Here is a 144,179-nt window from a genome sequence, read left to right as displayed (position 1 = left end):
GAGACCTCCTGGGGTCCCTTTCAGACTGAATTATCTTCAATCTTGGATGCATTCTACTCATCTCACAGAGACAACCTCTCTTCCACGAGCTCTGTGTGATGGGCTCACCCTGTGAAGACCAGCACGGTTTTGGCCTTCTCCAGACTCTCCCAGGAGCTCCTTGGGAAAAGATAGCCAGAAGATATGGCACCAGAAGCTCTCAACAGCACATTGCTGGGAATCTGCAGCTCTGATTTGCCTTGGTACATCCACAGGGGAGCCCTTTCAAAGCTACTGATTGTCATGACACCTCTAGGAAGATGTGTATATATGGATAGAATTATGTTCTGGAGGCGCCTAATTTCCTATTGAGTAAAATAAAAAGGTAAAAGATTATTTAAGGGAAAACCAGCCTCTCCTCACAGGCTATCTGAAACACCAAACTCAAGTGATTGCAAAGGGAAATTCAGCATTAGGTGTACTGGATTTGCTCTCCCAGGCTGTGTTACAACCTCTCTGAGGCAGTGCCTACATTAGGCTGTGATCGATTGCTGCCATTCTGGGCAGAAGGATAATGTGAGAGGCAGTGAAGTACGCAAACACAGAGCTGATGACCCTAGAAGGGTGCTGCACAGACTCACTTTGGTGCACGAAACATCCAGGGAAACAGTTCCAACAAGAATTATGCAGAAACCATCCCGAATCTCTCTACCAACACCACAAATAGTGTTTGTAGAAATCTGTTGCTGCAGAAACAGGGACAAAATGAGCCTCCTGTTCTTTCTCAATAAAGACAGATCTCAGTAGGGCCATTTTGCATAGTGAACCAATTAATCAGCCCAGGCACTAGATCAGACAAATAATTTCACTCCTGTGAGAAGCTGTCAGCACACTAGAATGATGAAACCAGCTAAGTATGTGTGGAATTAACTGGGAAAGAAAGTGGTACCTGACCAGCATATATTTTCCACTCAATAATGCCTGTCTGAATTTAGCCTCTCCAGTCATGCTAAACTTCAAGTCTGGAAAATACTTTGGGAGGAAGAGTAGACTGTCCAGTGCAAATTGAAATAGTCAGCACTCTTCTATGTGTGGCACCAAAACACCAAAACACAGTCATCCTTCATGCCAGCCTCTCAGCTTTCAGGAATGATTGCTGAAAACCTCACCAATTATTGTGCCATCTCAATTTTTCATTATTGGGCAGAATAACAAGGAATGACACAGTCACCAGGCTTGCAGCATGAACCACTGGCAATTCTGGTGCAAATCTTAGAAAATGGGTAGACCACAACACAGCGGAGAGACTCCTATAATTGCACTGTAGGACATCCTCAGTACAAATGGATGGATGGTGAGTTTCCATAATTTAATCACTCAAATGGCTTGAAAAGTTTGCCACAGGTCACTTGAACCCACTCTTTCCAAGGGGGAATTGCTGCACTAGAATATTTTCAGAGAAGGACATTTTGAGGTACTTATTTTGATGCCTGGAGAGTCTACCTAGAACAGAGGCTAGATAGTGTTAAAGGAATAAATTTGGCATTTATTAAAAAGGCCCTCAAAGGATACAGCTTGGGCAGTACAAGAGCCTGGTCTAGGCTACACCCAAGATGGACCATGGGTCACACATTTCCAGACTTTTATAAAAGTTTTGGTCCATTTACATACTGGGGCTAATTGTCCAGTTACAGCTTCAGGTTATGAAGTCACATCCTCCCAGACTGCTCTCCTCAATTTGCTGCTGTTTATAATTTTTGGGCCTGAAGCTGCAATGGTGTCCTTGATTCTTGGGCTGATGAAAAATGCTGATGAAGATTAATTTATTTTTAACATGCACTAAACTGTGAGGAGAACTTGCTAACACTTTATATGAAGTTCAGAGTTATATTCTAATACAGCACAGAATCTGGAAAATACGAAAGCTAAAACTTAAGGCGTGAGTTTAACATCTCCAAAGCTTGTTGCAACATCGTGACATTTGAACAATTTGTAGGGATGAAAGCATCCATAACTGTTATTTTGCAAGATGAAGTTGTTTCCTTGATTTTCTAACATCATTAAATTCATTCTCACAGACTCTATAGTATGACCCTGTGATTACATTTTTATCCTTTGATTTAGTGACTCCAATTCTTAGGAGCTTATCAGAAGCTTCATAAAATTCAGAATTTATCTTAAAGATCTTGCTCCCAGGGCAACTGATTACATAAGAAAGTCACATTTTATTCAAAAGAATAAGTTTCTAGTCCTCTGGGTTACAAAGCAAATTTAAAACACAGATCTGAGATATTCCAATGGCTTGCGAACTGTAAGATAAACTGGAAGAGTGCTTCTTTCTGTATCTCATTATTTTGAAGTCAGTCTTAAAGACTTGTAAATCTTGTGAAATGGCAATTATAGGTGATTTCCTCCATAGAAACTGTTCAGTGTCACACTGAGACAAACTTTAGAGAAGTCTGATTGATGATTTTGGAATATTTGAATTTGGTGCCACCATAATTTGAAATTTGTAACTGTGAACATTTTGGTGCTTGTGTCTCCCATATCAGATACTGAACATTTTATGTGAGAGTATGAAACATTTAGCGTGTGCTTATATTTATACTCCCCCCAACCAACTTCCTAAAGAGTAGACACAGATATTGCATACAGTGTAATTCCACCAGATTAAAAAAAAAAAAACATCATATTGATTACCTCTTTCAGCCAAAAGCATTACATGGCATCCTGCTTTGCATTGGATTTTGGTGTTCTGCATTGGATCACAAGCATTTCTAGTATTTTATGTTTTGTAGCTTTGTTAGTTTTCTCTGTGTGGAGTCCCTCTCCACAAAATGTCATATCTGTATCCACAGTGACTATCCTGTAAATTTGTGGTTTTGCTCGAGGGTACACTTAATATTCAGAGTGCAATATATTTTTATCCAACACCTACAGAATAGATATTAATAGAAGACAGAGATAACTTCTGTGAAGTGCATGGACCTTAGCTCCTGCTTTCCTTTGCAGACCAAAACCACAGTCTTTCCAATAGTATTTGTCTAAATGTACTCTTTGTAGGGCTATGTTACAAGTCCTGGAGCTTTAGCAGGGAAATGCCACTGCTGGAAAATAGAGCTCTCTGGCAGAATGAAGATTTTTTCAGGTCTGCACTGGTGTTGATTCATGCAGCAGCTCCTGGGGCATGCTCAGAACCAGGTGAAGATCCAGTGGAAGGGAAGGCCAGGATGGGGAGTGTGTTTCAGCCAGCCCTCATGCCTTACAGGAGGGATGTGGAGAACAACAGTGGCTCAGCAGCACAGGAGGTGAACAGTAGGACAAAAATATTAGGCAAGATGTGTACCTATGAAAAGATAATACTAAAATACAAGAACTGCATGCTCAGCTGCTCAGCACCTTCATAAGGTGGTGTTCAGTTCTCTCTGCAGGGCACAGAATTGAGTGGCTGGCAGATAAAGGCCACTGTCCTGCCAGAGCCTCGGCTCACCGTGTCCAATGGCACAGGGCTGGGTATTCACCTCATAAGGAAGCAGAGCAATGCTGGTGAAAACTGCCCAGTTAATTCCACCTCAGGCATCCCCCAAATATGATCCCAAAAGCTAAACTTGGCTGCAGAAGCCGTAAAAGATGCCTAGTCCCACACTGGGTGTCTCTCTGACGCTAACAGAGACCTTGGGCTGCTCCTGGAATAACAGACCAGATGTGAAAGAAGAATTTCTAGCATATGACAAATGGCCTTGATGTACTTACTTGAAATTCATTTGTGGTTTGAAGTGTGCTGAACCTATACCTGTCTGAAGCTTGTCACAAATTGAAAATTCTTGGAAAATAGAAGTTCAGAAACAATGTGATGTGATGCTTGAAAATGAAATGTGATTCTTGGACTGTGAGCCTGCCTAGCAGATCTGGTGGGCTTATGTTTCCAAATGCTGATGAAGATTAATTTATTTTTAACATGGACACCTAGTTGCTTTTCACAAAAATCTGCATGCAATCACAATTCTCTTTTCTTCTAAAGATCATACAGACCAGATGCAATAAAGAGCAGTATTTTTAATGTATAGGCTAAATTAAGTTGAGACTTAAATAATGCTATGACAAGCACCATAGAGTGAAAAAGTGGTAAGCATTTTAAAATGAAAGTCCCAATTCATCAGGAACACTCATCAGTGGGAATATTTCCATACATGAAGTTTGGCATTCACTTAAGTACCTTTTTGGACCTGGGCCAGAGAATAATATTGATTTTGATGAGCTTTCCATTAATGACTCTAAAAGATTAAACCCTTGGTTTTGGGGGTAATCACACAAGTAAACAAATTGTTTTGATTTTCTCTAAAATATCGCATTGGTCCCAAAGGCCAGCTGGTTCAAATTTACTCTTGGAGTAAATGCTTAGTTGCCATTAGATGTCTGTGAGGCAGGAGATGGCATTCTATAAATACTGTATGACCATGACCACAGCGGGGTGATGTTCGTTCCTAAATTGGATCAAGCGAATGCTGATATGTGAAATATGCTCCCTGCTCTCTTTCCTGGCCTCTTCTCCCACTACCCCGATTCTGCTCTCTCTGATTGCATCTTACCATGCCTTATACCCCTTAATGCCTGGCTAATTTTAGAATCAACATCATGTCAAAGACATGGTGATAATCATATATGCATAGACAAAATATGTGAAGCCATGTAGGTTGATAGTGTGCCATCTTCTATGGACATTTATAACCCCCTTGGAAAGGCTCACTAAGGAAATGACATATGTTACTAATTTGCTGTGCTGCTAATAATAGCAATCTTTGGTTTACAGTGCTGGTTTCTTTAATCTGGAGCAGGTGAGAATCACCCAGGGTCCATGACCTGCACAGGATTCATGAAGCAGCTTGAAATGTGTAATGAAAACAGAAGTTGGAACGTGAGTCACCTACACACCCAAACAAATGCACACTTGGAGTTACTTTTCTGTGAGAGCAGCATGCACGCATTCAGTCATTGCTGCACCTTACTCTGACACTTGGGAGTGGTGAATCCCTGGGAAGAGTTGGGGCAGCATTGTCTGGAAAGCTTCCAACAGACTTCCAACACTCATGGGAATTATTCACCATGATGCTGGAGTAATTTGGGCTGAAAAACAGCAACTGTCTAACTACAACTAAAACTATGTAGAATTAGAGGGAAAAAATAATTATCCAGACAAAATTATGTGTAATATTTTAAAGTATGTTTTTCCTTGAATATGAATCTGTTGATGCAAGCAGATATCTTACAAATGTAAGGGATCCTACGTGCTGTTCTCCATGGGGTAACACAGACCTTCCTTGGGACAATTTTGCTAATGCGCATGAACACACAAAATACCCTGAACGTATACCAGCTGCCAGTATTCCAAGCTATGATTTTACGTCTGCCACTAACATCTCTTAGATTTCTTTCTAAAGCCTCTCTGACTGCTCCTTTTTAAATAACTAATTATTCTGCCTTTTCTATCAGCTTCTGTGACTTACACCTCTTGTTCTCTTCCTCATTCACTCAAATATCTGAAAAATGCCTGACTCCCTGCATTTAGATTCAATCTGTAGTCAAAGACTTGTAACCATACAACACACCATTATTTGATGACAGAAGACTTTAGCTGTAGGGGTTGGCTGCCCAAAGGCTGTATTAATTTCCTCTTTTTAAAAAGAGCTTGACCACTTCTTCCACCTGGCTTGAACAAATACTATATCCCTCATCTACAATAAAGCTTCATTCAGCCATCACCAAAATAATAGGTTATTGTAGCCTTAACCAACCTAGTCATCTCACCTTGCTAATTGTAAGGTTCTTCTACTAGTTTCTATATTAAGCATGCAGAAGAAAAAAAAAATAGGACAAATATAATTTTATAATGAGATAGATAAAAATCAGAATGTCCTTGGCAGTGACTGCTCTGAGTTATATCCCTATGAAATAACAGGAAGACTGAAAAAGGAAAAGTGAGATCATAATAGATACTAAAGACATGGCAGAAGACAAAGGCTTAGATGGGTGAAGTAATGGATTATGGCTGTGTGGAAGTAGGTTGGAAAACTCAGAGAAATCAGAATTATATCTTCAGAATTACACCTGGTGTGGCTACTCTGGTGAAGGCATTTGAACTCTCTCATTTGATGCCTGTAAATCATGCAAAATCTGCCTCATGGGACTTTTCATAGTTACAAAACTATAATTTTAGCTCTGTGAATGAAAAGACTGAAGGGACAAAGAACAAAGCCCTTGGTGGTTTGGCGCTGAGCTAATACCAATGAATGGGTGTGCTGCTGAGGGAATGTCATGGATGTGAGGGCACTCCTGATGACAGGAAAATGTAGAACTGAACTTTGTTTCTCTAAGATGTGGTTATAGGGACAGGCCTCTTGTGGTAGATCACGCTCATTTCCCACCTGTGTTCTGAACTCCCTCTAGCCTGCAGAAAGGAGGCAGCAGTGTGATTTCAAAACTCCCCCAAATTACCAGATCCTCAAAATAGAACAGGAAGAAAATTTTCTCAATACTTCAGGGAACTTGAAAGGATCTTAATGGACAGGAACACCTGGAGATGTCATAAAGCCTCTCTCTCCTGTAAACAATGTGAGATGGAAAAGAATTGGCAGTGAGTCAGCAGTCAAGCCAGTTTTAGAAATCCAAGGGCCATGACTGTAGCAGCAAATCTCTCATCTGAAGAACAGACTGAAGGAAGACAACAAGCAGTTTTCCAAGAACTGGTCTGACTGCAGAAACTGTTAAATTCATACCTAAAAGCAGAAGGTAAAGTGAGGAAACAGTCAGCAATCATTTAATAGAAAATCAAAATATGGAGAATTGAATTAGTCAAATTACCAGAGATAAAACTGAAGAATTATATTAAAAAAGGATTAAGTGGCCAAAAGAAGGAAAGTCAATGACATGATCAGAACTGCTGGGATCTTTCTGACAGCTCAGAAACAAGTCCTTGACAGTCAGTGATTTGTGTCCTAACCAGTAAAGAGGATAACAGTTGGTGTCTTCTACACAACAACCATTCACACTTCAGTTATCTGCTTGTAGATACACAGAATTCACAAGTATCAAATGTAGCTGGAGGGAAAGAGAAGGGATCCTTATTCTAATACATGCTGGAGGCATTTTTCTGCCAAAACTAAACAGCCTTAGAATTTCTAAAAATTAAAGAAATTAATCTCCTTACTCAAGGAGCATCTAATCCAGGAAATTCAGTATTAAACCTCGTCTTGACAGTCTAAGAAGAACTGACCACAGAATTAATTATAGTGATGGCTTTGATACAAATGGTTTTACTTAATTGGATTTCTTGTATACAGGCAAAACTAAGCCCAGATGATTATTGTAGTGAACTGATACATATATTCAATCCCTTAGAGAAGTGTTTTACAAACAGAAACAGTGATAATCCAAATAACTTGGAAAGAAGCATGTGAAAATATGATCGTTAGCTCAAGCTTTTTAAAGATTTGTCTTTAAATGGTCAAAAAATATTCATAACCCTGCAGTCAAGAATCAGAACTTCTGAAAACTTTACTCAGAAGCAAAATCAAGTAATTTGTTCATTTTTGAAAGACCACTATTTCAATTGACAATAGAAACAAAAGATTGTTTTAAAAGTTTTGGGGAAAAGATTAAAAAAATCCACTCAGCATACACTAAAAGGGAGGCAAACTGGCTAAACTAGACAATCTCAGAATCATACAAGAATCATAATTAATGAAGTAAGCTTCTACCAAGGCTGCACAGGGCTTGTCCCCATGCTATTATGAGTTTCTATTGATCATTGGGTGGTGAGGCCCTGGCACAAGTTGCCAAGAGAAGCAGCTCCACAGAATGGAGGTATAGAACAAACAAAACTGAAACTGGGTGGACAACATGACTTTTAACATGACTGAATGCAAATACTGTATTTAGAGTGAGAAATTCTAAGAAATTTTCACAGCACAAGACACAGTTCTCTGGAAAACTGACTTGGGAAAGTATTAAAAATCAGCAGCAGCTGTTTAGCCAGCCATGACACACAGGTTGATGCAGTGATTAGAAAGGCAGATGGGACTGATTGTCCATGCTGGATGTCTCTTGGTGTCCTCCTTTTTGGGGTACAGAATCCAAGAAAATGTCAATAAATTTGGGCAGGAATAGTTGACTCAGGATGTGACTTGGAAAAACAACCACAAGGAAAACCATCTCTGTGACTTATGAAAAAAATGGAAGGTGACTGAGTTTTTTGATCACTGTTTAGCAGAAGTCTGACACCATATGACTTCATTTTATGGACAAAGGTGCAGGAGTCCTACTATGAGGAGCTGAGGCCAGGCAACTTCAGAACAGAGGTTTCTACCTCTGTTTCTACCACTGTTTACAGTGATGGAAACTGTAAACTGAAACAGTTTACAAAAAAACATGTTCCATATTTCATTGCTTTTTGTCTTTAAATTCTTTGGATTAAGAGAAAGGGTTTTATTTTAAAAAAGATAATCTTGCTGGAACAGAACTCTGAGAAGGCTCTCACCTTTGGGAGATGGACTAGAAGACTAGGGTCACAAAGTTCTGGCCTTATGAGACAAAAATTTGGAGTCTGGATTTTAATCAAACGTGTCTTCTCATGCCCCTGTCTTGGAACCATCTTCATATTGTTCCCTCAAATGCTTCCCATAAAGAAATGTCTAAGAAGGAAAATTAATTGCAAGTAAGCAGATATTGGTTTTGTTATGCTAAATCTAAATTCCAAATACATTCTTATTGGTTTTCCTGGGATTTGAGAGATGTCAAATGACCTTGTTTCATTGAGTCAGTTGCTCAGATTTAAACCAGGATTGCAAAATTAGTGATCAGCCTGTGCTGCGCTATGCTGCAAGTGTCTAGTTGCAGTTTATGCCATATGTGCATTCCATTTCAAGGGGGCCTGTGAGAATTTTGAGGACATCTGTTAGAAGCACTGTCCCACAGGAATGCTCACAGCCCATCTTAATTTTGAAAATCCTCTGCTTTGTCTATGAGATAGGGGATTTTCTTTACAATTTGTCAGGGTTGACTCTGCTGAATCCAACTGCACCAGCTTTGGCACTCAATTCACAACCCAGTATTTGGAGGAAAATTGTCCATTTTTACTAGTCAAGATGTCCAATTTGCATTTCATTCATTCATTTTCCATTTGTGCTGCCAGGTGTTCTAGGGCCTCGTGATATCTCTAATCTCCCAAGCAGAATATTTTTTAAAACAAGAAGTATTTGAAATTCATCACTAAAAGAGCTTGTCCACTTTCCACAAATCCCTCTTTATCCTGACAGACCAGATATTTCATAGGCTCAGATTTTAGAACAGGGTCTTGAAAGGCTCAGGGAACTTCAGCTTCCCTTATTTTAAAGACATTTTGAAATCACACCATCTCAGATCTCAGTGGAAATATTTGATGATTTCATACTTGACAATTACCTCTCATCACAACCCTTGTCTCAAAGTGTGTTGCTATTGACAGCTCTTTAGTGCCCTCTCATGATGATTTGTGTTTGACAGCAGAAGAGAGAATGTGCTCTTTTGGCTAACTCAGGAGTGATGGTTGTGCAAACCTCTGCACTTCTGCACCATAAATTATCCTTTGTAATGAGATAAATACATTTAAAAACTACAGTCCTACCACTCATCTCCACCCCTGTTACTGGGCCAGAGGGCAAGGCTCCCGTACAATCCTGCTATTGCAAACCAGAACTGAAAATGCAACCGTGTAGGGTTCTGGGTCCGTAATGAGTATCATTTCCATGGCCCAAAACTGTCTAGGTTTTTGCAGGAGGTACAGAAACATAGGGGTGGTGCCCTAAGCCTATGAATGCTGATAGCAATACTTCTCTTGAGTTCATCAAGTTTAGTGTTTTATCAATGACTCAGTCTTAAAAAAAAAGAGAAGGTACCTTGTAAACTGACAAAGAGTGTGGAATTAGTGGGGAAGGACTGCAACAGTAATTGATCTGGCCTTACTCAATTTAACTATATGAGCCTAAGACTTGTAGATATGTATGTGTGTGATTGAGCATTAGGCAAAATAAAACCAAGCCTATTCTTTAGTCTACTTAATTTAAATATTTGTGAGAAGTCAGCTGGTGAGTGGTGCATATCAGAGCTCACTGAAGATCTCTAGGGAAAACCAAAGTATCTTAAAAATATTAAGGTCCTTTTCTGGTCAGTCACAGTGCTGGTGCTGATGAGGTGCTGAGAATGCATCCATGGGTCCATTTAAAAACATTAATATTAATATTGAAAAATCAAACAGACCTCTCAGAAAGCTGATCTAGTAGAAGATCTCCTTGCTCATTGCAGGGGAGTTGGATTAGATGATCCTTAAAGGTCACTTCCAACCCAAAATATTTTATGATTCTATGATCTCTCTTTATATACTTTTGGCCAGTAAAGTTGTATTTTAGACATGAAATGAGTCGTTTGGCCTAAAGAACTTGGGGGGTTACAGGGTTAGGGTTTTTTTTTCAGTGAGAATACAAATTGACCTGTCAAAGCTCACAAATAAAACACTTGATGGAATCTGGCAGCTTTTTCACAAAGATACACTTTTCTGCTTGCTTAATGGCTCAGGAAGCTTAGATTTCCTTCACAGGAAAAATTTCCAGTGCAGTTTAGCTGCTAAAATAATGTATTTATAACCATGGTAAAAGTAAAATCTGTTTCATTACTGGCACTTCTCAGCCATTTTTAATTTGCCAGTATCTCTGGATGAGAAGGAGATATCATGAAAGGAATAATAATGTCTGAATAATAGCAGACTGTAAGAACTGGCAAAATTTGCTGATAACAGAATCAGTACCTGAAAAACCCTTATTATGACTGTTTCTATACTATAAGCAAGATATTTTCTCTAAAGAGGCCTTTAGCCATGGTGTAGAGAAAAGTGTCAGGGAACAGGAGATATGATGTCTGCAGAATCCTTATCAAAAAACTGAATCTGATACACAACTCAAATCAAAGATTACTTAATGGGAAAATAAGCAATCTTGAATAAGGAGATACATATCTTAGAAGTTCTTCAGTCCTTTTAAATTATGGTTCCTCTTCCTAAATAACAGCTCTGTTAATGCTTGGCTCTCAAGAGCTTTCAGATGGAAGAAATACAAAAAACTTTAGATGAAGTACTTAGCTGCTGCTGGGAAATCATGCAATGTCCAGCACCACACAGTGAGCTCGAGGAATTGTCATGTTAACTATGCTGCACAGCAGCTCAGAAGGGGTAAGAGCTGAATCACAGCTTGACCCTGCTGTCCCACTGAGCTGCAATCCTTTATGGAATAATTGCACATATGTCAATGGGATTGCAAGAAAGGTGAATTCTGAGTGGAGATTTTAACAGACCAGTGGTTTTAAGAAAGGGCTGCAAGATGTATTTATTCCTAGAAAAGTGACAAAAACTGATTTAAACCAGCTTCAGCTACAGAGCAACTGGAAACAAGGATTCCAAAATTGCTGTGCTGGCATTTTGTCTCTGCAGCACAGGTGTCATAAACCTGCAAGTAGCTGCTTAGTGGCACCATTCTGCGTGGAGCATTTCCAAACCCCACTAAGCAGGAGACAGAGCACACCCCAATGGTGGGACCCTCCTCACAGCCTTCAGCACATCCAACACGTCTCACAGTTCTGTCAATTCTTTAATTCCTTATTAAAAACACTTAGCATCAGTCCTATTAAGAATATTGTAGGGGAAGGTTCATGTACATTCTTTGGCCTGTTGTGATTTTACTTTTCTCTCAGGCAGTTTCTAGTCCGTGACAATATTTGGTGTCATATACCAGGGTATTTGTTTCCCAGATTGCCTCCTGTGGAGGACTTCGTCCTATGTCTCTTGGAAGTCTAAGAAAGTCACATCCACTCTTCTGGCAATGTATTAAAAAAACTAGTAGATTAGAGACAATTTCCCTTCAGTGAATCCAGACTGAGTCGTCCCCATTCTGTCATGTTCATCCAACTAAACTTCTGGTTTTGATTAGTTCCAGCCAATGCAGCTGGCACTGGAGAAGGGCTCGCTGGTCCCTCATCCTAGGATCAGATCTTTCTAAAACACAGATATGACATAAATGAGAGGCAGTGTATTTTTGTTAGCAACTCAGCTCCTCTTTCCTTAAATTCCTGCAGTTCTCCTGGGGTATATAGCTTTCACTCCTAGAAGCTTGTAGCTCTTTAGCTTGTTCAACACCTCATGTTTTAACATCTCAGTGTCTATGATTTGAGCCTGAAAAAATACATCTGGGGCCAGTATTTCCCAGCATTCTCTGTGTTGCAGACTGATATTAATAAATCCTGTAACTCTGCTGTAAAGGTCTTTATGCTCCTAAATACTTCGTTGTCACCTTGTTGCTCTGGGGAGTCTTTTAGAGGCTTCCTGTTTCTGCTGTGGTGAAGCTTGACATTGTGGGCTATCTGCTGCTCTGAAAGCACTGTTCCACAAGATACATGCCTTGGATATGTGCCTCCATAGGACTGCATTCCCATTTGCTGATCTTTGGCACTGAGGCACACTGCTGTCCTCACAGCATGCAGCTGAAATAGATACTCCTAAAATGCACAGTGCACGTGCAGAACTGGAGCTCCTTAGAAGCCTGAACATGGCCAGGTTCTGCTCTAAAATGAATAAAGAAATCATTCAGATCCCCAGCCATGGCTTCTTTTGAGTGTTCAGTTACCACAAAATGAAGCGTCAGTCTCACAGTGGTCATGTGCCAAGATGCCTGGTTTGAGGAAGTGCATTCTCTGGAGAAGATATTTCCTTTGAGCCGATAACACTGAGCCAACAATTCCTTTCAAAATTGATCATGAAATAAATGGTGCATTATTTCACAGGCTTCTGTCAGTTACAGCTGACAGTGAAACATACCCAAAAGAAACAGCAAAACCAGACTGAGCAAGCTTGCCTGTACCACTAAGCTCTGGAGCAGAGCTGGAGGGGTATTTGCTCACCTTTGCTAAAGGAAAGTGGATGCAAACCATTCTTGCCAGTTTGCAAATAATTGCAAATAATAAATAAAAAAATTATGGCTCCCTTCTTTATGAGTGCACATTTTCCTGTCTGAAGCAGCAAACACTGATTTCAGCAGATGTTATGCAAAATGGAGAGGATGCAAAGTGTGGGTGTTTGTTCAGAAGAGACAGTGTTTATCCCCCTCTGATGCTGAAGGTTTTATGCAGAGCAGCTGGCCTGGCCTCCCTCAGTGAGTGAGACAATGGATGTCTTATTCTTGTTACTCTGTCTCTCGGATAGGAATTTATTAGCCCTATGAACATTTTCAGAGTAGCTCTCCATGGCATGGCTCTCCTTTTCCAGCTTCAGGAGAAGCTCAGGCCATGAGCCATGCACTCAGGAAAGATTAGATAACAATTAGCGACGGTATTTACAAGGCCAAAACTGTAGAATTGGAAGCAGAAGACCATAAGAGAAGTGGAGAAAGTGTCTTTGGGTGCAGTCCAGGCCATATGCATTTTCCTGACCCAGATTTCCCTTTCTAATTATTATAATTTTTTGTGTTTATATTGTTGGACCAACGTGCCACTAAGCTAAACCCTTCCATCAGCATGTTTTTAGCCACTGGGCAGGAATTGCTAATGAAGAGCTGCATCCTTGCCTGGATGGAGCAGGAAGCCATCACAGGGGACAATAATTCCAGGCTGATGTTAGAAATTGTTTGTGTTCACACACTCTGCTGGGTTGATGGGCAAATGCTCTGTGCTTTCTCAGACATTCAACTGCACCAATACCAAGGCTGTGGTTGCCATATCCTTGCTTCAAAAACCCTCCTCAGCGGGATAAATTGGCAGGTTCTGGCATATTCTTACCAAGGTTTTTCCCACAATCTAGTTATCCACAGTACCAAGATCCCTCAGCCTGCCCTTAGCACCCAGGGCCATGCACTTCTCCATAACCTCTGGATTTTTTATAAGAAAAAAAACTGCTCTTGTCTTACTCTTTTCAGTGAATTTCTGCCCCCATTCAATCTGCAGAAAATGAGGACGTGAGTCTGCTGTAATTGCCATATTGGCCACAAACAGTTTACAGACGTACTGTGTCAGCCCATGTCATGCTTCTATTGCTCTGCTTCACTTTCTGTGCCTTCAAATCCCTCATCTTTACACTTGTCACTTGGGACAGCAGGTAGGAATATGCACAAATGTTTTTATAAGCAAACACAGACCAGATTGAAATGTAATTGTGTAACCACTGTGACTTGCCTCTATTTTTCAGCGTCTCTACTTGGATGTGATTTGTGACACTTGGTTTAGGTATACTCTTTTACATTGATTTAGCATGTCAGCCTTGTATTGATTCCACACCTAGGTCTTGTCATTTGTAGACAGTGTAGACTGTAAGCTTCTCTATTTGAGGGCTGACATCCAAATCCTCCATACATGTCACCATCCTCCCCCTCTCATGCTCTTATAATAATTTTCTTGGCTTATATCCTGTCCCAAAATGCGATTGACTGAAAATCAAGTTCAGTTGATTGTCTGAGTTTCCAGGTTTTCTCTTCTTGTGTATTAAATGCCTTTACTGATCTCATCCCTCTAGCTTGTATTGGCATATGAGAAAATCTGGAGGATTGGAAAATCAGCTGAACTACATCTTCCATCAATCTCCTTGGGCTTGTCCAGGCAATGCTGCACCATGGCAAAATTCTTATTTGTGTTTCATTATCTTGTTTCAGATGATGACAAACATAACAACTAGTAAGTAACATTTTTTGCCATCATGAAACATGATGCTGCCACCATGGGACATCCTTGAAAATAACCTGGGCACACCAGCACTCCTCAGTCACCGTGTGAATGGGTTTTTAGCCTGGTGCGTCAGAGTGGAGCATTATAGGGATACATGCTGGGAAGAGGGCCCCTTCCTGTGTAGGATCACAGAGTCACAGAGACAAGGAATGGCTGGGCTTGGTCCTTGAGTCCTGGGCTTGCACTGGAGGTCCTCTAGTCCTGCTCAAGATGGGTCCCTGAGAACAGATCACTCACGATTGTGTCCAGGCAGCTTTAGAAGATCTCCAGAGATGGAAACTCCACAGCTCCTCCAGGCAACCTGGTCAGTGAGGGTGTTAGTCACTCTCACAGTAAAGAAGCTCTTCCTCATGTTCAGGAGGAACTTCCTATGTTCCAGTTTCTACCCACTGACCCTCTTCCTACTTTTTGGAACCACCAAGAAGAACCTGGCTCCATCTTCTTGACACCCTCCCTTCGATGCTTATGGACATGGATAGGATCCTCCCCCAGTCATCTCTTCTCAAGGCTGAACAGGATTCCAGGATGAGCCATTCCATCACATTTTCAGTGACTGAGGTGGGGTATTTAGGGCAGCAGAATTAAATGAAATTAAATGAAACATTATGTTGCTAATGCCATTTGGCATTATACTGGATTTAAATATTCTTTCTGGGGGAAAGAGCACATTTTTTACTTTCTTTTAAGTGAACCAAGAAAGCAAACTAATTCTTTACATTTCAAGGCACCTTTCTGATCCATTGTTCTATTCAAATTTAGCTTTCAAATTTCATTGCTTCCCTAGTTGCTCTCACTCTTAAACTTTCCCTTTGCTTGTCATGCTTTTGTGCAATAAAGTGGAGCTCAAAAAATCTGATTTAATTTCATTTTAGAAGATCCAGGGTGCACCCTCAGAGCTTTCACCCTCACCCCTAGTCAACTCCCAGGCTGGGACTATTACCTTTTATGGCTGTAATGTAGCTCCATGAAGGAAAAAACGAAGCAAAAACCCCTCTCTGCTAAATGTAGCAGTGTACTGTCTCCTTGGTTGCTGCAATAATGATGAAGTTGTATTTCTATCTAATTAGCAGATTGATCCTCAGAACTGACCTTCAAAGATATACAAAGTTCAAATTCCCTTGCCCACATACTGAGTTGAAGAAAAATAACACAAACCAAACATTTATAAATCACTCATATCTTTACTCACCAAACTCCGTTACCTAATCTGTGGGGTGAGAGGGCACAAGTGTCTTCTACTTGATAAATGCAAGTAGGTTTACAGCAGGGATGGTGAATTTGCAACAACAGAGTTATCATCAGAGACAAGCTGAGATACAATCACTGTCAGGGAGCTATGAGAGAGCTGGAGAAGAACTTTTCAAAAGGGCATGTAGTGATAGGACAAAGGAGAACTTTTAAACTGAAAGAAGAAAGGTTTAGATTGGGTGTTAGGATGAAATACTTCACTGTGAAGGTAGTGAAGACACTGGAACACGTTGCCCAAAGAAGTTGCAGATACCCCATCCTTGGAAGTGTCCAAGGTTGGATGGGGCTGAGAACCTGGTCTAGTGGAAGGTGTCCCTGCCCACAGCAGGAGCATTGGAACAAGGTGACCTTTAAGAACCCTTCCAACCCAAACCATTCTGTGATTCTATGATTCTCTGTGGGAAATGGCACAAGACCTTACATACTCTTTTTTCATCCTTGGATCTAGCTTAGTTTTGTTCCACTCCAGAGACAATGTACAAAAGTACTTAAAATACAATGGTGATGGAGATACCAGGCATTTGATTGAATTTTCTGTGTTTTTTGTTTCTGTACCAGAAAATTCACATCCCTTCCAAAATAAATATTTTCCCATTCTCCTTGCAGTGTCTCTTTTGCTTTGCTACTCAATATATAATGGTACTTATCCATATGCCCCTACTCACCCTCCCTTGGCAGTGACACTTGCCTAGCGGTGTGACTTAGCAGGTGACTTATTTCTGCAGCTTCCAATCTCAGCCTCCCACAGTCCTGCCCAGGTAGAACTGGCCAGAATTCAGGTAATTTTATTATTTTTCTTGGGGAAACAAAAGAGGTGTAACAAAATATTAAGAGTTACTAAGACTTTTTTTTCCTTTTTGCAGAAAAATATGTTTATTTACCAACAAATTTGTCTATTGACACATTAAGCATTTAGTAAATCAGACTTAGTTCAAGGTAAGCTTGGTATGCTTCATATCTTCCCAAAAGGATGAAAAATATGAAAATTTTCTCCTCTCTGAAATAGTATTTTTTCCAGCAGGTCTGCTCTGCTGACAGCACAACTCCTTTGTTCCTGTTCCTACCTTGTTCCTGTTTCTACTTTCTCTGTGGCCAATGCAAAGATCTTCCCTTCCTCTCCTATTGAGAGAGATTACAGTTGATTTGTGTTTAAGCCAGCAACTAATTACCTCAAAAATGAGGCTGAATAAGCACAATGGTACCAGGAGGCATTTATATATCTAAATAATGAGCTAAACAGCAATGCCCATGCTGTTTCCACTCCTCATCATCTCCTTAGCAGGGATTGTATCATGAGCTTGCAGACATTATATGTCAAGATATCCACAATATGCCAGGATTTTGCCCCCCCCCAGTTCATTCTTTGTAACTTCAGCCTGACTGAAACATTCGCAACTTGTCTGAAAGTCCAGCCAAGCATTTGCTGCCAGGATGTGACTGGCCTTTAGCCACTGTCTTTCCTGAACTCCTGGGTGCACAAACCCTCTTTACCCGTGTGCCACCGTCACTGTGGTCCTACAGCCAAAGCTGGCTGCAAAACCACAGGTTCACACAATGTTTTGAGGGAATAATAAGGGCTGTTGAGACCTTGTTTGTTCCTGCTCCTGCTCTGCCCAGCAACCTGCCTGTCTTATTTACAATCAAGGGGAGGATTGTGATACCTCTGGCAGCCCCAGTGTGCTGCCAGTGGTGCCATGAGCAGACGCTGTGGAACCCTTCCCACTTCCAGCAGCCTTGGGCCAAGCTCAGACCTAGCTGCTTGCTACATAAGCCTCAGTCTGTTTGCTGGATCTGTGCCCTCTTCATGTCCAGTTGGTCTTGTGGAGGATTCTGTACTGCCAATCCTCCCTCAGTGCCCACAGAGTCCTCTCTGAGCAAGGCTCCCCTTGTTCTGTGCTTGACCTTCAGTGTTGGCTGTCTGCAGATGCATTTAAGGTTTCCTTATGTGTAAACTGCAGACACATTTAGAACCTTTGCCTGGCCCTCAGCTGTCCTGGATGAGAAGGATGGGGATAGCACCACATCCCTGAGCACAAGGCCAAGGGAGAAGCTCTGTGGGTTCCTGATAAAGCTTCTTTGCTCTGACTACACAGTTCTGCCTTGGGATAATTGATCTGCCCACAGACCATATTACAATATCTAACATGGAGAAACTCTGCCCCTGAGGGTACAGGAGGTTTGAAAAACAGTGGCTGTGAAATGGGGTGGCCTCTGCTTATGTGGGGCCTGTGCAGGGCCCAAAAGTTCCTCAGGAACTGCAGCATCATGTCAATATCCTCGCCTGGGAGCTGGTCCCACGGGCTGAGCAGTTTCCTAGGGCTGAACTTTGTAAATATATATCTTCCCCATGGTTATGATATCTCTTAGGTAATTTCAAGCTAAGAAATGTTGGTGCAACAGTACAGGCCTTCACCTTAGCACAGACATGTCCTCAGACATGAAAACCATGGGACGTCAGTTACAAGGTCTGACCACAATTAAGAGGGGAGCAGAAAGGTGCTGCTGACATCCAGGGGGAGATTTATGTCCTAGGGATTTGTACACATTGTACACTGCAAAACCTCAGGCACTGAGTGACAGTCTTACTGCTTAACAGGGGGAAGAGGACAATCCCACTTAATAAATGATACACAAGATGATTCAGAAAGGATAATTCCTCCAGACTAAAAATTGTAAGCAAATTATAAGCAAACAGGAGGAAAGGCAAAGACAGAAGGCTAATGGAAAGCAACTATTTTTCAAATCAAAATAATCACATTCCCACAATCAATAAAGAAGACAATATTGGCTAAAATCCCTTCCAGTTTCTGTGGCAAAGTGAAGGCTCCAATCAGAAATAGAAAAGCACCATATGACAGAGAAAGAGAGAGGAAGCAGATCAGAGCTGATACAAATGTGAAGCTCTGAAGCCTAGAAAATTGGTAACGTGTGATAAAAGTATCCAGGAAAACAAGGACTTTTAAATAATATACCAAGAACGAAGACCTTATTCCATTGGACCAGGGGATACAGATCCCATAATGCAGAAGGATACAGTGTCAGAAAGGTGATTCTATCAGTCCCTTTTCCCAATCAATCTCCAGGGGAGCTGGAAGGGAAGATGTGCTAGACTACCTCCACTTATGTCACGCTGCAACACCGTGTAGAAGAGTTTCCATCCGCTGGCCTTGCTGTACATGTGAACCATGGAGGCTTCCTTTGCTCTGGTCCCTGCTGAACGTTTACTGCTTTCACCTAGGCCAGCAGTGAAAAAGAGATTTCTACAGAGGGGCACACATGGTTCCCTTGAGGAATGGGAATTTGCCATTTACATCCTCTACAAGAGACCTGTTCTCCTTTGAACCCAGTCAAGCTGAGGTCTTGACAACATGGTTTTTCAAATCCATGTAAAAGCCCTTGAGGTTTTTACAACATGGCATTTCTCTTGTTAGTCTGCCAAGCCCTTTTTCTACCAGCCACATTCATACAGGCAATGGACAGTAGTTTTAAGACATGAGCAGCATTGAGACTTTCATCTGCATGGTTGCCTTTACGTTATGTCCCAGTTCCTGAAGGAGGCACTGCCCACTGGACAAGCCCTCCACGGCTCTTCCCCCAAGGACTGCAGATTGTCAGTGACAGGCCCAGGCCTGCAAAAATCCTCTCCCTAGGTGAAGGATCAGCCAGCCACAGGGAATTTCTTATCTACAAGTTAGATGCATGAATAATCATGACAGTGACATCCTCTGATGGCTTTCAACTGAGGGCCAAAATCACCTGCCAGGTTTCCAGTGCTCATTTGTGGCCATTGCATCTTCCTCTTCCCTGGAGGCTGAGTCCAGTGCTGGTCAGGGTGGCCCCACACCTCCTGCTGCCCAGCAAGCTCCTGGTGCCCAAAGCCAGGCAGGTGGCCTGGCAGGTCCCTGCAGGGTGTGACACAGACATCCCAGCAGCACCTGGCTCTGCCAGCACCCACACCAACCCTTCCAGCACCCACACTAACCCTTCCAGCCCCCACAGATATGATTTGAAATCCTGTTGCTGGTTTTGCTGGAAGTTTGATTTAACTTTGTGCCATGTTCTTTCCTGCAACACACCAAATATCTCCTCTGTGAACAGTCAAGCTTGGCTCTATCTTATTTTCTTTTCTCTCTTCAGAAAGAAAGAAAGGGCATCAGAAACAGAGCTCTTCTCACCAGATCCATTGCTTATGTGCTCTGTGTAACAGATCGTTGGATATTGGATCAGCTTCTGATAATACATGAATAGATTTCCCACCCCACATCTGAAAGGTTCTTAGGATGACTCATCTGACTCCTTCTCAGATGCTGTGAGTACAGCTATAATATAAACCAGCTGTGTCCTAGTTTGGAAAAATATTCATCCATATTGTTGAGGAATAACTGTGACTGGAAATACCTTAAAATAACTGAAGTAATCCATTTTATTTGTAGGCTGCAGCAAACAACTGTTCCAGAATGGGCTGCAGTTAGTGGGCACCACATTATCCTGTGAACAGGATTTATTGCTACGCATATAAAAACCAGGGAAGTTGTTCTTAAAACATCTTCCTCCAAGGCATGTCTCTGCCTAAAACTACAGAAAATGCAAGATGTGTTGGGCAGCACACTGGAAAGGTCTGAGGAAGGGAAACCAAGGAAGGCTGAATCCAAAGTGCCATTAATGGTTGTTGGAAGTACATCCCAGACAAAGCAACTTTCAGTCTCTTTTCAGATTCATCAAAGAAAGCTGGAGATATGAACAAGGCCCTGTGTGCTCTTCTCTGCATTTTGGAAAGCAGGAATTCCTCCACCTGCCAACAGATCGACAGGGGGTGCATCCATCCTGTGCCTTCTCCTACCTGGTAACACACCACAGAACTGAAACAAAGTCGTTGCCCAAAGCTTCTCAGGGACATAGAGCCACTCAAATGTCTGCAAGGTCCGAAAGCTGCTTGTTCACCTGCTGGTTGCTCCTGAAGACTTTAGAATCCTTTTGATAGAAGCTAAGCCTGTGATGCTTGAAAGAAGGGCTCTCCCACATGCAGGATCACAGGTGACCTGCCAGCATTCCTCTTAAGCCATCAAAAAGTCTTCCAGTGATTTCAATTCTTAACAATTTTCAAGTACCTTGATGAATGAAATGTTTCTTACATGGTCTTAAAAATCTGAAAAGGGTACTTGAAGTGAAAGGTCAGGAAATATTATGAAACCTGACAAGATGTCATGAGTGCTGCTTTTCTTTTTTCCCGGAAGTCATGTAAGTAGCAGCAGTCATGTAAAGAGAGATATTTGCACTCTACATTCACAGGGCTGCTTCCATGTTTACTGAAGAGAAATTGATGTAAGCTTATTCCATCCCTACTCCAGACAGAAAACAAACATCTAGAGGCAGAGATGGAAACTTAAAACAACCTTTGCTGTACATGTCCATAGTGACATCCTCTAGGTTACTTGTAGGAGAAACTTCAGCAAAGCCTGGTCCAGAGAGTCTGCCCACAGCCAAGCTAGCGAGGACTTTGTACAACTGCCTACAGTGCTTGAGCAGACAGGTGAAAAATTGCTGGAAATTCTGAGCCCAGACACTCTTTTCTCCCTCTCCCCCTAGTTTGAAAAATCAGTATTTCCTGCTAAAAAATTGTTTCTGTATAAATGAATGGAGGCAGTATGGTAAGTGAAGTATTTTGTGAAAGAGATAAAAATGAGTCAACAGGAAAGAAGTGTTTTCTTCTTTCTCTCTCAATGTAATCCTCTTTCATTTACAGATGCTGTATCCATCCTACTGAGAGAGACTTGAACCTCATGGATGTGGAAACCTTTACCACTGCTGCTCACCACGGACTGCTGGCAAAATTCACCACAGCATTTTTCTGTCAAGAAGAGATGCCTGACCCCACTACCAAGCCTGGGTCAGAAGAAAGACCAAAGCTGAAAACAGACCTTATTTTTGCCCTTTGTGTAGCTTAGAACAGGTGTAAATGAAACACGGATATTCCAGCTCCATCCAGGACTCCCTACATCATTCAGCCCCAGTCACACTGCAGCAGACCAGCAGGCCTCTCAGGGCACAAGGAATACAATGGGCATCACAGCATCTCTTTCTAATCAGTGTCATTGGAAACAAGATATACTGTTCCTTTACTCCTTTGTTTTACTATAAACTTAAATAACAACTTTACATTTACATTTGCCATACAAATGTAGAGGACAAAGATTTTTCATTTGCATGAAGATTTGGAGAGTTTTCAGAGCAAACACAAAATCCAACTTACTTCCAGTTTTTCAGCTACAAAAAAAGCCCCCAAACCAAAATGAGATATATTAAGGGCTGGCATTTGATGAAAGGAATTACAGCAATCCACAGAGTAAGCAAAACAAGAGGCACTGCTCACATTATGGATACAGAAATGACAGGCCAGACCAAAGCTTGCACTCTGACTTGCATCATAGTCATTGTAAAGGGATGAGGGCTTGTGCTCTGTTGTGTTTTAGGAGGTTAAAAATGCTCCTGGGCATCCTGCACCAGGCTGGGCAGCAGCTGCTGCACAAATCTTGTCCTCCTGGTAAGTAAGTTGCATGCACCAAAACAAAAGCCTTTTCAGAGGGATTTGATCTCGTAAGTTTTCTTACCTGGTTCCATTTCACACAAATGTGTGGCTGTGTCTACTCCTTTCTCGATTCCATGTTTGGGTACATATGTGGTGTTTTTTAAAATAATCCATTGTCTGATGCATTATTCTGAGCCGTAGCCATCTAGATATCACATTTTGTTTTTCTAAACCTCCTGACACTGCTGATTACTGCTGTTTATGCCTATTTCTGTAATTACATCAGAAATGTGTTGGTTTCTTGAACACATGTGGAAACCATGTCCTTCTCTGTGTGCCACTCACTTAGCAATTAAAATTTTGCATTTTCCTCCAATCAGATTATGGTAGTCATTTCTTTATGCATAAAGCATCTTTTTTATTGCTGTTGTTTCTGTAGGTGCCCCTTGCATACTAGGATCATTTTTTAGTGAGTGGATGAGAAAATTGCCAACCACCACAGAGATAGGAAAAGGCAGACAGAAAACTTGCAGAGATTAGGGCAGTTCTGGAAGGTTTCCAGAGCAAAGCTGGGAATTTGATCACTCGCAGAAGAGGTGAGAAAGGTGAATGGTGAAGAGGAAGGTTGTTTTTCCCCTAGGGCTGCCTTCCTGTGTTGACTTTGACATACACACATGGGATGACTGAGCCCTGGCTGCTCCCTGTGCCTCTGAAATGTGGTGTGGCTGCCCTGCTGCTCTGGCTGGCTGCCTGTAAGGCAGACCCTGGGGCTGTGACTGCAGTTCTGAGTACACTGGAGAGAGCTGTGTATGTGGCAATGATACCAGTAAAGGCACCTTGGAGATGTCAGTGGTAGGAGGTGACAGTCCCTGGCCTTACAGCATCCCCTGTTGCACTGTAGACACCTGCAGCACTGCAAAGGGGCCTGGTTTCCCCAGGCAGCCCCCAATGGGGTGACTTGCATTGGGAGTGCCTGGGAACCCCACTGGAGGTGGAGGAAAGTTTCTCAGCTTGCAAACAGTCCATGCACTCTTTGCAGGGAGTAAACTATGATACTAAAATGTTGCCCAGCACAGGCATTGTGCAGTAGGAGAGGGAAACTAAAGCACCTTCAGAGAGAACCCAGCCAGGTAGCCATGGATATGCCCTGTATCAAAAAATAAGTCATTGTGATCCTGACATTCCCCCTTGACTCAAATGGTCTTTAATACACTGTTTGCAGAGTAAGAATAAAAAAACAATTAAATTTGCTGACGGATGGCTGCTGCTTACCCTGCAATATCCTGAGCACCAGACCCGCAGGACTGGGAGCCAGTGCCTGGGAGTCCAGCAGCCGAGATGCACTGGGTATCACACGGGTTTGCACCATCTCCTAGTGACATGCCAGATAGTGAAAATACCAGAAACCCAGCACAACTCCTGAGAGGGAAATAATCACTGCTCTCCCCAGGGAAGGGAGAAACAGCAACTGTAATTTGTGTAGAACAAATTCACCTTTTCATCAGTTGTCACGGGAGAGTCCCTAGGCACTCCTGAAGAAAATGTAGCTGGAGAGAGACAGCTTATGTCAAAAAGTCCAGCAAGAGCAATCAAATGAGCTGAGAAGGGCACCCTTGTGATGTGGCAGACACAGGATTGAAGGCTTTGCTTATTTGAGCTGATGAGCTTGGCTGGTGGCTCACAGGGCCACTTCAAAAGGCATCTCTGCTTCTGCTGGGATGAGTGACAAGTTTGTAGCATGAGGACTTTAATAACAAGTGAGATGTTAATTTAATTTGTTCACTGGTGATGGGTGTCCTGTGTTTTTACTTGGGTTTGCATGCAGTCATAAGATTTACAAGCTCTGAACATCTGCAGTTTGGAATTACTTTTACAGCTACAGGAGGCTTTTCAGATTAACTTGTAAGATTAAGAATTTTCTGCTCACATATCTTCCTGGGGTTTAAGAAGGGAAGTGGACAGTAGGGCGGAAGAAGTGTTCCTTTCACATTTCCACACATAAGCTCTCTACCCTGAGCAATCCACCAACTTTGGAGAACCTTTTATGTCACCCCTGAAGCTGAGGGATCTCCACAGCTCCCTGAAGCCTAGATGTCTCCAAAAACTTTGTGATTTATGTTCTCTTAATGATTTGAGGGCAGCCTCACCTCAAGCTAAGTCCACCCACCTGCTCCTGGAGTGGATAATGTTGATTTTCCCTGACTACTATAACCACATGGGGAAATAACCACATGTGGATTGGGAGATGGTGGCTAAGTTTGCCTCAGAATAAAGTGGTAAATTTAGCCTGTTTCTGAGTGTCTCTCCAGGAGCAGAGAGGCAGGCCCTCACGCTGTGATATCTTTTCTTTGTAATGGCTTTTGGTCTGATAACATGAGCTAGCTCTGAGACATTGTGTTGTGAAAATTGATGACAATATCCTCTCTTCTTCTGAGCTGCTGCTGGAATTGTTCACTGGTTGGAATAAGTCCTTTGATTATTGTTTCCTATTGTTTGACTGGTTTGATAAGGTATTTTGAAGTCAGTGGAGTAAACCAACTCATACCAACTAATGGCGAGGCTTGCTATTTTTCTGGGATGATTTGCACCATGATAATTTCTGAGGCATTTGGATGCAATGTTTAATTAATTCTGGTGAATTATTTAAACTCCAGTCAATTGCTGCTAACCTGAGATAAGGCTATTTGTATAATTTCAGTATAATCATCTTCTCCCCTGCATTAATTAACACATGACAGCATTACACTGACAGCTTCTTAACACTTCTCTAACATTTCTTCCAAATCTCTCTCTCCCACTTCCCTGTGGACAACATGTCAATAAAACCCCCAAGTATTCTTTTTGAAAGCCCTTCATGTTTTAGTGTTTTGTTTTGCTGTGTGCAATGATATAGGCTCATGTCAAGGCCAGTTGGTCCCTGTCTGAAAGACTGATGAAGAAGCCATGGGGTCTCGCTAGCCTTCAAATTCATCCTGAGATCCAGAAGCCACACATACTGCTAATAATGGGAGGACTTGGGAGATGTGGAGAACCTAGGGCAAGGCCCCCACTGGGATGAGGAATTGCACAGGACAATTAGGCAATTGACTTTTTTGGGTAGTATTGAAGTGGTCCATGCTCTGCTGCTGTAAGGACACCATGTGTTTCATAGTGCTGGAAAACATTTTTCAGCCTGTGGGTTTGTTTCTCATCATCTTTGTCTCTGCCTCTATATTTTAGCAATAGCCTTTTCATTAATTATTGTAAGTATTATTGCACTTCCCAAACATCTCTGCAGCTGTTAATCTGAATTCCTGAATATCTTCTCTAACATTTCTACAAAGGTTTCTGTGTTCTGTACAACACAGAGTGACCCACCTTCACCTCACCAGGGAATGACACCTGTGTCCTCTTGACGTCACATTCTCCATCTCATGGCATCATTCCAAACCTCAGATGTCCAAGACAGATACCCTGGCTATGTTCCCTCTGTGGTCTTGCAGACTCCCCATGCATAGTTATTTCACCAGATTTGTCTCCTCCTACTTTAGGTGCTTGTAATCAACATTAATCCGGGAAGAATCTGGGGTCCAAAATATATCCACAGGTTTAACGATTTGGGTTTTTAGCTTGCTCTCCCCCATCTAATCATTAATTCACTGCTGCAGCTTATACAAGCAGCTGTCCAGAAATTACCCTTCTTATCCCCAGCCACAAATACAGAACATGTACTTAAATCATAACTCTGGCACCACAAAAATCTCTGCAATGTAATTTCAAAGAGGTAGATGCAGGCTTTGGAAGGAATAAGTTGTTCACAATTCACCATTCAGAAATATCTCCCAATTGGCTGATGTGGCTTTGAACTGAGTCACAGCAGCACGCTTGTGCCTGAAAGGAGCAGCAGCTTCCCGAGCCTGGGCTGTGCAGAGGCTGTTCCTCCACCACCTCTTCACCCCACAGTCCTTCCTCTGGCTGGCACACAATTTTCTGAGTCACTGGCACTTGTGCATCTTGCCCTTGCACAGTGATTATCATTTCTCAAATCATCAGTAGTCCTTCCTCTCCTGCTGCCTCTATGTCTTAAAATAGCCAATAGAGCTTTGCACCCTGTGGAGAGGATGACTTTGCTCTTAAACTATCTCCATGGCATGCAGGTAAAGAAACACAGGAACGAGTGTCTAAACAGGGCTTCTCACAATAACCTTTTCAACTAACTGCATTTCTTTTTTTGGTTATTGCAGTGTGGAGGGAAGTGTGATCTTCTTTGATATATATCAGGCTTTGACTAACTTGGTTAAGAACGACAGTGCTTTGGCCTTACCATCTCCCGGACAGTGGCCTGGACTGATCCTTTCACTGACCTCATCCCCTGAGTCACCAGGTATCCAGAGTTCCTGCAAAAAGTAAGTACCAGTTGAAATTAGCTACTTAAGTATTTTCTAAACTTGCACAGAAGAATAGCAACAAGAAGATTTAAAAGACTAAAAAGTTTCAAAGGGATCTATTTTGTGCCTGGAAGTATTAATTCCACAAAGCAGAAAGGTTTGACTATCTATTCCCTAAGCATCACTTCACAGAACAGCATTTCTGTTTACTCCAACTCACCCACATTTTTGAATGCAACACACTATAGCATTTTTCCCCTTGGATTGTGGTTCCTAAAATGCTAATACTTTTTAGCTGCAGGTCCCCCTACATTTCATCTCACTGGTGAATTTAATTCTCACTGCTTTATGTTCCTGCAGGCTAGCAAATGCATTTGGAGTGCTTGAAAGTTAATTGTCAAAAATATTTTCACAGGGCTCTACAAACTAAATTCATTAAAATACCTTCAGTATTCAGTGTGAAAAAAATGATCTGTAACAGAGATCCACCCTTGTAAAGCCGTTGCAGTAAAAAAGCAGACATGTACAAAGAATGTTTCTGATAGAGGAAAAAATAACAAAGTAGGTGAGTATCTGGGAAGTGCAGCTTTGTTATTAAAACACTGGGCTGGGAGATGGATGTCTGTATCGTATTTCCAACCTGCCACAGATTTCCCATATGACAGTGGACAAATTGCTTGCAGATTATTACTAAAACTGGCCTGCAGTTTTTGGGTGGCACTTTCTGAAGACTGACGCTTCCTCTTTGCTCCAGCAGCACCAATGCTGCTTTTAATCCTGAACCCCGAGGCCAAGGCTATATTGGCTTTGCCTGTACTGATATGAAAGACCAGCAGTCTCTGAAATAGCAGGCTCCAGCACTGTGCGTCCAGTCTCCTGCCCACCACAGTCCTAGTGTCCAAGCCCAGGCTGCTGGCTCACAGCCTGCCCGGGCAGCTCTGCCAGCAGGGCATAGACAATCTCCTGCTCTGTCTGGCTGGACCTGCCAGAGCAGATCTGTTTGGTTTACTCCATGTTTAATGAGCCTGATCTACCTGTCACTGCTGAGTGCCAAGGCCCAGAACTCCACACAGCAGCTCCCCAGCTCAGGGAGGCCCACATGGCTGTTTTGTAGGGCAAGACCTGGACAGTGGTAATCCTAAACTGAACTCATTCTGCTGTAAACTTGGATCAAGTAGTTAAAGGAAACAGTCGCTGGTATCATAGAATAATTAAGGTTGGAAAAGCCCCCTAATATCAAATCCAACCACTAACTCAGCATTGCCAAGTCCACCATTAAACCACGTCCCTAAACACCATGTCTACACTTACTTTGAACACTTCTAGGGATGGTGATTATACTACCTCCCTGGGAAGTCTGTTCCAATGCTTGACCACTCTCTGAGTGAAGAAATTTTTCCAAATGTCCCATCTTAACCACTCCTGGTGCAAATTAAGGCCTTTTCCTCTTTTCCTATTACTTGTTGCCTGGGAGAATAGGTTGACCTCCACCTGTCTACAACCTCCTTTCAGGTAGGTATGGAGAGTGATAAGGTCTCCCCTGAGCCTCCTTTTCTCCAGATAAAACATCCCCAAGCTCCTTCAGGTGCTCCTCATGAGACTTGTGCTCCAGACCCTCCCCCAACTTTGTTGCCCTTCTCTTGTTGTACTCCAACACCTCAATCTCTTTCCACTGAATATTCCAATTTAAAAATGGTTTCCAACCTCAGTCTGTGTCTTGGTTCCCTCCCTGGTACAAGGGGTTTGGTCTCACTAATTAACTTGCAGGCTGTGACAACAAGCACTTCTGTTTTTGAAGTCCCAAACACCAAAGAGTTCCAGAGACGTGCCCAGAAGAAAGTGAGTAATGCTGTATTCAGAGCAGGGTTTAAAGATGGGCGTCAAATAAGACACTGGACCCTTCCACAACAGTAAGGATAGCAAAGATCATTGACTAACTGCTCACTAATTGAACATCATCCTTTCTGTGTACCAGATGAGATGGGGGATTAGAGAAAACAAGGTGTGCAGCTATAATCTGTCTTCAAATGCCTATGCATGGAGGGGCCTGAATTAACACTGCACAAACACTATTAGTGCTGACATTTCCTTAATTGAATGTGAAGTTTTGACTGCTTTTATAACATACTTTTTCCTCGTCCAGTCTTGTCCTTCACAGCATTACCTGGGCCAAAGGAAATGGAAACAGAACAGAGATAGCAAATGCTTCCTTCTATTCTCGCACAGAAATTCTCTTCCACTCTACATTGGTGGGAAATACAGACACAAGAGAATGGGACCCTTGGCATCAACATTGGGAAGCCAAGAACTAGGGTGTCCCAGAATCACAGTTCATAATTTGTGTTGGGACTTGACTGTGCCTTTGTTTTCCTATTTACACAATAACAATGCAGATTCAATTTTCCTGAGGGATTTTCAAGGACTCACTAATATTTGGTGGCACCATTCATAAAGAACCTGAGAAGAGCAGGTTTGCAGTTCACAGCAGAGCACCTGATGTCTTAGTCCTCACACAGCAGTAATTACCACTGATTGCTTGGTCACATTACCTGCCAGGGTATGAAATGGCAGAACAAACCATAGTGAGAAGATCTGGTTTTGCTACAAGTAGCAAAATCCCCCTTAGACAATGCTCTTACATGCTGCCATTGACCACAGCCAAGGAAAAAAATATTGCACTGCTGTCAGATATTTATATATTACAACTCAAAAATACCCTCCAGGAAGAGCAGGAGAGAAAAGAAGTGAGAAGGCAGCAACCTAAGACAGGAGGAGATCATTTATAAGAGATGGGCAGTTCATATATCTGTAGGAATGAATAGAGCCAGTCGAATGGTCCCTGTGACACAGCACAATAGTCTATTGTCTCGGTGTCGATAAATCAGCTTCTCAGCCTGTGCTTTGAGAGCCAGATGTTCATTATTAAACACTGTTCTGTGCTCCCTCTTGTGTTTCCTTGCCAGCCTCGTTCCACGCTGTGCACAGGAGAATGCTGCCCCTCCTACCTGGATAAAGCTGTGGTGGTGATTGATCCTGGAAGGGCACTTTTGGTGCCACTGTCCCACGGTGGTTGTTTCAGCTCCACACAGCATCATATGGCTCGGCATTCAAGCCTGGCTCCCACCAGTGCCCATCACAGTGCACCAAACCCTCTCAGTGCTCACATGTGCTGCCAGGACTGAGCTCTGCTTCTCCCATTTGCCTGGTGGAGTAGGTTGAAGTGCAAGGTGTTGATTGTGGGGAGGCTACAGGGGTGGCTTCTGTGAGAAGCTGCCAGAAGTTTCTCCCATGTCTGACAGAGCCAATGCCAGCCAGCTCCAAGGTGGGTGGAGGAGGAGAGAAGGAAAATCTGGATTGAAGTTAAGCACAGCAAGAAGAGCAGGATGGGAGGAAGATGTCTTAAGATTTCGTTTTAATTTCTTATTATGTTATTCTGATCTAATTGATAATATAATAATTCTTCCCAAGCTGAGTCTGTTTTTCCCGTGACACCAACGGGTGAGTGATCCTTCCTGTCCATATCTCAACCCATGGACCTTTTGCTAGGATTTCTCTCCCCCATCCAGTTGAGGAGGAGGAATAATAAAGTGGCTTTGGTGGGAACTTGGCATCTGATGAGGGTCAACCCACAATGTCTTACCAGACAAGTCTGCACACTGAAGAGATCTCAGTTCTTGCCTCAATCAATAGGATCTCCTCCTTCTAGACAGCAGCAAGAACACCTTGGCTTGCAGGTTTGTTTTTAGGGGAAGAGTCTGTTGAGAGCCATAATCTGATGAGCACAAGAAGGCTATGAATTTCTTTACAAGAAGTTTTATAATTTTAGGAACTTTCCTACTGTGCTGTGCAACATCATAAAGACATAAGCAGCTTTATGTGCTACCAAACATGCAAAATGACTTAGAGCCATTAAGAGCTTTTCCCCAAATGTAGGCTTTGCTCTCCACCACCTGCCTGCAAAACAGCTGCAGCATATAAGGTGGGTAAAGGTAGCTTTATCTTCACCTGGCCCCAGCAGGCAGAGATTGGGTCTGAACTTCCCAGAAGCCACTGTTGGCTGAAGCAGATGTAGTGCTGTTTGAGAAGCTGGGCTGTTGATCATGAACAGCTTTTAAGATTTCCATTCCCCTGGGAAGGGTGTTAGGTACTGGGCTCCTTCTCCCTTTAAGGTTGCCAAGGTTAAAACTGTCCCTAAGAATCCTTCACTGAACCAAGCTAACCTGACATATAAAACCAATAAATCCAAGCAGTTTTAGGCACATATTTGTTTATCTTCAGTGCTTTACTCAGCTTGGGCAATGAGCAGAGAACATTTCATTTGTCTTGGCTCCAAATCAGCTTCTTCCCCTATTGGCAGAGGGAAGGTGGTGTGTGCATTACAAGACACAATGTAAAATGCTGGTTAGAAGAGCCATGGCTGATAATCAAGAGGATAGAAATAACTATTTGAGTAACTACAGGACTAAAATACTGGCTACCTGCCCTTATAGAGGGCAAATATTTTGTCAGTACCCTCTCTGGGAAAGAGCTGGAGGGTGACAAGACAATACAAGAAAGCCGTCAAAAGATCCTGCAGTCATACCTGTGCACAGGTACTGTACGGCAGTACCTTCAACTGCTCCTAATAGATGGCTTTTGCTCAAAATATCCTTTGCTGGGGAGGAAGCAGCCTCCCCAAGCAATCTGCTGCAGTGTTCTTCTAGCCTTGTGTTGAAAAATCTGGTGAGGATGTCAAACATTCATTGTCCCATCCCCAGAGACTGGCTTTTCCTCCTCCCCTTTGCAGCTCACTCTCTGGCACAGTTCAAGTTTGCTCAGTAGCTTGCTGGAATTGAAAGTTTCTTGCTCAGTGATCTATCTCTTGCTAAGAAAGAAATTACTCCTTTCCTCTGGCCCCTTGATTCTTCCTTCCCTCTGTCTTGGGAAGCAAGGCTGAATTCTATTGGGATCACTTGTGTGGGGAAATTCTGTCTGTGCTCCCAGATACTCAAGCACATTGCAGACATGCCAGGCTTTTACTAAATGATGCTTTACAAAAAAAAAAAAAAAAGACTGCACAGAGGAAAAATTAAAGGTCCAAAAGAAGGGGCATGAGCTAGTGGCAGGCATCTGCCTCTCCTTGCTAATTCCCCATACCAAATAAGTGCCAAAATTTTCATGCAAGAAGAGCTTGGCTGAAGGTGAAAATTAAGAGAATGAAGTCTGGCCATGCAGAGCATCTGTGGCAGCATATGAAAAAACGTGATTTACCAAGCAGGAGAAATAGAAGACAAATTTCGTGCTGTAGATAAGGACAGACTGAAACGAAATACTGTCTGGGTGCAGAGATTAGAAACTCTGAAAATCTGATATTATTAAAGGAAGATGTTGCATTTGGGAGTAACAGTCTCATTTAAACATTAATAATGAAAAAAAGCATTGGTTATAATATATGGCAGGGAATACATCCATCCTCCTAATGATAACAAGACAGATGATTATCCACAAACTCATGCCACTTTTGGCTGTAACTGAGGAGGAACTGGGGATTGCTCCAGAGCATATGGACCAAGGATTTGCTCCAATGCACATTCTCTTGTGAACATGCCACAGGCTATGATTAAGTGCCTAAAAGCATTTGTGAACAGAAAAATGATATGTGTCTGATGTGGCTGTGTCCTACTGCTTCCGCTTTGAAAAAGGATTTGCAAAATAATCCCAGTGTTTCTAATGCTTCCCACTGTCTGCATGCAGCACATCACTTACATTTCCATCTCTTTGGAGTCCTCATTTGTTCAAAGACAAATATGTGGGTCTGTGGGGGTCTCCTTCCTTGTATTTAATGGCATTTTTCATGGTACAGCATAACACCTGGATTAATTTGAAAGCTGTCACAGAGAGGCATTCCAGGGATCCCAGGCAGAAAGGTCTCTGTACCTAGAACAAACTGGAAGGTGGCTGTCCCTGCTCTGGGCTCACATCCCACCTAACAGCCTAGCATACAGTGCTAGACGTGAGAGCAAAGCCTAGCCACTACTACAGGGCTGAGGAGGAAAAGAGAGCAAAAACAACAAATCAGCCAAATGAAAGAGGAAAGCATTTTTTCATGTTTTTAGTAGCAGCACCACAGAGCAAATACCAGTTCTGAACTAAACCTCTCACTCCTTCTGGAATTCAGAGCAGAACAGTGTGGCTGCCAAGCTACCAGGCCTCTCTCCAAGGCACTGCCAGGCTTTGGACACTTCAAGCCCTCTCAGCAGCGCAATTTTCCCTGGATAGGCTGATCCTCCAGCTGCCCTAGTGCTGTGCTCCAAGCTCACTTCCATGTTGTACAGACTAAGCTTACCTCTAATTCTTCTTTGGAAGCTGCTCTGCACATTTCCACTGTTCTCTCTGAGTGTGAAACCTCTCCAAATCCTGGCAAGGTATTGCTACCCCTCCCATCAAAGTTCATGAACTTCGTAACTCCAGTCTTTTGGCATTTCCTGTAGAAATTGGTCCTTTTGGACCTGTTTTTGTCAGCATTTGCCTCTGTGCTTCTCACCTGCTGCTGAGCAGACACATGCTCTGCAGGTTTAACAAGCCCTGAGAAAACAAGGACTGACCATGTCCCCAGCTGTGCTGCTGAATGCCCTGGGCCTGAGAGGGTAGTCAGGGAATTATAGAATGGTTTGCGTTGGAAAGGACCTTACAGATCATCTAGTTCTAATCCTTTAGCCATGGACAGGGATGACACCCACTAGATCAGGGTGTTCAGGGTTCCATCCAACCTGGCCTTGAAGATTTTCAGGGATGGGGAATGCTAGAAAGAAGCATGGTGGCTGTTCAGCTTGCTGAGGTTTTCCATGGCAAGGGAAATCCCTTGCTGCTGTCATACCCAGCCCCATGCTCTTCCTTAGGGTTTGCCACAGGCACAGGGCTGGGATAGCTGACGGTTTTAGCTCTGGATGTATGAGGTTTTGCAGGTGGAGGGACTGGGAAAGGAGAGGCCACTCCTGGCTGGCCCAGGTTGGGGTGAGTAACTGGGAGAGGCCTGTCTGCCGAAGCAGGTAAAGTGTGGCACCTGGGAAATGAGCCTGACTACGAGGAGGTGCCAACAGTGTGCATCATAGCAAAGCCTGCAGACTCTGCTTTGCAGCACAGCAGGGAAAAGCAGCAGAAGCTTGTGGTGAATCTGTTAAGAGCTGGGAAACACTGGTTTGTTTGTATTCAGTTAGCAAACGGTCAAGAAAAATTCTCTGAGGAAAACAATTTTTCCCTGCTCTGTTGTCTTTCACTCCTCTGACTGCCTTTGCCTGTGTTCTGAGAAGCCCATTGGATGGTTTTCAGGGGTATAAATTACTCTTATCCTCAAGAAATGACTTTGCACAACTATCTTTAGACCTGAACCTGCCAGAAACAAAGCCAGAGAAGTGGGTAAAAGAGTCCCTTTCACATCTCAAAGGCAGTGTGGCTCCAGACTATACTACTTCAATAATGTGGAAAAATTGGATCTCCAGAGATTGGCACATACTAAAACAAGCTATATATGTCCAAATAAACACAGACACAATCCACAGACATAAAGGGAAGGGAAACACCACTAAATATCTAAGCACAGGTTTTTGGGATTTCCCTCTCAGGCAATGAAAAGATAGTGAGAATTTTTATCAGGCAGCCCAGAGGTTTTTTTCTCTTTGAAACTCCTTGCAGGGTGCTACAAGAGGAAACACTTTACTGGAACAAGGTATGACATATATTTCACAATAAAAGGTCCACTGTGAAACTAACATCCCCAGTTTGGAAGTGGTAAGGAACTTTTTGAGAGTCCTCACAAATGTGCTTCTGCCTTCCACCTATCTTAAAAAAATTGGTGTTGCACTAGAGGCAAATTCAGAACTTAAAAGCTCAGGCAAGAAATTTGGAAGCAAACCCGGGTTTTGTAATGACACCTCTTTATTGAACCGTGCTGGTGACAGTATGGACAATCTGTGCCATAGCCCACGTCCATGGCTGGCTGCTGGAGCACTGACACGAGCTGTTCCTGTAGCCTGAGACCATTTGAGAAGATGACTATGCAAAGGAAGCACAGGTCCAAGGGCAGAGTTCTGAGGGCCCAGAGTCTTCAGGCACAGATCCAGGTGCTGGCACAGAGCAGTTACCTGGGACAAATCAGGCTCTGCCATCTGCCACAGAGAGCTGCAGAGCTGAGCTGGAGGACAAGGGAGGAAGAGACTAGAAGGACTTTCTTCTGCAGGCCCCAGGGAGCTCACATAAGCTGCAGAAACCATTTGAAGCTTTTTTTTTTTCAGGTGTTTGAAAAACAGACAAAGAACTTTTGAGAGTCACAGGAAAACCAGGGAAAAGCATTGGAAGAAGCCCCTTGGAGTTATACTCCTCAGAAACAGCTCATCAAGGGGATGATACCTTCATTAGGGTCTGTGCCCTTAGAAAGAGGATGACAGCACCCACTTGTCTCAGAGCAAACATTTCAGGGCAGCTGCAGATTTAGACTTGTTCTCTGTTGCAAAGATGTACTTGCCACTCTCACAGCCATCCTTTATAGGGGAAACTCAGTTTCTACAGACATAATGATCCTTCTTTTGCTGAAAGGTCAGAACAGTTCCCACGCACAGTGAGCTCTGCCAGCAAGACGACTTGTCTGCAACCCGAGGTATGTCTGCGTGCAGGCTTCTGTTATTGAAAAGGAAAAGTAAAGCCCTACCAATGCTGTGATATGGTCAGACATTTCTGGAACTGATCTGCTCTGATATGAGCACAGCAGCCTTGCTCACAGCAAGGTTACAGCTGGGTTTGGGGTTGGTGTAATTACTGTGCAAGAGGAGGCTCTGTATGAACCAAGGGCTGAGTGGCTGTGGCATTCTTCTATCAGGTGCAGAAGCTGCATCCGTTGTGCTAAACTAGGGTGTTCCTGGTTGCCAACATGGCCCAAAATGCCTCCTCTAGTATGCCTGGTCCTCCATCAGGATAGAAGTTCTGAGAGCTGTGCCCATATGTTTCCCTGCCATATGGGATTAGCTACACTGGTATAAAACAGCTTTACACCAGGCTAGTATCTTCCATTCTGCCTTTTAAAATGGTTAAAGCAATCAACTTCTACGCACAGGCAAGGCTCGACTTTCTTTTCATACTTGGAAGGTTTTATTCACAGCTATGAAGGCCAGACATTTTATCTTTTTTCCCCCTTTGTTTAATGAAAGTCTGAGTCTCAGAGAAGAACCTCAGCTGCTATAGAACTGTTCTGTGCACAGGGACCTGAGAAATAGAAACATTTCATGTTATGGATCAGCTAGGAATTATATGAGAGGAATCTTTTCCTCATTAAAACTGTTTTTTCTTGTTCCCACAGCTCCCTGTGGCTGGCAGTTGACTGCATGGCATTTTTTTATTCATGAGCTAATACCAGAAACTGCCTCTGAGCAAGATCTAACATTGGGCACCGCCTCAAGGCACATCTCAGAGTTCTTCCACCCATTCTGATTTTTCCAGTATCACCATCACTCACTCATCCAGATTTGCAGCCAGAACTAAGACAGACACAAATCTGGTTAGAATAAATCCAGCTGAGGGGTAGACCTAGTGGAGAGAATGAGGCTGGCCAGCAGCAGCTGATGAGGTTGGGGTATTTTTTGTCACTAACAATTGTTATGTCCATCAGTTTGGATCAATTGAGAATCTGCAATGTCTACGTTAGCTGTCACATCTTTGCTCTGAAACCTCATCAGGCTGAAAGAATGAGGCAAGAAACAATCTTTTTGACTGACTAAACTTCAACTACATTTCCGGGTTTTTTGGGACAAGAAAAATCAGTTTTCTTCTGCTGGCCTTTCAGGGAGCTGGGCTGCCTGAAACCAGAGGGACATCTTGGATGAGGAGGGTTGGAAAGAGGACCACTGGAGCTGCCAGCACAGGCGAGCATGGCAGAGGGGACGTGGTCCCCTGTGGTGGAAGGTGGGTCCAAATCACTAAATCACAGAATCAGAGAATAACAGAAAGGGAAAGGTTGGAAGGGAGCAGGGATGGATCATCTGGTCCAACTGCCCTGCTCAGGCAAGGTCATCCCAGGGCACATGGCACAGGATTGTGTCCAGATGGACCTTGAATATTTCCAGTAAGGGTGACCCCACACCCCCTCTGTGCAGTCTGTGCCAGTGCTCAGACTAGTAAAGAAGTTCTTCCTCATATTCATGTGAAACTTCTTGTGCATTGATTTCTGCCCACTGCCTCTTGTTCTATCATTCCTAAAAGAGCCTGGCTCCACCCTTTTGGCATTCTCCCTTCAGATACTTGCATATGAATGATGAAAGTGGGACAGCCAGCAGTGGAAAGGGAAAGCCAGAGGGAGCAGCAAGAAGGAAATGTCCAGCAGCCTTGGCTAGAGGAGTGACCCCTGAGTGGGTGGCTCTAGGAAAGGCCAGTGGCATTGGTGAGGCATCTCTGTCCCACCCTGGGATGGATGGGGAAGCCTGGAAAGCCTCAGTTCTTTTGAAGCAACAAAGTCAATTCACTGCTTGTCCTCTCCAGTGAGGGGCTGCTGTGTTGGAGGCAAATCTTTGTTTATGTGAAGGAGGCAAAGAGCAGGATTGGGGAACTTGGAGGCTGAAGGCAGCCCAGGTATTTCTGATCTGGTAACTTACAAAGGCACCATCCCTGTTGATTAGCTCCTAATTTGGTGAGAGGTTACAGGTGAGCCCAGGATACTGTGATGTGTGAATATGTTCACAAGTTTGTGCCTTTTAAATTGTTATAGTTGCTTCCTAAAACAAAGTAGAATTAAGTGACAAATACAGAAGGTCAGCTATTTCAGACATTGTTAAAACTTGCTCCGTGTTTATGTGCAGAGTCAATGGAGTTGTTTGTACTCAGAAAATATTTGAAATTATCTACCAAGTCTAAACTGACCAGTATAAGTAGAAGTTCTGACAGCTCCTTAAGGAAATTTAACCACACAATGATACCACAAAACCATAGAAGTCCATTTGAAAGGGATGACTGCTGAAGACCAGCAGCAGAACACAGCACTTACAAAATGTGCTGTCACTCTCTCACAGAACTAGCCAGCAAAACTTTATAAAAGCCTGCTAATGTATAAGATGAAAGGAGACACAGAAGAAAGTTCAGACTACAGTGGACATGCTAAATATAGAAGGGAAAAAAAAGAGATGTTCCTAGACCACAGTAGGTAGCTAAGCAACTAAATTACAAAATGCCAAGCTCAATTCCCCCCAAATTCCTACAAGAACTGAAATGAACTCTAATAGCTGATACAGATCCTGAGCCACTGAGCAAAATCTCTGATAAAAAGAAGAGATGGAAAGATAAAATAGCCATTAGCAAATTTTGCATAAGGAACTCAAACCCATACCCTATAATGAATCAGGGAAGGAGGAAAATCCATTCAAGGATACAGAGATGAACTTTAAAACAAATTGTGTCAAAGCCTAGGTGAATAAACTTTCAATTCATATAATCATGCTCCAGAGAAGACAGGAGCAGGAGTATAAAAGCCGTTTTGGAAAAGCAGATCATTACCTCAGGAGATTACTTAAAACAGTCTGTTTGTTTTGTTGTAGAAAGAGAGAAAAACAGTTGTGAGAAATAATTGCAAGTTTTATTTATTTCTTCAGACTCTGAGGTATCATCTTCAAATGGCAGGTTTTAGCACATTTTTAGCATGTTTCTCCCTGCCAGAGCTCCTCTTCCTCAGAGCAAGCACGACTGCAGCTCACTGTTTCTCCTCATGTCCTGGCACACGCAGGTTGTGTGTGAATCCAGCTGTTTGCCCCAGGAACCGGGAAGAGCAGGACACAACAGTAAGGCTGAGTCACCATTTTTAAGGCTTAAATTTGGCAGTCTTAGCTAGAGCACTGACAGCATCTCCTGTGCTGACTAAATGTGATGCTGGCTGGAAATTTTTTCTTAAAAGATGCTGCTCTAGGCAGGTTTAAGCTACTACTTGCCATGCCATTGCACAGCTCTGCAGGAGGTTTTTGCAGGCAAACCAAGCTCATTTAAGGAGGTGTGTGCATTGCACTACAGAGCCAGAGGAAAATTCTTGCGTCAACTTGAAACAAGTAAAGTATTACATTCCTTGAGACCACCAAATGTTCTGTTGCCTCCAAAGAGATACTTAAAATGTGGCATTTTACTCAAAAGTACAGACACAGTGAAGGTGAATTTTCAAAAGCAAAGCTCTGTAATTTCTCACGTATGTGATGACAACTTTGAGTTTATTTAACATTTTAGGAAGAAGCCAAATTCCAGATTTACGAACACTTTGGCCAAACCACAAAAGCACAAAGGAGGTCAAAGATGTATCATTAAATGCATTAAATATTCCAGGCATAAGCCCCTGAATTTAATATTTCATGAACAGTTAACAATCTATTTTATGAGGATCTGTAAAATACCTTCATTTCTATCCTGCAGCCAGTAGTGAATTTGTTAGCAAACTGTGTCTACTAACTTTGGTTAATATAAATAAGGATACAGATATGCTGGAAAAGTCAGATTTATAGCTGCTGCCAACTGGTGTAGCTCTGATGGTTTGCTTCCACTGTTGACATTCAGCTCACAGAATGACACCCACATTTAGGCATCTATGGGTGTGCATCAAAGTCCTCATTTCAGTCTGTAGAGATGTAATTTCCCTGTCAGCTGACAGATGGTTGAAATGATGCTTTGAACTCCACTCACCAATGGAGCAGAGTTCCACTAATGTACCCCTGGATGCCTAAATCAAATTATTTTTGCAGACCCCACCTGAGGGTCTGATCCACAGTGTGAGGAATACAAAACCAATCCTGGTAGGACAGATCTGTGCCTACTGCCCTTCATTGTCATGGCTAGTGCCTCACTTTGGAAAGAAATGGGCATAACTCCTCTAAGGACAGGAAGGTGTTGTCCCTCTCTCTGGATCACAAATTTCCATCTCCCATCCTGCTCCTTTTCTCCAGATACTCCTATCAATTATTTAAACAGCCTCTCCTGCCAACAGTCACAGTATTCAGGGTTTAGCATTATTTTTAACTCTTCTTTGCAGAGTTTACTGGATGCTGAGTGCTTGGGAACCTGCTTTTCCTAAAAATGACTCAGTGAGCAAGGTAAATCAGACCTTTTGCTGGAGCTAGTAAAGTATTAAATAAAAACTCCCATGTGATTTGAAATCTCATGTTCACAATGATTACAATCAACTGCTGGACATGGCAGTACCAAAGTGCTGCCGGAGTGGCTTTCTACCTCTTTGTGGTAACCAGAAGAAAGATATTTTCTTCTTCCACAGAAATGCAGCACTTACTAAAGGTTTATACTGCTCTGAGTTTCTTTTTTCTCACTTTGCTTATTTATCTTCTTGCCCTCAACTGGCCTGATGCTCCTTGAAAGTACCTGTTAGATTCATCCCTTTCTTTTATAGATTTTTTCCCTTCTAAGTAATTTTTGAAGATGGCCTTTTCCTCTAAAGGAGTGGGGTTTGTGCCACATTTCTTTCTTTTGCTGGCACAATGACAGCTTTGCTCCCAGGTTCCTGGTCTGTTCTCACTCCCTGCATGCTCAGTGGCAGCAGTGAGCAGGATTACTGCTGCTTCTTATCACCATCAAAGCTGCTTTTCTAGGTGTGATGGGCATGAACTTGAGTAAGCAACAGAGGGGACAGGCAAGCAGAGGTAGTTACCAGTGGGGCTCCTGTTCTTTCAATTAAAGTCACCTTTCCTTCAGACTTCTGGGTTGGCTAGAGCAAAGAAGGAGAAGAATGCACTATGCACTGAAGCTTTATTTTTAATCTCAGAGCACAGGGTAGTTCTACAACAAAATAAAAATAAAAGACATAAAGAAAAAAAAACATAAAGAAAAAAAAGAAAATACATAAGATCCACATATTTTTCCATTTCTAAATTTTTTCCATTCCCTCATGGCTGTAAACAGAAATAAGGTACAGGTCCCCAGATGACTTCTGTATCCTCTGCTACTGCTGATGCACAAACCCATGTCATCTGAGGAAGTATCCAGATACCTGCTCAGACTGTACAATTGCTGGAGAAACAGATTCTTCAAAACTTGTGTGAAATATCTGTCAGACTGGCGGCATTATTAAGGTGAAATTATTTGCATTTTACCTAGGATATATGAATCTGCACAAGCTGGACCTGAGACCAAAATATTTTGAATCATGCAGAAAACAATCCAAATATTAGGTGGCAGAAGTTTGTTTTGGAACACATTCATTTAAAGGGAAAAAATGGGAGGAACTACAAAACTAGTAGTACTAGTAAACAAGGAAGTCCCTGAATAAATCTTTTGAGGCATGGGGCTTTAGGCTGACAAAAGTTCAGCTGAAAACACAATATCTCATTTCCACTAAAGTATTCTGCATTTGAGACTTTTGGCTCATCCAAGGTCCACTGAAGCCAGTAAAAACAGTCCCATCTTTTTCCATGTGTTTTAGGTCAGGAACTTTCTGAGGAAGATGTGTAACAAATCCAGCACATCGAGAGCAACTGACAAGTTTTCCAGCTTTGCAGAAAATCTAGATAAGGAGGGAAAACAGGCAAGAAAGTCAACAGTTTTTGTGATTATTTTTGCAACAATATCTGAATGTGGATCAATTCTTTTTCTCACTTAATAGCATTGGTCCCTTGTTCCCTTACCTTGCCATCATGTGTAATAGCCATTTGTTGTCTCTTGTCTCACTGTGAGTTCCTTTGGATCAAGGACTGTCCTTCTATTCTGATTCTGTATGGCCCCTGGCCTAAGGGTTCCTGTCCAAGATGCTACAGCAACATAAAAAAACCAATCAATAAATAATGACAGTATCTCTTCTAAAGACAGTAAGCAAAAATGCCAGACTTTCACAGGTTTTGGCTGGGCTAAACAGTCCCCAGAGTCCTCTTCTGTGCCCTTCTGGGCTGCACAGTGCCAAAGGACTCCATGACTTTGTCCCAGCCCTTGCTAAAATGCTGGTGGGAAGTGCTGAGCCTTTTTGTCTACTCTTAATGACAAGGGTAGAGCCAAAGGCACTCAGCATCTTTCAAAAGATACTCAGTCCCTTGCAGGATGTGGCCCTGATGCATTGCAACTGTATCATAATCAAGGAGGATGAAATCTGTTACCAAGGCATGGGTACTAAATCATCCCTGTAGAAAGAAAAATGGGGAATTATACATACCACGCCATGAAGCAGTTCATTTTGGGAGGGCTTATTCTGACAGCTTGCACTTCTCCTGAATGCTTTGCACAGATTTTGTGGACAGTGAAAACAACTATCTTTCTGGCATGATCTGAAGCTAATTCATCAAAAAGTAACAAGTTTTGCATTACTGGCTCCCCGTCCTCTTTCTGTAGGCAATCTGCCATTCTAGTTAAGTATCCTGGCATCTTGTGCTGGAGCATCCAAGTCTCTCCCCAAGAGCTGTCCGTAGGCTCCCACTCCTTGCTCTCCAGCTCACTGTTGCCTGGACAACATGTTACAGCCCTCTGCGCTGGCATCAACATCCACACACCCAGACAAATGAGACTGTGCCACCGAGATCACCTTCCGTGGCTGGAACAGCCAAGGCCCCAAACTGCTAATTAAAAATAGATCAGAAGAGAGAGGAGCCAGCAGGCTTCGAGCCTCATCTGAAATGTACGAAGCGAGGACTTTGGATGACATCAGGAAGCGCTGACTAAGTGATCCAGTCCCCAGGACTCTCCCTAACACGACAGCCGCAGCCTAGAGATGAGACTGACTGCTAGGACTAATTAAGCTGACTCGCCGCAAAACGGTCAAGAGATCAGAAATTCCACGTAAGGTCGATAATTGAAGCCCGGCAAGCCTTTGCGGGGGGATGCCCTTGCAGAAGGGACGCGTTGGAGCGGCCGGGGCTCCCCGAGAGCGCGGGGCAGTGCGGGGCACGGCCGGCAGGCGGCGCCGCTGGGCCCGGTCCCACCAAACCCGGGAGCGGATCCCGGCCCTGATCCCGCGCCCATGGAAACAGCCAAACACGTCATGAGGGCAGGCGCTTCCATTCTAGCTTCTATCTTTGTTTAAAGAATAAAAACCAACGAGACAGGTCCATTTTTGATTCTCGCTCATCTCACTTTCAACGCCACATCCCAGCAGCCGGGCGTTGATTTGGAAAGTGTTTCCCCACTTCACTGTTAGCTGTAGAAATAATTATTATCATATAATAATATGATTACATTTATTTATTTATTTATTTATTTATTTATTTATTTATTTATTTATTTATTTATTTATTTATTTATTATTATTATTATTATTATTATATCATTATAATCAAATACTTTTCAATGCAAGCAATGCTGTCTTTTTGGAGGCAAGCAGCAGTGCTGAAACACTGAAAATGGTTTCCCTTATCAAAGGTGGCAAAAAGGAGAGGGAAGCGACAAGCAAGGATTGCAGGCTGGCTGCACTAAGTACAAATTGTGTCAAAAGAGAAGTTTAAAATGGATATTGATGCATAAACTACAAGGTGTCCTTGAACCTCCGAGCTATAAGAGGCAGTAGAAAGAACAAAGCCCCACTCAGAAAATGCTTGAATTTAATTATCTTTCTATTAGTGGTGTACTTACACTGGGAGCTTCAGAGACTCCATGGGAGTTTCTCAGGGATGAGAAAGGAATGGGAACCCTCATGTCTAGGGAAGAGGGATGCTCAGAGGAGAAAATGCTGCTCTCACTCTTGCTCCATGCACAGAATATTTCTTTCATAACTACAAGTAAAACACTCAGAACTCCAGCCACAGAAAAAAAATCAGACTTCTCAGTGACTTTGTGGATTTAAACTCTGAGGTCTTTATGCTTTGATTTTCTAACTGCAAAAAGAGACAAACAATGCAATTTGCCTGCTGGAAGCAGAAAAATGTTGACAGGTAACACAGGGGCAGGGGCCATACTTGCAAAGGAAGTCCACAAAGTAGGTTTATCACCAGGGGGTTGATTTATCTGTCATCAGTCAGGTAAGTAAAAGTGTTCTCAGTCTGACAAAATCCATCTTGTTCAGCAGGTGGGTGCTAACAGACAGGCAGCTCTTTAGTTTTCCTGGATGGCACCAAAATCTCATGTTTTCCTTACTGAAAAACTGAATTTCACTCTAGAAGCTGCTTGTCACCTGTGACCAGCTGTGTCTACCACAACACTCTCAGCAGTGAAAATGACAAATACCCTGATACAAAGACAGAAATCTTTATCTCAAACTCAAATATCTCTTTCTTCCCATAATCAGAGCAGCTCTTTTTCTCAGAACAGTGGCAGCTGGATCAGGTCTCACCACCAAATTTCTATTACTTCTGCAAAACAGATAGAGAATACTTTGGATGGAGTTGTCAGCAGTAACCCTGGGAACAATCTCTCATATTTACAAGTCAGGAGCAGATTTCCTATGTAAAAACCCTGTGGGCTCAAAGGATGCCAACCTCTGCCATGTGAGTGGGACAGCAAGTTTTATCCAGTATGAAACACTAGAAATACTTTTTTTTCCTCCCACACCATAGCTTCACTTGCTTGCTGCAGCTCACTCCTTCCTATGTCCCAGCAAGCTGTAATATAAAAATCAAACCAACCCTGCTTAAATTTTGCACTGAAAATCATGTGAGGGGAAAGGCCCAAAGCATCAACTGAGAAGTTCAACATCATGAACTGTCTCAGTTTACCCCCATACACACAAAGCAGGAGAGAAAGGAAAATCACCTCAGCTACATCCCACCATGAGAATGGAGAGTGTCAGTGGATGCAGGGAGATAAAGAGGGGTTTGAATACAAGCAACTGGCAGCACACACAAGTCAAGTTGTTTAAGGAAATAAAAAAGCAGGATGTGCTAAAAGCCAGCCATTGTTTCCTCCTGGAGAGTCGCCCACTCTGCAGGCACTTACTGCTTCTGTCAGCTTTTAGGCTGAATTTTATATTTACACAGCTCTGGAGATGACCCTATCTGGATTGTGTGACAAACAGCATGAATATAAAATCCTCCTTCTCCAGAGGCACCTGGTTGGAGCTCTATTTTATTTGCCAAAACATCATCTTCTGTCTTATCTGAAGGAACTTGGCCCACCAATGCAGCCTGACGTTCTTTGGAGCATCATCAGAGATTTCAAGACCTACATTAGCTGAGTATCCGGCAAGCTTCCAGTCCCCCTAAATATTTTCTAAGCACTCAGCTCCCTGAGGGAAGAGATTTAAGAAGAAATTGGCATGCAGTAAAGCTACTTGTATTTGTTCTGCCACTGTCAGAGAAATGGCTGTGGGCTTCTTTTGGAAAGCTGCAGGTTTCTACTAACATTTTGACATCTGTGCTGTTTTGTTTACAGCTGACAGGACCCAAAATGATGAAAAATCAATTCACCTGGTCCCCAGCTGGGTGCTGAAGAGGGTTAGCATCTCTGTACACTGCTATTTATCCTTTTCTCATGGTAGTCTGTGCCCTTGGGAACTGAAATCCCTGCCCAATCCCTCCCTCCTTTTCTGCAGTGAATTCTGTAGTGCACAGCTCATCCCCACTGCCATGAAAATGAGATCTTTTGGCATCTTCCCTTTTGGTATAATAGGCTGGGAATTTGCAGAAGATTCCTTAGCTGAACTTACAGCACTGGTAAAACTGCCTGGTTCTGCAGCAGATATCCAGGTGGGGTCATGGAGACTGGTGAAAATCCCATGGAGGGGAAAGATGGCCAGAAGGGCGAGTACCTCCAGGGTAAGCAGCCCCCAGACCCAGGAGAGGGAAGAGATTCTTGGTTCCATTTCCCTGCCATCTCTTTTGATCCACGCCCACCACAACTTCTGCCAAGGAGGATGAAGCACTGCTGGAGATGCTGTGGTTCAGAGTCCTGCCCTGCACATGGCACCTCCAGCTGAAAGACAGAAACTGTAGCTTCTCTTATGTTGGATCTGCAGTTATGGAATTTTCCTACATTTATTGGAGCAGCTGAAGCTCAGCAATACCACAATGCAAACCCAGTGCAAACAGCCTGACCCAGACTTGTCCCTGCATCAGCCAATTCCACTCTTATGGATGCTCCTCCCAGTTTTGGCAGTGCTGTTGTAGGACATAAATCCATAGGATTCACCCCAACTGCCCCAGTCTCTATGTAGGGAAGATTTTAGCCCAGTGGTTACAGGCAGAACACCCAGCCTCACAGAAGTGCAGGTGCACTTCAGACAATTCACCAGTGGAAAAAAAAAAGTGGATTTAGATGCTGGCATCACTGGGAATTTATGACACACATTGAGCAGGCAAACAGAAGTAAAATAAATACAGACAGAACACGTGTGGGGCTGTCTTGAAAACAACTCCTATGACTCAACATGACACTCTATCAGGCCATGTTAGCTCTGAGGTTACCAGCACAAATCCAAAAACTGATGTTACTGTGACTGGATGATAAAACAAAGAATACCTAAAAAAATCAGATTTTTTTTCATTTCCTCCCAAGTTTTCTAACATCTGTAGTGGGATTCCTGCTGGGGCAGAAGCAAGTATCTCCTGCTGCACTGATGTAACACAGAGAAGAATTGGGTTTTCCAAGGCTGTGCAGAAGTGCTGCCCAAGTGCTGTGTTTAACAGCCCTTACAGGCTTGTACCTCACTATAAAATGTAGCAGCCTTGTCAAGTATCTTATCTTAGCATAGCCTCTTCCCATAGGATTTTGCTCTAAGCATTTAGATTGATTCTCTAACAACCAAAGAACACACTGACCCTCCTCTTCAGGCTGCAAAACAGTTCTGGAGCTATCTAAGTGACCAGGGTTGGGATTTAGTGTTGGGCAAATTGTTACAGATACTCCTCCATCAACCCCTTCCTGTACAGGGCATGACTGGAGAGAGCATATTCTAGTTTCTCATTGTGGGTTTTATGTTTAACACTGAATTACAAGAAGGTAAAATTGCCAACAGCCCACACCTCTGTTTATTGACCAATAATAGAAATAAAGAGAAATACTATAAGCAAACCCTTTTCATGAAGTGCTCCTGTAACTTGTTTTGTAAAACTGTTTTCTATGTTTCTATGCATGTTCAAGATTTACACTGCCACAGTTTGGCTGTGTTAATCTTTAACTAGCCTACACAGCACATGGGCTGATCAGACAGGCAGCTCTTGGAGGGAAGAGGACAGAAAATACAGCCATAAGGAAGGAAAAATGTGTAGGAGTTCAGTTTACAAACCAGTGAAACCAGCCCATGGGCTATAAATCAGGATGAAGTTAATGTGTCTTACTTCAAGAAGACCCCATGCATTGAAAAAATGAAGTCTGACTGAACTAATGAGACCGATTCAAACATAATGGAAAAGATATTTGGTGCTGGTGTGACAGCAGAGCATTGCCAAGAGCAGTCTTTGTTAGATCTGTTTTATTGCAGACATGCTGGTTTGATTCTTGGCATCACTGAGCCAGGGATGTTCACACTAGGAAGCTGAACCCAAATCATCTTAAATTTCTGGAGCTGTCTAAAGCTGGATACTTGGTGCCACCTCTGAAGCAAAGCAGCTGTTTTTTGTTTTTACTTTGAATTATAGAAAGAAGAGAGAGTGTCTGTGCTGCACTGAGCCCCATGCATGGGTGTACTAGCTTGGCAATTTTCGGCCATAAGGAGAAAGTGATCCCTAATATTGTGTGGGCATGGCAGCTCAGAGGGGTCCTGGTGATCATAAGCTCCCTGTGGAACTCTGGTTGAGATTTTAGGCTTTCAGAGAGGATGGCATGAAAATACACATAACACTCAGACTGCTCAGAGATCAGTCATCATTGTAGGAAGGATACTGCCATACCATCAGAAGTCTGTCAAGATCCAGTGACTGCCAAATTCTGGCACTGTGTCCTGCCCTCTGGACACTATTTTGTCCTATAAAGAGATGTCAAGAGACAGAAAAGTAAGATCTGCTCTACATTCAAAAGAGAGCTTGTAATTCAAGCAGCATATAACAAGTCCTCAAACAGAATTTGTGAGTTGTACAGACAGATTTCCCAGACACTGCCAGGCTGGCTGTCAGTAATGATGTGCAGTTGCTGCTGAACAGCACACACAGTGTAGGGTAAGTTCCAGAACTGTGAGGCAGGAGCTGTGAGCTGGGATGTTTTCAGAGGTCCTGGACCATTACAAGTGAGAATCATTTTAAGGCTCCCCTGAACACAAAGGCTTGGCAGACATAAGTAAGTGGGCTTTGCTTCTGGGTCATCATATGGGAAATAGCAGGGTGAAGTTTATTGAAACAGATACAGATACAGCATTTGGATGCTGCTGATTTTTTTCTTAATGTCCTCTTTTATTTTACACTATTATTAGGTACTGTCTCTGCCAATTTTATCTTACTGCAATCCTTTCTCCCTAAGGTAGATCAGTTTTCATTCTATTGAACACCTGGAGCAAGGGGGAAAGGTTTTATACAATGTCCATTGTTCCTTTTGTTTTCTTTCTTAGTTTTATGGAATTTCTCCACATCAAAAAGATGGTGGTATTTTGTCTGTGATTGAAATTACACAATGTTAAGAACTGTGTACTCACTTAAGTTTTAATTTTCAAATAAGCAGTTTCTTCAAGTGACAGGAGTTTAGATGTAACTTTGTCCTTACTGTATATCTGATGTTCCAGTCCCCAAAATATGTTGAATTAATAGGCTTTGTTCCTTATATAAAGAAAGCCAGAAGAAAATAAATACATGTAAAGATGTTTACAATTTGATATTCTGAGCTTTCTGAAGCTCTGAGTCTTTAAAATTCACAGTGAATTCAATGGAAATCGCAAATGTAAAAAAACAGATCATTAATGACTAGGGATAAGTTTATGGCTATTAAATAAATTTGCTTCTGGCTGATGATAAAATTAATGGGGTTTTGGATGTATTAATAAAGAAATGAAAAACTGACTTGAAAAGATGGTTTCTATTGCTTTGACATTCCATTTCTATCTTATACCTAAGATGTCATTGGCCCATGAGCACTACAGACAAGTAAATATTGTATAATTGTATTTACATTCCAGATTAATTTTAAAGGTCTACGAGGATGAACGTGATGATGAAGACAGAAAGCTGGGACTATGATCACTTTCCAGGTCTCCTGTCAGCCACTTTTGATGAATCTCCTCACGTAAGTGCCAGCTCTTCCCCCACTGTCCGTGTTTGAGGAGGGGGATCAGCAGGTGGCTCGGGGAGCTGTGTGATGGGGTCACATTGATGACAAGGGCCACTCATTGAAAGCCAGCAGCTGATCACCTTCATCTACCCCCAAGATGTTTTTTTGTCCAAATGACACATGAAGGTGCAGGGGGTCACATTTCCTGCTTCTCAGGGGAGCACGGCTGCCCTTGCTTGTGCTGTCCCTGACCCGTGTGGGGACAGTCACTCATTCTGGTGACACTGCAGAGAAGGGACAGCCCCGCTAACCCTTGCGGGCTGCAGGGGGGAGCTGCCTGGCTGGACACAACTCGCTCCAAGTCTCCCAGCTCCTCTGATCCACTACACTTCTCCTGAGGGCTGAGGTCTGAGGAGCCGTGCAGAGAGTGGTAATGGATCAGTTTGGATGATAATGAGCCATGGATTGTGTCTGACACTGCAAGGTAGAGAGCAGTTAAAACCCTGAGGTAGTACAATTTTACTTGTCTCCCCTAATATCAGCACAACTGACATGAGCAAGGAACAAAGCCACTGAGTAAGAAAATGCCATCCTAACATCCTTTTTCAGGGTAAAACTGTCCTTTATCTCACCCAAACAAAAGTGTGTGTAGTGTTTTTCACAGTCCCCAAATGAGCATAATAGCTGCTGGCAGTGAATCTACTTTCATCATTATCAAGGGCCTTGTGATTACCTGTGTTATTGGTTCCCGTTGAGATTGTTACAGTGAAAACCATTTGTGGAAAATTAAAATGAATAAAAGCTTAAAAATCTAGTGTCATGGTTCACTGTTGTCTTCTAAGGAGTGAAATTAAACTACCTATGTAGGGGAGGAAGCCAAGAGCCCTTGTAAGCAGGAACATCTATTTGCATGGAGTGTTTACATCTAACAAACGTGCTTTATCCTTGATAATTTACCCTGTTTGGGTCCAGGAGAGCTCAGACAATATTTAAGCATGGAGTGAGGAACAAACACTTCCACTGTGCTGGATTGAAGTGTGTGCACAGGTACAAGTATGCCTGCAGAGTGTACTGACCTTTGGCAGGCTTTGACACAGATTTGAAAAGCACCAGCTGAATAAGGAAAAAAGAAATCATAGGTGTGACATTAGATGGGGATTAGTTGTCTGGACCAGCTTTCCTGACTTTGGCTTTAACTAGTGTAAGCTGGTATGGAGATAAGTGAGATGAAGGACCAGCATCATGGAGCCTGGAGAAGATGCAATGCCACTGAAATTCCTGACACTGCTAAAATTCCACAAGGGAGCCCTGAGATCAGGAAAGTCTTTACATTTACTTCTTGCACATGAAAAATCAGAAAATGGCTTAAGAGATGACAGGACATTTAAAGAGGGTCTTTCCAGAAGCAAGAGGAAAGGAGGAGGCCACAAAGTTACAGAGACATTTATTCTCTCTAAATATTTATTTCTTCTAATTTTGACATCACTTGTCTCATGGAGGATAATGCCAGTTACAAGTTCTTTTTTCCTTGAAACCTTGCATTACCACTTCCAGCAGTGCTAGAAGGCTCTCCTGTGCTAAGCACACACCTGTGATATTTTTGAGGAGCCCTTTCTCACAGTGCCCACAATTTTACCTCTCCATTTTCTCTGGCCTCCCTGGCTTGGCTCAGGACAGCAGAGCCTGATCAGAGAAGGCAAGATGCCTGAGATGGCACCTGGTAAGAGTGGAGTGGTGCTGACTGGCTAGGAAAAGCATCCAGAAGATGCATTTGGGGTGATTTTTAGCTGATGTGCTTATAGTTCAAAGATTTCTTCAGGCAAGTCTCAAGACAGAAGTTATCAGTAGATAAAAGAAGGCTTATCTGCAGATTTAATTGCAGATAACGAAGTATGGGAAAAGTGAGTCTTTTGCTACACAAAACCCAGTTAATATCTAGGAGAGATACCTCCAGCAGGACATGGCAAAACAGTATGAAGAACTGTGAAACTTGTGCTTTACTGAAACTGTCAACAGTGGCCAAAGTGAAGAAAAAGTAAGAAAGGAAAAAAAGAAAGGCACAGCCAAGTCAGGTGACAGAGAGATGACTCTACAGAACTACAAATCAAAAAAGGCAGCACAAATATGTAACATCAACATCCATTTTCTAGAGCAGGCAGGATGGTGCAGGGCCCTGCTGGTAGCTGTGAGAGCTGTTGATACTCTGTTCTGCTAGGTGTGAGCTCTTCTCCTGGCATTTAGGCAGGGGAAACTGGTCTATACTGGGTTTTGCAGCAGAGTGATTTTTAGTATTATTACTGAAGAACAGAAGTTTTGGCTATCACCTGAAATCTGGTGCCCTTCTACAGGCCACTGCAAATCAATAGGGCAGCTATTAACCCAAATTGCTTCCAAGAGAAACTGGGCAGGCATTAGAAAAAGGGAATCTGAGTTTCAGTCAACTGATTGGGAAGTGGGGCACACAGGGATTACAGGTGTTGCCAAAACTGCTCTGGAGGCTGAGATGAGCCCAGAAGCTGTATCTGTGAGCCCTACATAAGTGAAGAACACCACATTGTGTTCCCCAGTGAACTATAATGGTGTTTTTAATGTCAAGAGAAAATTCCTCTTTCCTGACAATTGCTGCAGAAGAACAGGTATTTTCTGGCCTTTTTCTCTCTATTGCTTTTATGCAATAACTAGCTTCAACTCTAATTTTTCCTCGAATAGATTTTGTGAGGCTGCAGGCTGACCCAAAAGTCCGCAGCAAGCAGAAGAAAAATGCTGGTGCCAACAGCTCTGCCATAGCCTGCGGCAGCTCAACAGTGCACTGAGCATCCAGAGTATCAAAAGGGCAGTTTGGGAACCCATTGCTGCTCATCTCCACTGCCTAATTGGCAGAAAACTCTGTAATTGCTAAAAGTCAACAACACCGAGAGTTCAACACAGAAATCAAACAGGGGGGCAAATTAAATGACTGTACATAGCAGGTACATGCTTCTAGGAGAGCCAAAGGCTGTTCATCTCACAGCAAGTGAGCTGCAAAGCGAGTCCCTAACAACACAGGCACAGAACCTCCAGCAGGAAACAGACTGACCTCAGTGAAAGTGCTGATGAGCGGGGAGTTTGGCAGGGGTTGAACTCATGGCACAGAAAGCAAGCCTTACATAGTTGAGTTAAGAAGTGAGAAGCCTTTGCTTTCTTGTGTAAAGAATTTATGGACACACCTATCCCATGAGACCAGGCATAGCTCCTCCCTGCTTGAAGAGAAATGTATCTCTCCAACTCTGATGCATTTCCATGTGCAGGGACCAGGTTTTTAACTAACCTCAGGTAAAACTTGAGAAATGGCACTCAGTGAAATGCACAGGAAACATCCAGGGTTTATTCCTTTTGATTCATGTAACCTATCTAAATGGCCTTCTGCCCAGACTCTCACATGTCCCCCCTGCTGCATCATCTTGTCTCCCACTTCTCTGCAGGCTTATAGAAGAACAGCCAAAACATGAGGGCAGAGTGATTTCAAAGAAGCAGTTCCAGCCTGCCCTATAAATAATACATACAGATCTTTTGTAGTGGTGAATTTTGCTTCTGAATCATCAACTGTGTTATTTTTCCCATTCCTGTCTTCTGCTGCAGCCTTCCTGTAACCCTCTTAGAATTAATGTAAACACAGACTTGAGGAGTGGTTTTTACTGTGGGTTCAGTAACCCATTGAATGGATCTTTCTACTGATTTTCTGTTTTCACTGACTTCACAGATGAGCAGAACTCCTTATCCAGGGAACAGGAAGGTGTGGAGCTGGTGCTCGAAGACGGCAGTAGAGAAAAGGCCTTGAATTATAAACAGCATTGCAGAGCTCAGTAAGAAAGGACATTAAATACAGATTATGAGAAAGGACATTAAATACAGTTTTTGTAAAGCAAACAAGACTGTATCTATGAGAATCCTGACCTTGACCATCCATTTTATCACTTCAGGGAGAAAAACTCTAAAGGTTTCAGATACTGGTGAGCCAGAAGTAGAAATTCAAAGACCTAATCAAACATTTGCCTGTAAGCCAAAATCTACTTACAAGTTATGGCTGACTTTGAGATAGCACACTATATCAGAACAGTGGGGTGTGAGCAATTGGCTGAGATACATGTTTGTGCAGCTTTCTTCCTTAAAACAAATGCAAAAGTTTGAGATTTGCAAATTGAAGAGCTATTGACCCAATAATTTGTTTGTTTTGCTTGAAGAGATGCAGATCCTGCTGAAAGTGTCATTCCAGCCAGGAAAATGAAAAAAGGGTGATCACTTCAGGAGCTCAGATGTGGGGCTGAATATTGTACTTTCATGTCTGAAAGGCTGCCAGAGTGAAAGAAATAAACATCATAAGGGCTGAACTGTGGCTCAGTGCATTTAAAATTATACCAAGCATGCCAATGGCTCTGAAGCAGAGACTAAGTGCATGACACAGCCCCCCATTTCTTCTGCAGGAAATCAAACAGATCCTAAAAGCAAAGGAGATAATACCATCAGAAATAATGCCCTGCAAGCCTCCACCAGATAAATTATATTTATATAAAGATGCTTGCAGGTCCAAAAGCTCAGATGTACTGACTGTCATTCCCTCCTATACATTACTTTGGTCTTGCTGGCTTTCTGAGGCTGAGCACTGAGGACAAACAATGCACTTGGCTTCCCAAATGTCCACAGAGGTCACTGCTGGCACTTTTTTCTCTTCCTACCACTTATTCTTCCTTGAGAGGCTGAACCTGTTTGATGAGCACACTTGCCTCAGAGGAACAGACACACCAAGATCTGAACTGAGCCTTGCAGTTGTGCCTTATGTGTCTGTAAGGCCCCATATTTTTGGATGCCAGTGTCATAAAATTAGTTCAATTCTCACATGGCAATAGATGGAGTAGCTCCTAAAAGACATGCATTTTCTGCAATGGTAATAAGTAGTGGGGAAGCAATGTAACAAACCAACCTGTCAGCACATAAAATACTGTCCGTCCCCACCATCAAGGGGGACAACTCCCCCTTCTAAAACTGTAGAAGCTGGTCCCTTCCTTTTCTCAAGGTAGTGCAAAGCTCAGGGACAGAGATGGACAGGATTGCTGAGCTCTTCCTTTTCCTTTCTTCAGCTTTTGTACAGTCAGTGCTGGCCATTCAGGGGACAGGATGGAGAGCACTGACTGGCTGCTGTACCCTGGTGGAAGCCTGACAGGATTTGGGGTGTTCCCTTGCCTCCCCAACCTCCCAGCACAGGGAGCACTGACAGTGTGGGGACAATGCGCTGCTGATCTCTGTATCCTTTCTTTTCTACCTCCATGCCCCTGGATTTTAGTATGTTCCAGGCTGCCCCTCTTGTGTGGGTATCCCAGTTTAGCTGAAGCCTCTAGGACAGCACCATTCATACACAGTGCAGCTGATGAGTCATGCCCACTTAATGTCTTGAAGGACTGGACTCCACTTGTCCCACTGCTGCTGTTCTGTTCCCCAGCAACAGCACAGGTTCTCAGGAATTTCTATCGTTTCCACTGCCTCCTGGTATTTTATTCCCTGAACACTGAGTTCTCCCCATCTATTCCAGGAGCAGGTGGGCAGCTGGGTTACTTGGATGCAATTGCTTGTAGCACATTCCTCCACTGGCATTTCTGCTTCCCCTCAGCCACAATGGTTCATTAATGATCTGTAACTTGGATCATTAACTATTATTTATGCAGAAACTCAACAGAACATTGTCAACTTGAAAAATCATGTTCCTCAATGAAAACGTAAGTTGTTGCTAAAGCTAAAAACATTGACCAAATTTTCTTTTTCAACTTATTGATGCCCTTGCCAGCAAGCTAAGCAAACCTATGCCATTTTCTGTTTGCACTTCCATTTGTGTTTTCCAGTTCAGTCCTCACTGCCACTGTTAGGTTTTATTGTTTCTGCCCAAGAAGAGCCTAATTATTAGAACACTATTTAAGAGAATCTTCCCTTTTTAAATACATAAACCTTCTTTATCTCATATAGCTGTGCTTTCCTCAGGCATTTTCTAGCAGTGACTCTTTCAGCACAAAAGAATAAAGCTCCAAAGCACTGTGATTGAAAGCATGCCAACCTTTATTGACAAGGAAGTGCCAAGGCTTTGGAGAACTGTGAAATAGAAGCCTATGGAGAAAGAGATGTATTATGTATAAGAAGATATTCTAGAAAATACCCGAAGGGAAAAACGAGCCAGCCTTGAACAACGGTGACAGACTTCCAGCCTCAGCACTCACATTTCTGTTGAAATCTGGTGATGAGAGCTGATCAAGAAGCTGAAATCAATGGAAAACAGAGATTCACAGGTCCCACACAGTGATGAGCCTCTCTATAAAGTCAGATGACTCAGAAAAGGAAAGTCGGGTGAAAGATTTGTCACCAATTTCCCATTAGAAATTTGTAAGAATGGGGTTTTCAAACTCTGAAAGAGGCAAATTCTAACTTAAATGTCAGGAGGCAATGAGAAATTGCATCAAGCTAACAAATGCATGGAAACAAAATAATCATCAGCAACTGTTTCAGCCTGTTGTTTGTCTACACAAACGTGGCAGCCAAAGTGCCAGCAGGCGCAGGAAGGACTCTGAGGTCCAAATGTAGTCAAGACATTGACAAAACAAATCACTCTAAAAAAAAAAGAAGCCAGACTATGACTGACAACCAGAATTATACATTGACAGCCTCTAGCCCCTCTCACACAGTTCAAATTCTTGAATGATCTTGCTTTATTGTAGGGCAGTCACAGGTCTTTGTCTGGAATTTCCTAATATTTCAGATATCTGGTTCCAATAAGGAGCTTATTCCTTTACAGTCATCTTATAAACATGGTGAAGGAATTGATTCATAGTACAGGTTAATCCATTCCAAAGCCACTCCAAGCATCCCAAAACAGAGCCTAAAATGGAAATAGCCTAGTTATGCTTTTACAGACAAGAAAATAAATGGTTTATATTCTAGCTAGGATGTGCAAATGCCAGCATTTTAACTTACAATGATACAAGGAGCACTTGTTTTCCAAGAAAATGTATCAACACAGCTTAAATCCCACTGTGATCTGCCTAGACCCTTTTTGCCTCATCCACAATATTTTCAGTCCCTAGAAGAAGACCCTTTTAAGGACACCCTAAGGAATGTCCTCTCTGTCTACAAAATCTGGTGGCTGAGGAAGCTGCTGGTCTGTTCAACACCTATCCACAACTTTCCCAACCCTAGTTTCCAGCACTTCATGCCAGGTTTGACAGGAGTCAGCCTGAAGCCTTGCCTCTTCCCACTTCCTCAGAGATTCCTGATGGATAGACCTGGGCTGCTGAGCATAGCAGCACCTGCTTATCTCTTCATTTATTAAAATTCACTTTTAAGTGTTTCACCCCCGAAGTTCTTCAAACCCTCAACTTGCTTTTCTAAATATCTTTTTGAAATAATTGTCCTCAAGGAATGGGATGGACAGAATAGGCTCCTTCAACCTATCCCAGCCAGAGTGTCACTTTTTCAGCAAGGCCTATTGTAAAGTCACAAACAATTGTTCTGCAAATGCCATTTCCAGAAATAGCATTTGGGTAGTTTGCACACTACATTTCCATCTGGAGATCTTTTCTCAGTGACTCCAAACCCATGGATTCATAATGGAAAATACTGTCATGGCTTGAATAATGCCTGCATTGAGCAGAGAGCAAAACTCACTAAGCAATGAATCCCAAAGCATGCTGAGCCCTCCAGGTCCAATTTCTAAAGCTGTTAAGCATGGATGTATTTTGTTTTAAGCAAGTTGCTATTGTAGCACCTTGCAAGATTTACTGTTTGTACTGTGGTGGCACATATTGATTCCTGAGATGTGCAGAGCTGAAACAGTTGTTGCAGAAAGAACCTCTAGAGCATTGGATCTGGAGTATTGTATCTTGGCTCACTGTTCCAGCCAGTTCACCCACTCAGTCTCTCCCCCTGCTCATCTCTAGGTATCCTTACACATCTCTCCTGCCTTGCTTTCCAAGCAAAACCTCACAAAACATCTCAGACTTGATTTGATTCTGACATCACACCTAGGGCCCTTGAGCTCCGCAGTCACATCCTCGGGAAGTGTTTGAGATGCCATCTGTGTATGTGAGCCCAGTATCTAAGTTGCTTAATGAGGCACATCAAACCCACCCAAATCTACATCAAAATGTAATGAATGGTGTGATGTAGGAGCAACCTTTGATTCACCAGAGTAAATTAATCAGTAGCTGAACTCTGAGGAAGTTGGAGGAGTTCTTTGACTACAGGCTGCTGGGATCTTTGCAGTAGGGCTCTTCATGTTTTATCTGAAACAATGAAAGCTAACTCATTAAAAACATCAGCTCTCTGGAGTTATCAGATTTCAGATTTAATACAATTTCTGCACTATTTCCTGCTGTAATTTCCAGCTAGCATGACTAGAAGCGTGAAAATTGGCACAAAATTAAGAGAACCAATTTGGATGTATTAATTTCATCTTATGCTTTCTGTGTAAATCCCATGATTTCTTCTTCTGGACTGCTGGATTTGTCAGCACAAACAACCTGGAAGATTCTGTGGCTTTCACACAGTGGTTCCCACGCAGTTTCACCACAGTGGTGGTATTGAGGTAACACAGTAGCAAACTGCATTTTAGATCTGCTCCTTCCTTGCAAGCAAACAATAGACCAGGATTATGCTGGGATCATCCCAAATCCTGCAGTTTGGCTGTCTCAAGGTGAAGGGGTGGCTGTGAGCAATGAATATCAGACAGTACAAGGCTGGGGTTTTATTAAAGGCTGCTGGGAGCCAGTTCAGGGCAGGGGAACATCCTTCCCAAGTGGCCAAACCCAAATGCTTCAGGCAAAACTAAATTTGGGCTCTCCATTCCTACAGAATATGAACCTTTTTCCCCATTAACACTTGGCTCACAGACCCAGCAGAAATGCAGAGGTGTTTCTGTACCTTTCTATTTTGGAAAGATGGGCCCAAGGGCAGTTTTAGTCCCCAGGGAACACTCCAGGGAAGTGACAAGTCCAGGGAAATGGCTCACCCTCCCAGGCTCCATGTGCCAGAACACTTTTCCAGGAGGACTGCCCCCACAGAGTCAGTCAGTGACCCAGGCAGAAGGGCAGGCTCTCTCCAGGCTGTCAGTGACTGGCAGGAGTATATGGGCATCCAAATGACCAACTCAGCCAGAAAACCTCACACTGGCCAACTGCAGACTGAATTAGATGATAAAGTTCCTGTCCTGATGTACATGAGCCATCAGGTGAACTTAAATAAAAAAACTGTGCGTTTAAATGGCAACTGATTATAGCAGGTTGCTTTGACTGTGTGGGGTTAAAACAGCTGGAAAATGGGCTTCTATAAAATCCCTCTTTTTAATGGCATGGACTTCTAACAAACCTTTTCTAAGAGCATTTGTGAGATTCTCCCATGAAAGGGGATGTTGTATGTTGGTATGCGAGAGTAGCATCCAGTCTCTATAATTATTTTACTGTCTTTAATATCATTGCTTCAATATTGCTTCAGAAAATAGTGCACTGTGATAGCAACTATAGCTATCTATACTGTGCAGTAAATCATTCTGATTAGGGCCATTTATTCTAATGATTATCATTAGAATCATAAATAAAATAAATAATTAATCTTATTAATATATCTGGGTTGCCATTCTTAATTCCATGGAACAAAGTCATACAAAGATCCAATTGCAACTACAAAAGACTTTGACTAAGTCTGGGACTAGGATTGGACCTAGCCACATCCATACTCCTCTCTGAGGAGTTTAGAAGGACAGGGAGTCCTTTCTGCACCTGGTGACCCAACAGGAGATCTTCTCTAATAAACTTAGTCCAAAGCTTCTTTCTGCTCACAGCATTGATCTTGAGGAGGCAATACAAAAAACTTGCTCACATGTCATGTGCAATTAAAGTTTTAAATGGACATGGTGTAAATCAGACCTCATGTCAAATGGAAAGTGGTTAAATGCATTTTCTCAAGTTGATCATATTTGTCTTCCCAAACTTTTGCTATGACTTTGTTTGGGGTTTTTTTTCCCTCAAGTGTTGCATCTTTGTATTTGCTATTAGAGAATTGACCAAGGTCCAACACTTATTAAATCCAATGAGGGAATTAATTTACATCCAGATCCAACTCAAACTACATCACAATGAAGTTGTTTGCTTCTGTTATATAACTGTATGTATGGGAAATAGTTGATTATTTGCAATGAAGAAGGTTTTTAATTTCGCCACTTTTCCTTGGCTTTTGTTGCGTGTTTTTTGGCAGAACAATGAAGTATTCTGCAGTCCTTACAATCCATTCTTCAGAATTGCTTCACAAATTCAAAATCACAAATATTCAATGCTTTATTTAGCATGGACTACTTTTCTTTTGCAGGCAATATATAGCAGTCTATTTAGAGAGAGAAGGTCATGTTATGATGGGCCTTGCACATCACATCTTACCTCAAGTCTCTGAACAGAAATTTATAACCTTCTCCTTTGTCCTCCTTCATGAATGCTCAGAAAATAACCTTGGTATTTCCTTGCTGTTGCACGTCATGGTATTGAAAATTACTGATGTGATTGTTTGAGGGAAGGAAGTATAAAAAGCACAGCTCAGGAAGAGACATTAGAAATATGGACCAGAGTTTGAAATAAAGTTTTTCATTAGTTTCCAAGTAGGAAAATCGGTGATTTGATAAATGGCTTAAGTGTATAACACTTATCTCTTTATTGCCTGTATATATTACCCAAGTGTTAGGTAAACATCCAGTAGTTAGACAGACAATAATCTTCTGTATCTTTAATGCCAAAAGTCAGACAGAGTTATGATGTCTCCTGATTTCACCTTAAAACAATTGTAGCTTGAAGAATTTTCGATTTTCATACACAATAAAGTTTGCCTTTAATACGTCCACAACTGACTTGCAACAGTGACTTGCATTCTTCTTATGGAAAGAATATTTCTCCTTTGATGAATTTGAAGGCCAGAGATGGCAAAAGAAACATGGGCAGTACCTGAAAGCAGTCAAGTGGCAAAGTTGTATCAGCTCAAGAATTCCTGGCTTCCAAATTCCTCTTCAGGCTTGTACTAAACTGCTACTGATGAGCTTTACATGCTTTACAGTCTGCTATACATTCAACTCCCACACACACCTTGAGCAGTGAGGTACAGGCACATTTTCTCATGCAATTAAAAAGAAAAGGAATTAAACATCAGGGAAGATGGACTTGTTATTATTGTGTTTCTGAGGGGAAAAATAAATTGTAGGTCCATAGTTTTACCTCTCCTTTTAAATTTATTTATATGGAATGAAATCTGATCTGAAGAGGATCTGTCCCCTTGAGATGTGTCATTCTGTCCCCATCTATAATGTACAAACTGGTAAAAGCAGGTTGGTGTACCAACAGTAAGAAAAAACACATATTCAGTAATCCATGCTGCAGGCACCATCTATCTTTAGTATCTTAATGCTTTTAAGATGATGAAATACCTTCTGTACCACTATAAAAAGGCTGGGCTTCTGTTTGCTATTTCACATGGTCAGTACTGGAACTATGGATAATATTTAACCTTGTGCTTGTGATCAGCTTGAGAAACACAATTTATAGGATCAAACTCCTTTAGCCCTCAGCCCCCTGTTCTGTATTTCTACGGATAGGGCACAGGAGCTTTGCTCTGTCCAGGAAAACCTTTGACAGCACTGTAAGGGAACTGTAGGAGATCCAAAAGGCAGCTGTTTTAGGCACACAGAGGAAACAAAGCACTGTGTTCTGTGAAACAGGCCTGGGTCACCTCATGTGGTTTCCAGTGTGATCATGGAGACTCCCAAGTGGGAGTATATATAAGGGTAGACTTTGGGCCACAGTGTTGAGAAAACAGCTCTGATGATTTCAGCATGAACAGAACCATGATATGGAGTCCAAAAATGCATTGAGAGAAGCCAGGCTGAACAAATAGTCCATTGTTTACTGGAGACTTCTCTGAAAGGAGCCATTGCATGGGAAAGGTAATGGTGGATGCAGCGAACTGGAGATTTAATAATGGGCATTTATGAATGCCATCAATGTTAATTCTTTTTTGTCTGCTAGGGACACAGACAGGGCAAGCAGATACCTCAGTGTATAAAGCTCCATCATGGGTGGCTGCACTGTGCTGCCACTGGGCCTTTTGCTTTTCCTCTCCAACATCTTTGAGCTCAGTGGCCGACTGGAGTGACATGATTCAAGGGTCCACTTGTCTCTCCTTTGCCACCCAGCTCAGGGTTGGAGGGAATGACACAGGTCTGAGGCAAGTGGACTCCTGCAAAGTCTACCATGTGCTTCAGTATCCTCATGAACCATGAGAATGATTAAGTGATATTTTTAAGAGCCTCCTGGTGTTTTTCATTCCTCCCCTCTGGAATTCAGCAAGTTAATAACTTCAGCTTGTTTCTAGCCACAAACACAGAAAACACAGCAAGGGCACAGAAGCTTGTCCACATTGGACCAAAGGCCTCCCTACTGTGGGATCCTTCTTCAGCAATCAACAAATTATCATGAGCATATGGGGTAAAATCAATTCCTTCCTCTGCCTATGTGGAGGTGCATCTTCTGAACAGAACCCCAAGGCCAGTTCAAGGCAGAAAGAGAATCAGACATTGGAAAATCCTGGTGACTTTTCAGAAGTTTAGCAGACCCATCTGCTTCATCCACTGCAGCCAGGAATTATTTATTCAAGATGTTTAATACAGCAAGAGCAAGGCTAAATATTTTATATGTATTATACACACATATATTTGCATTTGATATTAGTTTTCCACCTCTTTTTAATGTTTGCTGAAAAGAACACTCCTTAAGTGAGTGTTGCCTTTCTCCTCAGATGGTAAAAGCACCTGCAAACTAATTTTCCCTTAATCTTTAAATCAGCAAGTACCAGTTTGAAAATGATGCTTCCGTCTCTTCCATATTTTCTTTGGGAACAAGCACAGCACACAGCCTCTCTGAGACTTCCCATCTTCTGCACAGCTTCAGCTGAGGAACACAGGGGTTATTCACAACCACCCCTTCCATCTGCAATTCATTGCACAGCTCTCAAAAGCAGGTTCTGGAAAGTTTGGAAATTTCACTTGCCATGCTTGATGAGAGTGTGGAGAATGATCCCTTCTTTTGCACCAGTGCACACAAAATCTCTGGGCTCCCCTTTTCAAATCCTGCCTCCGACACCACTGTGACACTTTGCAACATTGCCCTCAGCCAGAGCAATTGCAGCTCCTGCTTACCATGCTCAGCACATAAATCCCTGGGAGGCTGCAGCTCTGGTTTCTCCATCAGGGGCCCTCATTTGTCAGAAACTCAGCCAGGCTGCAGAAGACAGGTGTCTTTTCCCCTCCACACTTGCTCCTCTCTTCTCTCACACCCTGGGTCCTGGCCAGGGAAGGACTGAGCAGAACACTGTTTTAGGTAAGGGTGTCTCTATCTGCAGGCCAAGGTGAGCACGGGCAAATTTCCTGCCTTTCTCCAGTTCCAAAGAGAAAACATCCTTTGTGCTTCTCTGCCTCACAAAAGGCTCAACAGCCTCAGAGCCTTTTTGCTTATAAATTACCTTCGAACTAAACTTTGAACTGAGCTGGGATCCCTGTTAGCCTCCTTCAGCTCAGCAAGTGCTTTGTCTCATCAGGGTGAGATCTGTGTGTGAACCATGAGTCCCACTGCTCCAGGAGGAGCTCTTGTCTTTGGGTTCCAGCCTGGGGCAGGTGCAGAGGAGGGCACAGAAACCACAGGATCACTCTTAAAGGAACTGCTTCAACACTTTATTTCTCTGTAAATGAGGAAATGTATATTGGATGCTCAAATCATCCAGGAGTTACCTACAGATTAGTTCTCTAATTCTACAGATTAGACAGGCATAACTCAACCCACATGTAACTGGTTTATAAATAAGAGATGTCCATCTGGAGAGGGCATTCCACAGGATTTTCAAAGTATTCCAGGGTCCATACACCAGCTAGGTTCAGCTAGCAATAATACTACGGAGGTCTGATGTTACCTAACAGGATTCTACATTACAAACAAAGTAACCTGTGTTTTCATTTCCAGAATGAAATCTAGACATGTCTTCAGAGAGTTGTTCTGTTCAAAACTACTGACTTAGAATATACACAGAATTACACCCAAAGAAGGCACTGGCTCAGATATGAGAAGCTCTGGGGACGTGGGGATCATTACCAGGATTTCTCTGTCAACTTGTCTGTTCACAGACAGCACCACACTAATGTGATTATACCGTTTTTCTTCCAGGGAGGACTTGGCTGTGAATTTCATGGGCTACCACCTGCATTCCACCCTGTGTACAAACACCACGTGCCCAGGGCTATGAGCAGCAGCACTGCACCAAGAGAAGACACAGCTTGGCTTCAAAAGGTCACGAGAACTGCCTTGGCTCTGCAGCAAAAAAAGTACTGAAAGTGTTGGGTGGGAGAAAAGAACTTTCTGCTTTAAGCACTCCTGCATTTAAGTCCTTCTGCAAAATACATGGTTTCTTCTAGTAAGTGGAGACTCAAGGGGTTCTGAATTTAAATTAACTTCCTGAGCAAAAAGAAATTAAAACTATGTAGCTCCATTTTTTTTCTTCATGCCATCCTGCAATTATAAGGAACTTTATCAAAACCACCAAGTATAGAGTAAGGAGGCCTTAAAGAAGCTCACAAAATCATTTCTGTACCATTATTTTAAATAAGAGCGAGTTGGCTTTTATACTTCAGCAAATAAGAATATGTTAATACATTTTGCCCAAATACAAGGTATTTTTATTTTTGTATTAAAAATACAATTTTTCCCTTTGTATTTTCCACCTAATTAAAGAATAGACATTAATTAATGCATAAATACCATCAATTTCTTAAATCAGAAACAAAGCACACCAAATACTATAATGCATCTTGCCCTTTTATTGTGTTGTATTATAGACAACGTACAGAATAATCACTCATACAACCATAAAGTTGCAGTGTCACTCTGATCCCTTTGGGAGTCAAACAACATCCACTTGTCATTCATTCCACCTTTCTATCATAACAAGCTGCATATATCAAAACTCTGAGCAACCATTTTTCCAAATGAAAACATGAACAGAAAACCCCAGTTCTTGTAACAGGACTTTGCAAGATTCTTTAGGCTACCAGCAGAATAAGCATACACAATAGCAATACCAAACCATAGACATGCTGCCCCCCTGGAAAGGGGAGCTGTGCTGGAAAATTCACAGCTTCAGTGCTGGGACTCCATCTCCTGCAAAGAGTTGGCTCAAAAGCTGTGCATGACTTTGGTCCAAATATAAGTGGGAGTAAAGAAGCCAAAGGCTGGCATTTTGCAAGGAAGCTGTGTTAATCCTACTGTTTTCTTTGTCCAATAAAATGTGGTCTATGAGGAAAAGCTCCACCGCTCTTGTGATCGGTGCCACAGTGCAGAGTGATGCTACCAGAAGGGAGCTGTTGCTGTGTCATGCTGCTTTTCTTGCACACAAAACAGGTCCCAAGGACCTCTAAAGGGGTTTGCTGGAATACTACAAAGGACAAAGCAGAATTCTTATTTGAAATGCAGGTGCAAGGAAGTTTTCCTTGCTGAGAACCACACGCCTTTCAAACAACTTTGGCAAAATATATGGTAACACACTCCTTTGTGTTACTGAGTATGACTGCACATGAAATAGTAAGTTGGCAGTGGGTCAAAGTTCCCCATTTCCCTGTGTTTGATGTTGTAGACAAAAAGGGAGAGAAGCAGTTTGGAAACATACAGATAGCTTCTGTTCTAATTCACTGAGCAGGCTGAGAGCAAAGTATCAAAAATACCAGCCACTTACGGAAAGACAGACATACTGATAAGAATTGGTAAAATTACTTTGAAAAACACTTTTTTTTGTTGATCCTGCTCCAATATTCCAGTTTGCATAAAAGTTTCTAGCTTGTACAACAATGCTTGAGCTGACACACAAATCTCTACTTTGGGGATGATGTTTTAAGCCAGATGAAAAATCTATTATTATCAACAGGAACTTTCCACTTCCACGAACAGGGCCATTTTCTGTTTTCCTTCCCAAAATAAAAAATGCAAACAATGAGAAAGGATTTGCTATTCTCTTACAAAGAGTAACAAGGCACAATCTTGTTGTCTATTACTATTACACTGCTCAAATTGTTTTGTTCTCTGTTGTCTCACACTGCAGCAGGAATACGAATAACATCAGCACTATAACCCACCCTGAGTACAGAGTCCATGCAAGAGCTAAGGACCATTTTGGTAGAATTTAAGTATTTCCCAAAATACAGTTTACAAGAGACTCCTGGGCAGGCAGGCATTGTGTGGGCTCTCTGCCAAAACTCTCTGTAGAGGCCAGTTTGAGTGGTTCAACCCAGCATGTGATTTGCTTAATGAAAGACACTTCTCCAGAAGATTTTGGCAGGTGCAATCAGTTCAACTGCCAGGCAGTATTCATGTGATTACAAATGTTACTGATCACATTAGATACTTAATAAATCTCTCCAAAAAGATCACAGCTACTGTGTGGCTCTGAAGAAATTGAAATTGTGAAACAGATTACTGTGTTTGCTGTGCACTGGACTATTGATACAATTGGGGAACAAATCTCTTCCTCGGACTGCCAAGCAGTCTGTGATAACTATTAATTTCTATATAATGCCAAGTCTTCTTGTTTGTAAATGTTTATCTATGCATCATGGCAAAGTAGCTTCCTTATCATGTTAGTCTTCTACAAATACATTAAAAATTTTGACTTCACTGACTTTCACAGATCTATGGCAATTCACATAATCCACACAATAGAGTCTAAGGACAATTTTTGGCTTGAAATACCAAAAAAGCAGGATGCCATCCTTGTATAAAACCCTTAAGCAAGACTTTGGCACTGTTTCTTCTCTTGACATATCAGCAGATGCAATATCACACAGAGTAATGATAAACCACAACAAAGCAAACATAATCGAACTGAGCTATACCTGTTTCTATAAAAATGCTTTTTCTTATGGTGGGGCACAACTTGCATTCTGTATCTTCCTGTAATTTACTGAACAGCATTTTAAAAATTAATAAATGTCCATTGGTCAAATCCCAGTGCTCATTTCAGTGTATTGCACGAAAGCAATCACACAGGCCTCTCTTTTCTGCTCTCAGGAGGAGGGTTTCTGTCTGGAAAAAAAAACCAACAAAACAAACAAAAAACCATGAAATCAAAGAACTGAATATATTGCTTTAAAAGAGTATATAATTGATTAGATCTAATCCCTCTTCACAGCTGTAGCCAAGGTACTCTGCTGAGTGGAAAATCATAGTTATTAGTGCTGGTTTTCATCCAGAAAAAGTGACGAAATGAGTATATTCAGAACTGAGAGCGTTTTTATAGTTTGAATGTTTTCATTTTCATGGTTAACTTCTAGGGAGTAGAAATGTTATGTCAAAATTATTAAAGTGTCCTTTATAAGTGCTGCAACAAATTCCACTTTCAACTGCACTGCTCTGAACTCCTTGGAGGTGATTGATGGCTTCCTGTTGACGATGCCTTCAGTCCTGCATGGTTTAATTGCACCAGATAGCAAGTGCTGAAGAGCCAGTTGTGCTCTCAGTTACACTGCTGTGTCTCTAGAACAACTCTGAGTTGAATCCAGCTGTCCATCTAACCCTGTTGTCTGAAACTCATAATCTATCAGGGCAGATCTAGGTCTGAGTGTGTGGTTCCTATTTCAATCTGAGTTAAATTACTGACAGTTGTTTTATTATCAGTACTTGAGCAAAGGCTTAAAAACCATTCCCAATTTATATAGTTTAAAATTACTTGCTGTTGTAGTTGGAGCTTCTTAGTGGAAAAACATTTCCAAGCTTTTTTTCTCTGTATATAGGGGGAAAAATTAATGATAGATATTTAAAGACATTCAAGTATAATTTATTTAACTGTGATCAGATAACTTAAATATTTTGTGGATTCTTGTCACCCTTTCAGAGAAACAAAGGCTGAATCTTTTTCTTGGCACCATCACTTCAGAAGCAAATTTCTTGTGAGATGCAAAATTATTGGTGCAAGGAATTCACATCAGCAAGTGCAATTGTGACTGAAGAGAAACTTGTTCCTGAGCAAATATCTTGTGGTTTTCACCTTGTGGTCTGTGGTCCCTCGAGCAGTTTGCAGATTGACTTTGAAGAGCTTCTTGAGGGGAGAAAAAAAGAATTTAGCGGGCTTAAATTCAGTGTGAATTAGTTTCCCATTTGCACTGCAAATGCAAACTGCAAAGAGGTTGAAACCCACTTGCCAAGAAATTATCTCAAAGCCAAGGTCTTCAGCCTGCAGTGTTCCTCTGACCTGATGCCTCCTGACACATCAGAAACAGCAAAGGGCTAATTAGCAAAGGCAGTTTCCAAAGGAGTATCTGGGCAATCCTGGGTGGGTCCTGCTGCCCTCCTGCCTTGCTTGGGCAGCAGCACCTCTGTCCCCCAGCGGCGCCCACTCTCTGATACTCATTTCTTGTTCTCAGACTGCAAGCTTGTGCAGGACAGGCTGTTTCAGAACGGCTTTTCCTCCCCTCCCCAGCCCTATATCCTCCTCAACTCAAACCTCTGACATCCACCTTTGCATTAAGGAGGGCTTGTTCACATTCCTTGCCTGCTTTCACTGATCAGCTTAGTGCAACGGCAGCGCTGTTCAACGCTGCTCCCCGCTTGCACAATGAAATCTTGGATGAGTGAATGCTCCCATTGTTGGGAGCCCAGGAGAAATCATAGAATCATCTTAACATCAAACAGGCTTATTGGATTTCACAGTAATGCCAACAAGCTGTCACTGCCACCACAAACTCTGCCTGGGCGTCACTCAGGACTATTTACAGGCAGGAACAGCAGTTCTGGGAACACTCAATTGCAAACTGAAAGACTGTGAAAGAGAGGTATCAATTACAAAAATTAATTGTGGCCTTGATGGCATTGGCTTAGAAAGTCCCTGATATGCAGGGGCAATTCTGCATGGGGCTTGCCCTTGTAGCAACAATTTCTGAGACTGAGGAGTTATTCAGTGAAGTTATTTGTGTGTCAAACTTGAGAAATTATAGCTGGTCAGCATGAGCTAAGCATTAGCAGTGGAGTAAGGATATGCAAGCTCCACCTTTAGAGTTTAGAAGGCCATTAGTGTGCCATTTGTAGGGCTTTGGGTGCTGTATTTCACCTTAGTATCTCTGCATCAGTCAATAACTTGTGTTTAACCAAAACATCTCTGATAGAAAGCTCTTTGGAGAATCAATCCCAAGGACAGTAATACAGCCTTTATTTGATAATAGAATTAAGCTCAGTTGTCTAAGGGCGGATGATCTTACAAACAACTGGTTCTATTCGGTGATGTTCCTGTGCCCCTTGCTCTGTAACACTGGGAGCTGTCTCAGTCAATGCCTTGGCTTGTCAGGCCTGTCCAGGTCCTCACAGAAACAGAAATTAATCTTGTGGCACCCTGGGACAGCTTCTCCCTTTATATTCTGCCTCACCTCTTCTAAGGCAGCGCTGCTCTCTGGTGGGCTGCATCCTCAGTCCACTCTCCAGACAGAACAGACATCACAGACATATCTGAATATCTCTGTGGGTGGGATTAAGGAATTGTGTTGCCTCCACTGCATTCAAAAAAACCTTTAAGTTCCCACATAAAGCCTGTTGACAGTATAAGAACCAGCACAGCTGCAATTGCACCTGGTCTTGACATGTCATGTGTAGGTACAAAACATTTCATCTGACCCTAATCCAAACAGGTGGAGCTCTGCTATGCACCAGAAGAGCCCAGCACAGCTGCTGGAGGTACAGCCCCTCCACTGACACTTTACCACTTAAGAGTTATTTATTATTACTCCAGTGCATGGGAAACTTTGGGAATGTAACCCATACTCAGAACTTTGTCCTAATCAGTTTGCTATTGGTAGCTCAAGAAAGCAGAAGTCACTCCAGCTCTATTGTGTCAGGTCTGACATAGCTGCCCAAGGTCACAAGGAACCAAAGGCAAAGCTGCATAATTGCCTTACGGTTTGAGACACATAATTGATTTATGTCCCTTTTGCTGGCTTTGCTGGGAATGACAATTTGAGTTGAGTGTGACTGTAAAGGAGCAAGGAGCCCTTCTCATGTGCCAAGAGAGATGGCCCTGCTCAAAGGGAGGAGAGGAAGGACAAGACATGCATGGAGGGGCTTTATTAGAGGAGAGAGACCTCCAGCCTTCTGCAAACTTCTGACAGCAGCAGAACCACTGTGGTAAATCCTACCCCAGCCAGTTTGCACATATTTACAAACCCACACATGTATGAATTACTAAAATTGGGGCATTTAATACACCCTCATTTTGTTCACTGAGACCTTTGGAGACTGGCACATGAAGTGACAGAATCCCCTGTGTGCTGTGATAAATGCATGAAAAAATGTGCTTCTCCCTTTTTCACGAAGTTTCAATCCATGAGCAAAGGGTGTGTGTGTGTGCTTCCCTTTCCTCTGCCAGCCCTGCCTGCCACCTTCTCGCTCTCCTGCTCATTTCTGCTCCTGCCCAGTGAATAGTCAGTCCACAGCTTGGAAGCAATGTTGTGAGGCAGAGAGAAAATCACCTGTCTTGTTTTCCTCTCCTTCGTACACCTTCTTTCCTTCTCCGTTTGGTGCAGGGACTGTCTGAGCAATTCCTTAGGCTGTTATGCAAGAAGTCAGACTAGATGATCATTAATGAACCTCTGCAGACTGTGAAAAATAATCTGTGCTTGGCATAAACCTATTTGCTGGGATGGGAGTGAGTCAGCAGAGATGTCATGTCTGCTGTAGCCAGACAGGCAATCCTGGCCGCTGGGAGATAAAGGCTAAGGGAAATCATTCCTGCAGAAACACATACCCTCGTGTCCAGGTTATACGCCGTCTTCTTTAGATCCTGCAACGCCCTCTGCATGAACTCGAACGCATGGCAGTCAACACAGGGACGGCCTGCGGAGAGAGCAGGGCAAGACATCACTGGCACAGCAGGAAATTCCGAGTTCAGCAGTACAGAGGAGGAATACTCAGAGACCTTGCCAGGAGAAAGTCCATCTTACCAGGCACCCACACCTGCACGTGTGTAAAATTAGGGCTGCCCGTAATCTATCTTCGTGCAAATGTGAGAGGATCAGCAAAAACCACAAAGAGTATTTTGCTGTGTGTGCTTTTCTGAACACGGCCCAGACTTGACTCTGCCTGCTGCTTCAGCCCCCAGCCTCTCCCCTTAAAACTGAAATCCTTACCTCTTCTCAGACATAGGTTAATTCTCAATAGATACACTGAAAATAGCAGTTTGCAGTGGTTCAGGAACCAGACAGGCAGGTCTGCTTTTACAGGAGCTCTTACAGAGCAGCTTGGCAAGGGACAGTGCCAGATCTGTATTTGCTTCCTTTCACCTGCTGCTGTATTTTCTCTCTGCCAGGAATGCAAAGCATCCCACTGGCTCTGCAGCTGCTGCCAGTGTGTGCACAGAGGGGCAGGGCAGGGAAAATGCAGAGAGTGGAGGAGGGGACTTAACAACTGAAATGGCTCACTTCTGAACCTGGCCATTTCTGCTCTGCCAGGATTCACCATCTCTGGCTGCTTGAAGTTAATGATGTGTGCGTTTTCAGAAGAAGAAATTGCAGACACTGGAAGAGGTGCGGGGGGAATGGGGAAAGATAACATTTCACACTGATCACAGAGCCCCCATGTTGGGGCGAGTGCCGAAATCCTTATCCACATGCAGCCACCTGTGCTGCTCTAGCAAAGCAAAGAGGGTGCAAAGCTGCTGCTGAGATGGCTGAGGAGCTGCCTGGAGCCAGGGACCTGCTGAGCAGCACTGCAGCACCCATCTGTGCCTGGCACCCTGCTGCCAGCACTGCCTTCCGAGCTGTACCTGAAGGGAGGGAGCAGCCAGAGTGCCTGGCACTCCTCAGCAAGCCTTTCAGGGGTTTTGATCTATTCAGGAGTTTCTCTCCCACCTGTCCTTCTCCATCTCCCCTCCATGCAAGTGACATCTCGGATCTGGGGATCAAGCTAGGGATTTAATTCCCAAGCTGTGAGGAGATACAAATTCCCCACCTCGATCAGAACAGCATTCCTCACAAAGGCTCTGCCTCTCCAGGCACAGGAGTAGTGACAGGATGGTTTTGAGCACACTTTAAAGACACTCAACCCCCTTCTACTTTCAGTATTTCAGTAATTTAATTGTTTCCACTCCAGATCATGAAACAGAGCCCTTAGAAAACCCTCCATGCTCAGACTGCTGTCAGCAATCCATCATTTGCTCAGTGTCATGCCCTGCTCCTTCCCCTCACTCTGGTCTGCTCAGAAACACCCTGTCCTAACTCCACCTCAGGGAGGTGCTGCATGCCCTGAAGTGCTGACAAGCACCAAAGTGTTCTCAAAATCAGAACCTGAAGGAGAAAAAAAATTAAAAAAAAAAATAAAAATAAAAAATCCAGCTGATAAATGAATGTCTCCTGCTTCTGCAGTGGGGAGAAAGCACTTTTGAAGAGAGCCATGTATTCCATAATCTGCCACTTGTCACAGAGAAAGTCTTCCCAGGCCTTGGTGAAAGCTGTGATGGGATGGTTGTGTGGGATCATTCACTGGTATTTATGAGCCAAGGGCTCCTTTACGGACAGGGAGGTACTAGGGAATGGCACAAGCATGCCAAGTGGTAATTTCACTTCTTCCAGCCCTGGGAAAGCAGGTGCCCTAGTATCAAAGCATCTTCTGCAGGAGAAGGGGGGTGGCACAGAGCACACCTGCCTGTGCAGCTCTGGGTGTTCTGAATCAGCACCTGCAAAGCTCCTAACACAGCACTGCCCTCCAGAGTCAGAGTGCACATGCAGCCAGTTTCACCACATAACAGGATATTCACTCCTTAATGTCATTTCTTGGCCTGTGCTCTGAGCTGGAGGGTCCTTCTCCAGACACTGCTGTCTCTGGGTCAGGTCAGCATCCCTGCCAGCTGGGAGCCAGTAGCCAATGGCAGATACTTGAGGAAGATATAAGAATAAGTGTCTAGCAATGTTCTTCTAGCCTGCCAGGGGGCTGGAGGATATCCTGTGTCTGGCTGGTGTTTCTACATCTGATAAACCCTCCATGATTTTTTCTCACATTATTTTACACTGTTGCTTCCTGAATCCATGTAAACTTTTGTCATCTGCAACATCCTGTGGCAATGAGTTCCACAGCTCAGCTATTCTCTGAGTGAACAAAATACCATTCCTGTCTCCTCTGAAGTTGACATCTGCTGCTTTCATTTCCTGCCTCTAATTTTTGCAATGGAAGAAATGACCAACTTTGTCCCACTTATGACTTTGATACTCTCCATCACTCTCTGCCTTGGTCTGCTTTCCAGAATGAAGAGCTGAGCTGCTAAACTGGCCTGTCTATGTGGATTTGATCTCTCTTCATGCCCACAATATTTTCAGCAAGGTGCCCATGGACATCTCCCCAGCAGAAATATGTCTAAACATCTGTTTTGCAAACAAATCTAAATACGTGCTGCTGCAAATAGGAGCAATCCCACTGTGCTTTCTGACCTTGGCTATGGCATCTCACACTTCCACTTGCTCACAGCAGGAGTGACAATGCAGCTCCTCCATCACTGGATCTGATGCAGCTGGATCACTGATTTTTTTTCCCCCAGAGCAGATCCTGAATGCCCAAGTTCTGGGGCCAGGACAAGAAACAGTGCAAGGAGAGGAGGCCAGGTTGTGGAGAAAAGGGCAGAGGCAGCACAGGCTTATATCAGCTTAAAGCAGTCATGAAACCAAATCTTAAGTCACATCATAGCAAAGTGTAGCAGAGTGCTATTAATTCCTTGCTGACAGCTGGAAACAGGCTATCATTCATAGGGAGACTTAACAGGTCTGTGGATTAACATAATGAGAATTATCAAGAGGCAGCTATAACTCTTTAAATGAGTCCTGTCAGCAGAAAGACTGTACGTGTCTTTGTGAGTTTTGGGAGAAGTAGGGGAAGAGAAAAAATGTTTCTTGGCTTCTTCTTGGTGAAAAACTGGAACTGAAAGCACTGCATAGTTCTAATTTACTTTTCCTTGCATACACTTTGTGTTTTTCTTTGTATTTCATGCACCTTGGCTAATGAAAACAGACTGACCACTTCTGGTCTTCAGATTCCATATTTTAGCTTTCATAGTGGGTGATCTGGGCTATAAATGCAGTGGGAGGTTGGGGAAATAATTTATTTTTTTCTGGTGGATTGCAGAGGACTTTAAAGAAAATAAACTGCAAGTATTAGTAGCACCACTTCAAACTTGAAGAGTCTTTTGCATATGCTAAGTGCTGTGAATAAAGTATAAGGACACAATTAATCACTGCTAATTGGAATTATGCATAATAAGCTGTGCCTGGCTGTGTGACTGGCAGAGAGCAGGGGATGGTGCCCTGAGCCAGATCTCAGTGCCACACGCAGGACAGGATCTCACTGCAGTGCTAAAGAGATCTGTGACTCACTCTCATGCTCCTCTCCTGTGACTCCTGCACCTCCCACACTTGTACGGAGCATTTCTGCCCCTGTCCTGCTGATGATGCTGCAGGAGGGACACATTCCTCCCACCAGGTGGGAGAGAGAGACGGTGTGGTCCTTGTGGGAATGTTCCTGCTAAGGGCGTGCTGCCAGCACCGTGTCACACACCTGGGAACTGAGAAAAGCATTGAGCACCACACTGCTCTGCCCTGCAGGAGGACACTACATATGGCCCATGTCCATCCTATAGCCCTGTTAAGAACATGCACTAGAGACCCCTTTTCCCTCTGGGTCATCCAGGGTCCCACAGCCAGCAGCTTGCCTGGGCTGACGGGAAGGACTTTAGTGCCAGCAATAGGGAAAGCATGTGCTCGTGCTGCAGAGGCAGTGCCCCCTAGATGGGCCTGTGCCCTCCTCTAAATGGGCCTGTGCCCTCCTCTAGATGGGCCCGTGCCCATGGGGATCAGCTCCTTGATGAGACACAGCCAGTGCAGCATCAGGAAGGAAAAGATCCAGGAGTGTCTGTACTAGATCACATCAAAGTAAGTGCCTGACCCAGTGTCCAGTCTCCCACAATCTACATCTCTTGAGGAATACTGGAAGTGTGGGAGCATTCCCAAGCCTCAAGAGTATGGGATAGCTCCACTCTGGAACAGTCAGCTCTGTCTTCCAGACAGACAGCTGGCCTCCTATCATGGACACAAGTGTTCCAGGGTCCATCCCAGCAGGTTACTGGTAGAGTCATGTCTCCATGCCAGGATGCATCCCTGGGCACTGTTACAGATGAGACCCTCATGGCCAGCAATGAAGAGCATGAGAACAGGGCAAGTCTGGAGGGATGCATTCCCAAAGGCCCTCCCAGGTCTCAGGAACATGCTAAGGCAGCTCCTGAGCCAGAAGAAATACTGCTGTATCTAACAGCCCTTTCTAGGATTTTTTCCCCTTTAATTTAACCAACCAGTTCTGCAATCTCAAGTGAACATTTAGCATCCACAATGTCCAAAGGGAAGAGTTTCACAGGTTAACCATCAGGAAGAGCCCTAACAGGCAAAGGAAGGTGTCTGGAGCATTTAGCTGCTATGCAGCACTTGTTGTCGTCCCAACAAGTGGCTGAGGAGCATCAGGAGTTCCTTGTAGCTTTAAAACTCTGTCCCTGCAGCAGCCCAAAACAATTTACAGTTCAAAATCAGCTGACAGCCTTGGCTTCTTACTCCTGGCCTGGTCTCAGACAGAAATAGCATTATGCCTTTGTAGCAATGCTTACAGCCTCTGTTCCTTGGGATGGGGCAGTGTGTCTCTGCAGGAGCACTGCCACAGAAACACTCTGACCTGCCCTTCATTCCACACTCCTACATTCAGGAGTAAGAAAAGACAAGGCATCTCCCTCAAAGGCTGTTCAAGGGACTCCACAGCCTGGCTAGAGGATGGCAATAAGATGGTAAAAGGACTCCTTGTTACTGTAAGAAGGATGGGACAGACTTTTTTTTGCAGGGCCTGTTGTGATAAGTCAAGGGGCAATGGTTTTGAAATAAAAGAGGGTCAATTAAAATTAGTTAAGGAAGAAGTTTTTTACTGTGAGAGTGGTGAGACACTGCATAGGTTGCCCAGGGAGGTGCTAGATGTCCCATCCCAGGAAATGTTCAAGGTCAGGTTGAACTTGACTCTGAGCAAGCTGATCAAATTGAAGATGTCCCTGCCCATGGCAGAGGGTTGGACAAGATGAGCTCTAAAGGGCCCTTCCCACCTTTCTAAGGTTTTATACTTCTGTGAGACTTGGGTCAGAAGCCCTGGCCAAGAGTTTTGTTCTACAGTTCAAAAGGGAGCTTTCACTACACAAGTAGAACAAGAGACCACTGTATACATTTTCCCAAAGGAGTTGACTTGCCTCTGCTAACATAGACACACAAAGTGTACATACAATTTATTTTCCAAGCCTGATTTTCTCTTTGAGGAGATAAAATGGACTACTCATCACAAAATTTATGAGAATTAATGAATTCCTAGGAGACAGACACACAAAATAGTATTGAGGTCTGGTTTAGAACAGACCAAAACGTAGTCCTAATAAAAAATAAGAAAAAATAAGAAAAAAAGAGAATGGAAAAAGAGGGAAACTCAGCTCAACATAGAAGTTCAATTAGTTCCATCTAATGGAATTAATTGAAAATAAAATGCAGTGAGAAAATCAGACCTTACATTAAATATTTTGATAGTCATATAAAAAGATAACTGTGATACAAAGTAAGCATGATTAAGAACTAGAGATTTGTTTTTATGCAATTATCTTTCTTTGTTTTTTGGTTTTTTTTCCCCAGAGGATATTTAATGTTTCTGATGAATGGCTACTTCCCACTTGCTGTCACCAAAACACCCGGAGAACATTGGCTCCACCCCCTAATAACTTTGAACGATGGCCTCATTTTGGAGCTGAGAAAGTTTAGAGACTTACTCAAAATGACAGAGGAAGCTCATATACAGCTGTGATCCAAATTCAAGAGTTCCCAGCTCCATGGTGTGCTCAAGCCAGTCGGTCATATTTATTTATTTAAGGTTTGCAGGATTTCAGAAATTTATATTTGCTTTACAAATGCACTGTTTGGGTAAAAATCCCCTGTGTTGATTTGTAGTAGCTATGAGAAAGTTGAACTTGACCCATTGTTCCAACCAAATACTAAAATAAGCAAGATGCAGTGCCCCAGCAGAAATACACACAAATTTTCTTCTAACAATACTCAAACTAGTAAGGACATTATATGTATTGTGGCAAAACTGTGTGTATCAATTAAAACTACCCAGAGAAACCAAACTCTCAAGAAGCACATCTGAAAGACCTACAAGCAAAGAGCTCGAGCACAAGTTCAAATGAAAATTAAGAGTACGCAGCTAGCATTTATTTTTTTTTCCCCAAAATAACTACTAATCCTCTGTTCGCTTGCTGTTCCTCTGACTGTTGTTTTCATGTGGTTCGCTGACACAAACTCATCCTTTCTCCCTGGTTAAGCAGGCACCACCCAGTTTCCCGGAGCGGCTGCAGCAGGTACCTACTTTCGGCAGGAATGGCATTCCCGGAGTCCTGGGCAGCCGCCACCAGCCCGGCGCTGAGCAGGCTGAGCACCGAGAGCAGCAGGATTCCCGCACGCACCTCACCCCAGGCAGACGGCATTGCTCCCATCAACAATTCAAGCTGTCGTCCCTGCCTGGAACGAGGAGAAGCAGTGGAAAAATCAGCGGGTGCTCCCTGCACGCTGCTGACAAAGAAGTGGATGGGGTGTGATAAGCGCAGAGCCCGCTCGCACACGGCGCTGCCGGACACGCCCTGGGCTCCAGGGGTGCCCCAAGGCCCAGCCTGCCCAGTACCTGATCTTCCTCCTCCTCCTCCTCCTCCCCTGCTGGCCCGACCCTTGGAGCAGCTGTGGCGAGCAGGCGAGGCTCCAGCAGCCACTCCGAGCATGCGTTCCTCCTGCATCCCCCCTTCCCTGATTAGGGTCATTGCCATGGAGACTCGCTATGGCAACACCGAAAAACTGGAGCTGCCAAGGGGAGCAGAAGATTTAAAGGGACCACGATGCGAGGGATGGTCACCGCTGTACTCCTCCTCTGCTCCCAAAGGCCGTGCCCTCCCCTTGGCAGACGCTGCTGCTGCCCCCCACCTGAGACAGTCTGGGGCAATCTTTGTGTTTGTTGCTGTTATTCCCGAAGGTGCGCTGAAATACACAGCTCCCATCCCTTGCTTTGCTGTAACTCAATTTGAGTGAGATTTCATTCTGCGAGGTATCAAATGAGAGGAAAATTCAGAAGTTTGCTTGGAGAAATGAAGTTGCAGGGCCTGCTGATGGTACCCTGTACTTTGGGGAAGAATCCATTATGGTCTTTATTTAACTGCACTGAAAATGAGGCCTTGTGGACAACAGCACCCCTGGCAGCATGAAAACATATGAAACCATGAAAACAGATGCTGCACAGCATCATGTTAAGGTAACCATGGTAAGAGACCAGCCAAAACCTACACACTGCAAAAGTTTAAGGATGCTCTCTTCAAGCTCACCTTTTGATCTGGGATCAGCCCATCTGCTAATAGGTTGTGTCCTGACAAAGTTAAAGCAGGAAGCTTCCTGGACAGGGAATTCTGTGCAAGCACCTGGCTGAAACCAAGCATTCAGACAGAGGAGGTGATACCTTATGGAAAAGACAAAGAGATGCTCTAACACCTGCCTGCTTTCCCCAGGGCACGATTAAAGGCTCATTTTGCAACATAACTGCTCGATTCATGGCTTTGTTGTTCTCTCACAGAAGGACATTCCGTCTCCTTTCACCGAAGAGAGGCTCCAGCCTTCCTGGTCTGTACAGAATAGCCACCCTGCCAGGCTGTGGAGTATCAGTATTCCCAGACATAGACATAGTTTATCCTTGGCTTTCTTCAGCCCTAGAGACTCCCACCAGCACTGCACCCTGCTGCTACTTCACTTGTTCCCATGGCTTCCTCAGAATTACCTCTTACAGCCCTCCCTTCAACGCTTGTGCTTTTGGATCAGGTTAGTTTAAAAGTCTTCTCACAGGACTTTCTGGCACAGTGGACGTGCCTCTCTTGCAAGAGAGGATGTTGCAGGAGGCAGCCCAGAGTTATGGAAGCAGTTCCTACAAGAATGAAATACTGCCAAATTTTTAGCCCACAGTGCCACTGAAACTCAAATTCCCTTGTGTGGAAGGTCCAGCTGAAAGTCTCAGCCACTGGGATCTTCATGAGGTGAGTCTGGGCACACATATGCACCAAAATGTCTCTACTGGCTTTATGAGAAGCTGAGACTCCTAATCCAAGCTCTGATGCTGGATGCCTGAAGTGAGGCTGTGTGAGATGCACCAGTTTTACGGTTTGTCTCATCCCAGGCCTCAGATAACAGGCTGCAGAGGAGCCAGGATATAAACAAACATTATATAGCTTGACTCATCTAGAGCTGGTCACACAGTCTAGCCCTGATCTTCAGTTTTAAATAATAACAAAATTGCACTGTTTGTTTTAATATTTTTTCAAGGTATCAATGTAGTTTTTCCTAAAATTCTAAGTATTGTGATATCTGCAGTAGGGCATTCTGTATCCACCACCTAAATGGGTACAAGGTGTTATTTCAGTGTCACTTATACTACTATAAGCTTAAAGTACTGTCCTTTTTTCGTTCTTTATTTATTTTTTTCTCTTATTTTTCTCTTTTTTTTTTTTTTTTTTTAATTCCAACATAAAACAACCAGACATCACACTTACAGAGTCTGGCCACTTTTTGTGGCAAATGCCAGGGTTTTTAAGAAACATGAAAAAATTTCCAGCTCCTCCTGCTGACAGAACCATGTGGTCCAAGACATGGTTCTCAATTCACAGAGAACAAGAGCCAGTCTGCATGGAAAAGTTCCAGAAATCTGTGCTATTTTCTCACCTCCAACAAAGCTGAAGAGGAGAGACACATGAAAACATTTGCATGACTTGCTTAGCTATTACATCCACTATTGGCTATCACCATAGCTAAGGGATACCAGCCCTAAATTAATTTTGGAAGATGAGAAAATTCCAAGAGATTCACAGAAGTTTGTTTAGTGTCTGAAGAAAATCATAGTGAATCCCAGAGAGCTGTCAGAAATATTTTTACTTAATTTCCTTTTTCTACAAAGAATACACACCTAATAATTGTTTGCTAAAAGAGAAAAAGTTTCCTCCAAAGCAATCAGAATGTTCAGGCATTTAAAGGGAAGATGATTAGTAAGGATAGACATCTGGTTGCTTCCTTGGAAAATTTCATATTGATTCCTAAGTGTTACAGGTGTTGAAAGTTACATCATTGAGGTGGGGGAAGAAAATTTATATATCCAGTTAAAATGGTTTACATTAAAGGCCTGAATTGAATATGTGTGCATAAAAGGAAGATGCAAGCAAAGTTTCTGGTTTCAGAGCTAACTCTATTATTACAGTCATGGGCACACATGGCAAACAGGGCAGTTAATCCCAGCCTAACATGAAGTTCTACATCGTTGCCTACTCACATGGCCATCTGCCCTTTGCTGGATTCAAACAGATAAAAAACCACAGGCACAGAAGAATCTGCATCTGGTGACTTTTACAACAGAATGGCAGGAGATTAACACCAGGCACAACCCCAGAGAGGCCAAGACACAAAAACAGATACAAGCAGTATGAAACATGAATAACAGCAAGAAAGCCCCCTTTAAACACAAGGGGAGTAAAATAAGGGAGACAAAACCTAAGGGAAGAGTTTATTCTCTGTTCAGCAGAAGGGGAAAGTTAATCAAGTTGATGCCTTGAAAAATGATACAGAACTAAGCATCTCTTTTATCTACCAGTGAAAATAAAGCGAGCTAGCGAGCGGAAGGCTCACACAACTAATACCAGTGAACGTATTTTAGGTAAAAACATTTAGCAGAAATTTCCTCTGGTTACTAATGCATGTAGGTTTGTGATTGGTCCCTTTTCTATGTTTTGATCTACCTGGAGCTCTCTTTTTACTCAGGGCTATCACCAGACCTACCACAGGAGAGTGAAAGAACATACAGCAGCCACCATCAGCAATTACTGATGAGGGCTCAGGGAAGATGTGACTTATGCCAGTCTTGGAAAAGGGTAAGTGCAGTGACTGTGTTTAAAATGAAGAAGAGAATTGGAAAACAAAACACAAGCCAATTTACCATCCATGCCTGAGAATGTTTTGGAAGCAATAATCCACCAAAATTTTGTAAGAGTTTGAAAAACAAGAACTGGAATTGCAAACAAGAGCTATTTGTCAAGAATCAAGTCAAACTAGTTTGGTATCCTTCTGTGGCAGGGTGACAGGCTTTGCAGATAAGGAAAGACAAACTTAATTTCAGGGCAAGCTCTGCTGCTGTGTAACACAGCATTGTCAGAAGCAAACTAAGTAAACATCTCTGAGGCCAGCAAAACTGGCTGGGTCACTGCTGAGAGTTAGCAGTGGGTCACTGCCCCCAAGGGAAGATGTATCACATCAGGACTGCAATGATTCAGTTCAGGGGTTATTTAGCATTTCATTAGACAACTGGATAATGAGAAAGCAAAGTGGTTATTTCAGATGTAACTTCAGCCCAGAGCTTATAAACAATGCTGGGGGAGAGGACTAGAATTCTAAATGAGGCAGACAAGCTGGAATAAAGGGTCTAAAAACCAAATGAAATTTTATAAAAATGAGAACAAGGTGTTGCCCTTCATCAGGATTAATCAACAGCTCATATTTGGAACAGGGAACAACCTATTGGGTGCCACTTCTATGGTGAAGCTAGGGAGTCAGAAGCTGAAAAGGGTTTATAATAATCTGTCATTCTCCCCAAAAATACAATTATACTGGGACATACAAAAAAGAAGTGCAAGAGCTTAAGCTGCCTTCAGCACAGGGCCTGAGCTGCAGTGCTGTGCCTGGTTTGGTCACTGCAGTACCAGGAACTATCAGAGACACCACCAGCAGCAGAAACAACCACGGGTTTAAATGGCATCCAGAAGGCACAACCAAAGTCCCTAGAAAACTTCTTAATAATGAGGATGGCACTGGGATGGATTTTCTGCAGAAGGAAGGGGAACATTTAAGCCTGCAGGTATAAATTAGACATTGTTTGGGAATGGCATTGGGATAGTGGCCCTGCATAAAGACAAGGGAATAACTGAGAGATTTCTTATTGATACCTTTCTCTCCCTGTCTCTCCTAATTTTGTGATTAAGAATAATTTTGTTCCCCAGGCAGTCATTCCAGCTCTCTGTGTTTTAGTTCCTGCACAAACACAGATACCCCTGGGAGAAATTCATTGCCCTTGTGCAGCATATGAAATTCAGGCTAATTATTTCTCCTCCCTCAATTATCAAGGCAAAGGAAATGCTTTTTCTGGTTTAAGCAAGTACGATTTCAGAATATTCCCATTCTGTGATGGGTCAGTGATAAGGCAATTCAGAGACATTTGGCTGTAGGGCAGTTGGTAAGGCCCACAGTTTCTTAATCTGCCTTTAAACAAGTAAACCACAACCTTGCCAATGAATTAAGAGGTGAGAGGCTGGTGCACTATTTGACATTTTAGCCCACAAACAGAATAAATTGTATTTCTTTTTTCTGACAGCCATCTCAGGCCTGAGAAGGACTGAAAATAAAATCACCATATACTTACCTTGTCCTTCATGCTATGAGATAATGATTCATCTTTGCTTGATGGCTCAGGATTTTCTTTAAATACTAAGTCAGAGATTTGGCGACGGGAAAAATCTCCCTTGTGAAATGACCAATTTGTTCTTGGCATCATTGCTTGACAAGTTCCCTATCTTAGAGCTTCCTGGAAAACCCTTCAAGAGTCTGACCACAAACTGAACCTTGGTCAGACTGCAAGGCTTTGAGACGCTGAAGCTGTCCCAACAAAGTCCATGTGGCATTGCAAAAGAGGGATGTGGCTGCAAATGAAGTACAATAGAAATTTAGCATTAAGATCCTTTAGTGTAGGAACAAGTCAACTCCAAGAGGCCTCTTTGACCACAGTCTAAGATATAGGGAAGCACCCAGGCTTGATCAGTTCTCCAGAAATCAACTGAAGCCAAGTGTCACAAGCATCTTTAAACACTTTCAAAAGCTTAGAACGCTTTCAGCTATGCAGGAGGGGCTGTGTCAAGCTGTTGTGAAATGAAGGTCAGTTCAGACTTTTGGTTCCAAGAAAAAATAAGAACCACTGGCAAAATACCAATTATCCTAGCTTATTTATGAGGTTTGCACTGGGCTGCTGGAAATCAGCAGTCATTGCTGCTCTGGACATGTGGTCAATTTACAGTGCAGGCAAGGGCTGTGTGCTGTTTGCGTGCTCTGAATGCCACTGGGGATGAAGCTGAGCTATTTGCCTTGTTACTGCCAATCTTACCCCTGTCTAGGAAGACATAGGCATGTCATTTTCTTGCTTGTGTGTAAAAATCCTTTACTGAATTTTTGTGTTTGGGAAGAAACTGTTGGTTGATACTTTAAGTGCTGGCATTTGGGCAGGTTATTCCATGGCTACCAAAACCAGAGTGACTGAAGGCACAGGCAGCTCTCTGCACAGCCTGTCTGTGCTTACAGAAAGGGCAGCTGGGGAGATCTCGTTCTGATTTAGCAAAGCTATTGACTTCCAGGTGGTGGTTCAACCTTCCATGTGTAAAATTGTATATAAAATGAATGTGCAGCATACCAGCTGTAAAAAGGCATTTAAACATTGTTCAGGTCCTGCTTCAGTGCAAGCCCAAATTGTGCGTTAGTTATATTTAGTGCTGTTGGCTGAAACCAGACACGGTTCACAGGCTGGATGCTGTGGTACAGTGTATATATAGTCCAGGATGAATGCAAGAGCTGCTTAGGCAAGAAGCCTTGTGTAACAAATTTAGTGCATGGATGAAGTTCTGCTCTTTAACCGAGGAAAAAAAATAGCCCACGATGCCCAGAACTTTAAGAGACAAGCACTGCAGGTGGCCTCCATGAAAGCCTGGACTTTAAGCAGTCACAAACATTGGTAACTCTGGGCTTTGTGCAGAAGTTTGTGTCCTCCCCAGACCCCACATTAAACTGAAAAGTTGCTAGGTGAAACTGCATGGTTATCTTCATAGGTTGCAGTCAAAAGATCAAGATACAACCTCACTAAACCTATGGATTTTAAAGGCTGTTGGAATTTATGTAAAGGAAGTTTCATCTGGTTTGGTGCAGAAGCCACACAAAGCAACAGATTTTGTCAGCACTGGTTGCCTAAATTAACTTAACAAAACTTAGTGCAGATTTAGTTTTAAAAGTATTTCTGTTAGCAGATCTTTCCATTAATTTGGACAAGATGAAACTCTCTTATAAAGAAAAGCTCCTACGCTTTCTATTTTGTAGAAAACTCTCATAGATGAATATCCTTATACACATCAAAATGTCATGTTATAAACACTTTTAGCACTTAAAGCTAAATAGAAGCTGTTTTTTTCTCTTTCTCTAACAACTCACATGGGTCTCTAACTGCACAAAAATCCCAGTGATAGGACTCCTTCACTTTTCTGTCTGTTGCATACTTTTTCTGCCTGTGTTGCTTTTGCATAGCCAAATACTTTATGGACTTTAGGAATAAAATAAAAGTACTGGATAAAAATAAAGTTTTAAAAGAAAAGCATCAATTCTTAGAAAACATCTATTAGATGTAACTTGGGGCTGAGGCTACCATTCTGTTTGTCTGAGCATGAACATTAAGTGCAGCTGTTAATGCATACACAGAGAATATTCACATCCACCACATCCAGACAAGTAATTTAACATTGTTGTTCCTTGAAATCCTGCTTACTCTGTGGAAGGGTCTAACTTGCATCAACAGTCAGAAGTCTTTCCAGCTGATCTGGACTCACAAAGAAAAGTGAAAATATGAAGAATAATGGGAGGGTTGCCAGTCCTGCCCCATTTTCAGACTGTCTCAACAAAGAGAACAATCTATAGTTTTGTCACTTGAATTACCAGAAAAGTGCAGAGTCACTTACTTTGATTTAAACAGCAAAAGGTGCTCAAGGTTAATGAAGACAAGCTGATGTGGTAGCAGGTTTTCAGAAAGTTCATGGTTCAGAGCAAGAATCAAATGATGACAGCCCTGACTGTGAGGAAGGAAAAGTGTAGGCAGATCAATGTAAAAATAGAATATCTGCAGATATTTGCATTTCCTTTTTCATGGCACCCATGCCTGGAACTCTTCTTCTTATGCTTTAAGTCACTTTTTAAGCTTCAGGTGTTTAGAGGTCTTGAAAATATAATCTCTGTCATTCCTCAACTCTACAAAGTCACAGCTGGAGCAGCAAGATGGAGTTGGTAGGTTAAGGAATATCTACATGGACATTAAACTGCAAACCCATGTAAATTAATGGTATGCTTGAAACTGGAGCAACAGGCCAAAATATTTTAAACTGTGATTTTTATTTAATAAGCTGACCATTACCTAAAGGTGTGATGGCCACCTGACAGTGCATTTGACGTAATTTCTCTGCCCCAAACAGCTTTCAGTACGTTTATAAAGCAAGAGGCACCACATAATGTAGAACAGGGAATAAAACAGGACAAGGTGGACAGCGAGAAGGATGAATGAGTGTTCTGATGACCCCATTATATTTGTATGTAACAACAGTTTGGATTTAAGAGGAACCTCTGGATTTTGAGGAGAAAAAATACACATCTTGTAGGAGGCACAGCTGGAGATTCCCAACACCTGGAACACATGGTAGGTCAAGAGCATCATCCTCATGTTTGCTCTGACCCTGCACCCATTAGGTTTTGTTTAGTGCATCCCACTGCTTGAAAGGGACAGCAAACAGCTGTTCTAGGGTCACTTATGGTTTCATAAACTTCTGTCATCCTCTTCAGCCATCTCTTGTCTAGACTGAAGGTTCCCAGTCTGTACATTGCTTCTGTTTCTCCTAGCCCCTTTGTCAGCACTTTATATGGTTCTGCTGTATTCTTGTTCTCTATGAAAATGGTCTTGAGTCTTGTCACACTGTCATACTAAACCTGATTTTACATATTCAAATTCTTCAAAAATTTCTTTTCACTTGCCCAGAACAGATATTCTAGTTGCTGGGTGCAGTTCCCATACCTCCCTGCCAATCCTTTTTCAGAACTGGTGGCATATTAGCTGCTCTCCTGTCATTTGGGAGATTTTGAACAAGCATTAACCCAGAACAGTAATTGAATGAAAAGATAATTGTAAAGGTGGACTTTAAAAGAGCAGCAAAAATCTGCTAGGAAAATCCTGGTCCTATTAGAGCTTCTGCAGACTGAAAGGAATCTTATTTTTTTCAGATTCTGAAGAAAAGAATGAGAAAGTTATTTCTTTCCCCATCTATCCCCATCCTGGCTCCTTTCTCTTGGGGCAACAGCCCAGTTCTGTCCCGTGTTTCACTTCCCCAGTTTTGACAAGGTGGATCATAAAGTAGAGGTGCAGCAAAACAACTGAAGGAATTCCAAATGGTCGGATTTTCTCTCGTTCAAGCCAGTGTCTGTGCAATCACCAAGGGAAAAATCATGAAGATCTATAGGTGTTTCCATCTTGCAAACATGGCTGGGTTCCTGTCCACACCTGTAACAAGCCAGTGAGATTACACCAGCCTGGGGGACAGACCACAGAATAATTCAGCTTCAAGAACAGAGCTTTCATCTGAAAATGAGCTGTTCTGGGACTTCCTCCAAGTCCTGCAATAGGAATGTTAATTTTTAGGTAAAAAGAGGTCCTTCCACACAATGTCTTCCCTGAACAGGTGAATTCCTCTTCTCTGGGAATGAAATGCTGATGTTGATTAGCACTATAAGTCTGTCAATCCTTTGTAAATTGCAGTGCCACTCATTGCTCTGGCAGTGCTGCCATCTGGACTAAAGGGGCTGCTGACCTGAGGAGTATCAGCCCCCCACCACTGCACCCCTGCAGTGACTACAGGGTCACCAGGGGCCTGGTGGCAGTCACTGAGGGGCCTGGAGTGCACTGAGAAGCCCCTGGGACTACAGGAGGGCAGTGCCAGAATGGGAGGGGAAATGGAGGTTGAAATGGAGAAAAGACAGGTTCAGAGCAAAACAGGGGAACAAAGCCAAGCTAGAAAGAGAATGGGGACAAGCCAAGTGCAGCAAAAGCCAAGGAGCTCTGAGAAGCCATTGTGCTGCAGCCAGAACCAGCTGAAGCCCTCCAAAGGAAGCTTTGCTCCCAGAAATCCTTAGAGTGTTCTGCCATGGATAAGGACTGCTGCTCCTTCCCACTGTCTGGGAATGGAGCTGCAGGCAAGGCTTGCACTGACTGACTTTGCCAAGCAGCCTGAAATGAGCAGTGCCAGTTCTCCCCTGCTGTGTGAATGGACTCTGAGAAACACACAGCACAGCTGCTCCTTAAGGGACTTTGGAAAAATAACATCAGAATCCTTTCTCCTGTTCACACTGGGCTTCTGTGCTGGCCTGTGTCCTGGTCACACACAGCAGGGCACGCTGTGCTTCTCCATGTACAGGGATTGGTTTTACCAGCTCTGGACAGGTTTGGAAATCCATTCAGGCTCCCTGCAGTGTTCCCCTGCTCCCCTAGCTGTTGTTAGCATACCTACAGCTGCAGTGGCAGAGGTTGTGTTTCTTCTCTCATCCACTTCCAGCAAAGTCACACCAATTTATTTACAGAAGCAATGCCACAGGCAGGAACTTTCTTCCAAATTCAGCTGAAGAGATGTTTACTTTGAGATGTCCCATCCACTTCCCAAGCCAAGTCTCAACGTTGGAATTATTTGAGACAGCTCTAAATCACATCAGGCAAACTCCAAGCACCTACTCAGAGTGCTCAGCCCATTTCAGACTTGTGAGTGGACACAGTATCTTACAATAAACGGGGACAGGTGAGGATGAAACAATCTCAGCTTTCGGGTACAAAGGTCTTTCTTCATGCCTGAAACAGAGGGAACAGTTTTCAAAGGCAGCTATGGGGGAAAACCAAAATATTTGGAGTTCAGTCCATCACAGGATGGACCAAACATGTGACCTAATCATTGTGTTTCACTTGAAGCAAAATAAGGCACAGTCTCACAAAGAAACTTCTTGGCACTGCATGGAGATGTCCTTCAATGTGATGCTGAGCAGTTTCTGGTGGCAGCATTTGGTACAGCTGGGTCTGGCCAGGTTGCCTAATTGTACCCTGATTCTCCTTTTTACTCTATCCATTTGACCTGCTAAAATAAAGCTACTCAGAAATTCACTGGGTTAAGAATGGGGTGTCCAGGTAAGGAGGGGAAGGAACCAAACATTTGAATTAAAGAAAACAATACTCTTCTGCAGGATAACAGAAGGCTCAGCACTGAGATATAAACTGCTTTGGTCCAAAACCAGCAGACCTGTAATTCCTCATGACACACACCCCATTACAGCTGACAGAACTACAACATGCCTGAAGGTGGTCACAGCACAGACAACAAACAGAAAGGACTTCATCATCTTTAATACACAGGCAAAGCCTACAGAGACCACAATGCCATGTCTCAATGTAACTGGGTAAGTTGCCACAGACATATGTTCATATTAGAGACAAAAACGAGCTGCACATGTCTCTAGGGCACTGATCTCCAATATTATCTTGGGGGTTACACTTGGCAAGTTCTGATTAAAAATCAAAGCAGGTACATTTTCCCCCCCACCCTAATATCAAGTAACAGATTTCAGTGAATTGAGCCTTCACTGGCAATCCAGCAGATGGGAGAAGAGGGTACTTTTTAAAAAAGATACAGAACAGACAAATACATCAGAGACAGGGCCCCGATCTCACTGGTACATTGGGGCATACATGCTTGCAATGTGAGCTCCATAAAGCTGTATTTTATACAGCTGCATTTTAAAAACCGCTGGGCCGGTGACTCTCCTCAGGTGTCTCCAGGATTCAGTTCAGTAGATTGGCAGCTACACAGTCACACAGATTTCTCTTTTCCACCTGAAGAAGCAGAGTTTCTGTCTATAAGAGGGAGGAACAATATCATCAAAAAACAAGTGTCAGCAACTAATTAGCTCCCAAAGAAAAGTTAATTTTCTTTTTATTCTACAATTTGGAACTAGTGGTATGAAGTGAATTTTGGGGTAAAAAATCAGACTTATTGTTTACTACTCTGCAAAATTATTTCCCTTTTGTGAGATTAATTGGCATACCAACATAGAAAAATAACTTTGTCCATGTCCCAGGAAGTAGTGTTTTCTTACAATCTTATTTCAATAGCACAAACTGGAGCATAAGTCCAGAAGTTCATTTGAGGCTTAACTGCCCTCCCCACCCTTTCCAAATCATGTCAGAAATTTTATTTTACTTAAAAACAGACTCAGAATTTAAATTTAGACTATTACAGCCTGAATCCGCTCTCATTGAAGAAATTAACTTCTTTAACTTCTCCTGTTTCACTAATAGGAAGATTCAGTAGTTCCTGACAATATGTTTTGGAGCCTAAAACAGAGGAGAGGTGCCCAGCTGGCATGGAGTGGCATCACAGTTCAAACATGTGATGGGATTCCTGGCTTCTTTAAGGAAAGGGGTCCCAAACTGGTGAAAGCAGAGGTCTCTGGGTTGAGCAGAGTTTCATCAACATCAGGAGATGTCTGTTGCCCACAGATCCCTGTTTCTGAAGCAATGAGGGTGGATTGTGAACTTCCAAGAGCTGGAGCTGGGCATGATCAGAAAGGCCTGCATCCTCTCACAGCCTACCTGTGTGAGAAAGGGCTGAGGACCAGGGAGGGGGAACTGCAGGGCTGCATAAGGAAATTGGGGAATCCTTCCTCTCCTGCACACACACAAATGCACACTTGGGTTTTCCTGCCTGTCTGGAACACTTGTTGCTTCAGTACATGCATGATGCAGCAGAGCTGTTTGACATCAACATCATATCTTCACCTCAATTTGTCAGCTGAAGCTGTGCCTGAAAATCAGCCTGACCCAAGAGAGAACTCCCCCCTTACTGCAGTAGCTGTGGGAAGAACACTCACCAAATTAATCCCTACTGGTGTAACCAGCTACACATAAAAAAAAAAGGCATTATGAAGACTACCAGCTCTAAATGCCAACCAAACCCATCCTTAATCTGCCTGACTTGGATTTTTGTAAGTGATGGAGTTGCCATGTGATTAAAGGCTGTGTTTTAAAAGCTGTGTTATCCATTGACCCACATCTAAAGGCACTTAGAGCAGAGCTGGGCTGAAGCATCCTGCTCCCCACTTGCCTTCTTAGTGCAGGAAAAGTCATCTGCTGCTCAGGCTTTTTTCCCCAGATGATAAATCTCAGGAAAAAATACAGCCCTGTGGCTTTATATTAAATCAGGTATCACTTTTGATTGTTTCAGCTGCCGTGCAAAACTGAAAAGATCTGATCAGACTTTGCTAATCATTGAAAAGACACTCAATCACCACCTTCTCACCACCTCACTGACATCATTTACAATGGTTTGAATAAGGAAGCTTGACAGCATGCCAACATCTTTGGAGCTGAGACCCAAGGCTGTACACCATCTTCTATATCTTTAATAACTTTTTCAAGCCTTTCTTTTTTATTTTCAGGAGCACATCTAGCTTACTGTGCTTTAAATATTCTAAATAACCACAGGCAGTTTATAAAACAATAAAGAACAAAACGAATGTCAGTAAATACAGCTTTGCTGACTGTTCTGTGAGCATGATCACAAAACTATTTGCACTCGGATTTGTTATTATTGCCTGGTAGGTTAAAATCTGTTTCTATAAAAAGAAAACAAAACCAAACCAAACCAAACCAGCAACACCCAACCAACCAAACCAGACCTAGGAAAAAAAAACCCCAACAAACCCAAGCAAAAACCATAAAAAGAAATCAGATTTTTAACCTACAAAAAGAGATGTTAAGTTCCAGCTAAAAATGCAGTTACTGATCTCTTTAAAGTTATAATGCAGTGTGCACTGGTTAACTCTGAAAAATGGGTTGGAGTTCTGAGAACAAGTGAAGACGCAGAGTGAACGGTGTAGCCCATGGACCGGATTTCTTTTCCAGTTTGTTTTATAGCTGACTCCCTGCTGGGCTATGTCTTGAGGGGCTTTTAGATGCCACAGGGAGCTGGCTGTGAACTGGCTCAGTGGTTGTGGTGGGAGCAACTCCCTCCCAGCAGCACAAGACCCCACTCCCCAGTTCATGATCACATGCAGCACTTTGGCTGAGTGCTGAACCACAGATATCTCCACAAAATATTGCGCAGTTAGTTCTCACTGCCAAAACAGCTACTCCAGCCTGCTCTGAGGGGCCAGCAGCAACAAAAAAATGTACAGAGAGGGGTAAACATATTTGATAAGTGTAGAAATCAGCCTGTCAGAAGTGGCCTGTGACCCTTCCCATGCAGTCAGCCTGACAACTTGTGAGGGATCATCACACCAGTGCAGGTTACAAACACAGCTAGAATTGGAAAAGGAAGGAGATCCAGTCTATGGCCTTCATAAAAGGGTCTGTGACCTATGCTAGGGTCAGTTTGCTTTGAGACACCATATAGATCAACCCAGGGCCAAATGAAGTGTGGGAGCTCTTGAGCAACATTCTTGTGCAATAAAATGATATACAGGCTTCCCCTGTACAGAAGTGCAGGGTGAGATGTGCAGGAGGAATTAAATGAGACTTTCCTCTCTAAGCTTTTGGGAATCCCTCCCCCTCCAACACAGCTAGGAGCTGCTTAGTCATCATCTAACAATCTTGCCTGCAAACAAAGGAGAGTTTTTCAAGGAAATTAATATCTCCACTGGGAATATTAACAAAGGGAATTGTATTTTCAGGGACAGGAATATTTGCCCCACAAAGCAGCAAAACAGACTAAAACAGTCAAATGTGAAATATATATGTGGCTGAAAGCAGTGGTCCTAAAACCCTCCTTTTGCATTAAATTGTGCCACAGCTGAATAATAGAAGTAAGAATTAAAATACCCTAGAAGTCAGTTCCAAGAAGTCCTCAACTATTAAATATTTCCATGTCTTTTGAGGGTGTAGGCAGAATTCCTAGCTTAATGACTGCAGTAGGCCTATTCTACTCATGGAGAACTGAAGGATTTCAATATGAATTCAATTATTTAGATTTTAAAGTGATAAGGAAGTGGTAGGTTTGTTTTCACGGGAATATATCACATTTTCAGGCTTGCTATCAAATCTACAAGTGTGAAAGCCAATAATAGGACATTCATCTCAACTGGATTTTTTTCTGTCCTCATTTTATCTCTTTGGCTGTCTTTTATTCTTATTTTTTTTAAAAGTATTGAAACACAGTTGCTATATTTGGGGTTCTTATTGCTACTTCTGCTTTGGACATATGTGTATTATGAAGTTTTTCACTTGGTCTGCAAGCTGAAGGTTTCATAAAGGTCACTGCCATAGCCAGACACCCAGAGAAAACATTAAGAGATTTTGCATCAAGATGTAGAAATTCTGATGAAAAGTTCAAAGGTTTGTAGAAGGAAGAGGTGTGCTAGGACCACTTTACAGCACAATCTGAACATCTTGTTTGGGCTGTATAAAGTGCTTAGCAGATTCATTAGCAAGATTTCTTCATGAAGCCCCAAATATATTTGACCTGTAATTATTGAACAGATTTTGTTTGGCTGTAAATGTGCTACACACCAATCTGGTTCTGCTGGAATGTTTGTTTATTTTTTTGTAGTATGTCAAAATTCAAGGCATCTTCGTTCATGCACTTGTATTTTCACTTAAACATCGAGTGCTTGAAGTAACCTCAAACCATTCCTCAAAGACAATAGTTTGCTCTGAGCTGTGAACAACCTTGACCATAGATTAGAAAAGCAGAAAAGTTTCAGTGCCTTCTGTTGAGCAATCTGTGCAGGAGTGTATCTATAGCACTTCAGCTAAAGGGGACACAGGAGGTGGGGACAAAGCCACCCTCCTGGGACACCACCATCTGACAGCAGCTGGGACACAGGTAGGCACAGATTGCAGGCTGCAGCAGCAAGAGGCAGATTCAACATCCCCCACAGAAAGGAGGTTCCAAAGCTGGCAGATTCTGCACACTGACTGCAAGCCAAACAAGTCCCATTCCCTGTGCTCTTCTACTTTGTGGCATTTTTCATCATTATGAAATCAGAGAAATGTAAAAAGTCTCTACAGATGATGTTTCTTCCCTTGGCTTCTCCCCAGGGATAAAAGCATGTGCAGGGGAGTATTTTATTTTAGTAGGCTTTTTGTTTGAGCTGGCTCTTTCCTTTTGGGTAATAAATATAAATGTTACTCTCACCTCACTCCCCCTGACATAAAAACAAATGTGTGTGCTCAGCATTTGGAGTGAAAAGAGCAGTACTAATGGTTATAATTTGGCAAGGGAAAGATAAAGTTCACACTTTCCTTGACTTCCTAGTGTCCCTGATACCCCAAAGCAGAAGAATTCCACAGATTACTGCACAGAGAGGTGAAATGTAATTAACCAGCCTCCCTTTAGAACACAGGACAGTACAGTTCACCAAGTGTGCAAAATCCATCCACCTTATCTACTTTTACCCACAGAATTTTCTTTTACATTAAAAAAAAAAAAGAAAAATACATTTAATGTTTCCTTACCCTCGTGTCTAGATTATATGCTGTCTTCTTTAAATCCTGCAGAGCTCTCTGCATGAACTCAAAGGCATGGCAATCGACACAGGGGCGGCCTAGGAGAGCAGAGTAGAGAATCATGACTACATGGCATGAAGAATTAACTAGAAGGATTAAGCAGTGATTTTGAGTATCAGAAAGAGCTACAGAAAAAGAGTCCAAGTGAGTACTGACATAGGTACTCCTGAGCAACCCAGGTTATTGTAACTGGTTCACTATAATGGACAACTCAGTCTCTCAATTATAAAGGAATTACTTAAAATTTACGTTAATATTTTCATTCCTGCTATATTGCTGTTCCACTTTATCTTCCACAGCTCATTGTATGGAAACAATAAACCCTTAACTTGAGCCTTTGATTTTGCTCCACTAACCCTGGGCACATTTTCAACCTTATCTTCAGATTTTTCAGAAATTATGTCTGAAAACAAGAACCTGTTCCCTAGAAAAATTTCATCTCCTAATCTAACAAATGTGAGCTCTAAATAGAAAACTAATGGAATAAAACTGACTACAATATCATAAAGATGGACCATTTCAGCCTCAAACTTTGAATACAATACAGCTTTGCCCAAACAAATGCCCTGGGCATTGCTGATAAGCAGAAGTGCTGCAATCTGGATTTACTGGGGTGTTTAAGAGAGCGTTCCCAGATCGAGACACTCAGACTGAAGACCACAAGGTCTGTTTTGCCTTGATCACCATGTAACACAGATCTGTGCCCTAACAGACACCAATACTGAGACAGAGCAAACAGACAGGACAAAACATCTTTATCTCATCAGGCCCTACATCTGCTCTCATTTGCCTCTCGGTGCCTGTGCCTGGCTGACAATTTCACCAGAAATACTGCACAAGTGAGAAATTCCGAACCAGGTTTTGTTTGCTCTTTGGGGTCTGATATGAATGAAAGGTTGAAATCTAGACTAATGTTTGAAAATTCTGCTGTGTCTGTGTCTTGTCTGTAAGCCCATTTTGCAAGCACTTGATGTTGGACTGTACATGCCTCTGACATGCTGGAGAATGAGCTTCCAGTTCATGGTCTGAGTGCTAACCAGCAACCAGGAATTCTGCCTGCTGGAGAAAGGGAGCCTGCCAAATTCTCTTACTGGCTAAGAAAAAAAAAAATAGAAAAAAGAGATAAAACCCCCACATTAAACAGTATTAAAGACCTGCTCCATCATCCATCACCCAGCTTCAGTGTTACTATATTTACTCTGGACAAAAGGAGAGGACAGCAGTTTTTCACATAACTTGATGCAAGGACCTGTCATGTTTATAAAGTAAAATAAACTAACACAGGTCAGCAAAGGAGAATTAGGTGGTTGAAGGCCCCAAGACTAGGTGTTGACAAAATCCTTTCTTGGCATCTTCATTGTGATTTTGTTTTAATAAAAATTCATGACTTTAAAACAGCAATCATTCTCAAAACCAAAATATAATGAACAGTCAATGTCGTTTGAAAAAGAACAAGTCTCAGTAATGTCTCTGGAAAGCAAACATGGTGTTTGCTGGCATAGAAAGGGCTAACACAATGGACAAAAGAAAAGGTGCAGAACAGTGGCAGATTTCAGCTACAAGGCAGGAGACAAGGATAAGAGAGCGAAGAGCTTTGGATGCAGGAGCAAAACAGCACTGGTAGGTTATCAGGTTGTGGTTTTAAAACAATGTAGGCAAGACATATCCAAAATAGTCTGAATTATTTGGGCAACCTTCAGAGTCCTGCAACATGAGAACTGCAGTAGGGGCTGTAGGAGAGGGCTGCAGGGTGGTACCTACTTTCAGCTGGAATGGCTGTTCCTGCTTCTTGGTCAGCTCTAACAGGCTCCGCCACCAGCAGGGCAACCACAAAAACTAAAGGAGCTGTAAGGACGGCTCTTCTCAGAAGGCAGGATGCCAGCATCTTGGGAATGGCTGCTTCCCTGCTTGTCAAGAGACATAAACAAGTTACTGAGGGACTTTACAGGTACACAAGGGTTTTGTTACAAAGTAGTTAATGTTCCTGATACCTAAAGCATTGTCAGTCTTCCTCTGAAAGAAAGCAAAATACCCGGAGATCTAGAGCATGGAGAAAAGTTCTCTGTACCTTTCCAGAGCATACATAAAACTCAGCTGGGAGAGAACATTCCTACACAAGATAAGAAGTCCCTAGAGTGTCCTTGCTTTCATTTCAAAGCCAGGATGCCAGCAGCTTTGCCTGGTCTGTGAGTTTTTTCTAACTACACAGTCACAGATCTGTGGAGAGCTGGATCACTGTTAGACTTTGAGGTCAAAACTGCAGGGATTACAGAGCTGGCTGAAACAGAACCTGGAAACAAGGTCTTTGGCCTCTGGCTTCCTTTACTGCATCATCTTTTCACAAGTATAATAATTAAAGATAGCCACTAGCATTACACAGCACGCTAATTATAAAAACTCCTTTATGAAAGTATTTGAAGGAAAAGACTTCTGCTAAACCTCCACAAATTCATAGGTAGAATTTCTGATGGTGAATGCATCAAAACTCTTTGACCTTCTGTTTCCCCTCCTAATCTGGGCTTCAGGCCATTATTTGCAGCCATCCATTTGTTCCTGAACACCACAGCAAGGCCACACCATGCCCTGAGGTTGGTACAACCTGGTCCAGCAACAGTTTCCCTTCACACAGAGGCAAGTTTTTTTATAAGTTTCAGATTAAGTACTTTCTTGACCCAACACAAATTGTTCAGAGCAAAAGGGACTGGCTCAAGTGTCAATTGCTTGTTAGAGATCTCAATCCAAGCCTCAAAGATTCTGGCACACTGCTAGAGAGGTCCTTAACTCAGCCAAGTTTATCTTTCATTCCTGTACATCAAAATGGAAGAAAGAAATACTTAAATAAGGCTAAGTTATGGCACTACAATAAAATCCACATAAAAAAATCCATTCAGCTGTGGGAAAGCAGGACAATATTCTGCCTCTTTCTGATTTTCAAGTTGGTGCTTACTGAGCAAAAGATGTTGCATAAGAGCATTAAATCTGCATGTACTGAATGCAAGAGTACAGCACTCCCCAGAACAGATTGTATTTCACATTTAGAAAGGCAGCAGAGGGAGGCAGGAGAGGGAAGGGTTTTCCCCATTGTGCCACAAACACAGAACAGAACAAGACTGCTCTTCAATATGTGCGATCCACCTTTTCAGACACAGCCAAAGTGAAGCTGAAAATTCTGCACGAACACTTGCAGCATGTGCAAACCAGCAATTCACCCAGGGAAGGAGCAACATTGTACACAGCCCTTCCTGGGCACCTCCACCTAAACACAGGAGTAGGGAATGGTTCAGAAGCAAAACACAAACATGTAGGAACAGAGTCACAGACATACTTGAGCCCATGGCAACAAAAAGATAGGGTAATGTAATTTCTATATATTTCTATACCCTCGTTAGGTTTCCTACCTCAGCCACTATTTAGATCTGATGTGATCCTTTTTCTTATCTCTACAATCCCTAAAATAAAGGGATTAAAATCACTGCAAGTGGCTTGGGTTTTCTGTTTTAATTAATGGTGATCTGCAATCAAAATAAGCAGAATCAAAAATACCAGTCTTTGCAATAGGATGCAGCAGAGTGTCTCCAAGTAATAGTAAATTAGGATAACATCAGCCTCTTTTGGAAGTACCTGATGAAGAAGCCTCCTGGTCAGTAGGAGCAGAGGCTATTCTCATAGTTGACTATGAGTACTACAAAGGTTCAGCAAAACAAAACAGACATGCTGTTAAACTTTTTTGGGGTATCTTACCCATCACCCACCCCAGAGTCAGCTCAGCTTTGTATGTGAGCCCCACTGCAAAACAACTGCTTCTCTAGTGCAGCAATCATCTTTAATCACACATAACTCCTGCCTCTCAGTTATTGCATGGGAATTTGCAAGGAATAATCATGACAGGCTTCAAGCGTGGTCTCTCTCTGCAATGCAACTGGGAACAGAGACAGATCTGTGCATGGACTTCTATGAAAAAGTAACCCCCTTTAACAAAGGAAAAAATATCAGTACCTGATCTTTCTCTTGTCTTTGTGATGGTTTCTTTGAAATGGCCGCTGCAAACTGCTAAGAGAACAAGTGCAGCATTTCTGAGCATGTGCACTGTCTCTTTTTAACCTTCTCTGAAAGAGGTTATTACTATGGGGAGATTTCTGCCATGGCAACAATGCAGAGCACTGCAGCATGCAGCGCAGATTTAAAGAGGCACAGGCTGTGTCTCCCAGGTCTGGGGAAGGATGTTTCTGCTCTGACAGGCAAGATCCAGCAGTGACTTACCTACTCTGGGTAAGGTTTTTACAGCCAGGCCATTTGATTAATCTCTCTTGAAGTCTGCTGAATGGTTTTCCTGAAGTCTGAGCAGCTGGATGCAGTACCTGGTTGAAGCAACTTGCTTCCCTAGAGCCTGAGAATACCCATGACAAACTACAGCTGCTTTATTGGAAATGAGGACAGAGCAGGGATTGCACTCAGGAACTGTTCAGTGCACTGCCTGCCATTTGAATGGCTCTGAGTTATAGGGGTCATAAGTACTTGTGCCTGCTTTCCCAGGTGTTCCTGTAATTCCAGTCCCAGGGCTGCCAGGAGCAGCTGCAGCCACTAAAACTCTTGAGCCCAAACTCAGAACCCCTCTTTTCCAGCCTGCACTTCTATCCCCCTTTCAGTGCCCTATGAACTGCACTCCAGGACAACACTGACTGCACTGGTTCTGCACACAACATTACAGTGGAATGCAGATGATAAAAGTGATTTTGTGAAATCAAAGCTAAATTCAGGGATTACATCACCCCCCAAAACCACATTTCCATCACAAATTAGACACTAGCAGTGCTTGTTTCAGAGAGAATGAGCCCAGCTGAGGGCAGGCACAGCACAGAGGAGCGTGCACAGACCTTCAAAAGGGCTGTGCACGGTGTTTGCTTTAGCTAGTTCAGAGGAGACTCAATCTTCAATGATTTCATGGTGAAAGTTGGGGGCATTCTGTGCCCAGGAAGGTCAGCCACACTTTTTTTTTTTTTTTTCCCATGAGCAGAAACTCCTTCTCAGAATTATGACTGAATTGCTGGCTAACATTTTTCTTTTCAACTTGCTCTATAACCTGTCTCTCCTCTACAGCCCTAGAGGAATGGTTTGCCCCCATTAATTCAAGTAAGTAAGAAGCTAAAATTTCAGTTTGTTCAGTGTGTAACTATGTTGCTGTATGAAGTTACAGCATCCATGAGCAGAGTCAAAAGGGGATTAATTATAGTACTGCCATCCTTACAGATCACAAAAACAGAAAGCAGGGGAAATTACTTTTAAGAAACCGCTCATTTGGGAAAACAAGATTTAGCATTGCAGAGATAACCATTTGGTCTGATTTAGTATCTGCCTATACATAAATTACAAATGCAAAACTTTATTCATGATCACTCTCCACCCTCTAATCTCACACCTTGGCCTGTCTTCCTGATAAATAACATAGATATTCATATAGACACACACACACACTCCCCCCTCTCTATGTATATGCCTTTTGTTAGCCTGATCACTCCCAGTAAAGCTGTTCTCCTGAATTCTGTCCTTTCTCTACCACAACAGTAACACCAAGAAGCCAGTCCTGGTACCTTGGGTGTTATCACTGATTCTTTCTTCTACACCCATGCAGTCAGACTCCAATTCCACTAAATAAACTTTCAAAAATCTATTTCTGCTGTTCAGATGCTAAATTTCTTGCTCTAAGCATCCCATTCCAAGTATTGCAATGTCTCTTCTTTAGCCTTGTCTTAGATCTATTTATCCTTCAAGGAACAACTGCCATTTCAGTGTTTTAAACACATTTCCTCTTTATCCACTTCTCTCCACTCTGCACTCTGTTAAGTACCAGTTTTTCTCTTCACTGAAGCTAAAATTTTCTCAGGTGGAAAGTATCAGTTCACCAAGGAGGAGGTCTTCCATATAGGAGGTGGACATTCCATTTCAGGGTATTTTTCACAGAATCATAGAATGTCTTGAGTTGAAAGGGACCCACAATGATCATCAAAGATGAACTCCTGGGCCTGCACAGGACCATCCCCAAGAGCCACACCATGGGCCTGAAAGCATTGTCCAAACACTTCTGGAACTCGATCAGGCTGGTGACCATTTCCACAGGGAGCCTGTTCCAGTGCCCAATCACCCTCTTGGTGAAAAACCTTTTTCTAATATCCAACCTAAACCTCTCCTGACTCAGCTTCAGGCCATTCCCTCAGATCCTGTCACTCACCAAAGAGCAGAGATCAGTGTCTGTCCCTCCTCTTCTCCTCACAAGGAAGCTGTAACTTCAAAGATCAATGAGATCTCCCCTCAGTCTCCTTTGCTCCAGGATGAACAGTCCCAGTGCCCTCACCCACTCCCTGTATGCCCCCTCCAGACCTTCACCATCTTCGTGGCATCCTTTGGACACTCTCTAATTGTTTCATCTCTTATACTGTGGTGCCCAAAGCTGCTCCCAGCACTCGAGGTGAGGCTGCATCAGCCCAGAGCAGAGCAGGAAAATCCCTCACTCACCCAGCTGGTGATGCTGGGCCTGATGCCCCCAGAACATGGTTGGCATTCCTGGATGCCAGGGCACACTGACAAATTTTGAATTTTTGAAAGTATTGAAATTTTTATTAGGAAAATATTTTGATAAGTATTACTTTGACAATTTTAATATTTTGATAATTTCTGGTTTTCTGATTCAGAATTGTTTGTTTTTTAAAACTAAGCTTAACACAATAAAAACAGATTTCATAGTCTGTTCATGGAATTGCAGAGTGGGAACAGCTCTCATGTTAAAGACACTCAAGCACAACCCTAGCAGAACATTTTAACCCAAACAAAAACTTTCCTTCTCTTATATCCCTGATGCACAAAGCACAGGTCACAGAGATGCTACCTCAAGGGCACCTGAAAATTGGAAGTACAGACAAGGACTGGAACTATACAGCAGCTGCACAACAGCCTTAGTGGTGATTTCACTGGTGTGCCCAAAGTTGCAGTGGTGCTCATTAGGTTCCATGGGCTGAGTGTGAAAAGTGACATTTGCATGAAAGCTGGAACAACTTGACTCCCCAGCTGCCCTTGGGGATCATTCATGAGGAAAGCAGAGAGAATTTATAGCTTCTTTTCTATAATGAAGTCAGACACAATGGATTTTTTTTTTCAAGATCCCCACCAGCTAAGAAACATCAAAGCACTGTTACTGAGATTTCATTTTTTCATCTTGATAGCACATGTCTTGACACTATAAATATTTCTGTGGGATTGGAAGAAAAGCTCGAGCCTTTACCTCGAAGCCTCTTCACTGCTTGGTCTCTCCTTGGCTCTTAAATCTAATATCTTGTCACTACAGAAAACTTTCTTCCCTCACTAAAGATAACAGATTCTGTCATTTCTCCTGGAGACACTTTTATGTTTTCTCATAGCCTACCCTCTAAATCATGGTAAAAATCTCCCCACAAGGTGCCATCTTGTCTTCTATCAACTACACTTTTATGCCTTACCTCTGCCACAAATGCCACAGAGCAGAGCCTGGGGATGAATCTGGCTGAGGCTGTGGATGCCATGCAAATGTGTTTGTCATACCAGTATGTGCCTGCTTCACAGCTCTGGCTGTCACCCCTGTCACCCCTGTAATCCTGGGCTGTGTTTGCTCTTGTTAGCACAGCACCACAAGGCTGCAGTGCTGATAGAGGGCTCCAGGCACATGTGAAGTACAATAAAGTCAGACTACATAAAGCTGGTCTCATTCTCCCACACTCTGATATAGGAGCTATTCATAGAGCAAGCCTCTTATTCTTTTCCTTCCAATGCAAAGCTCTTGGGATGTGTCAGAGTGACCAGATTAAGAAGCAAAGCCTGCTTTTGTTCCCTGAACAGGTCTCGCCTATCTTGGTAGCAGCAAATAATTGCAATTGTCCCTCCTTCCATTTTCCCCACCAGTAATTTTAGGAACAATTTCCTTGTCACTAGCTCTAAATCCCACAGTCGCTATTTGTCAGAATATGGATTGCCTGAAGTCATGCTAGGACCCAAAAAACTTGAGTTTCAGCACAAGGCTAAGGCTGGGCTCACATCCAAGTCTGACTTTTCCACACAGATCTTAGGGAGACCTGCACTGTCAGAACTACTTACTGCTTTTTGGATGAGATGCTAAATTGGGGTCATATCTTCCTGTATCTCTCTGGGAGCTGAGAAGCATCTAAAAATGCCATGGCAATATTCAGGAAGGGTTATCATTAACTGAGACATCTTTGGCTTGCACTCTCCCCATGCACCCTCCTGCACACACATCTCTGGGGAATAAAGCTGTGCCTGAGCTATTTCAGGGAACATAAGAGCTGCAACTTTAACTTGTTTGCGAATTCCACAGGGATGTCTAGTCTCAATTAAAGCAAGCAGCAATTAAATATGTAGGCACTTGAATGGGCATTGAACTAGAGGGGAACAAACTTCTTACTTCCCAAGCTTCCCAGTCTGGAACCAGATTTCAGAGTCCAGGGGCCTCTTTTAACACTGAGATTTCTCAGCTGAAAAACATTTCACTGTTAGCCAGTCTCCTTGCAAAGGCTGCTTGGAGGAAAAGCAATTGAGGAAACTAAAGAAAGTGAGACTACTAAAATTAGAAGTTTATTGGTGACCTTTATTTTCCTTAAAAAAAAATGTTTATTATCCAAAGTCTGCATCAGGGCTCTCAAACTACAGAAATCAGAAGAAGAGGGCTCCAGATCCATTCTCTGCTTTATGAATCAGCCCTTTCACAGCCAAGAGACTAATCCAGGACGATTTTTATGACACCAATACTTCGATCTCATTGAGAATCAATAATTCTGACATTATAATCTCTATGATTTAATAGCTTAAAGATGGATGTACATTCACGCATTTGTGTTTGAAAACTGCATCTCTGACTTGATTTCATGTTTACAAGGTATTTTCAAGCTGATAAATGTAGTTTCTCTTTTATGCTTTTTCTTCTGCTTTCTACAATGACAGTGCCACAAATTGCAAGCTGGATAGTGCAGTACTATCCTGATGCTGCACTAGCTGTGACTGCACAGTTTTCAGCTAAAAGCTTACTCATGTCTGCCTATAAAATACCTTGTAAATTAATTCATCATTTGTGATCCTGGGATGTTTTTAGACTGAAGCCAAGGCAAATAAGCAATTAAAATTTCATAAGTATCACTATAGTGACCATAATGTTGGCTGAAATCCAGGAAAACAGACCAGAACCACCACTTTTAAAAGATTGTCTAGTTGGAGTCTAAGTAACTGAGTCAAGAATCAATGATCACAGCTGGGACAGATTCCCATCCTTAGGAGGTCCAGAACTTGATCTAGGCAGGGATCAAGTTTTAACACACACTCAATAACAGATTAAAATCCCCAAATCCTCAAACTCATCTGGCTGTCATTCTAGGGGGATACACAGTGACCACCATGGGTTACTTGTTCCTTGGAGAAATTAGTTCCTAACTATAGGTCTACAATCCTTAAAACAACAGATTTTGTTCAGATTATAAAGAATGCTATGTCAGTCTTCTTATTTACTAAACTACAGTTTGTAGTAGCAGCTACTGTCGACCTGTATTAGCACTCCCAATGCTGTCCAAATGGCCTGGAGGGCATGTCCCACACAGCAGCTGAATGCCTTCCTGTGCTCTGACATGCAGTCTCAGTTTCTAAGCAATATGTCATTTCATTCCTATCACCCAGGGAATAGGGATTTCAGCTTTCTTCCACATTTATACTCTCGGTTTTGTTATTATTGGGTTTCACTGCATGTGGTTGTAATCCACACGAGTGTATGCAGACAGAGTGACACTTAAATATCTCATGCCCCAGCAGTATCAAACTCATCTTATGGAACACAATCCTGCAGCTCTGAGATTATGCAGAATGTACTTTAAGAGAGCTAAGAACAAATCAGTCTTGTTCTGGACATTTGTCTGCACGAGTAGCTTCAGAAGAAATACAGTGAACGCAGAGTCTGACCAGAATTAGAAAATGCTGCAAAATCTTCCTCTCAATAAAAGCCTTTCAATATTTGGCAACCTCCTGGGAGGTTGAAATTTTCCACTAAAATGCTTCTTTTTCTCTTGAATTTCTCATCTTCACCTCTGCCCACTTAAAAAGCAACCTAAGTCCCTCCCATGGAAAAAAAAGTGTATCGTAAGGAGTTGAGTATGTAGAAGGAAAACAAACAAATATGCCATGGTAAGAGGTGTGTTAAAAAACTCTAAAACAGATGGCATTTCAGAATGTAAAGGGGCTTACAAGAAAGAGGAAGACAAACATTTTAGCAGGGCCTGTTGTGATAGGACAAGGGGAAATGGTTTAAAACTAAAAAAGGTAGATTTCACCTATATATAAAGTAGAAAATTTTCTATGTGGATGGTGAAACACTGGAAAAAGTTATCCAGGGAGATGGTAGATGTCTCATCCCTGGAAACATTCAAGGTCAGGTTGGACAGAGCTCTGAGCAGACCGATCTAGTGGAAAATGTCCTTGCTCATTGCAGGGGGCTTGAGCTAGATGGCCTTTAAAGGTACCTTGCAACCCTTTGATTCTATGATTCCATGAACTACAGAGTCTTGCTCACTTTGTCATGTCCCATTACCATGATTTTTGTGGATTACTTGTTTTAGAAATTTAGACCTTGGCAAATCAAGAAAAAGGTGATTTTCACTGTTGCAGTGGAACCCAGAGCTGTCAGGACACTGTGAGCAGGTCTGTCTGATAGGTCAATCTGCCTGCCAAAGCAGCCAAACACCTCTTCCAAAATTCAGCACTGCCTGTGTGGGAGTTGGACAGGAGCTTATACAATTTTAATAGTTTGAAACAGTGCTTATGGTTAAAATCAGGAATGGGTTATTTACAGTGCAGCCAAATTTTCAAGGAGAGGAGGAAGAGAAGTCACAGAAGATATTTTACCAGGTGCTTAGAGATGTGCACAAGACAGTGTGGCCTTTAAGAGAAAAGGAAAGAGGTGTCTCAGCTAAGCACTTCCTTTTCTTACTTAGCCTCTGCTCCCTTCATAAGCTGCTCTTGTCTCTTAGATAACTTCTGCTGTGATTACTCATTCTCTCTAGCTTTTAGTTCTTTGTCCCCATTTGACATCTTTTGTCTCAGCCCCTGAGATTCTCCAGTGCTCAGCTGCAGTGTTTGAAAGCTGACCCTTGTTTGGGCACTCAGCTCTCTGAGTGCATTTCATCAACCCTCCAAAGAAATAGTTGCTTCTGCACATCTGCCCTGCCTTATCCCTCTGCCAAAATGCTACTGTTCTGTAGAGAAATGTCTGGGAGAAGCACACGGGCTCCTTATCCCCTTGTAGTTGATAGTCTGGCATAGCAGACCACAGAGTGCATTGTAAAGGGCACCATGGAGTGTCACTGAGTGACCCCTCCCTTGAACCAGCACCATCAGCTCGGCTGCCTCGCTGCTCCCAGCACAGCTACAGCCAAACAAGGACCGGTGCACGTAGAGCAAAGACAGGCTCCTGCTCTTAACAGTCACATAACCACCCTGAGAACTCCAAACACACCTGGGAACCTCTCAAGATACTGTGGAGCTAGTGTGTGGCACAGGTTCCCTGAGATCAGTCAGCAATTCAGTACGGGTGCTGGGCCTGTGCTGAGTCAGTGTGTATCAGCTATTTGGGTACAGCAAGACAGAAACATGCATTTTTTAAAAAGAATAATGTTATAGGCAGGGGAGGGCTGAGAGAAAAAGCTGCTCAATCCATCTCCCAAAAAATAACAGCTGGCTCCAAGGTGAACAGGAGGCTGTACAAGTGCTGGAAAGGCCCTCTCTAGAAGTTCTCCATCTTTTTCACACTGATTCCCAGCTTGCCTTCTCTAGAACTTTCCACTAAATTTTAGGGATATGGGAAAGACCACCTGGCTATTTCTCTTCATTTCCTCTGGGTGAGGAGTCTGCAACAGGGAAGACCATCCTTTCCCCGGGAATGTGGGCAGTCCACACTACCCTCCAACATTATTTTAGTTGCTATTTGAATTTGTGATAATGTACAAGCTACTTCTCATGCCCACATCCCAAAAATGGAAAGAGCAAGGGAGAGCCCTTGGCTGCATAAATATTTTTCTCTTTCCAAGGAGTCTTCTCTGGGCCAGCATCCTGCATTTTTATCCTTGAGAGCAGTGTTCTCTCCTCAGAAAACAGGCATCTTTAACTTCATTTCCCACTACATTCTGGAAATTGCAACAGGAGGAAGAAAAAGGACATTAGGTGAGAGTTAAAAGAGCAAATTTTTCAAAGCATAAATTCCTGCAATATCTGTGCTAACAGTGCACTTGTGATAGGCTGATGCTGCTAACATGGGCAGCCAACTCTCCAGAGTTACTGACCCTGAATCACTGTGGGGCAATGGCTTCACATCTAGGGAATGGAGCTGTCATACAAGGAGATTTTTTAATAAGCAATAAGAAATAAATAGTTTCTCAAGATTAAAAAAGAAAAAATTCTCATGGATTTGTATCATCTTTACAATGTAGTTGAGGCAAAGAAAGCTTTTCTAGTAACGTTAGATGAAGTATCCTTTTGACAAAGAGGTACTAAGGTTTTTTAGGGTGTTTTAAAAAGCATGCACTATGCAGGCAGACAAACGTGGCTGCAGCATCCTGGGTTGTTAAAGCTGAATTACAACTTTCATTGGAATCTTCACTTAACTTCTCCAACTCCTTATTTTTTCATACACTGTCCTGGAACAGAAATAAATCCAGAGAAAGCACTTGAAACAGAATTTATGTACTGGTGTGAGAACAAAACAAGCCTACCATCCCCTGTTGGTTCCAGTGGGTTTTTAGAGCCTGAAATGCTCCCACTTGGCTCAGCTGCTTTTGTATTTAAACTTGAATGGTTTTGAGTCAAAACCAAAGAACATCTGTTTAGCAGTTTTAAAGCTAGAAGTATTTAACATTTTTCCCTTGATGTGCACAATTTGATTCACTGCCCCGTTGCACTAAGGCTACAGGAGGGGCTTTATGCATGGTTTAGAAGACAGATTGGTGGTGTGGGACACCCGGGATGGCCCATGGCAGCCAACAGTGGCAGGGCCAGGAGCCACAGCTCCTTACAGAGACATTTGTGAGAGGCTGTAGCTGTCAGCTCCTGGCTCAAACTGAGTTCTGAGCTCAGCAAGAGCTGCTGCCTTCCAGAGAGGCAAAGTCTCCCATCAGCTAACCAGCTGCAGGACCTTGCTTCCTTGGGAGGCAGGGCTGCCTGGTTCCAGACAGGTTTCCTTTCTGAGGAGAGAAAAATTAGTCACTTCCAGACCAGCAGTATAGCCCTCCTTATACTGAACCTCAGGAGTGCTTCTCCTCATTATTCTCCTCATTCCCCTCACTTAGACCTGCCAAGCTGCTTTTCTGCTCCAGGTCTAATAAAAATAAAAATAGAAATAAAAATAGAAATAAAATTAAAAATAAAAATAAAATTAAAAATAATTAAAGCCTGTGCATATTCTGGAATTTTTAAATATAGGGGAGAGAAGAAAATATTGCTGTTTTACTAGCAATTATTTTTTTAGTTGGACTGTTTCTACTTAGTCAATTATTTTATTGGAGAAAATGTCAGACGTATGTTTTTTTAAAGGCTGTAATTAAGCACAGTCAGGAGTTATTATATTATTCAAAAAGCCTGCTGCTTCTCATTGACTAATAGCAACTACCAAAACAAAGTGGATTTTTATAGACCAGGTCTAGATATAAGTGTAAAAGTATATTGGAGAGCAGAGGCACATACTGTACTTAGACATCTCATCTTCATGCTATAGAATGCCCTAATTGGCAATTAACTTCTGCCAAGATGGAGCTGAAAATTGCCACTTTCCAAACACTGATATTACCAGAGGATTAAACTGTTACCTTTTCCATAAGAATGGCCTTTGAAGATTGATTATACCATGAGTCATCTTTTATCTTGAGATCAGCTATTTAAATTTGATGCAGGTTGTGCTTCTTTTTGCTCGCATTTTCTATCTAGGCAAAAAAGAGGCTGGATATTGTGGTAGGGAATGTTTCTCAATTCATGAATTATGGCTCTTCTACACAGTGTTAAATTGCAAATATTATTGGAGAAAAGGAGAAGGGTATAAAGGCAGCAGAAATAGTAACTTTCCAGAATAAAGAAAATACCATTTAAAGACCACATCTTCTGAGACAGACAAATGTTAAAAAATACCTTTATTACACCAGCAAAAATAAAAGCCATTAGGAAATGTTTGGATGCTGTTCATGTCACACCATACTATGTTGGCATTTCCATTTGACATGCAGACTTGTCAGTTTTGATCATAGCTGTGAACTACAGATGTTTTTTAAAATACAGGCCAGAGGAAAATAGATTCCCATTCAAAACAGAACCAGTGCTGAATGTCTGTTCCAGGTCTAAAAAGGACTGAGATTTACAGTCAAATGGACAATTTTCCAGCTGTGCTAATGAGGGAGTGAGAGAACATACTGAGGTGCTCTCTGTTCTTTGTCTTTCAAGCTGGTTTTGAAACCTCCAAACAGAAATAATCCCTCTGTTTCTAGAGACCAGCTGTTCAACAAGAGGTGGAAAATGAAGGGAGCAAAGGACAAGCAGCTTTGAAATCTGCTCGTATTGGCATGGCTGAATTGTATTAACATATCACCTGTCTGACAGCATGAAAAATATAAGACAATTCACACAGGATTTTCCCACCTGTCCATTTCTAAGTACATACAAGAATATTAATTATACTACCCTTTTTCTATCTCCCCGATGATAGACATAAAACCAAGTGTAGCTGGTGGGATGCATCCTTCATCTGAGTAACAGGCTTGCAGTGGCTGGGGCTCACCACAGAATCACAGAATGGGTTGGGCTGGAAGGGACCTTAGAGATGATTTAGTTCCAATCTCCCTGTGTACTATATAACTTCAGAGAAGCTTCTAGGCTCAGACTGAATGGCTGCTGAGGCTTGGATTTATGTGAGTTTTTTTATAGGCTTCTACAGAGTTGGAGATTAAAAGTGAACCTGAAGTTTTCTGTAATTACCAGATATTTTCTTATCCTTCCTGCACACCTGTTCTCCAGCTGAACAGAACTTCTACATCCTCTCAAACTGAAGGGCTTTGTTGACCCTTGTGGTAAAAAGCTCCCCAGCACCTCAGGAACAGCACTGTTAACTCCACCCAACACCCCAGAGAGTGTCCCTGACAGTGCTCAGGTCACAGAGCAGCAGTGAAATAATGACTGAGTCTGGAGTCTGAGCATGGGAAACCAGTGCAGAGAGCAGGAATGAGTTTGACATGCATGTGGACGTTTGAGTTGTTAAGGACACACACTGCAGTGCTCTGTAGCAGTTGTGTTTCCTGAGGATTTGGGGCATTGTGCCAAGTACCCAACACCCCTGTAGATATGAGAGCAGCTTGTGTTTCAGAATGCTTTCCTCCACCTACAGATCTCTTTAACAGCCAAATGGGAAATGGGTGTCTCTGGGCATCTTTCCAGAAGCCTCTGAACTGGTGCCTTCATGCAGCAAAACTCAATGGGTACATTCACATACTTTTCACCTTGGTATCTGCATTACATGAGATATTTGCCTCACCTTTGCTGCTCCTTTGGATGCCAACTGGCCTTCTGTCTATTTACCAAAGCAGGAAGTACTTGAGTAGGAACAAAACTGAGTTAAAGTCTGACACAGCATTAGTATCTGGCAGATACCAACATTATCTGCCTCAGGCTTTTTAACAATCATTATTGTTAGCAAACCCGTTAAGCTCTATAGGTAGATGTCCCTTCTGAAGGTTGGCCACTGAGCTGAAATTTAACCTTTCTTCACATTTCCAAAAGCCAGTTGGGCTGTCATTGAAACAATGGAATAAAATCACCCGACCTGGATCTATTCATGTTTCTATTTAAAGGAGATAAGGAGTTGATTTTACATAAGATCTCATCAGTGCTCCTGAGTCAGCATGATTGTTCTGGACTTCCTGGCATTCTGACAAACTGAGCAAGTAAGGTTATTCAGGAGCTAATAGCTGGTATGGATAGAAAGGGAAAGGAGACAATATGCTGCCACCTTTTGGTTACAGAAATGAGAACAGATCTGAGCAGATCTCTCAGTTGGAAATTAAGACATCTATGATTATCTTCTCTAATACAACAGTCTGAAAGCCCACATGCTGCAAGATGCATCCCTTCATGTTCTAGATTGTTGCTATAAGCTTAGCTCACTTATTTCACATTTTTTCAGTGTTACTTGAACTAATTAATAATTATCAAGCAATAATTAATAATTTATCTAATTTATAACATAAAGGCTTGAGTTCTCCCACCTAAAACTAACCCTTTGCATCACTAAACTGATTTGAGAAACACAGCTGCAAGAAATAGAAGGTAAAAGATCTCATGAATTAGTAGCTTGTAAAAGTAAGTGACTGCATGTCATGACTTCTGACACTTTCATTACTAGGTTTGTCATCAGTACTTTACAAATGCATCCTTAACTGTGTGAATGAGATTTTTGGTACTGGCTGACTGCTGAGGACCTGAAGGGTATTTTGTTTGTCTTTTTATTAAAAGATTGGTTCAGCTGTTTATGAGAATAAAAGATTGAAGAATGGCCATTTTTAATAAAAGGAATGCAAGGCTGCTCTGTTAAAATGTTTGTGCACCTCCTAGTTTGATGCAGAGCCTCAAACTTTAACAGGGAAACTCTGTATCAGGGATGTGCTTCTCACTGCTCCTGTGAGTCATTGTACAAGTTTGGGCCAAGTGATGGGCCTGTGAAAGCCTCAGTTTAAAAATGCTCTGTAAAAACTTATGGGAGCTTGTGAGTTCAAGCCCATGAATGTTCTGTTACTTCCAGCTCCCATGAGCCAGAGGCTCTTTACATTTACTGCATGTATAGATTCACCGAGCACGCTGCAGCCTCATGCACAAAAATCCATCAAACACTTGACTTCTTTCTCAGTGCTGGCACTGACTTCTCAATCTCTTCCCCTGACAAAAGGGTAATGTAAAGGGAGATCCTGTCTGCCTGTACTGCAGAAGGAACAGGAATTTTCTAACCACTACCAAAGCTGTGTTGGCAGGCCTGTAATGGCCACCTGGAGCAGCCACAGCTGCTCAAGCAGAGCAGAGCTGTGCAGCAGACCTGAACCTGGCCCTGCTGTCACCTCAGGCCATTGTTACACGTCACACAGGGGTGCTCAAGTGAGATGTCCCTGTCGCAGGAAACTGTAATGCACTAACAGTGCCACCCTACCCTGTCTGCTGTACACACCCCACTGTTCTGCTGCACCTTGAGTTCCAGGCTCATCTTGAGGAGTTCTAGGCTCTCCTGCCATTTGGAAAAGTATTCAGAGGACTACAGACATGAGAAAACCACCAGGAATTATCCTGTTTGTGCACTCATCACTCACTGACAGTCCCAGCAGAAACACTCAACAGCTTCCAGACCCTGTTATATAGAGATCAAGAAGCTGAAGGAGATCTGTAAGAAGGCTGTTGGTAGAAATTTTAAGGCAAAAAAATCCCTTACCTATGTGTTATAACTTCTTCAAGCGGTTTAACTCTATTACCCATCAGGAAAAGGATGAGAGAAACCAATTTTATCTTGCTCTTTTTAAGGAGGGAAGTGATACAATGAATACAGTGCTTAATCTCTCAGGGTGAGGGGCATCCTGTTATCTTTCACAGGTCAGGATCACATTAACCATCAAATTAACCATTAATTAACTGAGTGGTGGGAAACAGCAAGACACAACCTTTCAGAGCTAAATGAGGCCTCCTTTTCCTACCAGCAAATTCCCCTAAGCCTCTTAGCAACCAGAATTCCTCCTCTCCATCTCAACACTTGTCTTTCACACATCTTATGAAATATTTTCACCCATCTTTCAAATAAAGGGTTTTTTATACATTTAACCTACATGCTCAACGCCAGCACAAACACACACTGAAGCCACATCAGGGTAGAGAGGCAGAGGAATACCAGGACCATTGGACCTGCTAGAAATATTTCAAGAAATTGTCTGTTTTTTTGTTGGTTTGGGTTTTTATTTTCCACCACTTTTCCATCATTTTTAGGGAAGCATGTCTAGCTTGTTGGCATAGAGCTGTATATAGCAACTAAGTGAACAGAATGGACCATGGTATGGAGATGAGTCAGGACTGTGTGATGAATCAGATCTTGTCCAGAAAATCCTGGCTCATTTGTTGCAGACAGTGAACACAATGACTGCAGGAGGAAAAAAGTGGTTCCAGGCTAAGGCATTTGTATACAGCTCAGAAGGACTGGATTCTATTTTTGTCCTCACAGACTACTAAATTAGCCACTTAAAAACCCATTTTTCATGGCTGGCCATGAACTGGGTACAGGGTTTTACTGAAAGCCTAAATTCTAATCTTGTGCTTTTATGGCTAAAAATGTTGATGAAATGTAATGTAATTATCTGTAATGCTATTTTCTTCTAAATTTATGAGGATGTTATGAAAATACCCTGAATTCTGTTTGTGAAGCTCTCAGCTCCTATCCTATTGTATATCACTGAAAAATGCATAACAAAACTGGTAACTGCCTTCACAGCAGAATTTGAACAGTAACTAGTAAGGCATGGAGTCTCCTATCAAGCACCAAAAAGAGAACAAAATATTGAAGAGTGGCTCATTAAGTGACTACTGTCCTCTCTGGCTACTAATGAGCTCCTGTCATTTATGACTGCTTTGCAATCAAATACAACAAAATGCAAATCAAAGTTTTAAAAACTTTGATTTCCACAAATCCTGGATTTTTTAACTGCAGAATGATTGACTTTGAAGCCTTAAAAGCTTTTATATTATTTTTGTCACTGTATGACACTCTCAGTGCCAGTGAGTCTGCTCTATCTGATGATTAGATTGCTCCCTGTTTACTGTCTCCCTACCATGCCTGACCTCCTAATGATGGCCTCCTAAATAGGATTTTAAAATACTTTAAGAAATAATATGAAAAACTTATATCATTACTTTTTCCAAACTATTTACTGATTTTTTTAAAAAATTACTAAGGATTCAAATTTTTCTCATTTTCTCTTTCCACTTTGGCTCTCCTCACTCCCCTCCTCCATCAGTTTGAAAAGCTAAGTCCATGATGTTGCCTTTGAAAAGGGCGCTGAGAGCTGTAGATCAAAAACTCTTCTGTGTCAATTCAATCCATTCCAGAACATTTTCCTGCAAGCTGCTTCACATCACCCAACACTAAAAAATGGATTAACAGACTAAGCTGGATTTAAACATCCTCCTCATTAACACAACCATAAATTGGGAAGAGTGCAACATTATTTTTGTCTCCAGCTTTCTCCCCCTTTGTTTACCCAGTTTATCTGTCCCTTTCAGAATAGTTAAATTCCAGAGGGTGACGAGGCACTGGGACAGGTTTTCCAGGGAATTTGGGGATGTCCTGTCCCTGGCAGTGTTCAAGGCCAGGCTGGATGGGGCTGTGAGCACCCTGGTCTAGTGGAAGGCTGCCCACAGCAGCAGGTTAGAACAAGATGATCTGGAACATCCCTTCCAACCCAAACCATTCTATCATTCTGTGATTCTTCAAGGGGAAAAATATCCACTAAAAACCACCAGTGAGATGCTGTAGAATTGAATTAAAGACCTGCCTAATCTAGTTTTTTCACCTGGCCCTAAGAATTGAATTTTGTCTATCCTAGTCTTTTACTGCCTCTTTGTTAAAAGGGGTAACACACGTACAAATCTCATAAAACAATAAAAATCTTTTTTAGCAGGGATCGAGTCAATACAATCCACTTGCAAGCAGAACCACACCAACAGATACCAATAGTACATGTAAATCAAATTTATGCCATTTGAAGTTCCCTGTAACTGTGTTCATCAGGTTATCACCTCAGTTACTAGAATACAACAAAAGTCTTGCTGAAAACATTATAATAACTTCTTTTAAAAATAAAGAAAATTCTCAGAACTTCATACTAATCTGAGTTAATTTACTGGTTCTGTAATGGATATGCAATATCAGTTTGTTCCGAGAGCAGAAATGTCTCAATAATTCATGAACAATCACATACAAATATTCTAAGTCTGCCTGCAAAAGCTGCAACTTCATAATTTATTATTATAGTTCTGGAGGAAATCCAGCCATGCTGAGAAAATCTGTGCTGGAAAAGAGAGTTTGAAAGGAGGTAATATGTTTTATTAGATTAAATCAGACCAAATACAAGGACTGTAGGCCTGAAATATTGTTTATTTTTCAAATTATATCTGATAAAACATGATTATGTTTTGCTACAAGCCTAACCTTTCTGACATATTACAGAAGTATTACTTTAAAAGTAAAGCATTTGCAAGAAACACGTGTACAATGAAACCAATAAAGCTCAAGATAACTTACAAGTGAAAAAAGATTAGAAGATTTATAATAATTTACATTGTTCTCTACATAGCTCTAAAGTTGTGGAGTCAGCTAGTAATCTTTCCCTGCTTATTTGGATTTTTCTCATAGCAGTGAAAAGAGCAAAAATAAAACACTTTTAAGTGTTATTTCAAAAACAAAAATAGGTAGAGAGAATTCACTGGCATAAAAAACCTTGAAAGGCTTTCAGTTCATTTTATCTTTAAGGGACTATAGTTCAAGTTCATAGCATCCTTTAAACTATGAAAGACATTTTGATTTCAGCCAGATTCCTCAGATATGTTCATCTTGTCATGGTATTTAGAGGTGTCTGCATGTTTTTCCCTACTGTAATCTGTGTTTTTCAAATAAGACTCCACTTCTCATAGCAGAATCTGAACTAACACAAGAGATCTTAACTGTCAGGAAATGACTGGTATTTATGGTTTATTCAGACAAGCTGGAAAGATGGGTGAATTTTTTATAATTTTTTGATTAATTATTTGCATCAAATTTTGTGTGTGTGTGCATGTGTGTGAGAAGAGAGAGAGAGAGAGAGAGAGAGAGAGAGAGAGAGAAACGGGGAGAATTCTTTGACTTTATGCTTGGAACTCAAGCAAATACTGCCTTAAGGAATCTTTAATTATAAGAGTAAAATATACATCAGCAGTAACTGTGTCAAGCTCACTGGGTCAGGAGCTACCACTAAAAGCAGGAAATTTTGTCAGTGACAGCTATCAACTTCTAAATTTGAGTACTCCTATCTTGTGTTGCTACCACTGTTGACAAGGATTCAGAGCAGGCAGAGATGGGCTGTGAAATCCAAGTTCTCCACTGACTCAGAGTTTCAGGTCCAAATACCTACATCTCCCAAATCACACCTGGAACATCCAGCTGTACCACACATGGAGTACCTCAAACCGTGGAAAAGGGCATGTAACATGGAATAAGGGAAAATGTAATATGATGCTGTCTGGTTAGATACTGTAACTCCTACCCAGATATTTTAATGCATCCTTTCTGTGCCCCCTGGGCTTTTTAACTCTCTACAAGTGTTCAGGGTGGGATCTATGACAAAAAAAAAACCAAACAAACCAAACAAAAAAAAACCAGAAACAAACAAACAAACAGAAACCCCTCAAAAAGCCAACAAGAAAACAAAACCAGTTATCCTCTACTTTAATTTATATAGTGACACCAAAAAATGGTCTTTTTTGAGAAAGCAAGGGCTGGGTGGCCAGTCTGCCAGATGGTTTGGCCAGGCTCAAGGAACAGCTGACATGCAGCTAGTGGAGAACACAGTGTGTCAGATGATGACACAGAATACACCATGAGAAAATTTATGAATGCCAGATTAAGGAGTGCTGGCATGAGGACTGGCATGAGGACTTAATCCAGAGAGATCTTGATAAATTTGAGGACTAGGCCAACAGACACCTGAGGCTTGACGGAAAACCCCAGGCATGAGGATAGGTGGGAAACTGGCTGAGCATTAACCCAGGAGAAGGACCAAGGAATCATAACAATGTCAGGCTAAGCACAAGCCCATTTAGGCCAACAGTGCATTCTCACTGTAAATAATGCAAACTGCACCCTGGACTCCATTGAGTGGTGTGGCAAGGAAAGTATTACCCCACAGTCACTATAACAGAGAAATGAGGAACAAAAAATTGTTACAGAGACTGAAAAGTTCTACTTTCATTCAAAGTTCATCTGCTTTGCAAAGAAGAGAAGAAGTTGTTCATAAAAATGGGTGTAATCTAGCTGGGAAACTAGAAGGTAGCAATCCTTGCCAGAGCAGTGAGTTTCTGGAATACTCTTCTGCCTTCAGCAGCAGAATAAAACAGTCAAGCCAGTTGCAACATGGAGTTTAATTGCTTATAAAAGGACTGAAGTAATAATGTGGCACATGACAGCAAGTGGTCATGTAGGACATCTAATCCAGTTCTACATTCCTGAATTCTACATGCATAAAGAGTGATGAAAAATTAAATAGGATAAAGAATAATTTCTGAAACATAATAAAGAGGGAGAGAAAAAAGAAATGTAAGGGTGTTGGCAAAGTCCCAGGGGGTAATGAAGAGAGAAGCATTCTTCCTTGAAAACTTAGTGAGTTCCTTGTGGAAGATCACAACGTTGTCTCAACGTGCCCTGATGTCACAACCTTTAATACCTCTCATTTCACAGTGCAATTTCATTGTGACAGCTGCTGAAAGCATTATGCCTCCAGCAAAATAAGAATAGGATGTTTTATACACTGTATGCCATGAGAAGCCAAGTAACACATGATCCAATGCAAGGCCTTTCTACCATTTGGCCATATCAACATAAAACAGACCATTTGAAGCACAGTGCACTAGCAAACATAAGACTTTAAAACAAATTTATTTGTGTGCAACACAAATGTGTTTTAGGTCCTAGAGTGTTTTCAAAATTTCTAATGGTCTTTAATTTCACACATTGTTAGGTCTGATTAATGGTATTTGGATTGCTCATAGTAATGGTGTTCTTATTTATTAGAAGTAATTGAGAAGATAATTGAGCTCTGCACCATAGTTTCATGTTTTAAATAACAATTTTAATTCTTCCTTTTGTTATATTAGTATATTAAAAACCTTACTAAAATCAAGAGTAAAAGAAAGACAATGGAAGAAGTGGCAAAGGCAACCAAACATCTGCTTCCAAACAGGTGGGTGTTACCTCAAGGATGGGACCTCTTAGGTAGGTGTGCTGCTCTACAGAGACCTCAACAAAATTGTTTCATCACTGCTGACCTTCAGTGTTCAGGCCCCATCAGCCACAGATCAGAGCGCAGAGTGGGCTCAAACTGCTTTAGAGCAAGACAGAAGGGAAATTACCATCTTGAGATCAACCTCTCCCTCTTCATGGGCCTTTTCCATTGTACGTCTCAAGTTACAACACCATTTTAAAGTTTATTTGAGAGGGGAAAAAAATGACAAAATTGTGCAGCTGCAAGAAGTTGCAGAGAGTATGACAGCAATGTAAGCATAATCCTGGGCACAGGCAGCTGGATGGAGCACCACTGAAACCATTATTGCCCATCATGCCATGCCAATTCACAGGACAAGATGTACCAGGACATTTTTAATAGATTTAATCTTTATATTTATTTCTGCCAGAGGCTTTTCCTGCCAGGGAAGGGAGCTGGCTGTGTCACGGCCACAGAATACAGGAGGTTCCCATGAGGAAGCTTTGCCTTAGACTTGAGGAAGTCAGATAATCTGGTTTTATTTGAGTAAATTCTCAGCCAGTGTATCCTTTCAGATCACATTGCTACAGCAGTCTTTAAATCTTTAAATGGGTCAAATAAAACTCCCACACAAAATGATGCACCCACACAATTGCATTAACTCATAATAAGCAACATTTTATAAACTAAATTACTATAAAAATGTGTAATGTATTTACAGGTCTTCAAACTGACATTAAATTTTATAAAATATAATTTTATAAAATCAACTACTGCTTAATAACAATGATCTGTGTACCTTAGATCCACTGACAAACCTCTGTTGTCAGTTACCATAGAGGATATTAGACTTGCACTACTACCAGTTACTCCACTAGTGCCCCTGATAGCTCTAAACACCTCATCTCACAGTAAACTTATATGCCAGCCTGATATCAAAGGATAAAATTTATCTTCTTTTTCTACCTTGAAAACATTTGACACTGTGCTTTAAAAACATATTGAGAAGATGTGGTATTTAGAACTCAAGATACAAACATAAAAGTTTGCAGAAAAGCTGTAACTCAGTCCTGATGGTGATGTTGGGGCAGCAGGAGGATAAATTATATAATACTCAATATACTGCTTTGTCTGCTTTCCTGGGCTGGTCCCTGTCAGCATGGCATGAATCACAGCCTAAAGCCTTATTGGCTGAGACACTGCCATACTTACCATGCAGGATAAGAGGCCAGTGGGAACTGCTCATGTCAACACCATGTTTATTGCACATGCCTCAGCGCTTCCTTAAAATCAGTAAAGCAGCTTCTTGTTCACTGAGAGATCAATGCCAACGCCAAACTGAAACCTCTGCCTATGAATGGACCAGATGCTGTGCTGCTTTCCCTTGAACCCAGGTAACTCCAGGCTCTTCCCCTGGAACGTCCTGCTGGGTACAATTACCCTGAATCTGACAGGAGACACAGCACTTTGCTCTGGGTAGTGCAGGACTGAGATAGATAGATAGATAGATAGATAGATAGATAGACAGACAGACAGATAATATTTCAACAGGTAACAAGCTAAAACTGGAGGTTGAGCAATTCACAGAGCACTGGTTTTGGTGTGAGACAAAGTTGTACCTTTCTTAAAACAATTAATAATTAATTAATTATTAATTAACAATAAAGCAGATTCAAAGAAATGAACCCTTGACTGTATCTGGCTCGTATATGAATACTATCATGACTGGATGAGTTAATCCAGGGTGTCTCCCTCTAGTCAATTTTGTAGCACACTCCAACTCTTCTCAACAATTTCATATTCAATATCATCACCTTTGAAATAGGGACCTGCAACTTAGAAGAGAAAAACATCTGCAGACAGTTATCTGTGCAATGCAACATCTTGAGGGATATAAAGCATTCCAGAGAAATCAAGTACGCCCTTCCCAGCTCCAGAAATCCCTGAGGAATGAGCCTTTTTATATCTGCCATACCACCCTGGAAATCATTACCCAAGCTAAACAAAATTTAGCTTAAAAAAATAATAATAAAAAAAGCACTTTATTCCAACAGAAATTTAAGGTACAGGTAACTGGCAGGACAAAAGCTCTTAGATCTGGCTGGCACTTTGTCTTAATCTCCAGAGCGTCTGATGCCTCTTCAGTTAAGAGGGACAAATTAGCAGGTGGTAGACTGGAGCCAAACTGACTATGCAAATCCTTACATTCCAGATATGTATCACAGAATAGGCTCCCTTCTCAAGTCACACTTCAGATAAAAGCACAGAAGTGATCACAGCAGCTCAGTGCTTTAACAGTAGCAGTGTCCAAAAGATTAATGTCTTGAGGAAAGCACAGAAACAGGGTGTATGCAATAACCCTTCCTTAGCTGCTGTCAGCCTGCATTTCTGCTCTCCTAAGAAAGCCAGCACCAAATCCCACAATAACTTTACTGAAACAGAGCTACCCTTTCTAAGGACAGCCAGTCCAGCCACCTGAGCTGGTGCCGTTTGTGCCATCTCACAGAACCAAGTTAACTCTGTTACAGCTACTGCTTGAAGACAACCAGCTTTGCAAACATGTTCTGATTTTCCTCCCCCAACACAACTTTAAAAGGAGTTGGTTACTTTTCTGCACAATTAGAAGGTGAGACCACTAGTTTTCCTTGCTTAATTAGATTTTTTTACACTATGTCATGGATTTTACCCGATAGATAAACTAAACCCGACAGATAAAACGAGACTTACCAATTTTTTGCCCTCCATTAATTATATCCAGCTGTTGAAGGTAGGCACCAGTATTAGTTGGTTTGCCAGACTTACCAATACTTTAACAGCTGGATATAATTAATGGAGGGCAAAGGTTAATAGTGATAATTACATGACTAAAGTAAATCAATTCCTTTACAGCTATTTTAAAAACTTTTGCTTTTATTAATTTCCTATTCTGTTTCCAATATAATAATTTACCTCAGTGTCTTAGTTACAATTTTTTTTCTGTACAAACTAACAGATACATAGTTACTCATGGAAAAGTAATTCCCCCCCGGATACATACTGAACTCACATACCAAGATAGAGATCACGAGAAATGCTGGATATTTATGTACTACACAAACTGCCTCAACTTTAATTTTGCTGTTCTAAAATATCAGCTCACTCACTGCATACAAAAGACCTGTCTTAAATCAGATTTGAGTATACACTTTGATGGTACCAACTAAATGCATGATTAGGTATGGAAAAAAAAATCACTATCTACTAATACATCATTTAGTCACACAGAAACTCTTTGCCTCATATAGAAGTCATAGCACCCAAGAGCTGCAGATGCTATTTTGGTTATCAGTAACATGAAGAAAATAATAGACTCTACAATGCCATATTTGGATCTCATAATAACATAAACATTTTCACTGAAAAGGGTCGTTAAGCATTGGAATAGGCTGACCAGGGAAGTAGTTGAATCACCATTCCTGGAAGTATTCAAAAGACGTGGAGATGTGGCATTTGGTGACATGGTTTAGCCGTGGCCTAGTCGGTGCTGAGTTGATGTTTGGACTCAATGACATTTGAGAACTTTTCCAGCCTGAAGGATTCTGTGATTCTATATTGAAGAACTAATAGAGCACCTCGACAACAATTGCTCTGCCCTCCCAGAGAAATCAGGTTGTAAACAACGTCTTTTAAAGGTGGAACGCTGTAAAGAAAACGTTTTCATTCAAAAACTTAGAAGAAGAGATCAGCAGAATCTGCTCCTCACTCCTACAACTCCTGTACTTTAATTTCAACCATAGACGCGCTAAAATGAACCGTTTATGCTGCACTTGAAAGGCCCCCTGAATCTTCCGGGATTTAGGCCATTAATTTTTCGTATTTAAATAACAACGAGCCGAATCGCTAGGGAGCACGAATGTATGCGCTGCGGGTTTCTGAGTGCCTACCCCCTGTGCCACAGCCACCGCGGTCACCTCCTACATGGCTGAAGCACCCAGCACGCCAATCTCCGGCGAAAATCATGGAGGAGATACTCGGGCCCTGTCAGAGGCAGCACCTCGGCCGGCTTCCCCGCCTCGCCCGAGCTGCTCTGGGCTGGCAGCTCTCGAGGGAGCCGCGGCGCTGGGTTAAAGCATTTTAAGGGGGCATTAGCGGCAGGGAGCGGAGCTGGGTGGGAACAGGGGCCGGCCGCGGCCAGGGCAGGAGAGGCGCGGAGGGAACGGCTCGGGGGCTGCGCGGGAAGGAGACGTGCCGCTCCGGCAAGCGCGGCGCCGGGAGGCGCGGGGGACAACCCGCGTCGGGCAGAAAGCCCTGCCTCCCAGCCCTGCAGCAGCTCGGCGGCCCGCTCGAGGTTCTCCTCCCATTTCTGCCCAGGAGGAGTCAGGGCGGACTCTGAGGGACAATGAGTTGCAGCTGAGAGAGGAGCTTCGCTGCAGCGAAGCAGCGCCATCTTGCAATACGGACGAAAAGCTATGGCGGCCGCCATTTTGCATTTGGCCGAGAGATGAGAAGCGCCTTACTGCATTTCACCTCCTGGGCGCCGCCATTTTAGGTTACGGCAGAGCCTCCGCCTTCCAAGTGCAACCTCATTGGGCGCCGCCATTTTGGCTTACGAACAAGACGGCGACCCGCAGGGGTCCTCACCCCCTCCCTCCCTTTAGGTGCCTTCATAAAATGCCCGTCGAGAATCCCCTCTTTTTTCGCCCCGCTCCCAAGATGGCGTCGATGCGGGAGAGCGATACCGGCCTGTGGCTGCACAACAAACTGGGCTCCACGGACGAGCTGTGGGCGCCGCCGAGCATCGCCTCGCTGCTCACGGCCTCGGTCATCGACAACATCCGCCTCTGTTTCCACGGCCTTTCCTCGGCCGTGAAGCTCAAGCTGCTCCTGGGGATGCTGCACCTGCCCCGCCGGGCGGTGGATGAGGTGAGAGCCGGGTGGGAGTCGCAGCGAAGCGGGGCGCGCGCGTGTGTGTGAGGGGGAGAGGTCGGAGATGGCGTGAGGGGAGAAGGGGGGGCAGTGCCAGCACCACCTCCCCCGCCCTCCCTTTTTTTTCCATACGGAGGCTGCGGGGAGGGGGGACCCTGGGCTGCCCGCGGGGCGAAGCCGAACGGACGCAGCCCCTTAGGGCAGGGGCATGTGGTAGGGCTGGTCCCCACAGCCATCCCCGCCTCTCCCTCGCAGCCTTCCTCGAGAAGGAATAAGTGAAGAAAGTCTCCCAACTCGCTTCTCGGTGTAAGGAAAAGCGCCGAGATTCCCCGTGATAAGGGAGTGAGTGGAGTGGGAGCTTTGTTGCTGCTCCTCCTCTTCCTGCTCTTCGGGAATTCCCTGGTTGGCACTAGCCTTTGGAAAGCAGTTTGGACTGAAACCCATTGTGTGGCCCACAGGGACTCTGTAGGGCTGTGTTTTGGGTGCCTTTCAGGGAAGAGGGCTTTTCTGAGGCAGTGGTTGTGCCACGGCTAGGACAGATCGTTTAGGAGCAGCCGTGTGTGTGTTCAGCTTCCTCCACTCCTTCCTTAGTACTGGCAGCTGTGTAGGTGTCACAAGTCGAGCATCTCGGCTTTAGGAAGGACAGCAGCAAGTGCTGAAACCTTGGGAGTGGAAGATCTGGGGTCTGTGCTGAGCAGTGCTTTTCCCCACGTGCCTGCAGTCAAGTCTTGATTGGGGAAAATGTCCATGCTTTTTGTTTGCCTCTCTTTACCTTTCTGGGAACAGCTGGTGCTTTCCTCTGTCGTCCTGCCCCAGCTAATAAACTGGTTGGCTCGAGTCTGAGCTGGCTCTGCAGGCTTTTTCATTTGGCCCTTGACCATACCTCATCTGCCTGGCTTATTCTTACCAGTAGGCAGCTATAGATATTCGGGGCAATAGCTGGAGAATATCTGGAAATCTTAAGTTTCTTCAGCCAGATTGGAGGAATTCCTTTCCTACTTCCAATCATGTAAAGTAGTAGTTCCTGGTAACAATCATGGAAGTGGTATGTAGTTAGTTTTCACCTTCCTGTGTAGAGTATCCTCAGCTGTGCTTTCACCAGTCTTTTACTTGGCTAAGACACAGCTGCTTCTTAAGCTTAATATACATATATACCAGGCTGGGTGTGATATATAACTTGGATTGTTATATGCTCAGCTTTTGTTCACTACTAGGCTGAAAATGGGCAAGCATTGCCTTTAAGCAATAATTTAGTGTCTGTCAGTGTTTGTCTTGACACATGCATCTGTATGATTCTTCAGTGGTGTCACTTTAGAAAAAATAATTCTTGTTCAGCATGTTTATGCTAAATTTTAAAACATATTTGTGTTTAGTGCCTGTTCAGTGAACAAGCTGTCATCCTTGTGTGTGATAGATGGGGTCGTGTTCTGGACAAACAAAATAATCAAGGCCAGAAAAGGGGGATGGGAGCTCATGTGAACTTGTGAGTTTGCAAAATTCTTGTGAACTTAATGTGAAAATCCAAGTAGCCTGGAAGAAATTAGTATTGCAGTGTTTAGAAAAATCAGTGCTATTTTTAGATTGAAAAGAGCTTCAAAAAGCTTAGGGACCTTCATAAATAGCACTCATGGCAACTCTTTGACGGAGCAGCATTCAAGCAAACTGAAATAATTTGTTGAAATGCTTCAAGAGTGTTCACTGGGTGAACATTTTAAACCAAACCCTAGGAAGGTGGCAGCCAGCAGCTTTCCTGGATCTGTGCTTGTGTTAGCTGTGGAGGTGAAGTGTATGTAGAGAAAAGCAAGTCAGTCAGTCAGTGTGCCTTTTACTGTGTACTTAAAGTGATCAGTTGTGTTCCAAATGTAAAGCTCTTGTTACTGCTGTAACAAAATATTGTGCAATTTTTCTGTTAAGTAGAGTTCATGAATTCAATCATAAGTTTAATCTTTCATTATAAACCAGTGATGCTTGATTGAGCAACATCAGCTTACAATGAAATATTAAACTTTAGCATCTTTAATTGTTTCAGGAACATGTGTTTTTGTTGTTTTTTTTTTTTTTTTTTTCCTTAAGCTGGGAGAAGTGCCTTAAAAAAAGGTTAAAAATAGGAAAACTCCTGGGGCAGAAACCCGTAACATTGCTGGTAGGCCTGCTATTATCATTACAGGCTTCCTTCTATAAATGGTAAAAGTAGCTGATGTAACCAAACTGCTGACAGAAAGGACTGTTGTCTTACTGGATGCTCATCTTTTGTAGTTAGTTTGCTAACATAGTTTTATTTGTGTAGATTTGTCACCTAACTTACTATCAAGAATTTTGATGTTTTAATTGGCATGGAGTACTTTGCACACAGTACCCAGAAAATAGATAAATATGTCTGTGTCCAGAATGGCTGTGCACATCTCTGCAGCAGCCTTTGCTTGTGTGGTGGGGAGTGCTGGAAGTCGTGCCTACCTGCCAGGACAGGGTAGCTATAGCTTTCTGAAAGTGAATTTGTCAATTTTCATGGGGAAATCACTCCCAAGTCTGAAAGTTATTAAACTGTGAGAGTACTTAATTTTTCTCTTTGGAAAGTCACATGTCTTTCCTATGCCATGTGCCAGTCTGTATTGATCATGTACGAGAGGCACCGAGCTGGCATTTGGAAGCTTAATTGTATTGGAAAATGTACTGTATCAGCTTTGTAAAGCTTTTAGAATCTCAATAGCAGTTACAGGATATGTTAAATGTTTAAAGATATTCCCTTCTCTAAATAACAGATTCAATTGAATTATTTTCTCTTCAATTCTTCTTTCCTGTTTTCTATATAGTAGCATTTTCATGAAAGCTTAGAATAACATGGAAATCGTTTGGGAGCAGACATTTGAGTAAAAAAGCTATGTGGGAATCAAGGAACCCAGTGGTATTTGGTTTAGAATGGATTTAATTGCTCCTGGTCCTTTCTAAATCTCTGTGAAAGCTTCAGTCTAGACAAGTGAATCTTCAGTGAGCTCTCTTGAAAGATCAGTCCTTCACTTAAGTGGTTTTATCCTCATATATGATATCTTTCAATTTTCATAATGTTTTCATTCAACACTTCAAATACTATATAGATATAAATTACTTAATCCTCATAATACTCTTGTGGGACAGGTAATAAACCTAATTTTTTTTTATCATGCTGTGAACCTCATTACTGCATGTTTGTTCCTGCTGACTAATAAGAATAATTTGCTTTCATTTTAAGTTGTGTTTTGTAGGCAGTTATCAAAAATTCCTTTCCCACTGTAATTCTCTGGGCAGAACTTGCAAACTCTTGAATCTTACGGCTTTTCATCTGCTATTTTTTTTCTAGATAATTGCACTTACTTGAAATGATTCCTAAAGCTCAGTGTAGTGCTGACCAGAGTTTCGGTTGTGAATTTGGCAGAACTGTTATTTCTGTTTATTTTGCATATTATGTTCTTGTTAATCTGATTCACAATGGCAAGTTCAAGCTTTCTTTTTATGCCAAGGTTTAATTTATTTGTTCAGGATTAGACTGTGATGTTACAACCAAGTCTGGAACAAGGACTGTGCTTCTGTGCTCTCTGAATTATCTTGAGAGGAAGATCCCTATCCCAGCAGGGACCTGCCCATTTAGTACAGTAGGAATAAAAACTGTTTCTTTATACTGGCTTGTGTGGACCAGGAGCCATTTGTGCAGGGAAATGGGAATTGTGGAGTATGGGTGCAAAGGAGTAAGAGGGGACATTGCATTTCTCTCTGTATTGAGAAAACACAGGCTGCCGTTCACCTTTCAGTCCTGCACTTAGCGTTCATCATTATTCTGTGATGTAAAATGGTATATTTTAATCCAATATTTCTCTTGGCCGCTTCAGCTCTTTTTCATGATTAAAATGCAAACCACATACCATAGTGGTGTTGACCCATCCTGGGTTTGTATTGTGTAAATATTAATACTGTGTTTTCAATACAATGCTTTTAGTTTAATGAAAATTCTCTATAATGATTATACAGCTACCTATTAAATACCATCTTTCCTATAGCCTCAGAAAGATTAAAGCTTCATTTGGTTTGCTAGCCAACTGTTGATGCAGTTGTCTGAAAATATCATCATACACATTAATTTAGGCAGAATATAAAGTAAATAAATGTGAATTCTTTGCAAGTAGTCATCTTGGAGCTGTCACGTTGTGTGTTACTATTAACACTTCCTTTTTTATACCTTCCCAAGTCCTGTTTGTCCTTCCTGCACAGCCATTGTTAATCTGCCTTTGTCTCTGTTCCCAGACACTTCCCATCCTGCCTGATCCCTACTTGCTAGATGTTTCTAGTCATGGCCTGTGCTTTTTCTTGTGCTTGCAGGCTGAGAAAAATACTTAAGATACTTAGGTTTTAGAAGAGAAACTGGAAAATGTTACATCAGATCTTGCCATTCATGCTTAACAAGATGCTGGTTGGAGCTGCTGGGCATCTTATTGACCCAGTGTTGCAATCATAGACGTTTAAGAATTTGGGGATATGGCTGTGTCCTGTAAAGTAAAAGGAAAACTGCATGTAGGATTCCCTGTTGAGTTGCATTTCATGCATTCTCAAACCAGAAATGAAATGTTTCTTTTCAGCTGCCAGTTGAACGCTGAAGTGGGAACATGTATTTAAATTGCCATTTGATGGCAAACCTGACTCAAAACTTGGATCCAGGCTTGTTAAATGCAAAGCTATATTCAGGCAAGGTCCCTGGTTAGCTCACATACCTGTTAGTTGCTTTGCTTCCCTGTGTGTGGTAGTGACTGTTCTTCCACCATGTTCTTTCTGTCATGAGGCCTTGTGATAACATTATTTACCCACTGCTAGGCAAACAAATTGTTTCTGGGCTCCTTTCCTGAAGGAACCAAAAGCTTGTAAAGCAGTGGGTTTTGGCATAAATAGGCTGCCTGAACTTCAGCTGTGAGAGCAGAGGGGATGCAACATGCCCAGACCAGAGCTCTACAGGAACTTTATGGACGTGTAGCTCTGTGAATTTTTTATATAAATGTGAGCTCTGTGAAGTAGATATGAAGGGTAAATTGTGAGGATGCAAGAGAAATTTTTCCTCTAGCTATTGCCCGACTTTGCTTTGATGAGGGAAATGACATTCTGTACACTTAGCTGCATTTGTGGTGTCCACAGAAAAGCTTGTAAAAGCTATGAATTCATCAGCTCTTTTGGGATGTTTTAGGTTTCCAGGTGTTTCATGTAAATCAGTACCTTGATTGCTTTAGGATAGATAAGAGAACAAAAGACTTTGCTTTGATAGTGTTCACAGTCATCCTCATCCACCGTATAAGTGACTTTTGTTAAGGAGTTTAGGGTTAAAATAGAGAGGTGGACAAGTGTGTGGAGGTTCTGGTGGGGTTACATTTACTGAGGAAGAAATGAGCAATAGAGAACAGCAAAGACTAGAGCCTCAGAAATTGATTCTTTCCACTGGGTAAGTGTTGGTTAAATTTGACAGCACATTAAACAGTGTGTGGTCCTGGTTATGTGCTCAGTTTAACCCAAAGCAAATCCACGTCACTGCTGAAGATGGGAATGGGCCTATGTAGTGTCTTCTTCCTTCTCCCCTCTTTGTGGTTCTGGTGTTCGTGTGACTGCAGTCACTTCAAGGAGCTGGTTGAGCTTAAACTACAGAGATGCTCATTTTGGGCAAGATGGACTGATGCAGTTTGTTTCACAAGCACATAATGTGTGAGCCCTCAAACACGCAGGGGGTAGAGGACAAAGTGGCTCTGTAGTGGATTTGTAAACCCTTCCAAAGTGAGAGGGCAGTAACATTGTGTAGATGAAAGGACTTGAGAAATGTCAATGTTTGTTTTCCTCTGAGCTTTAAAAGTGGATGGGAGAGGAATAGGGAGCAGAAATTTAACTTCTATAACTTTTATTTAGAGTTGTATGCATAGAGTAAGCTTATTTTATTAAACCTTTTCAAAAAAGAGTGCTTTAACTAAAGGGAAAGAAATACAGCCTAAAGGTGAAGATGAGTCTCTTGCTTGTCTTCCTGTGTTCAGAAACATGATGACTGTAACTAAGCTGTATGTGCCACAACAGGTGGTGAAAAAATCAAAATTCATGTATTTGAATATCCTTGCTTGTACATTCTTCAGTGTTAATACCATGCAGATAGAGTTTGGTAAACTACTTTATATAATTTTACTGTTGTGTTTTGTGGATTGTTATACACGCGGAATATCTTGAACGTCTTAGTTCTCTGAAGCTAATGTTGTCACGGTTATGTGAAAATCTACTTAGAAAAAAAAGAAAGTGTTCAGTCTTTGGGGGTTTATACTTGTGAATGAAGTAAACCCCTGACTGTAGTCACCTTGATTTTAATGTTATAGTGCCAACAGATATGTTGGTCAATAATTTAAAAAAATACTGTTACAATGAGACTTAGAATTTACTTTATGTATTATTTTGCATTTTTCAAAACAGAAAAATAACTTTTTTCTGACTATGGAAACTTTGGGTAGATGGAAAATTTTGTTACTTGTGGCATGTTAGAGGGCTGTGTTTACTTCCATAATACATAATTTTTGTTAGATACAGTATTGATTAGCTTATTTTGGCCTACACTTAAGTAATATTTTGAAGACAATTATGATGCAGATATAATCTGTGTAATTATGCTGTAGGCTGGCAAGGGGCACATCTTCATTTAGATGCCTGTTCTAAATAACTTGTAATCTATTTGCATATTCCTATCACTGAATAGGTGTGGGTCCACAGGGGGTGTGACTGTAAAACAGAAGGAGACAGTAATGTAAAAATTTGCCTACTGCTTTTAGTAAAAATGCCCAGTGCTAAACAAAACTTTGAGCTGCCAAAAGCTCAAAACAAACTTGGGTTAGATTAGCTGAAAGCACTATAAAAAATTACCTTGGTTCATTCTTTGCTTGGTTCTAGAGTTAATGTGTAACTGTGTGGAAACAGTCTCCCTCTTCCCTCCCCCAGTAGTGAAACATTTTGCATGTTTGTGTCTTTTAAAGTAAATCCAACTATAACCTGTTTAAAACTGTTTCCAATTGGTTGATTTTCTTTTTCTTTTTTTGTTAGATGAAAGGGGCACTGACTGAAATTATCCAGCTCGCTACCTTGGATTCAGACCCCTGGGTCTTAATGGTAGCTGATATTTTAAAATCCTTTCCAGATACTGGCTCCCTTAACCTTGATCTTGAAGAGCAGAATCCCAATGTTCAAGATATTTTAGGAGAGCTTAGAGAAAAAGGTAAGCCTTTTCTGTTGGTGAAAATTGCACGAATGTGGTGCCTTTTTTTTAGGAATAACCTGTCATTTCACAGGCAGCCTTGCTGTCTTAACAGTAGAGGTATGAGAAGAAGCACTGTCTTGTCTCTGAACTACCACAGTTCATGACCTGGAATGGTACTGGACTGAGAATTGTGGCATTTGAGGAATGGTAGCTTCTTAAATTATATTTTCATTTATCATTAGAATTTAATGTCAGTTATTGCCAGGCGCATGAAAGGCACACAAAAGTTTGTGTGGATTCATTAGTATCACAGACAGGCTGTGCTGCAGCTTAGTCAGTAGAGGCTTTTTCTGTGTTGCTCTGTCTCCCATTTGTGGTACCAAGACAACAGCAAGTTTCTGTCTTGTGTGGCAGCACCAGCACTGTCCTGGGCAGGGGGTGCCTCTGCTGGAAGTGTCTGGACAGCAGGTGAGAAGTGCTGAAGGGAGACTGATCTTGGGAAGAGTTGTGCTGCTGAGGGCCAGGTAGCTACAGATTGCCCAGCAGCTGAAAATACAGGGTCAGGCACTTGCACAGTTGCTGCTTTAGACAGTAAATGGTGACACAAAACTACTCCTACTTCAGTGGGTTTTATTTAACACATTGTCTAGAAAAAGCCCTCAGGCATCCATGTATGGACACTATCTCAGGGCTGGAGATTGCAGCAAAACAATCATTAAATAACTTGGAGGTGGAAACACTTTGTTTTCTTTCTGTAAACAAATGATCGTTTGTCTGTCCACACTTTTATTTGGATTTTCATTCAGTAGTTTGGTTTACATGTGTGATTTTTAAGGAATCTGAGAATTTAATAACTTCTATCTTTTTTTGACAACAGTAGCATATTTAAGATACCTATAATTTGACTAGGTATAATTAAAATGGAAGCTTTTATGAAGCTAATGGGAAAGACAAACATACTAATAACTGGTTATATATTGTGTAATAATTGGAAAGTACTCTTGGTGTTTATACAAGTTATCTAAAATTTAAAACCACCTGTACAGTCTAGATGTAAACTGTTTTGCCATTAGCTGTCAAAGGTGCTAATACCCCTGTGTACTGTGTTGACTCTTTATGCAGTAAGTGAATGTGAAACTTCAGCTATGTTGCCGCTGGAATGCCAATACTTAAACAAAAATGCCTTGACAACACTAGCTGGGCCACTTACTCCCCCAGTGAAACATTTCCAGCTGAAAAGGAAACCTAAAAGTGCCACTCTCAGAGCTGAACTCTTGCAGAAGTGTAAGTAGTATTAAGATTGGGTACAAATTAAATGGTGAAAGGAAGATTTATATTTGGTATAGTCAGTCTTATTCTCCAGAATGGAGATACACATTAAAATTTTCTGTTATAAGTGCTTTCCTGGATGAGGATGGATTGATGTGTGGAAGAGCCAGGTGCAAGTCATTCCAGCCAGGATTGCATTAAAATGCTAATCTTGATTTAAATGCTGTTAAGATTTCAGGGCATACAAAGAGCTGTTACTCTATAAAGCACAGAGAGGTCCTCTCCTAGGTATATGTAACAGTCAGTTGGGAGGACTTCTGAGGGACAGCTTTGGTTAAAGCTCCTCAAACAAAAGTAAAATGAGAACCCTTTTATTTTGCCATGTGCTTCTGGAGCAGGGAGCAAGAGCTGCTAATTAATGCTTTCTTTCACTCTGTATGGATGTACAGGCTGTAAAAACCAGGAGGGTTTTCCCTTAACAAAAGGCAGCATATGTGTACATGTATGGATTGGTAGCTGGTTGAACTAAGTGACCTTAAAATAGTTTACTGCAGCTGCTGTTCTGTTGCAGCAGCTTGCTGCTTTCTTGCATACCACTTGAGTTTGTCTGGTTAAATACAAAATTTGTAACTTTTCATAATGTGTCATATAACTTTTAAAAATTATTTAAATGTCTATTGAGTAAATACCCTATTCTGGTAATTTCTTTTAGCTTAGGCCATCTTGTCCATTGGTCATAGTGATTTTTTCATTTTCTCCTAATACTATGCTTACTTCACATAAATGACCTGGGCTTTAATTTTGTTATTCCTATCTCTTTATGTATTAGTTAATAACATTTTATGTAAGAAGCAATGTATTGTATATTTTCAGCACAGGTTCTGTAATAACTAAAGCCATTTTTCTTTTTAGCAACAGAAACTGCGCAACAGCTCAAGAAGACTGCAGGAGTGCCTTTCCATGCCAAAGGCAGGGGACTGGTCAAGAAGATAGATACAACAAGTATGGCTCACTTTCATCAGCTCTCAGAAAGAAAACCTGATAAAGTGGCCTTGATGAAGAATAAAGTTACCATCTGTTTTTTTACAAAAGCTTATTTTTTTTTTTAAGCAAAGCATTTTTCCCTTTCTGCCTCCCTCTCTCCTGATACTTAAATATTTCTGATATGTCTTGTTGGAAAGAACAACAGTGTGTGGGGTTTTTTAAATGGCAAGTATATCTGCCATGCTTCTAAACTGTATTCAGCTAGATCATGCCTGTAGACTTTGATAGGAATTTAATTTGCATCACTCCAGGAATAACTCCTGACTAAGCCATGTTGCTCCAAAAGGGAGAACAGTGGATCACAGTAGTCTGCTGTGCTCTTTGAAATGCTGTGAAGTAGGCTGAAGCTATTTTGTATTTGTATAATTCTGTGTGGAGTAAGAGGTGGGGAAAGTGTTTTCTGCAGCCAAGGCTGAGCAGTGAATTCTACATGGCAAACCTGTAGAATGATCCTTCTGCTTTGTATTAATGCATTTCAGCTATTTGCTGAAGTTCTTGAACTGCTTGAATTTTTCAAATAAGGTGTGAGAAGAGGGTTTATTAATTACATATTCTTAAGTCACTGCACAGGTATAACTTTCCTGGCTACCAGTGATGCTTAGGTGTGAACCTTTGAGTGATTTTTTTGGTGTTGTGGCTGGAAGCTATGAAGTACTTTGTGTTGATGCTGTTTAGGATGTGGCTTTGAGGGCTGAAGTTTGGCCTCATGTCCATGCAGAAAATGCAAAAGGTCTAGTTGTAATTTGAACTAAAGATTGTTCCATTACAGAAAAGTTAGTTCTTGGCATTCTGTGTAGCTGTTGAATGAATAAAGCCAGTTCTTAGACCTGGCCTTTAGAGCCAGTTGGCCTCTAGAAACAGGAGTTGGGGACCCGCTGAGGTTTGCTCTGCTCACATGGGTCAGAGCATTGTCCTATGGTGGAAACATTTTCAGTACAACATTTAGAGGAATACAGAGTCTCTAAGCTCAAACTGAAGTTCTCTGTTTATCTTCAGCTTGCAGGGCATGATGAGATTGTCAGGAAGCTCAAAGACCTGATAGATCTGTATATGTATCCCATATATTTCAATAGTTCAATATTTATATAAATGTATATATTTATAATAATAGTTTAATAGTTAAAAGGTTGCTGGGTTTAGTGGTACTATTGAGTGTGATGTAGAAGGGCAGCATCATAGAGCTGGGAGGAAAACAGGTGCTTGCAGGTATAGCTGAAGCTACTGAGTATTGAGACAGCAGGTGCTCTGCACTATAGACCCAGACTGGGTCCTCCTGCCTGTGCAAACAGCAGCTCTAGAATTTCACACTCCTTTGTGAAGGCAGTACCTTGCCTTAGATCATGAGCTCTTAGCCCTGCAGAAGCTTGGCTAAGATTTTTGGTTAAATACAGTTTTACCAAGTAATTAGATTGTGAAAATCGAAGAGCAACTTCAGCAATAGTTGGATTCAAAAGATGTATGTTCTATACTGTTTTACATGTTCAGAGTTTATTTTTTAGAAGTAAGGAAAGCATCTGTGTGTATAGGAAGAGTAAATTTCATTAGCAGTGCACCTGTTTGATTACTTCATGTAGAGTGGGATTGCAGGCATTGATCAGCGATAGGCTCTTTCTCCTCCTTTGAAGAGTAAAACCTAATCCGACTGACCTTTGAGGGATCTGTAGTGTTATATCCAATTCCACATTATAAACGTTTTAATTTAAAGGGCAGATAGTGTGTGCATTAAGAAGGGGAAGAGCTGAAGAACTTGTTAAAGCATTTTTCATAACCAGTTAAGCACATATTTCAGTTGTTGCTTTCTTTGCTCTTCCCTAAGCACCACTCAAAGGAATACCAAAACAAGCTCCGTTCAGGAGTACTTCAGCACCCAGTGTTTTTAGTCCTTCTGGAAATAGAACTCCTATTCCTCCTTCAAGAACACCTTTGCGCAAAGAAAGAGGAGTAAAGGTAGGCACACTCCTTGTTTTTCTGCTCAGTTCTCTTCTCTCACCTAAGTGAATTTCTGCTGCTCTTTTGAATCAATATATTAAGGAAAAAAACCTGAGGATGATATTTAGAGATAAACTACATGCATTTAACAATGATTATTAAGTTCTCTGTGGTCTTTCTTTTTAGCTTCTAGATATCTCTGAGCTGGATATGGTGGGTGCTGGCCGTGAAGCAAAGAGAAGAAGAAAGACATTAGGTTGGTACAGCAGTCTACTTACAAAGGTTATCAGTACACCTGCAAATAGGATCAAGATTTGTAGTACCATTTTGTTCTTAATTTGCTAAATCTTAGCCTGAGCTAAACTTTAAAAAATGAGGGGATGTGATACCAACCAACCCAAACAGGTTTTAAGGGGGGATATTCACTTGTTTCAGTGCTCCTACTTATATTGCCTTGGCGTAGGTAATGTAACTCAGTCACGTGAAAGGGTTGAGCTAATCAGATGTGCTTTGGGCAGCTCATAGGTGTGTGAGTGGCTTCAGTGCTGGACATTTTTCTGAGTTATTTTCATATGCTCACTTCTGCTGGCTGTATGGCCATGTAAATTATGTGAAAGTAATGTTAAAAAAAAATTTGTAGCACTCTCCAAAATTTTGACTGAGAGATCTTAACAAGGGAATAATATCTGATAAACTGCTTTTAAGGCAAGTGACAGGGTGGTACCTTACTTAACCTTATGAAGAAGATATACTATGCAGCATATTTGTCCCAAAAGAACTTTTTTGTATGTTTCACAAAAAAAGAATACCATCTCAGAACAAAACCAGAATGACCATTAAAATGTTGCTTGGGCTTTCATGCCTTCTAGTATCAAATTACTCAGTTAATATATCCTGTACATGGTGGTTCAGTTGTTATTGGGTTCATTATAAAACCGTGTTTGGAGATTACTGTATCTATTTCAGCATATATCTCTTCAAGCATGTTTTAGCATACTTTGAGAAATGCATTTTTATCTCTTTGTTTAAAAAGTATATTCAATGTTTCTGAAAAAAAAAATTTGACTCACTTCTGGTTTTATGCAATAGATACAGAAGTTGTGGAAAAGCAAGCCAAAGAAGAAACAGTAGTAGAAAATGCTACCCCAGATTATGCTGCTGGCCTTGTATCTACACAGGTAAAACTAAGCAAGATCAATCGAACAAAAACCAACCAGTCAAAAAAAATATATATATAATCTTAACATGTACTATCTAAACCATTTAGACACTGTAATGATCTTCTACTCACTTGCTGAAATATGTTTCTTTATATAAAAACTTTTACATATTTTTTTCAAAATTCCATTGTATTTTCACCAAAGAAAAATCAAACCTCTTGCTAGAAGTTGTTCAGTCAGGGAGAGGGAGAATAAGTCATGTGTAGGCTTTTTTCTTCCCATTTCAGATACAGCATATTAGAAACCATGGTGTAGCTTTGTTTTCTCAGTCAGGATGTAGGTTTTACAAGAATGTTATGTCCTGCCCTTGCTTTTGAGTGAGAAACTGACTGTTGGGCATGTGTGAGAAACCAAGGCCAACATACAGACAGATCTTGGTAGGCCAGAATCAGGAGTGAAGGTTGTCTTCTCTTTCTGCTAGGATAAGAGTGCTAAGATAATCTTTGTTTTAGCAAGTTCCACATGTTAGAGAGTGTCCATATTTTATATAGTAGGGCTACCTTAAATGATTTGTCTATTTAACTTATTCTCTGCAAAACTTCTTTCCTTTCTCACCCCCTTATGTTCACAAGGCTGGATCAGGCAGTGAAATTGTCAACCATGCTGCTGTCATTATTCTGTGTATGCAGTGTCATGTATAATTAAGTACAAAATGAGGCTTTTTCTGTAGCCTTATCCTAGAAGGCATCAGTCATGTGTTGGTGTTGACTGCCTGTATCAGTGGAAATGGCATTTTTGCCTGTGGTGTTACTGCTGCCTTCTGCTTGCCTATGTCCCAGAGGGCTTTGTGTTCTCCTGGGTGATACCCTAGTAAGCCTTATGCCAGTGGATGAACATAGTTCTGCTTGCTAGTGGTGAAGAACATGTTTCCTCACGCAGATCACTTAATCCTAGAGCATAATTCTTCATAGAGTGCCATCTACACAAAATTCTAATGTTTGAAGTAGAAAGTTATACAGGTTGTTAGGTAGAACTAGCAGAGGAGTCTGCAGTTAAGTTCCCAAAAGGAAAATCTTAGTAAAACTAATGTTGAAGTTCTATTTAAAATGCAGAAACAGCCCATGAATACTTGCATTGTGGTTTTAATACTTTCTTTTCTGTTCTGTAGAAACTTGGCTCGTTGAACAACGAGCCTGCACTACCTTCTACAAGTTATTTACCTGCTACCCCCAGTGTGGTGCCATCGTCCTCCTATATCCCAAGCTCTGAAACACAGCCAGGTAACAGACACTTCTTTACTCTTGGGACCTGATAACTCCAACTCTGTACAGTTTCACTGTCTGGCTGCTCTTCTATTTACAAACCTACTGTCCCTCAACTTGAGTGAAACTCCACATTAACAATATAAAATCTATTGCAAGACTCCAGCCTTTGAGTCTGGGTAAACCAGACATATTATTTAACCTAAGTAAAGAAAATAATTGTTGTCTCTAATTTTTTAGAGTGACTGCTAGGTAGGTCAAGTAAGTGAAACAATTGCCTGATTTGTTTGGTTTTTTTTCTTGCACAGTAATAGAAAATCTAGCTTTTGTAATCCCCAAAGAGTAATCAGTATAAGTCTGAAGTATATATTCCATGCTCACACATGCTAGCACGTACAAACCGTTGCTTTCAGAAGTCAGTTTTATTTCTAGAGGCAAGTGCATATTACCTTTCACACAGTTTGGGATTAACTCATCCATTTTTCTTACACCTTTGTGTAACAAAGATAATAGCTGACCTCCTGCATATTTTGGGAAGTGCTGTTATTTTCAGTTCTAGAAAATTGCCAATAGTAAAAAATAGTTTGTACAAGTCCTTTTTTCCTACACTTTTATTTTAATCAACTTGATTTTATTTTTCCTTCCCTGCTGTGTGTGAAGTCTTCAGTGGAATGTATCAGTTTGTGCTAACAGATGTGTGTGACTGGGATTCATTACCAGACCTGTCTGTTAACAGAGAACCAACATTTCCCTTTAATACATTAGTTTTACTTTTGTTTGTGAGCTGTAGCATTTTGGGCACTATAGAAAACTGCATATGCAAAACCCAGTCATTTCATTTGGCCTCAAAACAGTTCAGAATCTCTCAGAAGGTCTGTGCATATCTTTCTCTGGCAGAAAATTGGCATCTCCAGAAGGAATGCAGCCAAGAACACATCACTGTGTCAGTAGCTGTAGTACTATTTTCCAGAGTGTTGGCATTGTGTTCAACAGCAGGAAATGTCTAGTTTAAAATTCTCTGTTCTCTACTCTTTCCTTTAGGAGTATGGAGCATTTAGCTTTTCTTATGGACCAGGAACATAAACTGTTTACTTGATATAAGATGCATACAGAAGATCCACAGATTTGGCCTCATATAATCTGAGGTTGCATAATTAAGACATTACTTTATAAAAATCAGTTATTCTGACGAGAAACAAAGCCAGTAATGAAACTTGTACAAGAATAGCTCATAGTTGCAAATGTTTATCCTCTCAACTGTTCCACACCTACTGAAAAATACCAGTATTGCTGAAACCATTGTCTGTGCCAAGGTGGAGAACCATAGACATCTCATTTCCTAAAATCTGATCAGAAGGGTATCAGTGTAGCTCTGATCCATATCTGCCTTTACCCTTCTGTGAACACAGTGTAAACAGGTTTGTGAAGGGTGTTTAAGCAGCTGTGCCTGTGTCCAAGAGCTGCAAAAAAACGTAGTGTCCACTGGGTAATTTCCACTGGCTGGACAGATGGTAACTTGTGTGGTCAGACTGCTGTGATTTCATGAGTTGCCTCCAACTGCAGCCAGTTTTGGAATAGTATGACATCCTTATTGCAGGTGAATGGATCAGCTTTGAGAAAGAACAGTTAAACCCTGTCAAAGTTGTGGGGCTTTAACTTCTAGCAGTTAGTGTTTAAATAACAAGTGATTTGTGAAGACTGCATTTAATTCAGACATCTGTTAAAGTATATTTGTATTTTCAGTATATTCATGTATATTCATCTGCTTCCTTTGAAAGCTGCCACTACATTAGGTAAAAACTGATGAAATATTTTTGGACTTGCTCTATGTAATAGTGCAGCAACAATCCTGGTAGGATCAGAGTACAGTTGTTATATAAACTGAAAAGTAAGTATAGCAGTTTCAATTTAATAAGTTGGATATTGATTAAGCATCAAATTTGATGCTAAGTATGGTGTATCCATATTGAACAGCTAGTTACTCTGTTGTCTAATTATTTCTAAAGATAACTGAATGGAAAGAGCATTAGCTCTTTACTTTTTCATATGGATATTAGATGGCATATTGAATGTGGTGCTAAAATGGAATCATCAGAGATTTTAGTTTCCTTTAAAGGCCACTGGTGATGCTAATCCCTATTTGTGGATAATAATGTTTTTAATTATCCTGACTGGTTTTTGCAGCTGGCTCTGCACGAGAGGCCTTGCAGACCAACAGACAGACTGAAGAGCCTGCAGCTCCAAATGCTACTACAACTCTCCCTGCACAGTTCAAACAAAGAACACCCATGTACAACAGTAACTCTAATCCCCCTGCAGCTACACCTACCTCACCCCTAACACCCACCACACCTCCTGCCGTCTCCCCTGCGGCACAGGCACCACAAGTGGCCCCCCAAACTCAGCAACAGCCACCACCGAAAAAAAGCCTCTCTCTCACAGTAAGTAAAAACAGGTTCTTTTTGGCTAATGATTTTGATGTGGATTGAATCTCATTTGTATGTTGGTATTTCTTGGCCTTTGGATCATGGAGTGGCTGAGGCTTTTTAGATGAGGCTTTGTTTTTTTATAACTGAAGATTACAAAAATACTTTGTGGTTTAGCATTGCTGTCTTAATGTTATTCACAACATTTTTAGTTGTGCAGTGTTAATGTTGCAGTAAGATGTCGTTACTTAATGCTGTATGTTATGTAAAATAATGTGTTGCTCATTATAAGAAATTTTGGGAGAAAGGTATATTTCCAGCAGAAATTGCCCAGCCAATTGCATATAATATAAATTGCTTAAAATTGTCCTGACATTGCTGTAGTAGAAGAAAATCCATCAATAGATTATTTAAAGGTAAAAGATTTCTGATCACCTCATCCTCCCATTGCATGTTTTTCAAAGACCAAGAGTGAGTATGTATCTTGAAGTTTCTTATTCCTAGTATTTTGGTATGTTTTATGTGCATGCTTGCAGTTCTGTTCAAGATGCAACTGATCAGAAGACTTTGCTAAGCACAGTAGTAAGCCTGGCTTGCAAGATCTGAACTTAAACAAGCTGGGTGACTTCAGTACCTCTATTGCATTAATTAAAGGAAAAGCAATCCTCTGAAATTATTGCAAGCCTGGATTTGTTGGATTGTAGAGAAAGCACTGGATTTTCTTTTCCTTCCTAAAAGGGAATAAAGGACACAGAATTGATAATATAAACATTAAGCCTCTCATGTGTTTCTGTAGCTATTTGAAGGTGGGGTGTCTTTTCAATGTCCAGAGTTCAGTTGTCACTGTTGTGTGTGTTAGGTGTAAGTATTGCAGAGGGGAAGCCTTGAGGTTAAGATGTCTTTTTTGTTAACTTTTTTGTGGGTCCTACAAACTTTCACATTATTCTTTTATGCTCATCTGTGGGTATTAATGTGATTCCTGTTGGCAGAGTTTTTCTCAACTGAATTGATGTTTGTTCTGTCTGTTACAGAGGGAGCAAATGTATGCTGCCCAGGAAATGTTCAAGACTGCAAACAAAGTTACAAGGCCAGAAAAGGCTCTTATACTTGGATTCATGGCTGGATCCAGAGGCATGTATTGATATTAATGTAGCTTATTTCTGAATACACAAATCTGAACTATAGCTCATCATTTCTAAATGTGCATGTGAGAGTGCATTGCTTTAGCTTTGTCTGTATGTGTTGTACTCTTTGCTTTATACTGGACTCTACATAATTTTATGAATTGTAGTTCCAACTACCTGGAAATGGGTCTTTAGGGTCCATTTCCACCAAGTCAACTGGGTCCGTTAGAACAGCTGCTGACTGCAATATAACAGAACTCGCTGTAGAATTATGGCTTAGGGTTGAAGAGAAACAAGGCAGCTGGTAAGCAGTGAACAAAGTGGTTGGGTGCTATTTTTCTGCCTAGAGACCAGTGAATGTAAATTCTTTTGTGGCCAGTTGATGTACCAGTTGGGTAGTACACAGCCCCTTTGCTAATTCCTTGCTTTAGAAACTGGCAACTGTTGTCTCAGACTTTAGGTAACTACTGGTGCTGTGAATCACAGGGAAATAAGCTGTCTCATAGCTGGATCTTGTTATGTGTTGGCCTTGATAGACCAAAGCTGTTTTGCCTAGAAGATTATTGGATGTAAGATGAGAAGGGGCTTAAGAGTCCTTAAGTGAACTCCATCATCTGCACACTAGCTCTGGTTTCTAATTTGGTATTTGGGGGCTCTTATCACCAGAATCCCACAGCCTAAGTGTGGCTTATGCATTTGGAGTAATGCAGTACACTAGTGAGGATGACCAGAGCAGAGTTACTGTGGTGATCCCTGAGCTTTGAGTTTGGTGCATCTTTCATTAATGATGGTGTTTTCAGTACTCCACGCTACTTCAAATTGCAGTAGGAGGCTGTACTTTAATATCTACATGGACAGCTTTTTCTACCACAAGGTAGAATACTATTTTGGAAGTGTGTGTGATACAAATTCACATATGCATGTATAGTGAAGTATGAATTCCTTCAGTAATAATGTCAGCACCTTCTGAAGGTTTGATAAATTACTGTCAACTGATATTCTTGAGCATCATTCCAGTACCTTGAAGTGTAACATTTAAAACTTCTACTGGAATGGAACTGAGTCTGGGACAAGTGGTTTCAGTGTAGCTTTTTGGGCTTCCTTACCAGCTAAAAATTCTTGAAGCATTTAGCTACAAAATGTCTCCCAAGTAAAGTAACTCTGGTAGTTCAAGTTTACCAACTCCATTTAAGTAATAACTTCTCTTCTGACTCTTGAGGCAGAGAGACATGACACTGGCAGGCTTTACTCCCTCTTTTAATGTTCTTCCAATTACTTTAGCCTTGACCTTCATCTTTTGGGGTCTGGTTTTGTTATTTTTAAAACTTGGTCTCAGGATTATGGAGGGAGAAAAATCTTTGTCTGTGGTTTGCTCAGCTTTGGGTTTGAGACTTGTTGTTTGAGCTTTTTTTAAGCATAAAAACTGCCTATCTTGTCTAATATACTGTTGAAATGTATAACGTGTTTCTCTCCTTGTTTCCACAGAGAATCCTTGCCAAGAGCAAGGTGACATCATCCAAATTAAACTTAGTGAACATACAGAAGATTTACCAAAGGCAGATGGCACAGGCAGCACCACTATGTTGGTTGACACAGTCTTTGAAATGAACTACGCTACTGGTGAATGGACCAGATTCAAGAAGTACAAACCTATAACTAATGTTTCCTAAGAGATGAAGCAGCAGCAGACTGGACCAAATCAAGCTTAGAGTCAACCAGCTCATAAAGTATGTCAACTGTGCAAAATGGCATTCATGTGTACATTTCTAATTACCCTTCAGAGTAGAGGCTGTGCTCTTCAACCAAACTGAGCTCAGTGAACACAAAAGATGGTGGTGTCAAACTCGCTTTTTTTTTTTTTTTTTTATTAATCTTGGGAGAGGGAAAGATGATTTTGGGGAGGGAGGTAGAAAATTTTGGTGTGTTTTTGTTTTCCTGCAGTTCAGGATGCTGAAAAAGGAGATCAGTTTACTGCTGAATACGTGAAAAGGAGACTACTGCACAGTCATTCATGGTTAACTGAGGGCACAGATCTTTATTGTAAAAACATTTTCTTTGGCAACATGAGTTCTGTCGTGAGAATGGATGTTTGAAGTACCACAGGTCGGTGCTTGATAACTTTGTATTTCAGCTGCAGTAAAACTATTGCAGATGGTAGATGTCAGTGTCCAAAGGTACCCACTGTATGTTTATTTATGTTTGGGTCATAGGATGAGATTGAGCAGCTTTGTTAACTCTCTGTATTGTCAATGTACATGCCCAGCATGAGTTAATCTATATTTGGCATTATTTGAGATGGACAGAAACTGAGTATCATAACTTTCTGAAGAAAAAAAACCATCAAAATTATGAAAGTAACTGTGGCTGGTCACTGCCCAGAAGTGATGGTTTCTTGTCATAGGAATCTTGGGGTAGAAGTTGGCCTGTGGCTCTTGCATAACAAGTCCTTTGCACAGTGGAACTTAGGTGGAGGAAGGGAAACAACTACATCTCAAAACCAATTGGAGCTTGATTTAAAAATGGCCCTAGAAATGATTGAGACACATCTGAGTAGAAGTTTTGTTGTCTTGAGGCACTGTGAATGTATGTTTGGTTGAGCAGTCATAAATTTTGGGTCAAGCTCTGACCCAAAAAGTTTTGAATGACTGTAGCTGTGGTTCTTACCAGTGTAGTATTATCAGTATAATTGCTAATGTGATCACAATTATACTGGCATATAAATGTGCCTTGTACTTGTCCCCTGCTAGTAGAAGCACATTTTTATCTTTATAACTGTGTTCATACCACTGGTGTAATCTGGCTTTAACAGTACAAACAAAGCTGGCATTTACTGAGAGGGTTCATATACATAAGTCAGGATTCCTTCTTGGGAGACCTGACTTCATCATTTGAAGAAGTCTTGGATTCAGTGTCTGGTTTCTTGCCAGTACTTGTGTGTGGAGCTGTGCTTGGTTGGGAATGCTGCTTAGAAGGCAGAAATACAAAGATGAGTAGCAGAGTGGTGATGTGTTCAGGAGGTACCTTGGGCTGACTTAAAGGTTCATGTTGAAGTAGAACTTTTAGGAGAAAATGAGGCTTCTTTTTTTCTTGTTCCTTTTTTCTGAAAAAAAAGCAGACCAAATCCCATAGTACACTTGTATACTGAGAAAGACATTTAGATGTTTGGTTAGAGTCGTTTTTTTATCGGGGAATTTTCATTGCATTTTAATCTTAGTTTTTCAGTCAAACTACCCAACAAGACAGGGCAAGTATAAATAATATTTTAAAAAACTCCTTGTATTCTACAGTTTTTAAGATGTGACCAAAAGCGTAGATTTCTTAACTTTATTTAAGCAAATACACAGAATGTTCTAGCTCCTGTAACAGGCAGAGTGTTTGATGGTAACTGCTGCTGTTACAGTGTTGTGCATGTTTTACTGTGGAAGTTACATTTAACTGTCACATCAGGCTATCCTTCCCAGAACTGCCCATTTCAGAAACAACGTAGATTGTAATTTTGATTCCAACTTTTCTTTTTAAACAGCTAGAAAACAGCTTTACAAGTGAGGGTGAGTAGTGAGTTTTAGTTTTTAGGAATTCAGTAGAATGTGTTATGGTTATAATTTATTTGGTTTTAGAGTGTTACACAGTGAGGGCTAATGATAGGATATGAAAGTATTCATCTTTTAGAAGAAAGGCTTAAAGAAAAGTGACATTCCTTTTGTTGTCTGCATTCAGATTTTAAAGTTTCCTTGTGATGACCAGTTTTCTGTAAATGTGTGTGATACTTCTGTCTTAGCTGCTCCTGCTTGCTAGATGAGCTGCAAGTATCAGATACAGTTGCTAACAATGAGCATTTAGAAATTGGCTGGCTTGAAGGTCATGTACTGTCTTAAACTGTTGATGCAAGACCTGTGCAGTTCAGTCGTGGTCAGGAGCTGCTGTGTGGTGGTTCTTTTGCCTTGCTGGAGATTAATGGTGGTCCCTCACTAAGCTTTCTGGGTCCACAGAAGCCTGCATTTCAGACCTGTGCTTTGGGTAGAGATAGCAGTCCCTCTGCTCTTCAAGAAGCCCTTCTAGAATGCAGTGGAGTCATTTGAGTGCACTAGTATGTAGGAAGCTTAACCGTGCTGCTATTTGTAATTGTTGCATAATGCAGTTGGTCTCCACGCCTGTTAGTCTAAAGTCAGTCATAGGCAATAAATGGAAATTTTAAGTAGAACTATAGTGTATTTTTAATTCTGTTAACTTGTTAGGATGAGACAATTTAACACTGCAAAATTTAATTACTTTTTAAAGTCACTCTATGACCCTCATATAATACCAGAGCATTACTTCAACTTGATCTGTGAATCTAGAAAGTGTTTAAATGCCTCAAGCAAGGGAAGTTTCTGCAACATTGTTAGAATGATACAGTAAGAAGTAAAGCGACATGGAGTTCTTTGGTTCAGTGAATGAAATCATCAAATCTGTGTTCTGAAAGTAGGAATAATGCCAGACAAATCAGAAAGGGCAAATTCAATATTGAAATTCTGATATATTGGAATTGTTACATACAGAACAAAATCTGGTCTTGGAACTTGACGGTTTTTTTCTTAAATACTCAATCACTTGGATGTAAAGCTATTCAGTGAGGCTCAGTGTGTGCTGTAAGGTTAAATGAAAGCATTTCTTTGCTCTAGAATGACTTGCAGATGTGTACTGAGTGACCAGAGAAGTAATTCAGAGTTTTCCTAAAGCTTTGCTTTTGTCCTTTCCTCATCCCTTTATCCAAGCATTAAGTTTTAGGAAATAGCAAGCCCAAACTTTAGAAAACTTTGAGCTTGAGCTGCACCTCATCAAGGGGCATGTCCCAGTCGCTGTTGCTTGTAGAGATGCCCCTGTCTGTGCAAGCCTAGGCATGATATGAATTGGCTTCTTTGATTTGAGTATGAAATACTGGAGAAAGAGGCAGTGAAAGTGGCTTGTGTTTTCCCTGTCCTGTCCAAACTTTTCTTTAGGGGAGAAAGAGCACATTCATCTTACCCAGAGTTCTTCAACAACTTGTCCTAATAGTGAAGTGCTAGGTTTCTGAAGGCTCCATTTTCTTTCATGTGTGCTATGAGGACCAGAAAGAGTGAAATGAAGGTAATGAAGAAAGGGATCCCAGAAAGGATGCTGAGCAAGAGTTCTGATCACAAATTACATCCTTTTGTTCGTTCTTTTGCTACTCCAGTGCTTTGTAGTTACCTCCATACAAGCCAGTCTAGGCTTAGTACAGTTAACACTCTAGTACTGGGCTGGTATTTTGTGGGTTAACCTGATTTTCAGTGCTGGCTTTGCCATTTAATCTTTCAGTTCAATACCATGGGATCCTGGATACAGTGGGAGCCTTTAGTAGTTGCTTGACATCTCCATGTGGAATTAGTCACTTCTCTCACTAAGTTGTGTCAAAGTGCAGACCACTTGTCTAGGTAAAAGAATCTTGAGACTTTGACATCACATGGTTTAAGAATGAATCACATTTTCATAGTAAGATCTGACTGGAAAAAAAAAGACAAAAAAATGTTAAGCCAGAGCCCTCTGGGAATCTGGTGCCTTTAACAAAAACTGTCATTTTGTAAAATGTCACATCTATAGCATAGCCTGTATGTTTTCTATTGGTTTTTGTTTGTTTTGGTTTTTTTATGTACAGATGTAAATTCAAAATAATCTGTCTTTGGGTACGTATTTTCAGTGTAATACAGTATGTATAATAAAAAATTTAGATTTTCTAAGGATGTGGACTGCTGCTCTTCTTAATAACCAAGTTGTTTATTGTACTAACAGTTGAGTTGATGTACCACCAGCCTGAGACCAAATGGCCAAATTGCCTGATAATGTGTATCTTTTCAGTTTTGTAGCATTGTTTCTGTACATGCATTTCAGAATTGGCATTTCAAAGCTGACAAGTACTGGTTTTGCTGTTTTAGGATATTTGTGAGTGGATTTACTGAAATAGTTGCTCTTGCTCCATGTGTGGGTTCACTGAAAATGGGTGAGCCCTGGGTGCTATGTCTGCAGTGTGGGTGTGCCTGTGCTGAAGCACTGGAGCCTCAGCTGAGTTCTGATGGGAGATCTGCCATGCCCAGGTTCTGTGGATGGGGTATGGAAGTGTGGAATAAACCCTGTTGTTCTTCAACACTGCCTTTATCTGAATTGGAGCAATGGTGGCTTCTCTCAG

The 144,179-nt window shown here is 41.9% G+C and overlaps 3 protein-coding genes across 9 annotated transcripts; 1 reads left to right on the top strand and 2 right to left on the bottom strand.

The window, feature by feature from the left end:
* Positions 1-63,839: 63,839 nt before the first annotated feature.
* Positions 63,840-76,904, bottom strand: NICOL1 (NELL2 interacting cell ontogeny regulator 1). Of its 2 annotated transcripts, none has more exons than XM_088057123.1 (4): positions 76,797-76,904; positions 76,485-76,636; positions 69,817-69,905; positions 63,840-66,113 (listed from the first exon to the last, which is right to left on the bottom strand). In XM_088057123.1, the coding sequence occupies exons 2-4, from the start codon at positions 76,609-76,611 to the stop codon at positions 66,048-66,050; spliced, it is 282 nt and encodes a 93-aa protein (XP_087913249.1). In that variant the 5' UTR covers positions 76,612-76,636; positions 76,797-76,904; the 3' UTR covers positions 63,840-66,047. The 2 variants fall into 2 exon arrangements, with proteins under 2 accessions (XP_087913249.1, XP_005517951.2); XM_005517894.3 differs by having other exon boundaries at positions 63,840-66,109.
* A 7,453-nt stretch (positions 76,905-84,357) lies between these two features.
* Positions 84,358-120,410, bottom strand: LOC102113041 (NELL2-interacting cell ontogeny regulator 1-like). Of its 6 annotated transcripts, none has more exons than XM_088056389.1 (5): positions 96,831-97,248; positions 96,567-96,620; positions 94,332-94,474; positions 92,520-92,608; positions 84,358-87,920 (listed from the first exon to the last, which is right to left on the bottom strand). In XM_088056389.1, the coding sequence occupies exons 3-5, from the start codon at positions 94,453-94,455 to the stop codon at positions 87,849-87,851; spliced, it is 285 nt and encodes a 94-aa protein (XP_087912515.1). In that variant the 5' UTR covers positions 94,456-94,474; positions 96,567-96,620; positions 96,831-97,248; the 3' UTR covers positions 84,358-87,848. The 6 variants fall into 6 exon arrangements, with proteins under 6 accessions (XP_087912515.1, XP_087912516.1, XP_014117977.1 ...); XM_088056390.1 differs by having other exon boundaries at positions 96,567-96,617; XM_014262502.2 differs by lacking the exons at positions 96,567-96,620; positions 96,831-97,248 and adding an exon at positions 120,370-120,410.
* Positions 119,342-143,693, top strand: NELFA (negative elongation factor complex member A). Its single transcript, XM_005517897.3, has 11 exons — positions 119,342-120,553; positions 127,631-127,802; positions 128,907-129,068; positions 129,966-130,055; positions 131,914-132,044; positions 132,213-132,282; positions 133,116-133,204; positions 134,355-134,466; positions 136,633-136,889; positions 137,906-138,005; positions 139,484-143,693. Exons 1-11 carry the CDS (start codon positions 120,302-120,304, stop codon positions 139,666-139,668), a joined length of 1,620 nt encoding a protein of 539 aa, XP_005517954.1. The 5' UTR covers positions 119,342-120,301; the 3' UTR covers positions 139,669-143,693.
* Positions 143,694-144,179: the final 486 nt, after the last annotated feature.

The sequence above is a fragment of the Pseudopodoces humilis genome, chromosome 6 (genome assembly GCF_049639895.1).
Source record: "Pseudopodoces humilis isolate 2021_Gansu_Grassland_sample_001 chromosome 6, ASM4963989v1, whole genome shotgun sequence".
Classification (NCBI taxonomy): domain Eukaryota; kingdom Metazoa; phylum Chordata; class Aves; order Passeriformes; family Paridae; genus Pseudopodoces; species Pseudopodoces humilis.
The sequence above is the reverse complement of the archived record's forward strand: the minus strand, read 5'-3'. Positions and strand labels throughout refer to the sequence as shown.

What these genes read in the sequence shown, in the direction of transcription:
- NELFA (XM_005517897.3), top strand. Translation starts at nt 120,302, where the DNA reads ATGCCCGTCGAGAATCCCCTCTTTTTTCGCCCCGCTCCCAAGATGGCG. An exon ending in CAAGAAGATAGATACAACAA is followed by an intron (nt 130,056 to 131,913) that starts GTATGGCTCACT and finishes CTCTTCCCTAAG; the next exon opens with CACCACTCAAAGGAATACCA. An exon ending in GCAAAGAAAGAGGAGTAAAG is followed by an intron (nt 132,045 to 132,212) that starts GTAGGCACACTC and finishes CTTTCTTTTTAG; the next exon opens with CTTCTAGATATCTCTGAGCT.
- LOC102113041 (XM_005517896.2), bottom strand. Translation starts at nt 96,739, where the DNA reads ATGCTGCAGTGCTCTGCATTGTTGCCATGGCAGAAATCTCCCCATAGT. An exon ending in AAAGACAAGAGAAAGATCAG is followed by an intron (nt 94,475 to 96,566) that starts GTACTGATATTT and finishes CTTGACAAGCAG; the next exon opens with GGAAGCAGCCATTCCCAAGA. An exon ending in AACAGCCATTCCAGCTGAAA is followed by an intron (nt 92,609 to 94,331) that starts GTAGGTACCACC and finishes CTGCTCTCCTAG; the next exon opens with GCCGCCCCTGTGTCGATTGC.
- NICOL1 (XM_088057123.1), bottom strand. Translation starts at nt 76,611, where the DNA reads ATGGGAGCAATGCCGTCTGCCTGGGGTGAGGTGCGTGCGGGAATCCTG. An exon ending in GAATGCCATTCCTGCCGAAA is followed by an intron (nt 69,906 to 76,484) that starts GTAGGTACCTGC and finishes CTCTCTCCGCAG; the next exon opens with GCCGTCCCTGTGTTGACTGC. An exon ending in CGTATAACCTGGACACGAGG is followed by an intron (nt 66,114 to 69,816) that starts GTATGTGTTTCT and finishes TTTTTTTTCCAG; the next exon opens with ACAGAAACCCTCCTCCTGAG.